Raw genomic sequence first — 103,079 nt, forward strand, 5'->3', positions numbered from 1 at the left:
GAGCATGTGAATTGGTCTCTGTGAGTTTGTGTGTATGTACGACAGTGTGTGTGGTGTGTCAGTGAAGTGCGGCGGTACAGCGGGGGCATCTGATCCCTCCACCTTTTAAGAACATCAGAGGGTGTGAAAAGCACTGATTGCCCTAACCGCTCTCATTGGGACTCAAACCCCCGGCTTAGTTGTGCTTGAGCGAGTTTGGAGAGACAAGAGGGGAAGCAAGAGTAGTGTGTGTGTGTGAGTGTGTGAGAGGAAGGATGAGAGAAAGGGGAACGAGGGAGAGATGGGGGGGCAGGAAAGAGAGAGCGGGAGTGAATTAGTTTGGAGGAGTGATGGAGAAGGAGAGAGGAAATCGGGGTTAGTAAACAAGCACATATGGAGTGAGAGGGAAATGGAAAGAGAACAAGGATGTGGAGCAGAGTGAGAAGGAGGGAAGAAGGGAGCGATAGAGAAGAGAAAGGAGAATAATGCGGGAGCATGCAAGTTCGGCGAGTAATGAGCAGGAAATGTCTGGCGACAGAAGTCACGAGTCATGACTGGATTGTTTGTCACCTCTTCTGTAAACCTTGACATTTGAGGCTAAAGCTTCTCATTAGGATCAGTAACATTTAAACTCACCTCATGATTCCAACACAGTTGCTGATCTGTTAACAGGAAGCAAAAGCCTCCCGACAATGTTTGCTGTTTCCAGGAAGAAAAGAGTTCAGGGATTAAGTAAGCATAATGCCAGACAAGACAGCTGCCTGTGTGGCTTTACCTCGAGTCATATCTGTGGAGAGGTGACCCTGTTTAAATGTCAACTAAGTGACCAAGGTCATGTCTGGAGCTGAAAAGCCCTGGTGTCCTTGGGGAAGGCAGTGAATCCCCGGCGGCTCCGTGATTGTTGCTTTGAGCTGTAACCTGTGCCCTGATGTCCCGCTTATATCACTTTAATGAGGCTGAATGTCTGAGTTAAAAGCTATAGTATATAATCCTTTAACAAAACTGTTAAATAAAGGAAATTATTTGTTTGAACTCGAGAAATTAAAAGGAATTAAATATCTGAAATGAAAGAGTGAGGATTGATAGACAACGTTTACATGAACACCACTTTTCTGATTATCGACCTTATTCTGAAGACATTCTGGTTATGATCTTTGCATGAATTGTTAAATTAATATGCCATTCATATTCCTGTTAATGTGTTTCAGAATCCAATTATGAGTCATGACCTTACATCCACTCCGGCAATACGTCAGACATTATTTAAAACCCCAAACCTGAAATACTTCATATAATATTTTGCAAGAGCACCTAGAACAAATTTCATCAAGCAGTTTATAACTGCTCGGAAAATGCAGTGAAAACTCCAATAGGACAATATAATGAGATCTAATCTACATAAATATAATGTGACTAAGGTTGGAATGCTCCAAATTTCCTAATTTGATTATTTTTTATACAGAGTATGAATAGGATTAGGATTAAAGTAATCAGAACATGCTGTTTACATGGCAGTGTCGTAATCAGACTATTGTCTTAATCCGGTTACTATTGGAATATTGGTGTCAATGTAAACATCGTAAAGAGACAGATTCATTTTGGTGGGATGTACTTCAGTAAAGAGAGGAAAAAAGATTTAAAAATATGCTTTCATATTTAGTCTCTTATAGGCTCTTGCAGAGTTACATGACCCTGTTTGACAGAGACCCAAGTTCTGCTGTAGATACTCCAGACCTCTTCTAATCATATCTCTCACAGGTTATGTACACATTTTAATTCTGTCTCCCTGTTCGCCACATCAGGGCATTAAGGGCCTTGAACTCAAGACTTTCTCCACATGTGTACTTGGCGATAGTGTACTACAGAATGTACGTGTGAGTGTGCAGGTGCTCAATGTCAATGGGGTTAAACGCAGTGTTGACTGTGTAGAGCAGAGTGAAGCACGAGACCTGCCGACTGATATCCACTGACATTCAACACATTAAGCCCTACACCCTATCTGTGTGTGTGTGTCTGTGTGTAAAAGTGCTGGATATTTTCCTCTGGCAGCTGCATAAAGATACAAGCAACAAGCTTTTAACCCCTGACTGGAAAATACTCCTGAGTGACCTTCACAAGAAAAACATGCAGTGGAGGGAATGCATGAAATACAAAGACATAATTTTTTGGGGTGGCAAACCATATGCATTCATTCCTTTATGCCAATTCAGGAAGCTATATTTGGTAACACACACACAAAAACACACACATGTATGTGAAGACTAAAACATGTACTACAGGAAGCACACATACTTGAAACACACACAGCATGGCCCAGTAGATTTATATGGTGCAATGGGGTCTCCAGGTCAGGTATCCAGGGGTTGCCAGAGTCCTGACCCCCTGGTTTGTTTTGGTGTTTTGGAGTTTGGGGACACATATACACACATACACACAATATACAATATAAACACAATAGGCACTCTACTGTATTGAACTGTTTTGGATTGTCCATATTCCCAAAACCTGAATCTAATATGTGATGGATTACGAATGACGTATGTAGACCATTCCTTAGAAAAGTTAAAAAACAACAACACTCTACACACTCTGCACATTTTACACACTCACACTTACACACATTCATCAGGGCGTGGGTCAGGTGCGGGGTTAGGCTGTGAGGGTCTCTAATAGGTTCCCTTGACACATGAAGTGTCAACACATAGATGTCATCACACACACACACATTCACACACACACACACACACACACAGCCATACATATCATGTCCCTGTAAATAGACAATGAAACAAAGTTACTGAAATGCATTACATTAAACAGCTCAACATGCAAGTCTCCCACAAGCACAAAGTCCCTGCAACATTTTAGTGAGTGTGTTTGTGCATCTGTGCTAATATATGTGTATATTTAGGTGTGTGCATCTCAGTATTTTTTTAAATACACATGTTTTCAGTATGTGATAGTGAGTGTATATGAATAGATATGTCCAATGTTTGTTTCTGCACATGTCTGTGTGTGTGTGTGTGTGTGTGTGTGTGTGTGTGTGTGTGTGTGTGTGTGTGTGTGTGTGTGTGTGTGTGTGTGTGTGTGTGTGTGTGTGTCGTTATGGATTGCCATGTTGTGGACTTGACAGGATCATAATTATGAGCAGTGATGAAATCCACCAAGTGTTTTCTCCCTGCATGGCCGCCTGTGTGTGTGTGTGTGTAATATTTGTCATCCATGGCAGCACGTTCCCTGTTAGCACACAGTAACCATGATCACACCTCCATCTTCCACTAATAGGACCACGACAGACAGATGAAGAGCAAAGATAGATAAGGACGGAAGGACTGAAGGGAAAGAAAGAAAGAGAATCACACTCCTTTCTTTAATATAGGATACCCCCGTTGGTTTTCTGCACAGAGGAAATTCTGTCAAAGTATTGCAGCGAGTGAGACGTCTTAAGTGTGTGTCAGACACGGACCCGTTCACCACATAAAGGGTTTTTCCCTCCCTTCATTGGTTTGTGATCCAACCCTACCTGCCACTGTAGTCAAATCACAGGGAGGGAGGGAGGGAGAAGAAGAGGATGGAGAGAACTGGAGGAGGGTCTGGAGGGGTTAGAGGATGGGTTGGTGGGGTGGCGGAGGGGGGGATGTGTGGCGGAGGAGAGAAGAAGATGGAGGAAAGATGAGAGGAGTCAACAGAGAGGGGGTGAGTGAGAGAAAAAGAGAGAGAGAGAGACAGGAGGTGCTCAATTTGCCATCACGGGTGCAGCGGGGCAGAAAGTATCCAAGAAAGAGGATGAGTGTGTGTGTGTGTGTGTATGTGTGTGTCTAACAAGGGAGAAAAGACAACTCATTTGAATGTCAGATACAGGGAAGCATGGTGTGCAGGGAGGGAGGGATGAGTTGAGGAAGGATGAGAAGAATGAATATGGATTACTGGGATGAAGATTCTATTATTTTCTGCCCATTTCTCTGATCTCTTTGTGGCAATGCTATAGTCCTGTGTGTGTGTGTGTGTGTGTGTGTGTGTGTGTGTGTGTGTGTGTGTGTGTGTGTGTGTGTGTGTGTGTGTGTGTGTGTGTGTGTGTGTGTGTGTGTGTGTGTGTGTGTGTGTGTGTGTGTGTGTGTGTGTGTGTGTGTGTGCATGCGTTTGTGCGTGCGTTCGTGCGTGCTCCAGCTTTTCTAAGTTTGTGAGATCACTGCATTTCACCTTAGCTGCCCTTTTACATGCACACATGATGTACAAACCAATACAACTGTAAAGATAGATGACATCACAGTTTCCCAAAAGTGAAACCAAAACATTTTGATGGAAACGGGCCTCCTCCATATAATCAGATGGGAAATAAAAATGTAGCAGCTGTTTAGCCATATGATTGGTTTTAATTAGTGAATTGCTGCTATATAAAGTGGGTGAGATATCATGATTGACAGCTGAGATTGACTAGTGATCGATTAGGCAGGTGAATCAGCAGGAACTCGATATCACGTCTCCACTACTACACAGACTCTGACTCCAAATGACATCACCAGCGCGAAGCGGCAACATTAAATCTGGGATATCGTGGCTTTTGTACAGTGGGAGGAAGAGGAGACGTGTCATCAAACTTTATAAACAGTGACTGGTACAAACCCATAATCACACAAACACACACACACATATCCTCTTTATATGCGCACTTGTCATAATGTCATGTAAAAGCAAGTTGTTTTCTGAATTTCTTTAAAAACATGGGAAAAAAACACTTTTGTTTTGTTTTTGTAACATTTCCAATGGTTGCATGAAAATACACTTGACTTTGATGGAAATCAAATGAAAGAAAGATAGAAGGAAAGACAGGAGGAAAGAGAAAATCCCACTGTTCTCCATCTTTTGGCAGTCTTCCCCTCGCTTCCTTTTTATGATTCATCATAACATTATTTTTTTCTTAACCTCCCTCCCCACCGTCCTCGTCTTTCCTCTGATGCATATTGCTCCACCTCCCCCACTTTCCACACATTATCAATCTCTTTCTCTTTCTTTCTGTCTCCTGCTCTCTCTTTCTCTCTCTCCGGTTGAGTGGTGAGCAGACTGAGGGGGAGAGGGAGCGAGAGAGAGAGAGAGAGAGAGAGATGTGAGTCTCGGCCAATTTGTCCTGACACACAGAGATGCTCAGGTGGGAGAGAGGTGTCAAGCAACTAAAAGAGAGAACGAGAGATGGGTTTGTAGGAGGAGGGAGAGAAAGAGACGACAAGACCAGGGAGAGGAAAGAAATGATACATCTATTACTACACTGGGAAACACTATGTGGTGTGTGTGCATGTCTGCTTGTTTAAATCTTAGGGCCCTTTCTGTACAAAACTGACCCTTGGAAAGCCATCAGAACCCTAGCTACATGAAACAAAATATGGAGACTAGATATAAAACAGAGGACATTCTTACACACTGAGGTCAACATGAACGAACCAAAACACAGAAGTTGTAACATCACATGTAGCAAGTTATGGCATGTCCATGCCTTTCACCTGATGTAAAAACAACCATTTACCCACAGTAAAACACTTGGAGCCTCTCAAATATTTCAGATAATCACACACTTCAATGTCAATTCTGTTAAATTGTATCTTTATTCCTCATCATAGACTGGATCTCAGTAGAGTACATACCTCCCCCAAGGCCCAGCAGTCCCCTTATTATCACATTTTAATTCACTAAACACTACACTGAACTTGGTTTGGACACAAATGTGCGTGTACGGACTGACCAAATGAAATGTTCAAATGAAACAAAATAAGAAAGAAAGCCAGAGAGAATGAAGAGTAATGAGTGGCAGTGGAACCAGCCAAAGAGAGGAATGAGGAGAAAGCAAGTGATTTTTTATCTGGAGAGAGAGAGAGAGAGAGAGAGAGAGAGAGAGAGAGAGAGAGAGAGAGAGAGAGAGAGAGAGAGAGAGAGAGAGAGAGAGAGAGAGAGAGAGAGAGAGAGAGAGAGAGAGAGAGAGAGAGAGAGAGAGAGAGAGAGAGAGAGAGAGAGAGAGAGAGAGAGAGAGAGAGAGAGAGAGGTGGTTCCGGGGCGTCCCCCTGTGATAGTGCCATGTTCCCCGTGTGTCGCGACAAGAGAGAGAGTGGGATCGACAGAGAGAGAGATGTCTAATCTTAGAGGGTAAGGGAGCGTGGACTCCCCAGGGCTTGTCGTGCTCAGCACCTTGTTAACCAGACATCTCTCTTTCCATCTCTATTTCCATCTCTCTTTCCACCTTGCTTTCCCTCTCTCTCTAACCCTCTCTGTCTTTCACTGTCTTGCTCATTCGCTCTCTCTACATCTCTTTCTCGTTCTCTTTCCTTGTTTTCATTAGAGGGATAAATTAGTCTATCTGTCTGTCTGTCTATCTATCTATCTGTGACAAAACAGATTGTTTCAGTGTATTACGATTGTGTGCTTGCACTAGGTGTGTGTGTGTGTGTGTGTGTGTGTGTGTCTGTGTGTTTTGTCAGTTTAGGAAACCCCTGTCTCTGGTTAATGGGACATCAGCCAAGGTTAACACAGACTGGCAGCAAGGCCGAACATTCTCACACACACACACAGACACACGTGCACACGGTAGCACGGTTGTTTTCATTTTAAAATCTCTGGAGCAGGTCTGGTTGTCGGGATGTAACAACCTCTCTAGCAACAATAGTTTAGTGTTGTCTATTTCACAGGTGAGTACAAGAGGACATGCCAAGCCCCACAGACTCCAAACAGTGTCGTATAAGTCAAACTCGCATGAATTTCATACTAATTTGTGCATAACAGGCATTAGAGGCATTGGAATTTCAGTTAACAATGTCACCGTATAAGCACAATCGGTGCAGGCATCATGCATGGTTCAATGTAACCCCAGGTAATGGAATAAACTGTTGAGGCTCAGGTGTGAGCACTAACATGCACCACGTGTATAATGTGGAACATGAGTTGTTTTAATGAGACTTCTTAACTCTGATAAAGTGTCTGCTCCATTTACAACACAGAATTGAAGAAAATGCCCAATCTCCCCATGTTAGAGGAGGTGAAAAAAATTCTTCTCCAGAATCCAACTCCGCTCAAAAATGAATGGGTTGGTCCTTCGCTCATGCCTTTCAACAAACTGTGATGCAAATCTGTTTTTGAGTGGTCCTGCCAACTAAAAGACAAACAAATGGCAAAGCAAACATCTCCTTGGTTGAGGTTAAAATCCTGTAATTATGTAAGCATTCATAGATTAGCAATATGTTAACAGTTGTAGCATTAATATCTCTTCCTTTTAAGTTGTCATGCTGGGCCAATTAGGCTGCACAGTGGTACATTGGTAACAAGGGTCTGTCTGTGTGGAGTTTGCATGTTTTTCCCGTGTCTCCAAGTGTTTTCCCTGGTTACTCCACTGTCCTCCTTCATGAAACATGTAGACTGTGGTTAGGTCAACTGGATAACCTAAATTGTCTGTAGGTCTGAATATGATTGGTATTATGAGTGTGAATTGTTCGCAAATATCTTGGTCCTCCGATTCCCTGGCGACCTGTCCAGGGTTAGCCCTGCCTTTCGCCCAATGTCAGCTTGGATTGGCTCCAGCTCCCCCCTGACCCTCAAAGTATCAGCAAAAATATCTAAGGGTTGTCCATTAGTCACTCTGGTATCGTTACCTTTGAACCAAAACCTCTATTGGAATCAGGGGCTGGAACCTCAATAGAAACTCATGAAGGGGGATCAAAAGTCTTTAGGCCTGTATGACCAGAATCTGACGTGTGTGAGTGTGAGTGAGTGTGTGTGTGTGTGTGTGTGTGTGTGTGTGTGTGTGTGTGTGTGTGTGTGTGTGTGTGTGTGTGTGTGTGTGTGTGTGTGTGTGTGTGTGTGTGTGTGTGTGTGTGTGTGTGAGAAACCGTCTGCATTGGAAAAGTTAATTCTTTCATAGCTTGATAAATGACATCTAATGAGTCTGACTCATGAGAAATTAGTGACGACAGAGCTCAGGGGCTGAGGCGTCTGTGTGGGACTACAGGGTTTTATGCCGCTTAGTGCTGAGCTTTGAGGTTCCAGGATGCTGTAAAACAATGTGAGAAGCACTTTCTACTCATTCAGACACCGCTGTAATGAGAAAATACTCTTAATCCAGCTCACACATACACACACACCAACACACGCAGAGACGTATTTCTGCTGCTGAGTGGTTTCTTGGTGAAAGCATATTGCGAGAGAAGCAGTTTAAGGAGTGGCAATTATAGTTTTGGACAACGTCATTGATTTAAACTCCTGATTAGAGGAAAGGTGACAGAGGTGGTGCACACAGCGGTGAGTGTTGGGGTGGGGTGAGGATATGGGAATGGCTCACACACGCTTCCATGTACACTCACACGCACGGCCTTATTCTTTCCATCATGGGAATTTGTTAGAATGGCATGGGTTCCCCCTTTCCTCTCTCTCTCTCTCTCTCTGTCGACACACCTGACTGAAATATTGATGTCTCCCAAGCACAGCTATTCATGCCTAAGTGGTTGTTTTTGTTTCAAAGAACGAGTGACACATGCACACACCAACACACTCTCTTGCCCCCATGACTTCAGTGGAAAGACGTGCACCTCAGTTATAGTATTGCGGGTGCATACATGGACAGTTGTGGACACCATGGATACAAAGTTGTTTGTTTTATGCTACTTGGAGGACGTGTTCCATAACTGTGCATGAAATTGGCCTCTATGTTTTCCAAACATGTGGTCTACAAATCCTATTATGTTTTAAAATTTTCATGCAATCTCTGTTATCTTTTAAAGTTGAATTGTTCAGTTAGGGTAGCAGCTGATTTTCTTACACAGGAGTTGTACAAATTGTGCATGTTTTCAGCTCATGCACAATTTGTACTAGTATCCTACAAATTTGTGGGTACATGCATGTTGGCACAGAGCCTCGCATACACCCTCTAATGATGAAGTTAGCCTCAAGCAGGCCCTTCGGGGACCCTCGCAAACTCACAAATGCAGATAATATAGCACTCGTTTTACATACATTTTTGTGGGACTTACAGTAACATCATTACCGCTGCTTTACCTAAACCAAAACTTAACTTGTATTTCTTTATTCTCTTGTCTGCCTCATTCTGACCTGCCTGCTGCTGTAACGAGTGAATTTGCCCGATGTGTGGATAAATAAAGTTCTATCTAATCTAATCTGATCCAATCTAAATTTGCCCTAAACCTAATCTGAAACATTTGAAATTTAATTATTTATGGTATTAGGACTCCCTTTTTGTACCCATGAGGTAGGATAAGACCCAGATTCAGCAAGCTCATGATTATTGCTGCCGCAGACAGTACAGGTCTGGCCCCCTACTCCTCAGAAGGTCCTGAAAATTTTGCCAAATGTTTATCTAAGATTTAATATGATAACTGACAGAGGAGGGCCACTTAAAACTTTTTGTTAGCAACCGAGATGGCTGCTGCTGACTTGAAGTATTCTGTTGAATTTGCCATTTAGACAATATTAAACCAACTGGTCAGACTGATGTATTGTCTATGGACAAATGCACAACTTTTGGTATTGTCCAAAAGTTCTTAATTGATATAACTGTGACTGGATGTGAACACAGATCTCAGGCTTCCACGTTGGATATCGGCAATTATCCACACTTGCCTCCACCTGTTCCCAGCGCCATAACATCATGCTTCTATCACTGGGACAAGAAAATAATAATAATCTTTTTTACCATCTGAAGCAGAAATGTAAAATAGCGATTTGATTGCCCAGCCCTCCCCAACATCATCTTAAGTGTGTACAAAAAACTTTTGTTTTTCTGCTGAGGACATTCTTATGATTGGCTGACTTGATTGTTTCCATAGGGACCACCTTTAAAAATATTAACATGCATCCTCAAATTGAAGCAGAATGTTAACAGGCTGAGTTCTATTATTCCTGAATTTTATTTCAGTCCCAGTGGCATTCGTCTCCCTGTACAGCAGGAAAATACATGCATGTGTACACAGATTCACTCAGAGATGCTCGTCTCTTCTGTGCTGCCTCTGTGTTACCGTTTAGCATATCCTATTAATATTAGATGAGAATCATTTGTATCTGAGCGCACCATTGACCTTAGTCTGCGGAGGCATGTATAGTACATGTGTATATGTGTCTACACACTCAAGCCTTTGCTCTCAGAACCTGAAATAATGAATCTTCCTGTGTAAGCAGAAAAGTTTGATTAAGTAAAGACAAACATGTGAAGATAAACTGTGATTTAACACCGGTGGGCGGCTGTTGCTCAGGAGTTCTTCTGGTCGTCCACAAACCCAAAGGTTGGTGCTTCGATCCCTGTCTCCCCATTCCGCTTGCTGAAGTGTCCTTGGAACCCCAAATTGCCCCCGACGGCTGTGCCGGCAGTGTATGACAGAGTGTTCTACATAGGTGTAGATCTACATAAAGTGCCTTTAGTGGTCATCTACACTAAAAAAGTGTTTCCTTCCTCTTGTTGAGGGTGAGGGGCAGAGGACGTCGCCCCTTGTCAAGCCCTATGAGACAAATTGTGATTTGTTATTATATGCTATACAAATACAATTTGATTGCTGATCGAAAAGTATTATAAAAATACAAGCATTCACCATTTAAAGCAAAAAGACTGCATCAGAAGACTGAGGCCAAATTTAATTCTGTGTTGATGATATTTTGAAGAATACTGTGTTAAATTAGGTAGAAAAGTTATGTCACTAAGTAAAACACACAAAAAAACATTCCGTTGTGCTGGCAGTGGCCGTTCGAGCTGTTCTCCCAGTGTCATCAGACTTACTGGCCAACCATGTTTGACCCAAGTCAGACTGACAGTGGACACCTGACCTGAGCCCGTTTGGAACTGGCGGATCCCAAGTTTTGAGATAAACTTTGAAATGATGTCTGGGGTCTGGTCCGGTCCAGTCACGTTGCCTCGACAGTCGAAAACATCATTCTTTCTGAACCTCATACTGTGATCCAATATTTATTTCCATGCCATTAAACTGGTATCTCCAGGGGTCTGGGGATGGAGATACAGGGCTGCCGATCCTCAAGCTGTTGGGCCACAGTCTTTACTCTTACTCTTTCTTTGTTCTTTACTCTCTTCTTGTTTTTGAAAGAAATATTTTTCTCAGGAAGCTTAGCCATGACGCTCCACTAGTACTACTTATGAATAAGTCACAGCTTGCAAGCAAACAAATACATTATTTGTATTATTACATAGAATATAAGATTTGTTGAAACGTACAGACTTTGTCTCTCATTTTGAGCCTGATGAAGTCTGATATCTGCTGTGTAACAAGATTCATTTAAGCCGTAGAGTTAACTGTGTGTGTGTGTGTGTGTGTGTGTGTGTGTGTGTGTGTGTGTGTGTGTGTGTGTGTGTGTGTGTGTGTGTGTGTGTGTGTGTGTGTGTGTGTGTGTGTGTGTGTGTGTGTGTGTGTGTGTGTGTGTGTGTGTGTGTGTGTGTTCAGGCAAAGCTGGCGTCTACAAGCTGATGTCAGATTGTAATTGAGTAACTCTAGTTCCAATGCATCTCCATTAGCTCTCCCTATCAGTGTGAGCTCACTCTGAGCCTCTAATCCACCCAGTGTTGCTAACTCTCAAGGACTGGCAGGGAGACTCGTACAGTCATACTTCCACTTGGAGATTGTTTGTCTCGTTTTAAACCTGTTTCTGTACAATACTGTTTATATTCAATTGTAATGTCAGTACCATTTCATTGTTAAAAGTTGTTAAACACTGTAGATAATACAAATTTATGAAATTAACAAACACCTGAAGGTCATTTAGGATTTGAAAAATGGTTCTGAAGACAGGGCTCCCATTAGGTAAACTGTACATGCATCATACTCTTCGACTCAGTCACTGTTATTGGTGTTCAGTGACATAGTTCTGTTGCTGTTACACAAATATGAATTATAAGATATCTTTCTCTCTTTCTTTTGCTCTCCTTCAGTCACTCTCAGTGGTGGTTGAGTAACGACCACTATGCGCCTGCATTTGTTTGTTTTAGATGTACAGAAGCAGGTGAAAGTTTCGGATCGTTATTGTCATATAGCATTACCTCCACACATTCATCCATCCATCCATCCATTCATAAATATATCATTCAGGTCTGGGTCTTGTTGGCAGCAGTAAATTGCCAAAGGAAAACATAAGGCCATGTCATTTTTGTTTTCTGCACCTGTATCCAGTTAAGCTTTCACATCATTGATGGAATTAAGCTGAATAATACTGTATTCCAATTAGGACACATCTTAACATTCAGAATGTTGTAGACATTGTCACATTGAAATGCACAGAGATAGGACTGTTTACAGTTCTCAAATCAAATACTCACAATAAACACACTAGCCTGACACAGAGCTAGCTGTTGCTCCAATGAAGCGGCTCTCTGAAATGATTCTTGCTTATTCAGACTTGATCCCAGCTGTCTCAGCACTTCTTCAAACTGTCTGACAAACATCCTGAAATATGGCCTGTGTTGCAGCTTCAGCTATTGGACCGAGGAGAGAAACTACGTTTTTTTTTTTGTTTTTTCCACTTAGTAGCATCAGATCATCTTCACTAAATGTTGACTCCATCTTTCTTTTCCGGTGGCGCAATTTTTGCTCTTCTTTGCATTAGTCTGCAAAATCCTGTCTCACTTAATGTGAATTGTCAGGCACGTCGAATTTCACCTCTGAATTATCCGCCATTTTGTGCCATTTATTTATGTAGCCATTGATGTGCAAAGGTCTTTAAGTTCTGTTATTTATGACAACACTGTAGTCATGAAAGTAATTGCTTGGATCTGGAGACATCACTCATCAGATGATCGGTCGGGTCGTAAACCAATTGCAGTTGGTCAAATTTACTTGACAGAGAAAAAAATATGAGCTGTGAAGTTAAGACCCAAACTGGTCAAATTCAGTCACCCATAGTGTGTCTGTGCAGTGAGGGATAACTGAAGAGTCTAGATAATCTGGCCAAGATGTCAGCATAATTTTAACCTTTATCACCTCCGTTTTTTACCAAGTCGTGAGTACAAAGACTCATTACTGATTGACCCGGCTATGATTTTGATTGGGTGTGATGAATTACACAAAATAATTGCTTTCTTTTATGGATTGGCACAAATGATGGTTCTCAATTTGTTTGACTTGATTTACTTTAAATGGGGATTAATTTGGGACTAATACGTAAAGTACTTATTTAAGGAGGGCTCCACACGAGATAAGAGTAGGCCTCTCTCTGTAGATACTGTATGTGTTTGGCTGTGTGTAGTAGTGTGTGTGCCTTCAGTGTGTCCTCTTTGCCCCCGCATTGTTCCCCACATTGTTTTTCTTCACAAAAAGTCATAGCCTGACAAGGTGCTGTGTGCTGTAAAAATTATGCCTTGTTTATACGTATTTATTTCCCCTTGACAGTTTAATTATTTCTGGCCCCATTGGAGGAAACCACATAAAAAACTCCCCATGTTCGTACAGATTCTAATTAGGAATGCTGGGAAATTAAAACAGAGTTGTTTCGAAATGCTGTCATTTTTCCAGGGCCGCGTCCTGGAATTATGTCTCAATCAGCACAAGCGGAAATAATTACTTGTATACCTTCTAACTGCCAACATTTACCAAATGGCAAAGCAATTTACAGCCATCATGGCCCGAGAAGCAATCATTGGGCCAACTATAAATTCACAGGCCGACGGTTTGGAGAGGAAGGGTTATTGTGGAGAATTAGAGTGAAAAGGTAGAGATCTGTCTTTCTAACTGTGCATAGCATCAGTGTCTGTTCCTTGTTTTCTATTCTCCTCTTCTCTATCTCCGTCTTTAATCCCTCTCTTCTCTTCACCAATCATTCTCTCTATTTTAACTATTTTTCTGCTTCCCGACCTTCCCACTTATGTCTGCATCTTTCAGCTTTTACAGTGAAACCGTGGTACCAAGACACACACACACAGACACACTTCCTCTCAAATGGAAGCAGCATGACGATTAAGTGATTATTTCCACACACACCATTAAACACACTCATTGCAGGGCACAGACATAGACAAAAGCACAGATAAAAACATGAGCACAGACACTTTAACATCCGCACACACTGGCTTTAAAGTAATTACTCACACACGTCATTAGACACAGACACAGATGAAGTGGAGTGTGTTTATGTTCTGTGTATCTTGTCGTGTGAACTAATGTGGTCCCCTTTACTCTTTGGATGCAATAATATCACCCACCTTCTATGACAAATGGACAGATTCTCACCATAAAACAGCATGAGGAGTAAAACAAGCTCCAGGCAAAAGGGTGAATGACAAAAATGTTATAATTTACAGTAGTAGATGCCAAAAAACCTACAGACACTCGGCCTGTTTCTTCTATTTCATTAAAACTTGGCCATGCCAAATTCTCCTTGAGAAACTATCATAGTTAAAATGTTAATTTTTTTTGTATTGTAGTCATTTGTGGTTTGAAATCAGAATATGTGGTTTTAATATTTTTTTAATGCTGCCAGCAGTATTCATGAAATATTTCATCCGTCTGGCTTTAGTATATCACCAGATGCACCCTTGAGTGTAATGATAATAACAATAATAATGATACTAATAAACTGTAACTATACAGCACTTTTCAAAATACAGTTCATCAAGTGCTTCACAATAAGCTAGGATAGCAAGAAAAACAAATCAAAGGACAGAAATAAATGAATAAACAGAACAGATAAAATCCAACTTCGTGGGAGAATTACATGAAACCATAGTACCAAGACTCAGAAGTAGTCAAGTAGACGTCTTGACCATGACCTTGCTATTTAGTTTCTTTAAATATTTAAGTGAAGATCAATAGTGTCATGCTCTGAAGGATTCCGCTAATGAGATTTAGTGTGTTGATGAAGATTCGGAGTTCTTGTTCACTGAGCATTAACCAAATTTCTTCATCATCATAGGAAAGTGGGAAGTCAGCTTTGATATAGGGCTGTGTGATGTAAGGATATATATTGCATGTTGTTGAAAAACGTTTCTTATTATGCTCTCCAGTTTTTTGTCTGCCTGCAAATCACTATTTATTGAAATATTTTCTATTATTCAGACGATGCTCTCTGCTCTTCCAAACAGTACGAGTGAAGAAAATTTGCATAAAGGCAACACAAACAAACATTAAGGAGAGAGAACATGACAAAGAACGATGTAATTTTACAGGAGAAAAACTCAAAACGAGCAAAGACAAAACAAGGAGCTTGTACCTAAGAGTCGGAATGTACTTGTTGTTAACTATTCATACACATATGCAAAATAGCTCTTTTGTTTATCCTGCTTCAATTTGGTGCATAGGTTTTTCACATCTTCAGAAATGAACGTGATGCGTACGCAAGATGCAAAACCCTCGAGGCAACAGTGAGTCGTTGTCTTGGTATTAACATTAACTGATCTTTGTATATGTTTACTGCACGCAAATCTCCGTACGCGTGTTCAAACAGCTAATTTAATGTGGGCCCAAGAGATAGGCTACTCTCTCACATGCATGTCTGAGTAGGTTACAAGAAATGTTTGCACACCAGTGTAAATTCCCAGGCCCTTCTTTAGACAAACGATACCTGGGAGGTAATTCTAAAGTTTGGAAGAGTCTCGTACGGTGTGTCTTGTCTTCTGGTTCTTGTCAGTTCTTGTACAGCAGTTAGCATCAAGTTTAGAAGTTTGTGTTTTATACTATATACGTATACGTATACTTTCAATAAATTTCAGTAGTCCAACTGGTTATTTGTTAACAATCGTTAACGAGTCAATTATATTCAAATTATATTAAAATGTTGCCTTTTCAACATAAGGTTCTTTTTCACCCCTCAACATTTTACATTTGACAAACTTTCTCTATAGTACTACACTATGTGAAAAATTACCTATCTTCTAAAATGTCCTACTTATTGGTCAATTTACTTTTTGGATTTGTTGAAGTTGAAAGATGAAACTTGTCTGTTTAACTTGAACCTACTGACTGTTAGGTAAGAGAGAAATACATGTAACCTACAACTGGCACTAATCAACTATGCACGCTCACAAGTTTTATACTGACAATTGATGTTGAGGTTATATTAAGTTTAATTTGGTCGTCCTTGAAAATCAGTTTTTTTTATATATTGGCTTACCTTTCCTCTTAACTCGTTACCCCCCCTCCTCTTCTACTGTTTCACCCCCCGCCCCCTCATCTCCTCTGTATGCACACTCTCTCTTACCGTCTTTATTAGCAGTGATATTATTCACTTGGCTTGCACCTCAGTTTGAATAAATTGAGTGTCGAACTATTGGAGAGAGGGGCTTATTTGGCAGGCATACATTTGTGTCTGCATGTGTTGTGCGTGTGTGTTGCGTTGACAGAGAGACGGCAATGAGAGACGACTAATCCCAGTGGAATAGCCCACTCATGTTCTGTTTGAGAGAAGCGTAATTAAAAGAGTGCACCTCTCCGCAATCACCTATTTCAATACAAAACACTGCTTTATTCAGACATGCACGCAGCAGGACAAGCACACACACACACTCACACACACACACACACACACACACACACACACACAGTGGAAAAACTCACTCGGTATATAATTACATCTCAGTTCTAGTTCATCCCTGGGAATATATCAAAACCTGAGGATGAGAGGGAGGGAGAGAGAAAAGAGCACAGTGAGGTTCAGAGAGATCATAAGGTGAAGTGAATGAGAGGCAATGAAGCCATGATAATAAAATAATTGATATTAATATTAATATTGATTGCTACATTCCTGTGTGTGTTCTTGGATTACTTGAAAGAATTTACTGTGACATTTCCTTAACTTCATCTGTTTGAAATATTATGTCTCTCCATCCAACAGCTTTGTTGCAGAAACACCACGTAAGATGAATGCAACTTTAACTTAACTCTGCACCAGAGACTGCACATGAACACACAACGTCCAGCACGCTAACATAACAAAATTGACGGTATATTCTTAGTCTTCCATGGAATAATTTCAAAGTATCTCTGGAGCATCACCACAGGCCAAGCAAGCAGGCCATCCCGAACCGGGCACTGCAATAGTTTGGAAAAAGAGAGGCTATGGACATAGGCTGGATGTAAATTCTACACACACACTCATGCACCCACATACACAATAACATTTTCAATGCTGACATCCAGCATGTCTGCCCTGTCTGTCCATGTTTGATGAGGTTACACCTCAGTCCAGCCCAGAGTCTGCCCCTTTCGCCCGTCCCCTCATGATGAGGTCAGGCCTTTCACTCTCTGTTGAGGTGTGGTCCAGCCAACCTTCAGTCTGACCACTGACAGGCGGGCGACCACAGCTGACCCAGTGTGTGGGAGAGTGTCTGCACTATGTCTATGGTCTTTGGTTTCAACTGAAATGTGATGCATGCAGCATTTATGAACTAGAATATCATTTAAAAAATAAAACAATAACCTGTAAATATGATTTATTTTTTTTAAATGTACATGTAGTGTTTGTAGTAGGCTTTCTATTAGACAGTCAAATAGTGAAAGCATGTGTAAGTTTAAAGGAGGTTAATGATCTCTTTTTATAAACGCTGAGGTCACCTTCTCCGTACGACTCTCTTTCTCACCCTCCTTTTGTCACCTAATTATACACATTTTCCCCCCTCTCTCTCCCCTCTCTTTCCGTGTCTGGCTGTATCTCTCTCCCTCACACACACACACACACACACACATACACACACACCTCTGTCTTTCTTACTGTGAATCCTGGTTGACCTTTGTATGGAATAACAGGGCTGGGCAGTCACATGTCTCTGCGTTCTAAAGAAAACACATCATACATCTACTAAGAAAAGCTTGCATGTGACTCTGTGTGTGTGTTTGTCTATGTGTGTGACTCTGTGTGTGTGTGTCAGTAATGTCATCTGTGTGGTTAAGTCGTGTTTGAATATTGTTATATTAATGTTTGCCCTTGTTAAATTGCACAAATGCAACAAAAATCTGTTACACAGTTACACCGAATTCAGTTTGCATATACAGTATTTCTCGGAAGAATTGGATTGTGTGTGTGTGTGTGTGTGTGTATGTGTGTGTGTCTTCCCCTTACCCTCTTCCAAAGGTTACCCAGGCAGAGTTTTGGTGACAGGCTCCAGAAAGCCCCCTAAACCCAGCAGCTTTCCCAGCAGCTGGTGTTCTCTCCTTGGCCTTGATCACCTTCACCACCCCTTGCTTCCCTTGAGGTGTCTGTGTGGACGAACACACACTCACTCACACACACTCTCACACACGCACACACACATATGTATACTGTATATGTATGCACAGCATTTGAGCAGTCTTATAACAAAAGTTACACCATCTCAAAATGTTATCCAGTGTGACGGGCAAACCATTAATGATTTATCCACCAATTGCACGTTTTCCCAGCATCTTCTAACTTTTGTGTGTTAGTGTTTTTAGTGCAAGACTGCAAAAAGTTGATAATTTGGCCAAATTCACAATTTCCACCTGTGCATCCTCTCATTTTCTATCTTGCTGTGTGGTCTGCAACAGTCCAAAGCCCCTGAGTCCAAGGCAGATGATTTGTGGAAGATGAAATACTGAAGACCCTCATTCAGCTGCAATAGCAATCGAGTGTGTTTAGTCTGCACATGCACATGTGAGCACAGGACCTTGTGTGTCTGTGTGTGTGCGCTTGACTTCTGATCTGAATGTGTGATGGAATCTGAACATTTTTGTCTCTGCTTCCTTGGGTTATTTCTGAATTGAAGTTTTAAGGCTCAGCTTCCACTCACAGTTAAAGTGATGATTCAGAATGAACATGAGGTGTTAGAATAAACACTCAGTTTAAAATTCATGGCATTTATCAACATTTGTTTGTCAGTAGTCTCCTTAATAAACACCTGCATTCTGGGAGTCATTCATACAATAATAATTAATTAAATAATGTTAGTAATGTGGATTTGAATTTGAATTTGTTGCTTTCTGCTGTTACGACGACCTGATCTTCCACGACACTTAAGACTCATTCATGCTGCCTTTACAAATGAAAAGAAAAATGTCAGTTTGAAATGACTGCCTGCGTTCTTCCATGAGTCGTTAACATTGGCATGGCTGTTAGGCAACACATCCAGCAGAGGGTAGTGGGTAAAATAACCTCATGTAATGTGTTTCCCATTAATTATCTACACTGTGGCACATATTTAACACTTTAGTCTGTATACCCTTTACTTTGAATATGTTGTACACAAGCATAACTTTTTGGCTGGTGCACCCCGATAACACCATGATTGTATTAAATCTGTGGGAAACATTGATATAGATGCCCGACGTTTCTTACCAACTGGGAAAGTCTCTCCTCGATAACTTTTGCAATCTCATCCTTGTTTCCTATTGACCTATTGGCGACACTGCCCCCTACAATTTCCCGTGGTACTACCCTTTTTCGTCTCTTTCATCAAAATCCGTAATCCTCCAGAGGACGTACGGACAAAATCAACGTGGGGTTCTGACAGAATGCTCCGTCCACGTGTATACGTATCTCACATTGAGCATAAATGAGCCTTTAGTCTTTAAAGCAGCTCACATGGGAACATAGATAAAAACTCACACACAGCCTGAAATGAACTGCAGCTAAAGTGTGGTGTTTATCTAATGATACCGTGTGACTGCACAGCCCTCACTGCTGTTTCACCCACTGGTCAATTTGGTGACAGCAAAGTCTTTATCTCACGTTTTCTCCCTCAGCCTCTTTCATCTCTCTCCCTCTCCCCCACTCTGATGTTCCTCTGTTTGTCTCTCTCTGGGTTCAGTCTCTGATTTGAGCACCAAGTTGGAGGTCTGAGGTCAAATTGGCCTGTGTTCTGCCGTACCTGCTGACAGAGCTATCAGATAACTTAGCTCCATCACTCCGCCCCTGCTGGCAGTGTAAACTCAGTGTGTGTGGGTGTGTGTGTAAAAATTTGAGGTTCTTTAATGTAATTGGATGTCATATATGAATGTTTATTGTTGGGATGATTTTTGAATTTATGATGATTTAATCTTGCGTGCTTTATAGATGAACACACACACTCATCAACACAGAGACACACACACACACACACAAAGACACACACGCACACACACTCACACGACAAGTCCCTGCTGCAGTTGGCTCTGAAGTGACCAGAGTCCAGAGCTCCCTCTGTTGGCTAGTAGTGAACTGCAATCTCTCCCTCTCTCCGTCTCTTTTCCCCCCATGTGTTGGCAGCTCTCTGTTCCTTTACAAAAGCCAAGGTCAGAGTTGTGTGTTCTATGAATTTTTCAAGTTGGGTATTTTTCTTAATATTTTTACCTCTGGTTTGGTTTGCAGTGTTTAGGCTGCTCTGTTACACAGAGTTTGTGTTACAGGCAATTATTACTCAGTGAATGTTATTCTTTAAAATACATTTTATATAATGTCATATTTGTATATCAATTACATTTAATTTTTAAATGAAAAATATAAGCAATTAGGGTAATGATAAAACTATTGATACAAATGATAAAAATTCAGCCAACTCAATTCTCTTTAATTTTACTTAGTTTAATCAAGTATATTCTGACCTTATTAAAGTTCAGTGAACCCATCTTATAAAACTGCTTAGAAAATGTAGCTTTATCCAAAAGCATTAATCAATCTAATTTAATCTTATAATCATTAAACGTCCACACAAACAAGAATTAAGTGGCATTTGATCGTGAAAACAAAAGTCACATTTGTGTTATTTAGGACAGGAGCTCTGTGTATGACTGACTCAGGTTTGTCGATGGGGGGGCATGAAGTCAGTTCTTAAGTGACCACCTCTTGAAAGAAGTTAAAGACTGTTCAGACCAACGCACGCACGCACGCACCCACACACACACACACACACACACACACACACAAACACTCACACACACACACACACGCGCTCTGTCCTGAATGAACTTGCCGTGGCCTATTGAGTGATGTGATTGATGTCAGTGAGAGTTGCGATGGATAATTCTTGTGCAGATGTCAACAGGCTGCCACCACAGGGTCAAAACACTCACACTCACACAGACACAAGACAAGTGAGAGATCAGTGCTAACTGCACTACACACAGCCCAGTCACACATACACACACACACACACACACACAAACACTCACTGTTATTAATAATCATGGTATTCTACATTTTGAGTTTGTTATCAATTATTTTGTATTTATTTTATGCACACATACATCATCACACAAGGCTTTGCCCTGACTTCTACTAAAGTAGGTGCATGTTGAAGAAGTGTTAGTCGGGCTTGTCCACTGTGAGAGAGAGTGGCCTAAAGGGGTCACTGTCAACATCCACACCGACCAACAGCCAATCAATGGCCGTGTGGAGGAATGAGTGGGCATGGGGGTCAGGAGACAAAAAGAGAGGAAGACTTCTGCTTGTTTTGAAAGTGCAACAAAAATCCAGCGACAGTTCCTGTAGATTCAAAACAGACGACTAAGAACTTTTACCAACATGTGTGTGGCCGTTCTATGAGCAAGTGTAATTTGAAACAAAGGAAGATGAGAGGATGTGAATGTGAAGGAGAAGATGCTTGAATGTGTAAAATGAATCTTGCACAAACTGTTAATATATTTTTCAATACATGTTATGTTGAGTTAAATATTAAATATGTGAGCCTGTATCCTAAGCTTACTGCACATGTACACTGTGTGTGTGTGTGTGTGTGTGTCTGTGTGTCTGTGTGTCTGTGTGTGTGTGTGTGTGTGTGTGTGTGTGTGTGTGTGTGTGTGTGTGTGTTGTGTGTGTGTTTTGTTGTTAGAGACTGAGGTTTTTTGGTAAAGGATTTGTTTGCCCAGTAGTGACGGCAGCATTGATTCACACTCATCTTTGTCGATGCTTATAAGCCTCTGGATACATCATAACTCTGTGTGTGTGTGTGTGTACATGTACATGTACATGAACCTCTTCTGTGTTTACATGAGGTTGAACACATGTGCATCTGTCTCTATCTGTGTGTGCGGGCGTGTGTGTGTGTTTAGCAGCTTCTAAAATAAGAAGCTGCTAAACTTTAGGTTATTGTTTAAATAAATAAAGACAGGCATTATCCTAATATCTGTTTCTCTATTGTGTGCCGTTGCTTCATATTTCTCTTTTCCAATTTTCTACCCAGTTGGGTTTATACAGAACAACTTAAAGCTGCAATACATTTAAAATGTTTTGTTTTGTGTATATTATAGTGGATGAGTATCTGTTAATGTGTTCAGTGTATATCACTACTGTAGATTCACAGCTTCAGATTTGCACAGAGTCACATCCATTTTTGTTGTCACTTGAAGAGAGTTACCCATTTGACTGTGTGTGAATGTGTGTGACGGAACGAGAGAGAAGAAGCTGGTCGTAGTGTTGTACACACACAAACACACACACATCAAAGCAGAGATTGGTTTCAGGAAATGTTTTATTATCTGTTCGCTTCCAAAGCTGCTAATCACAACCACTCTCCTTTGATCTTTGCACCCCTCTGATTTTCATTCTCTCCCTCCCTCCCTCCCTCCCTCCTGCACACTTCTGTTCATTTCTTCCATCCATCCATCCATCCATTATGTGTGCATGGGTGTCAGAGTGTTGGTCAGACGGCAAGGAAAGAACATTTGGAAAGAAAGAAAGAAAGCACGGTGGCAGTGCAGATCTCTCTCCCCTCCGGGTTTCCCATTTTCCTGAGACCCTTCCCTGTCTCCTCCCGTTCTCAGTCCTCTGTCTCCTCCTCCCTCCGAGGAGCACCGAGCAGATTCCACTGGAGGAACCCTCTGTCACTGACAACACACACGTGCCGAGGTGTTAGAAATATTGGAAAATACCGTGGAATACTCGGCCTGCTGATTCTGAGATGGCGGGGAGCTGGACAGAACAGCAAGAGGCAGGAAAAAACCTTGTCCCAATCATTCCCAAATCATTCCACAACAAAGAACAAGGGCCCTGGAATAGCCATAATCCTGTATTTTACTGCTGAGCTGTGATGGACTCTGCTGTGCTGTGCCTCAGTGTGTGTCTGTGCTTGTGTGTGCGTGCGTGTGTGTGCGTATGTGTGTTTACGGCGTATGACACATTATTTAGACTTAAGGTTCAGGGTCAAGCTCACGCTTCTTCTTTTGGTCTCACGATTCTCAGATTTGATGAGGTCAATTTTGTTTTTTGTGGCTTGAGCTGAAACACATCTGTATTTTCAACCTAATAAAATGCCATAATTGTCAAAATGTGGTGTAACTGAAATGTTCAACCCTTGCTTAAACTTTTAAACTTAAAATGTTTTTAAATTTAAACGTAAACTAAAGGAAAAAGTACTTTTTTGGCATATTTAACATTGAGTTTTTTTTCTTTTTCTGGTATGCAATTTCCAGTGCAGGTATGCGAGAGCCACAGAAACCAATCCAGAGAGATTTGTGGTCTGAGACACAGTTGCAACACGGTTTGCTGATAAAGAGACAAAGAAGGGGGGAAAGAAAGAAAGAAAGAAAGAGTGCAGATTGTCTTGCTTTGAATCTTTTCCCCTCACCTGTCTCTTTCTCCTCTCCGTCCTCCCTCCCTCTCTATCGCTCTTTGTCTAATCCCTCCCTCTCCACCTGCTCCTCTCCCTCTCTCTCCCTTTCTCCGGCCTGGTCTCCTCCCCTCACTCCGCCCCTCCTCGCAGCCATTGGCCATGCGTCCACCAATCACGTGGGGACCAGGGCCTTAGGGACTGCATATGCAAAGCGCTGCTTAATATTCATGAGCAGCTATCGGGGCTTTAAGTCGTTGATTAGGACAGCAGCACATCTTTCCATCCCAACTGCCCGGCTGGCTGGCTGTGTGTGTCTCTATAGCCCCCTCTCCCTGGCTCTCACACAGACACACTCATATCTACACACACACACACACGCAGAGCCGATCAGTGCAGGCAGCGCAGAGCCTGGTAATTGTATTGCTCCCTCCAAGCGGAAGGAAGGACCGAGAGAGAGAGGAAGACCAGAGAAATAAGAGGAGAGAGAGGAGAGATATCAAAACTTTGATTTCCTTTTTTTTTAACATTTGCTCCTTTTTTTTTTCCTGGAGGAGGTTGACCTGAAAATGACCCGGTATCGTCGATGGATTTGGTAGGACACCCGTTATCCGAGTGTTTTTTAATGCACTCTGAACAAGAGTAGGTAAATTTTACCTTCTGATCTTATCATTTGACCCATCACTCAACTTGTCATTGTCATTGTCTTCCACTGTGTATCTGTGTGTGCATGCATGTGTGTGTGTGTGTGTGTGTGTGTTAGAGAGTGTGTTTGTGTGAGTGAGTGTGCTGGTATGCAGCGGAGGTGGCCGGCACCATGTCAAGGTTGTTTCTGCTGTCAGGTAGCACGCGTTCACTGTCTGTGTGTGTGTGTGTCTGCAGTATCCGGACAGAAGCTCTTACTCATTGGGCAGAGGATTGGAATTTCCTCCACCTAAGAACATGACATACCCGCAAACACACACCTGCATGTGCACTCAAACATGCACTCAAACACACGCACACACACACACACTTGAACAGAGACACAGTTTCTCCTTCACTTTCTTCACATTGTTTTCGGCTACTTTGATTCAAAGTGTTCACCTGACAAAACAACTCAGAGTGTCTGTGTGTGTGTGTGTGTGTGTCTGCCCGTGCCCGTGCTTGTGTTTATGCTTGTGCACGTGTGTTTAAAGTGTGTGTTCGTTCATGCAGAGAATCACTGAGGTAACGGGGCATTCATGGAGAGACGGGAGTTGAAGGGTCCGTAAGAGAGCAGAGGGGAGGAAAGGGGGAGAGTGAGCTCTTAAATGCCAGAGGAGGTAGAATTTCAGACGCGCAACTCAGCGTGTGGCCCGGCACAGGAATTAGAGACAGTTACATACACACACACACACACACACACACACACACACACACACACACACACACACACACCCGAGTGATAGCCGCTGAGCTGCTCCTTTTGCCAACGCTTTGCTCTTTTTAGGAGTATGTTGAGGATATTGTTCAAAGTGCTGATGAACTGATTGCAGAGTGGACATCAGTGTGTGTGTTTGAGTGTTTATGAAAATATAAAATTAGGGCAATCAAAGTCGTATATTGGAAAAACCGCAATTGCACCAATAAATATACAGTTTGGCATTTTTTTTACTTAACATAAAACAACTGATAAGTTTATTTAAAAAAATCTGCACTCTACTCGTATTAAGCCATGATTTCACCGATTGTTTTGCCATTGTAAAACTGGCAATTATTTATCCTCAAATTTTACAGTGAATATATATAAAAAATGAAAGTATAGTTGCAGTTTAATTTATAGTCAAACAATAAAAATGCTTTACACTGAATCACTGCCACAGTTGAGGTGTCAGAAAGTCGGAACAGGGAAAGAAAAAGGAGAGAGTCAAAGCAGAAGCAAGTGCAGAATGAAATACTGACGTGTTCCCCAAACATGACATTGTTCACATTTTAAAGAAAAAAAACATTTGTGTGCCTTGAAGCTCTCTCACCTTTTTATGTGTCCATGTGTCATTTACACGCAGAGAGCCTCTCACCTCCATAGCATGTGTAGAGCACAGAGGGACATTTCTAAGAAAACCGGCCGAAGGAGAAATAATATCAGTCAACTTGCTCTGTATTATTTTACAAACTGTATTTGAACAGTTATGATCAGATTTTTGGACGTCTGAAAGGTGACACATTTTCTGCATTTTATTTGAAACAGAACTGATGAATGAAGAAATAAATGTATTTTTAAAGATGACAATGAATTGTGCTAAAGTAAGTTTGAGGTTCTGATTTGAACGAACACTCTTCAGAACGACCTTTTATACTGAGCGTGCTGATTTCCCTTACGTTGATCCAGTGACTGAATCCACAGAGCAAAGTCTGACTCTGGTGCGTTGAAGGAATCCCTGTGCGCTGCATCTGAAGTCTGCGTCAGTCGCTCATCTGCAACACACTGTGGTGTATTTTAAGAACCAACAGCAGTTCAGCTTTAACAACATAAAACTTAACGTGTGTTTTTTAAATAGTGTATTAAGCCCTGGGACAGTGAATGCGTATTGCCCAGGGTTCTGAGGTGTAAAGTGAGTTTAGAAATCACATCACTAAACATAAAACACACTTTCTCATCAGACATTTAGCAGCTGAGTGCGCCTGCTTTACCTGTGTGTGTGTATGTGTTTCTCTAAGCCTTGACCGCTTACACATATTTAAAAATAAAAAGCCTATAGTCCTACCATCTGTCTGCCTGTTCATTCCTTCACCCACCCATTCGTCCAGCCATCGATCCATCGCTCTCTTTTCGCTGCACAGGTTTCCCATCCTTTGCTCGCAGGCACTGCTTTCCTCCACTAATTAAAATATTAGGGATAATGATGATCGTACCCATAATAATAATAACAACAACAAGTAGCGCTAAAGCTGTTAACATAATTGCATTCCCCTCATGCCACTGTGTACATACCATTTACATATCATTAGGATCTATTTTCTGCGGTGACTTGTGTGAATTTAGTGGGGTTTCTGTCGGTGGGTGTGAGGAGGAAACGGACGCTGACAAGCCGCACAGCGACCGGCCACATCAGTCAGGCAGAGGGTTCCTGTGTAAAATGCAGAGAGACACAAAGCAGCCAAAGACATTTCTGTCTGAATTATTTTCAACAGGGATTTTGAGATAGACTTAGTTTTTTATTGCATGGAAATGTGCAAATAAATTGTCAGAGATTTTAGGTAAAATTCCTGTTCATTCAAACGTCCGACAGTGTATCAGTTTGGTGAGTGTTTTAAATCGTGGCTCTGCCCTTCAAGAGAAAATAAATTCCTCACACTAAATGCCTCAAGAATATATCCCAAATAATTTATCCGAGTAATTTTTATTCACAACTTGATCAGATTTAATGATTAATTGAGATAGCGCTCACTTCTCAGCCTGCAAGTCGAGTGCACATCTTTATCGTGTGCAAACAAATTCCATTGTTTCACTTCGTTTGGAAGCATTAACTTGACCTGAGAGATTTCACACTGTCTTGTGTCTTCGTGGTTTTTCTGCTGAGGTGAAGAAATTTGGGTGAATTAACTAAAGAAAATGTCGTTTTTTAAACTTGGAGGCCGAACAACTCTGCTTACACACAGCTAGTTCTAAATATCAATGAGTGAAGAGATTCTTTTTAACATTTATAAACCGAAACCACCTTTGTAAAAAGATCCAAGCTTTTTCTGAAGCTCATGATAATGTTCCTTTGTTGAATAAAGAAATCAGCATCTGAGGAATTAAATCATGAAAAAGAAAATGTTCCTCACTTCCTGAAATTAAGAAGAACATTTTTTTTATTTAGTTTTGGCCTTCTGCATTTAGTCAGTCTCTCGTTTTTTTTCTCAGGCCATGAACGAGAGAAAATAGGAGAGAGAGAGCGAGGGAGAGAGAGTGAGAGAGGTAAAGCTGACTGGAGGGAGGGAAGGGAGGCTGCAGGTTGGGGGGTAAAGAGAGATTGCGTAAATTAAAATCCTTTTAATCTCCTTATAAAATCATTTACTTAATTCATCTGTCAAAGCATGTCAATATGTGCCGCACTGATTTGTCGGCTGTGCGTGTGTTTGTGTGTGTGTGTGTGTGTGTTTGAAAGAGAGTGTGTTGAGCATGTGTGTGTCCATTTGCATCTGTTTGATGTCACGCATTGGTCCGTGCCTGCCCATATTTTGTGTGTGTGTGTATGAAAGAGAGAGAGGCAGAGGGAGAGAGACCCGTTGGTGGCCTGAATGAGGAGGTGTTGTTCTTCTTTTTCTGTGTCTGTTTGCGTATCCCTCTGTCCCTGTGGCATTGGTTGTCGGTCAGTTTTTTTTGCAAGTCCTCACACGTGCACACGCACAAACACAAACACACGCAGCAACACACACGCTCCTGAATACAGCGGCCTCTCTCTCATGTGTAGGGTGCGGGGCATTCCACTGGTAATTTAGTCCCCTAAAGAGTGAGGGATGCAAGGAGAGGGACAGACAGAGCAAGATGTAGGAAGGAAAGGGGGGGGGGGATTGCTTTTGTCTGACCCCAGCACTGTGGGGTCCGCTGGACACGTATGATCGCACACGCGCATGATCGCACACATGCGTGCGCAGAGACACTCCCTCCCTAACACAGCAAGGAACTAAAGCCCTTTTCTCCTGCGCATTTTCAGCCCAGCAGTGGCCAGATTGTGTCCAATCGGCATTTTTACAGATAAATCGGACAAACGCACTTGTTTGCAAAGCCACAGAGATGACAGAGCAAAACGGAACAAGCCTTGATTACTTGAATTCCTCAGATTTATTATCAGTCCATCTGTGTATGTGTGTGTGTGTGTGTGTGGGTGTATGTAAGTGTGTGTGTGCAGAGAGATAGAGTATGTCATGGGTCAGTGACAGCCTTTATGTGTTGAAAGAGCAGGAAGAGAGTGTGTACCAGCTGTGAGACACACACACAAACTGCAATTAGCCATTACGCCAAACTGCCGATGAAACTAAATGTGTGCGTGCATATATGTGTGTGTTTGTGTGTGTGTGTGTGTATGTGTGTGTTTGTGATTGAATGCCAAAGCGTTAACTGAAAGAAGAGCCAGTGAAATACACTGAGATGAGTCGCTGCTCGTCTCCTCTCATCTCTTACCCCCCCTCCCCCCCATCCCTCTTACTGCGCTTTCACCTGCTCATTCAAAATGTGCCTTCATTTTTTGTCACTGTTCATACAATTAATGTAAAGTCACGTCTCAGTTTTTACACCAACAGTCTTTGACTTCTCTGTCCAACTCAAGCTGACGTTTATTAGGTGTCTTTTTTTATGTGTAGAGAGCTGTTGAAGCAAATGTAGAGATTCTCTGTCTGTGTGTAAATTTAAACTTACATTGTCAAAAATATGATAATTTTAACGGGTCTTTATACAGATCGGCGTGTTTGCTTGAAGGGATTATTAGTGTTTCTAAATTAAATCCTCCCATGTGGAGTCACTATAACGTGTTTTCACCTCTAAAATATTGAGCTGCGCTTAGATCAGGAGACCGGTTTATGTATATGTATGTGTGTGTGTGTGTGTGTGTGTGTGTGTGTGTGTGTGTGTGTGTGTGTGTGTCAGTGTGGGTGTGTGTGGGTGTGTGTGGGTGTGTATGTGTCCATCGTGTCGTGCTCAAGGCGTCTAATGCTGCCTCTCACTCCTAATGGGAGGAGACAGCAGAGACCGGGCCACAATAGAACAGATTTAGATGGAGAGGTGGTGTGGGTGTGGAAGACTACGTGTGTGTGTGGGGGGGGAGTGGGGGTGCGTGTGCGAGTGTGGGTGTGTGCATGTGCGTGTGATTTGACACAGGATCGAGAGCATAACACTGGTTCAAATCTGAGAGTTGTGCGTCTTCTGCACTTCCTCTCTCCTATGCTCTTCCTCCATGTCCGTGGGAAGAGCCCTATAGATTTGTTGCGTGGTTTGGTTGTGTGTGTGTGTGTGTGTGTGTGTGTGTGTGTGTGTGTGTGTGTGTGTGTGTGTGTGTGTGTGTGTGTGTGTGTGTGTGTTTGTGTGTGTGTGTGTGTGTGTGTGTGTGTGTGTGTGTGTGTGTGTGTGTGTGTGTTGTGTGTGTGTGTGTGTGTGTGTGTTGTGTGTGTGTGTGTGTGTGTGTGTGTGTGTGTGTGTGTGTGGTGTGTGTTTGTGAGTGGGGGGTGGTGCTCAAAAAGATGAAAAAGAGAAGATACAGTAGAAGGGGAAAGAGATGGATTCAAAGAGAGAGCAAGAAAGAAATGAATGACCATGCCGCCTTCCGACTGACAGTGAAATATTCCTCCTCTCATCCTCCCATCATGCTTCATGTGTGTGCCTGATGGGGAGAGAATGACAGCCCAGCGGCCCAGCCCACCTTTAGCTTTAGTTTTTTTTTTTTTTTAATCCTTCCTTTCTTTCTCTTTCCTCTTTCCATTTTCTCTCCTTTGGAGCAATTCTGCAACTTTGTAAAACACATTTTACAATTGAACTCTGACATAAATTTCCAACACAGGTCGTTCATTCTGACTGAATTCAATGAACAGTCAAACGTCCTGCTGCTAAACAAAAGCACTTTGTTTCTCTATGAGAGAACTGAGATTTAAAAGCACCTGAAATCCTTACATAGTTACAGCAGTTTTACACTTGTGAGGAAAAATGTCCTTTGTATATTAAGTTTGTACACAAATAAAGCACAATAAGATACGTTGTCAAAATCACTCAGGTCATGAAATGTAATTTTTCTTACAACTTACTCTCTTAATGCGTTTAATCTGTACATAATATGTGTCCGTCCAGGTGCAATTTAGAAACGTGCGTTTATTTTTGCTTTTGTAGTCCGTGGTGTTAACATCGAAAGAGAAACATCGCTTATACATATGGTGACGAGACAAGACAGCACATTTTTTTGCAATTTTTTTTATTTCGACCAATTGAACGAGCCTGAGAGAGTTCCTGTTATTAAGCCTCTCAAATGATCCCAACGTGACTTGTAGTGAAGATGTCAGTCACATGTTCACACTCATTGTTGTACACATGTACACTTATGACTATCAGGACCTGGTTCCTGTGTCTATTGTGTGTAATGACAGTGTGTCTGCACAAAGTCAGACTTGTATCACTGAAAAAAACAGCAGCTAATTGTTTTGCCATAATAACATTTAGACTTACCGCGGGGTTGGATTTTTTTTAACGTAAGTAACAAACTGATTCATAAAGCCAACTGATGAGATTAAAGAGAGAATTTTCAGTCTGGACTGTGGTGCTGTTTAAAGTGAACTAGGAAACACAGAACAATTTGAAAAAGCTTTTTGTTTGTTAGTTTGTATTGGACAACTGAAAAACTGCAAACATTTCTCTCCCACACATGTTTCTTCTCTAGAGCTGATCCCTACTTTTCTCCACGTCCACAGATAATTTGTTTCCTCCTTATCCCTATTTTCCTCCACCGCTCACCCCTACAACACACACACACACACACACACACTCCTCCTCCTTCTCTCCCTCCCCACCTGCCCCTCCCTCATGGAGCTGTCACCTTTCTGCATCCGCTCAGTCCCTATTAAGGCCGACAGCCCATCTGCCGCCTGCCCCGCTAACAGCTCCCGTCGCTAGCGCTAACGTGCGCACACACATCCACACACACATCCACGTCCTCTCCGACACACACAGGGCTTCCGTCGGACCCCACCTGCCCTGATGCACACGCAAACAGAGAAATTAAGTCAATCACATTTGTGTGAAATTATGCTTTTTTACTAGATTAATGTTGTAATCATGTTCATTTATCTCCGTCTTGATGTTGTGATTTCACATTCAAACATTTTGTTCCTATATCAAGCAATTATGTGACCTCCTAATTTTTGTAGCAGACCGTGTTTAAACTGTATACGTTAGAAATAGAACGCGTTGCATCTCAGCATGTTTTCAATTACCCTAAAAAGAGGAGGAGTTGTTTATAATTGTTTTCCCCTCGCTGTCGCTAGTTTGTGTCATTGTGTACAGTTGTAGCAGAAATTGTGTATTTATGCTCTACTTAGGCGGAGCAGGTGGACCAGATTGCCTTCTTCCTTTTTGCCATTATCGGCGAAGACATTTTTCTTCTAAGTTTTTGTTTGTGCTTTTATCAGTTTTCTTTGTGTATATTTCTAGAATGCAGCCGTGTTAATGAAGCTACGTTTATGCGTCTTATGGATACTATATATTTGTGACTGGAAGAAATCACGCTGCCCTGGTTAGGGCGTAATTAGGTAGGGCAGTTGCAGCCCTGTGTGTGTACGCGTGAGTATGTATGTATGTATGTGTGTGTGTGAGTGTGTGTGTGTTTTCTGGCATTTGCTCTCTTCAGGGATAGGTGCGTTTTGCATTAGCAAGAATGGCAACTGTCTCATCAATCACAGCATCACCATGTCACACACACACTCACACACACACACACACACAACCGCAGACACACACACACACACACACACACACACACACACACACACACACACACACACACACACACACACACACACACACACACACACACACACACACACACACACACACACACACACACACACACACACACATACTGTGTCATGGTCATTCTGTTCACAGATGGGCCAGCAACACATGAGCGAGTCACTGAGCATCAGAAAGACACCCACGATCTCCATACTTTTACACATACACACACAAACACACACACACACATGCATTCACAAGTGTGTGTGCGTGCAGGCATGTCTGTGTGTGTGTGCGCTTTTGCCACTTACATGTACTGACAGGAGCGTGAAATAGGTAGAATCACAAAGGTTAATACTCTTCTCCTTTATTCTCTCCATTTACTTTGTAAGCATACATAAATATTTATGACCTGAGCTATTTATTTTATGTGTTAGTGCTTTATTGGTTTTGAATAGTAAGAATGAAAGGTACCTTAAAATAATCTGAATCTATTTTTTTTAAGACAAAGGTTTAATTGGTTAAATGCGCAGGTTAATTTAGTTGGTATTTAAAACTGTACTTGTAGCCGGCACATACTTTTTCTTTTGTAACATTTTCATCTATTGTACAGAAAAACTTAGTGCCTGATTTAAAAGATTGTCAGATGATTTTAAGATGTAGTTTAGCCGGAATTTAATCTCCTGTAAAGAATAAAAAGATGAAAAAATATCCGATTACCTTGCCATAAGGTATGAAGCAATAAAAGAGAATCCCTCTGTAATCCCCAACAGTTTTAGTGTCTGCTTCAATGCAAGCGGCCGACTGGAGGTGATTTCTCCACAAATCCAAAAGCCTTTGCCGTTAAGTTATGTCAGAACTCTGTTAAGCATAAAATTATTTTAACTTTAAGGCTTTTTTTCATAAAAGAAGTTACTTCAGCTCAAGTGTATGTGGAAGTGAAGTGAGGGGGAATCGAACGAACGGCATCACTTTCACATGGAGCTGGATGCCCCTCCGTCCAGTGTGACACCGGGACACTCCCCAATAAAAAAGCAGTATTAAGTGTTGCCTGTCTATATAGCATTGTGTCACCGCAACCAAAGCCAATAAGTGTCTGAAGCAGCAGCAGCAGCAGCAAGATATCGATTCCTCTTATTCACCAGAGTGGAACTAAAACCTACATCGTACACACCCTGGCCCTCCACCTCTCACTGAGCCAGCCCAGCTCTGAGGACAGAGAGACGGCTGTCACACCACTGATTAGTCTGTCTACCTGTCTGTCCACCAGAGCCTCTCCTTAGCAGGAACCCACAGTGGGACAACATCTCACACACACACACACACACACACACACACGTACACAGGCCTGTGTTCCATGTTTGTGTGTTAAACACGTCGATCGGTTTGCGACACATACCAACATCCTTCTCTGTTTACTGATACACTCTACACACTGCCTGAGACAACACACACATATAAATGCAGTAATGACCAATGACTAAATCCAAAACGAAGTAGCTAAAACAAATACGATTATTTTATATGTGTTGATATTTATTTCTTGTTTATAACGTGTCTGCATTTTCCAAAACCAGTGTTAAAAAATGCCAACATTAAATTTAAATACTAAATGATATTTCCTTTTTTTGGTGCTGGTTTAAAGTGTTTTAACTTCTCTCTCGCTGTGCAAAAAAACAACATACAAATGCTCAAAATGCAAAGCAAAGAGATGCGTCAAGCATCGACAGCAGGCGTCTATTATACATTTTAAATGACTTGAGAAGAATCACTTGTGCTCTGACATCTGTTCCACTCCCTGAATTGGTTTCTGTACTTTCTATATTTTGTCTGCCGGGTGGGAAAGTGCTTTTCTTCCCACCTGCCCAGCTTCGTTCTCCCCTGGTGGTTTGGTTTAAATGTGGGCCGCCCAGCCAGTGTTATTACAAACGCTGCCTTCTCCCCTCCTCCTTGACGTCAACTATCACTGCTGTCTGTTTTTCTTTCACTCCATGGTGTTTAATTCATTATTTTTTTGTAGTGAACTATTTTGATTCTGTTGCCCCATAGTGACCTTATCACTCCGGCAACAGCTCTTCCCCTGACGACAGCGCAGGGTTTTGATTGACAGATAGCGGTCCCTCCTCCGGTGGTTTTACTTTTATATTCCCTCAGTCTCTGAAAGGCTTTTCCAAGGCTGAAACTGGTAAAACTCTTCTGACGTTAAACACAGCCGAGGGTTGCTGAAATTATACGGCTGACGCATCAGCCGGTGCGTGTGGGTGCAGACAGATGTATTTGACGGAGATTTGTTTCCACATTCCAGAGAAAAGGTCTCCACACTGGTTTTAAAGTTACAACCTGGCCTGTGTGCATCTTTGTCTGCCGGTTGGCATTGCTCTTGACATCTCAAACTGTAACTTACTTTTTTTCTTTTTGACTGTTTCCATCAGGGATGCTGATAAATCTAGGGCCCATGAAGAATATAATGTCAGGCCCCTCACACAATAATAATAATATTGGTCATTATGTTCTATAAGGGCTCCCTATCAGTGCTTGGAATTGTCTCTTTTTGATCCAAATAATGCAGGCGCACAGTAAAAATTAGTTTGTGTGAATGTGTGCGTGTATTGTGTCCATTGTGTTCCATTGACATCTATAATTTTCTATCAACATTTATTGGAAAATTCACTTTTTTTAACTTGACCATCAACTTGATTGTAGTACGAAGTTTTTGCTTAATTTAAGGGTTCCTTATATTTAAAGCTATATAAAATGATTTACTCTGTTTATTGTTAATTCAGAATTAATGTCACTGTATTTTCTAGTGTTTCATTTAATTTTTTTTAAAATTATTTTTCTTTGGGAAAGGCTAAGTTGGATTAGAAAAAGCCGTGTTTCAGCTGCTTTCCACTTTCTGTGGCCTTTGCCATCTTTTCACCGCCATCCCTCCTTTTCTCTCTCCGCCCACAGAATGAACTTATCGAAGGGGCCATTGGTGAACAGCAGCAGTGACGACATCTCCAAGTCAACTTTCGGTAAATGCGGCGCTGGCGCCTGGAGGATGCACCAGAGCTACGATCCAGTGGAGGTCAACCACATGAGAGACGCACATGCCCTCTACAACCCCAGGTAAGGCAGAATGACAGAGAGGACCTTGAGATATAAATACAGAAACAGAGGGAGAGAGTGAAACCTTAAAAGAAAAAAAGAATCTATGAATCTGCTCAGTTTTACACAAAAGCCTGATATGACCTCTATAAAGCTCTGTTGAAAGAGAAAAGAACAGGGAAGCACTTTGAGACATCAAAAGCCAGTGTTTAACGTGGTCCGTGTGTTTGAGACATGGTGCTGCGGGGGGGCACCTGTCTCCATCATCTACTCAAACGTGAGGGGATGTATTTTCTGTGTGTGTCTGTGTGTATCATTTCTTTATTTTCAATCATTTACTTCATGATTCAGATTGTAATGTCTCTCCTTTTCTAGGTTTTATTTTCCAACTTGGATATTTTATTAGATCAGCCTTTAAAATAAGCTGCTGTGTTTCCTTGTCACCACAAGCACATGTGACGTTATTACATACATATTACAGAATAACCCCTTTAAAGCTACTACAATGAATAAAACAGTTTCAGTCATCTGTACTTTCCTTTAGATTTGTTTGCATTCATATGATCGTTTTGGATTTTGTTTGTTAGTTTTCAATTACAAAAGCCACCCTCTTAATATTCTCCTTATTCAATCATCTCCTAACATCAGATATAGAGAAGAGGTTCTCCATGGAGTGGCATAGTCCAAAAATTTGGAATTTTTAACTCACTATTTATTTCACATTTTGAGAAACATTTGCCATTTCACACTGCTAAAAAGAAGAGTAAGAGCGAGAAGACATTTTTTAAATACTGTTTTGTCTTTTACCATCAATGTTTGAGTGTGTGTCTGTGACGACTTGTTCCTGACACGTTTTACTCCCTGCCCAGAGTAGACATTATATATAAAGCCATGCTCTTCTACATAAGTTTTTCAACATATAGCACCATCTCAATTTTGTTGTATCTTTACAGTGTAAATAAAATATACCACAAGAAAGCGGGATTAAACTTGGCTCAAGGACACTTAAGTAGTGCAAATGTTAGAGGCTTTTAAATCTAATCATTTGGTTGAAGGACAGTCACTTTTACCATAAAATGTAATTCCCCGATGCATCTGCATATTCCTTCGTCTGTCCCTCTGCCACTTTCTCTCTTCCTCTGTCTTTTCATCATTCTCAGAATAAGGGACAGAAGTACAGGCCCAGATTGCAAAACTTTGTATTTGATTAGCAAAGACATATTGTACTTTTTAATTAAAATGAGCGTGAGGGTGACTGGTGCTCAGTGTTTGTATTTCAACATACATGTCCACCTGTTGTGACCTCACACTGCTCACATAGATTTTTCAAAGCTTTATCTTTTCATTGATCTTTTCAGGAATCATCTTTACATTCTTGTTCATTTTAATGTTTTGCTACCATACAGCGTTATGCTGCCTGACCTCACCGGCTGACATGATTATCTCAATGAACATTATATTACTGTTCTTGTAGCTGTATTATTGTCCAGCCTATTAGAACACACTATTGATCAGTGCATTGTTAGGCTTTTGCAAAGCCCTTTAATTGTAAGTGTGTTTGTTTGTGTGTGTGTGTGTGTGTGTGTGTGTGTGTGTGTGTGTGTGTCTGTGTGTTTGTGTGTGTGTGTGTGTGTGCGTTCTGTAGACTGGGAAGTCTTAGTCCAATAGGATTTCAGGGTTAGTCTGGGTCAAGCCAATTAGAGGTCTGGCAAGCCATTCTCACGCAGACTTTCAGCCAATCACCAGAGGAGTGTTACTAGTAGTGTGTGTGTGTTGGCAGACAGGTAGGTCTGGTGATGAGAAGTGTAAAGGTTTGCCAGGGGCTAGGGAGTCACGCCATGGCTTGAAGTCGCAAACTACATACGCACACACAGATGGAAAATTGGAAAATCAATTATTTGGCCCTGCATTGGTTCAAGGTTTGGACCAAACCAAACAAACTATAGTCGATATTGTAATTGTGAATTAATCTGCCAGAACGATGCCCAGCCTCAGATGTTCGACACAATATTTCCCCAATTGGCAGATCAGATAAACACTAACAATATTGGCACAAGTTCACGACGTAAAAAACCTTAATCATTAACAACTCATCACAAAGAATATGCTCACAGCAGGACTTTGCCGCAGCTTTGATTTATCATAATAAGAAAAGCAAAGATTAATACACCAACACTTACAGCTCGGTTCTATTCCAGAACCGAGCACTTTTTCAAATGTTTCAAAATTCATGCAAGTAGTGAAGAATGGCATTTCCTCTTCATATCACAAAGAAAAATCCTTAAATAGTTTTAACATGAAATAAGGTGAAAAACTTTTTGTCAAATGAAAACTTCTGAAGAAATTCCTAATTTGTTTTGGGAAATCTGCTGTTTTCATTGGACAGCAACAATATTATTCCTCTTTTTATTTAGGCCATCAAACCAATGTGATTAATGTCAGGCAGTCAGGTTGCGCTTGAATGCGCGCACACACACACACACACACAAACACACTCACACACACTCTCACACACTTTGCTGTAAACTAAGCCCAATGTAATCATAATGATAAAGCAGATTGCCTTAACACACAGATGGGCCTCCCAACAGCTCTGTATGTGTGTGTGTGTGTGTATGTGTGTTTGTGTGTGTGTGTGTGTGTGTGCGTGCGTGCGTGTGTGTGTGTGTAAGTGTGGACAACGCTGATTGGATTGCAGATTTATAGAAGAGGATTACTGCGGGAGCAGAGAGGGAGAGCGAGGAAGAGAAAGAGAGGGAGAGAGAGGGCTTCAGACACTCACCTCTCATTAATTTGCACCCCCTTCACCTCATCTCAACTTACTCTCAGTCATGGACAAACACAGAAACATACACTGTGAGATCCATTGTGACACAGTGCTCCACTTTTTCCCATGCAGTCTGCAATTAAAATAATGGTTTGATTTTACTTTTAAAATGCTGAAGAAGCATTTAAAACATAATTTGCAATTCGTTTTAAGCATGATCAGTTTTTAGCAAAGCAAAGCAAAACATGTTAAAGCAAAGCTAATTTTGGAAAGATAAACAGTAATGAAGAGACACTTAATGACGAACGATTCAATTGAAATAGAACTAAATTATTTAGAAACAAAAAATTCAGGCATTTGCATGATGAGATTAACTGATTCCTTCTGGTGGAGTAGAGTAGAAAATAAAGTATATTATTATAAACTCTCCAAATATAGAAAATTAAATTGATACAGACACTATGATATACAGGGGGGGTTGGTTGAAAAGATGGCAAATGAGAAGAAAAGCAGACAAGACCAGAAAGAGACAGAGAGACGGACAGAGAGAGACAGAGACAGTGGGCACTCCAGCAAACCTGATTATGACTGGATGTGAATTAGATTCCCTAACAGATGGTCCAGGAGCGAGGCTGTAAGGTGCATCAGCCAGCAGTGAGGGGGGGGGCGAGGGGGGGAGGAAGAGGAACGGAGAGGAGTGACAGGGAAGATCAGGCGGGGGGGGGGGGACAAGTGTCAACAGCAGCTATAGTGACAATAATACAGATCAATTCAGTTCAAAACCTGCTCTAGTAAAATGTTTATATGCAAACACTCTCAAATTATATTTTTCATACATCAGGAGAAAATATTGTGTTTGGGGACATAATCTATTAATTTATATACACAGTACTTGATATATATATTGTAGTCATAGTAAAAGTAATGAAGTCGCTGAATCTCATCAGAGTTATTCACAGAACGTTCAGTGTGAGCTTCCTTCTTCTGAATGTATATTCACAGAATATTGAATAGAAAACTGAGCCGCGCTGAGGATGTTTCATATTTTTTTCTCAATTTATACAGATGCTGTGAGTTATTATACAAACTCCGGCTATGCTTCTCACCCCCTCCCTGTGATGGATAGGTGTAAATCATCCCAATCCTGTAGTGACAGCCCAATTTCCCCAAATCTGATCTGCTTAAAGAATGCAGCTTTGACGCTCGACTCACTTCTTTCTCCTCCTCTCCTCCTCTCCTCCTTGTTTCCTCTCCTTGGATCTCCTCAACTTTCCTCTCCTTGAATCTCCTCCTCATCTCCGCTCCTCTCCTCCACTTTTCCCCCCTTATATACTTCATCCACTCTCTTTCTCTTTCTCTCATCGTGCCCTCTCGTTTCCCTTTTTCCTCCTCTTCTGTCTCCCTCTTCCTCCCCTCTCTCTCCCTCTCCCCCCTGTGTCACATCTGAAAGCCCTGTCATATTTACTAGAGTGGAAATCCTCTTTCACCATCTGCTTAATAAAATGTGTTTTTTAATCTGATGGAGGATATTTTGTTTTTTTAAACACTTTTTTCTATGATTGTACTTCTGTGCAATTTCATTTGATACAGCACCTTGCCCAGGTTTGTATCTGTATGAGAGAGAGATGGGGGAGAGAGAGAAAGAAAGGGAGAGAGAGAGAGAGCTGTACATCTCACTGTACACGAATGGCTGGATGTGTACATGTGTGTGTATGCGAGAGAGAGCGAATGAGTGTGTGTCAGCCTTAACGCCAAGTGTCGGTAAGTGTTTGGAAGGACTGTTGCACCCTAACGCTCGGCGATAACACTGCTAATCCACACCTACACACACACAGAGAAAGAAACCAACACTAACCTTGATCAATGACCTTTCTTTTATAAAGGAGCCACCCTACAATTTGTATCCCTCATTCCCCTGCACAAACATTTCCCACCAACACCATGTGAACGAACAGGGTGAAAGCGTCAGTTTCATTGTGTACATTTATTAAACAAATGACGTTTAAATGAATCATTATGTATTTTCATAAAAAGAAGGATTAGTAATTCCGCTTTTTGCCACATGCACCTTCTTCCACCACAGAAGGTTTACCTAACCAGAGGATGCATTCAGTAATTTCATTGATTTCTACTCTCCAGCCTTTCCAGTAAAAGGCTGGAGGTCACTACAAGTACATGGTATGCAATTTAGTCTGCCAAGTCCCGAAATACAACAAAATTATACACCCATTTTGTAGTCATTTGTGTATTTGATTATTTATTATGTACATTTTATTAAAAGAAAAATAACGATTCAATCTAGTTAAGAGACCGTTTGTGTTAACTGTATTCTCAGCGCACTGCATGGAGTTGAGCTGTTTTAGAGGTTTGAAGCACTATTCTTACAGTAGACAACCACCCTTATAAATATAATGACACACAGCAGATAAAAGAGAGAGAGAGGGAGAGAGAGACAAAGGGAAAGGTGAGGAGAGAGGGAGACATGGTGACAAAGATAGTGGCTGGCAGCAACACACTTATCAGCTACTGCTCCACAAGAAAATGACCTAAATCATCAAGATTCCCATCTGACACACACACGCACATACACAGGGTTAGCGCTGCCCTTCCTTACCTTTTTTTCCCTGAGCAAGCTCGCCCTCTTCATATCTCTTTCACCTAAATGCTGCACCTACTCCACCGACGCAGTCAGACTCCCGAATCTAAATCATCTCTCACACAGACACAAAATGAAATTCCTTCAAACGTGGGAATGGAAGAGGAAAACTTGCAAAAATAAAATATACAACAACAGTATTATGTGGCGATGAATTGCATTGATGTCACCAGTCCCAACATGATATTCACAAATTGAAGTCTGCAGTTTGGAAAGCACATACTGTTATTTCTAATCAATAGTGTTTTGGCAGACGCTGTCCTGTGTGTCCTGCCCCCTACAGTTTATACATTCACATCTAGAGTGTGTGTGTGTACACGTGCGCGTGTGTGTGCATCAGCCCCTCCGGTGTGACTCAGAACACCGTCCCTGATTTATTTCGTAGATGTGAGTTTGTGTAGTGAATAGTTGTGATCACTACATTTATTTGTCACATTAACGCTCGCACTTAGAAAAAGTGTTTAACCACACATTCACACACACGCACACTGAGGAAATATAGACACACACTCACACACTTTTCCTCTCCTCTGCTGGTCTTTACAGCCCAACAGCCCATTGGGCGGAATGTGTTTTAGACATTATCACATTGATTGTATGTAATCAGGGGTTTATTCTGCAGCCAATGAAGTGAATTACAGGTTTCCTGCCCGACTAACACTGTAACAATTGATCTGCTCCCTGCCGTTTGTGTGTCCGTGTGTGCATGAGTGGGGTGCAAGGTGGTGTGGATGTACGAGAAATAGAGAGATGCAATGAAGGATTGTGTTTGTGAGAAGTAGAAACGACAGAGAGAGAAAGAGAGAGCGAGCGAATGAGACCCAAAGAGAGCAGGAAAGAGAGGGCAAGCGAGAGCTCAGTAGGAGGGAGAGTGGTTTAGATTGACTGTCGCTGCATGAGTTTTTATTTTCTATTTTATTTATTTTTGTCCCTGAAAACAACTGTAATCATCTGCACACTGCAGGTCTGTGGAGCTAAACTCAAACACACACACACACACACACACACACACACTTATACAAACCTGGGCCAACACAACAACACACAGATTACCTTTACAATCCTGTTTCTCTTTCTATGAACTACACACACACACACACACACACACACACACACACAAACACACAGACACACACGGTATGCATTTGTGTACAATCACTTGCACGTTTCTTACTAACAAGCAGATGTGCAGTTCAGTAACCCTCCACAGATAGAGGAGCATTGAAAAGGCTGTAAAACAGAGAGAAACAGAGCAAAGAAAGGGAAAAAAACAGCTTTATATGAGAATTGAAAAAGTAATTCAGTCTATTGATGAAATAATTTTCTTCATTTGATGATGGAAATGTAAACACACTTCCCTCCTTTCCTTAATTCAATATATTCTCTTTCCTGTCCTCCATCCATCCTTCTTTCACTTCCCCCCTCGGTCCCAAAGCCTTGCAGGTATCATCTAGATAGAATTGTGTAAGCTTTTCTCTCTCTTCCTTTTTTTTTTCTTTTTGCTTATTGGACTGTGTGTTCTTATCAGCATCGAGAGCACAATGCTTGGTGTGATGGAAAGGTATTAGCCAACCCATGGCAGCTACATTGTCAGCACTTCTCTCCTTCCTCTGTCTCTACTGCCACCTCTTCTCTTTCCTCTCTGCTTTTTCCTCCTCCCTCTCTCTCCTCTTATTGTTCTCCACTCATTTGTATTGCTTTTTCAGAAGGAATTTGGTTTTGAAAATATTGTCTGGGCAATATTCATTTATCTACACCTGCAGAACATTGTCACAGTGGAGTAAATGGTCTCTATCTACATAGAGCTTTTCTAGTCTTGTAGCCCAGTCACAGCTCTTTGCAGTACAGTTTTTCAGTTTTCACCTACACACACACATTCACACACATTGTTAGTGCATGTATGTGAGGCACTTTATCAAACATCACTCACACACTTCCGGCAGTAAGGGGTTTAGTGTCCTAGAGACTATATTTATATATAAATAAATATAAATATAAAAGTTTCATTGATGGAAAATAATGCTCTTTACATTGAAGCCTTATCTGCAATTAAAAACAAAACTATTCTAAATAAATCATATATAAATCTTCAATCTGTTGTGATAACAATTTTCTCCTCTTTTCCCGTCCTCTCCTTTCCTCACCTCTCCTCTCTTCTCTCCTCCTCTCTCTGAGTTGTTTGAGGATCAGTTTGTCTTTGTGGCTGCCATCTAAAGTGAGGCAGTCATACCAAGATTGTATATAATGAAAGAGTGCAAGCGCAGACAGAAACACAGGCTGAAGGAGCGCACGGTGAACCAGCACAGAGACGCAGAGCGAGACACAGAGTAGTTCCTCTAATACGATGATTGTATGTTTGTCCCTGACAGTTGTCAGGCCACTGCATCAGCCCACCGCTCTAATGACAGCTTGTCATACCAAAGTGCCCACCTTCCTTCAAAGCACACAGAAAAACAGTTCTTTCTTTTTCTTTACTTCTCTCTCTCTCTCTCTCTCTCTCTCTCTCTCTCTCTCTCTCTCTCTCTCTCTCTCTCTCCCTCAATGCCTCCATGTGTTTATCTCTCTTTCATGAGTAACTGAGGTTTTCTTCAAGATGTGTGAAATAAAAAAAAGAAATGGGTACGAAGGGAAAGAGAAAATGACAGGGATCGAGCTGGAAATGGAGACAAGGGAAGGTGGTAATCTTTCTGTGTGTGTGTGTGTGTGTGTGTGTGTGTGTGTGTGTGTGTGTGTGTGTGTGTGTGTGTGTGTGTGTGTGTGTGTGTGTGTGTGTGTGTGTGTGTGTGTGTGTGTGTGTGTGTGTGTGTGTGTGTGTGTGTGTGTGTGTGTGTGTGTGTGTGTGTGTGTGTGTGTGTGTGCGTGCAGCTCTCCTCCCTCAGTCAGAGGCAGGTAAATAGAGCTGCTGAATAGTGGACGTCTGCAGGAACTAAACAGCCACTTTTGTCCTCTTTCTTTGACTGTTTGTGAAAACAGTCTCATATCTGCAGTTGTTGATGTTAACAAAACTTAACAAAACTGAAAAAAATAATAATGGACACTTGAGAAAAAAATCTATTTTGGGTGAACCAACATTTCTTGAATTAAGTAAGGACAAAATGTATAGCAATGACTGTAATGTGACTGAAATGTATAGTGTGACTACAGTGCACTCCTTCTAGTGATGCAGTTCAAAAAGCTAAAATCCTCTTCTTTTTACGAGAGTGTCATAAAATGATTCTCTTCCGCTGGAGTGCATCAGAATGTACAAAATGGCAGGCGGAGAATGACATTCAAAACCTCTTTTCTATAACAGAATTAGGCAAAACAGCTAATCCTTAAATCTGATTACCGTTACTCATCTCATAACACAGTGCTCACGCCTTTGTGAAGACACAAAAAGAGAAGGAAATCCACTCAAGTCTTTTCCCTCTTTATATAAATCTCCTGAAAACACCTGAAAACATAAAGAATTGATAAAAAAAGTGAGACCCCACCCCCTTCCCTCTCTCTCTCCTCACTCATCTGAAGAGCAGACAGGCACAATAAGACTGCTCTTTCAGCACTGAGCCGTCGCTACATAGCTCCATAATTATACTGATAACATACATACATAAATGCATTCAACCCCTCGCTCGGCACGGCACACTGGCTGTGATTTCTTAATCTTCTTTCCTCTACTCCTCTTCTCTGCACGCATGTCTTCTTTTTTCTCTTTATTCCTCCCCGTTCGACTGCCATTATTTTTCATTTATAAGCAGAGTGAGAGAGAGAGAGATGATAGAGGAAGAGAAAGGGTGAGACGGAGCAAAGAGGAGGAATAGAAAAGAAGAGGGGAAGAGAGATAGATGAGAATTTGAGAGAGCGAGAGAGATAGAGAGAGAGAGAGAGAGAGGGAAGTGGGGAAAAAAAGCACCTGAGATCTTTTGGCACTTAAACTCTTTCACTTAATGGCACTCAGAGGGATTGACGGTGGAAGGGAGGGGGCAGGAAAGAGCATAAAGAGTGAAAAAGGAGAGATTAAATCATCACCATCACATCATCTACTTAAATGGGTCTGCTCTCTTTTTCTGTCACCACCGTGTTTTCCCTCCCTCTACGAGAACACAGAAAACCCCCGAACAATCTCTCATCGTCCCATCACTCTCTCCCACATTTGCATTAACATTCCTCCTTGCTCATCCTCAACACCTTTCATGTTTCTGTCTGTATCCCTCCATCACCTTTCTCTTGATTTGTGTCCACACCTTTATGACTGTCCCTCTCTTTCCAAACTGAAGGCCCACCATAGCATCAGATAAATGGATTTATACACATTGGTGGAAACCACAAAGCCAGGATTAATAAGACGGGGGGAGAAGGGATGAACGGAATAAAATAAATGATGAAAAGGGGGGAAAGGCCAAAGTAATGTACATAATAAATGTCATGTCGCTTTATGAAAGGAAAATTTGATGAAAAAGAAAGGAGTGAATTCAAGGTAAAGGAGCTGCGTTGCCTCACCTGCTCGTTGGCCAAAGCAAACTGCTTTGTCTCAATTTCCTGCACATCAAATACATAAAACCTCTGCTGCACAATAAAAACCGTACAAGCAGATCTAAACCTGCTGCCTGTAATTTTACTATCATCAGTCATTGACTGTCCCTCGCTCTGGCCGCCTGTCGGCCTACCTGTTTTCCTGTCCGTATCCATTCCACATACCCCCACCCTCCCTTCGCCCGACAGCCTCTCCATTCCCCGTCAGGGCGCTGTCTGTGTTTTATGGGTCCCTGTAGAACAGGGATCTTTTACAGGCCGACTGGACTTTAGAAGCCCCTCGTTTAGCAGCATCCTGCCTTAATTAAAATCCCCTTTTGTGCTCTCTGCTTTTAACAATGAAAAGGGAGAGAAGGCACGGAGGAGGGCAGGGTTAGAGGGATAGAGAGTGGTAATGCAAAAAGGAAAGAGAAAGAGCGAGATGGCGCTGAATGGGAGGTGATAGGGAGACAGGCAGATAGATAGTAAGGTAGACAAAGGGAGGGATGGAGAGATATGGACAGAGAAAAGATAGCTGTTAATTACAACTGCCATTAACAAGACACTAGTGAGGCTCCTGAGGGAGAGGAAGACGGGTAAGGAGAGAAGGAGGAAGGAAACCAAGGAGAGAGGGAGGAAAGTGGGGAAGCAGGTTAGAGGAACGGATGGTCAGCAGAGAAGAAAAGGAGAGGAGGAGAGGAGTGGCCCAGCTCAGATCAGCAGAGATTTAGTCTTTTTAAACACATTATTGTATTTCGTGATTTCCCCTAACTTGTTAGACCTCAATGCTTGAATCCTGCATGAGCGTGTGCGTGTGTGTGTGTGTGTGTGTGTGTGTGTGCGTGTGTGTGTGTGTGTGTGTGTGTGTGTGTGTGTGTGTGTGTGTGTGTGTGTGTGTGTGTGTGTGTGTGCGAGAGGCTGTCTGTGGGATGATTGAGCAGCAGAGAGCCTGCTTACTGATTACCTTCATGTAGAACAAACTGCTATTGACTGGAGAGTGACGGATGACCATCGGCCCCTGAGCGTGTGTGTGTGTGTGTGTGTGTGTGTGTGTGTGTGTGTGTGTGTGTGTGTGTGTGTGTGTGTGTGTGTGTGTGTGTGTGTGTGTGTGTGTGTGTGTGTGTGTGTGTGTGTGTGTGTGTGTGTGTGTGTGTGTGTGTGTGTGTGTTTGTGTGTGTGTGTGTGTGTGTGTGTTTATGTGTTTATGTGACTGTGTGCTGATCTGGATGTTTCTCCGCTGCAGCTCTCTCTTACAACCGGTTTCCCTAATGAACAGAAATCCATTTCTTTTTCTTATTTAAGTCTCTTACTCTCTTTTTATTACCTCCCCTTTTCTTTTTCTCTCTGCACATCTCTCTCTCTCTCTCGTTTCTCTTAGAACGCAAAATACCAAATGTGACGGATGGATTGTGTGTACATGTGTGCGTGTGTCATTTATTGGCTTACTGGGCTCTGTGAAAAAATACAAATCCATCATAGAAAGTGACAGTGAGGAAATACGAAAAAATGATTGCTATGATTCGACTTTCAAAGGATCACATTTTTGTTGAACATCGCCTAAACTGTAACCTTTTCTCTTTCCTCAAACTCTTCCCTCCTTGTTTTTCCCTTTTCTTTGTAAAAATCCAGTTACATTTTCTTGTGAGGCTGCTCTTCATCATCTTCTTCTATCTGTTCTTGTCTCCCTCCCTCAGGCTTCTCTGCAGAATGTCCAGTAAGGAGCGGCACCTTGAGTCCAACTGTCCGTCCTCTTACATAAAGACTGAGCCCTCTAGTCCTGCATCCCTGACAGACAGTCTAAACCATCACTCCCCCGGCGGCTCCAGTGACGCCTCAGGCTCATATTCGTCCACGATGAACGGTCACCCCAACGGCTTAGACTCCCCGAGCCTCTACGGCTCCAACACAGGGCCCCTGGGTCCTGCCGGCGGCCCCGGATCGAAACGTTACGAGGACTGTTCGTCAACAATTGGGGAAGATTCGCAGATCAAGTGCGAGTATATGCTGAATTCCATCCCCAAGAGGCTGTGTCTGGTGTGTGGGGACATTGCGTCAGGGTACCACTATGGAGTGGCGTCCTGTGAGGCCTGCAAGGCCTTCTTCAAACGTACTATCCAAGGTTGGCTTACATTTTTATTTTGCCTAGTTATTTGATTATCTGCCGACATTTCTGTCTTGTCTTCTCTTTAATCAGCTCCATCGTCAGAGGTTTGGTTCAATCTTGTCGTTTGTCTCTTGGTTTTGCACAAGTCCTGATTAAGTTTGTCATATTAACATAACAGAGAATGGGGGTGTTGAAATGGCAAACTGACAGGTCTTGAGTGTGTTAACCAAAGGGTTGTTGTCATTTTATTTAGATTTAATCTGAACTGCAACCCTGTGAAATTACATGAAAGGTCATAAATGCATCACAATCCAAACAAACACATTAGATTTGGCTTAGGCGTTAAAGGTCAAGGTAGCGTGTTCTTTACATTGAAATTAATTGGATCCTTGAAAAGGTACAAACTTTCAGAGAACAGTTTCACACATCGCACCTAAAAATAAAACTTTTCTCCCACACATGCACATACACTTGAGAAACTGTACTAGATCCAGGACATACAATAAAAGCCTCAGGCCAGATGTGAACCCAGATTTTTATGTGGCACATGTCGTGCTAAGTAAGCCAACAGGACACGCACCGTTATAGGTCTCCTTCACCAGTCCTCCTTCTGTCACGCATGCACATACACACACCCATCAAATCAGGTTCATGCATATGCACTAACTCTCAGACACGCCCCCCTTTCACCCTCAACCTTGACCTCTTCTTCATCAACAGCAAAGAGTAATTTGCAGGTTGTGTTTGCATTCCCAGATCGGACTGATTATGCTTCACAGGAAGAGTGTGAGCTCTAAGCCTGTTGTCTAGGAGATAACGTAGCATCAGGGGAAGGTCAGATGTCATGTCTAGGTGTCAAGAGTTCAGGTTAGGAAAGAGGAGAGAAGGGATAGAACAGTAATCCACATGATGAGAAGAGTAGCAAGACTGAGGCGCAGTAATCCTTTGCTTGTGTCTTGTTAAGGTTAGAAGTAGTGCAGGTACGGCACAGGTATTCAAACCATGCTCCCCACATTGTGTGGACATTCCCGTGATGCTTGATGCAGCTTGATCAACACTATTGTATTCATTTGCCCTCATAGACACAGTGTAGGTCAGTCGTATAGACAATCAATTAGCCATAAAGTAAACCAGGTAGTCAGCCTGGCTTACTTTTACTTTGTTCACTAATCCATCCCGTGCAACAGTTCGGCGTCCTAGTTCAACCTGACTTACTTCTGTTATAAACCAGCATTAAAGGGGAGGGACTGAGACATTTGATATGTTTTTTGGATGAAAACAATTTCCATGAATTAACCAAAATCAATTTGTTTATCTCTCTCTGTTTCTGTGGCTCTTTGCCACAAGTGTACAACTCTACCAAGGACATCAATCTTTAAAAACAAATGTAAATGGTTTGGTATGAATAGTTGGGAAGCATATCATTTAATAAACACACACATATATAAATATTTATTTTTTGAAACAGGTAGACTGCAACAAATTTGCTTGATGGTCATTGCGCACACCAACTGTGACATCAGCAAAATAGAGTTGTCTATAGAGACAGACCTATTCGCAGACTCTTGCCTCCAGCTCAATCCATGCTAGCCACCATTTTAAACTATGGAAACCCTGTGCACAAGAACAGGACGTTTCTTGGCAAACATTTGCTGGATATTCTTTGGCAATGTTTTGGTGTTTTTCCAAATATTAATACAGTACCATGCATTGGCAAACCAATGCATGGTACTTAGAAATGACTCAAAGTCAACTACATTACCCAAGTAAATCATACAAAAAAAAACATGTCCGTGCAACGGTGTAGCTCAAGTTTTTAATAGTTCTTGGACAACAACGAAGGTCAATGGCACCTTTCATGGTATTTGTGGACAATTAATAAAATATAGTATTTTAGGAAATCTGGCTAAGTCATAAACGTTTATAATCAGGCCATCAAGGTGCTTAGCTGGTCAACAAGCGATAAACATTTGAAGGCTTAGAATTATTTTTAATAATTAATCAAGCCCATAACTCGCAGAACTTCCTCTTGTCTGTCAGTCTGCTACAGCAATAATCAAGCTACCAGTCAGTCAGCAAGCCGTCATCGATCCATTGAGTCAGTCAGTCAGTCAGTCATATCAGACAGGATTCATCTATCTGCCTTTCCATCCATCCACCTATCTGTCGCTGCTTTCTTTTGCCTCCGATAAGCAGCTTTCCCGGTAAAGCCCCAGAGAGACAGGGGGGATGTGGGAGGGGGTGGAAGTCTTACATCCACGAGATGGTCACCACTACCTAGAGATGACCTGTATGTGTTTATTATGGGATGAGATCAGGACACGGTGAAATCCTGACAAAGAGATTGGAGCACACCCATACAGAGATAAAGGTAGAGACCACAGAGGCGCGTTCCCTCACAGACAGCAGCACACATGAGCACACACACGTCCTTGTAATCATCCAGTGTATAGGTTTAACCCCTAATTCATGTGTCATCGCTGCAGCGTCCAATAGTTGACCAATTCCAGATGTCTCATTTCATTTAGAGGGCTTGTTATAGGTTACAAAGGTGAGGACACGGTTAGAGATTAAATACAATAGCCAAGCAAACATATATGATGCCTCTTCAGAGTTTGACCTTGAATAGATTTAAACCAATGCACTGAACTATTTCTATAGGATTCCCTCATTTTCACCCTATTTGTAATCCTCCTGTCTCCTGTCGTGGACATGTTGCAGATCAGGAAGGCCAGAGATAGAGGTTATAGATCAAGATGAGCCGCAGGATAGTTGTCACGAAAGGTTGGATTTAGGCTGAACATAGTGAGCCAGACTATAATATAGGGATATACTGTCAACAAGCTTCAAATTTCAGACCCCCTAAGTCATGTCTTAATAGCCTCGTTGGCTAAAGCAGCACCACATTTTTACATTAGGATTTAGAATAATTCTTGTTTTCTATTAAGAAATGCCTCATACTCTATTCTACACAACATCGATTTTTATATCACTAATTTAGTTAATCGTTAGTTATCAGTTATTTCAATTAAAATCATTGCAGAGCATTGTTCGCTACAAATCGTAGCAACTTTTTAATCAATGTTCGTGCTACAGGACCACCGTTTGTTTGGATGCAAACTGAACAGTCTTGGATCCTCGGGAACAAATGGGCCATGACATTATCTTTGGCTACTGCACAAGCCAAACTCATCCACAGACAAGTGTGGATATGTGTTAGCCTATGTGTCTGTTTGGGGGCTTGTGCTCATCCAAATGAAAATGAGTGCAGGTTATGTGTGCATATTTACCCATGCAACTGTTTATTTGCGGCTGTGAGTTAGTGTGTGTGTGTGGGGGTTGTGTATGTGTGTGTGTGTGTGTGTGTGTATGTTTGTGTGTGTCTTGGCTGGAAAGCGAGGCCGGCCTCAGATGGGCAGCAGCAGACATATTGGTATGTTTCAACCCATTAGCCAATAAAACCGCAGGTAATCACCAAAAAACACCTCCAGCTGGACAGGGAGGAGAGCATGGGGGGAGGAGAGGAGAGGGAAGAAGAGGAAGAGGGAGAGAAAGAGAAAGAGAAAAAGAAAGAGGAGTACACCTGTTAAGATAAACAATAAGTTGAGACACTGAATGAGAGAAAGAAGAAAGAAGGGAAAGGGTGGGCCGGTCACATGGATGTAAGGGGGAATCAGTGGTGTGTGCATGTGTGTGCGTGTGTGTGTGTGTGTGTGTGTCACAGCGTGGAGGAAGTGGCTCTGGCAGCTGCTGTTTCTGTGGCGTCAGTCCAGCGACACCTGACAACCTGCATCTATCACTCCCTTATTGAGAGAGAGGGATAAAGGGGAGTGAGGAGGAGGACAAAGTGTGCGAGAGGGAGGGATGGAGCGATGAAATGGGAAGACGAGAGGCAGCATGAGCAGAAGAGGGAGGTGGAGGAGAGTGAGTGAAGAGGACGGGTGGTAGGGATGGAGAGCGGAGGACGACTGAAAGGTGCAGTAGCAGGGTGGTCAGACCAGGGTGTCCATGTGACTGTTCATTCCATGTAAAAGAAAATAACCAAATCCCTCCACAGTTATACTGTGTTAAATATTCACATATGTATTATACATTACATATTATTTTATATTTTTATAGTCAATAGTAAGGGATGTCCAAGGGTAAGTTGTTCCTTGTCAGTTGGTCTCCTCCCTCGTCCTCTACCTGTGTTTGATGTTGTGTCTTTTTATTAAGAAACCAAGGGACCATAACAAAGAAAGCCAATGGGAGAGAGAGGCTGAGTTTATGCCAAAGTTAGTGTGGTAGCCTCACAAAAGGAAGAAATGAGATAAAGCACATAGAGGACTGCAGAACACACACACACACATAAACATTCATATTGTACAATGGTGTTCAATTGTCATGCAGCAGGTGGACATACACTCACATCTCAAAGGAGATTGCAGGGGATTTGAGGCCCTTCGCCCAAGACGCATAAAGACGGACACACACTGAGAAAAAGAGGGAACTATGACATTCTGATACAGACCCTTTCATTTATAATTTCTTCCCTATACCTGTGCTCTCAAGCAGAATGTTTATATCTATATCTATGTCCAAACGAGTATAGATATGACAAAAGGTTACATGTTTCCATATCCCACCTTTATACTGGCCTGTAATATAAGCCTATCTGCTCAGGCCCAACAGTCCCCTTATGAAACCACATTTAAATTCACTAGATCCCGATTTTTTTGATTTATTTTCTTCAAGATCCATGAATTATAATCTGAGAAATCAACAAAAATGTAGCAAAATGGCAATCTCGATATGTTGAAAAGAAAAAATCTGTTGTAAATCTGTTCAGCTGTTTTTGTGCACTCTTGTTTAAAATCAAACAAACCAATCAGCAGAAGGAAAAGGGTGAAAACATAACCTCCTTAACGTTTAAGTTATTTTTGCTTATTGTTGGCCCCTCCTACAGTAACACTCGACATGTCAAGCTGTTTACATTTTTATTTCCACCTAAGCTTTAACACATTTAACCTTAACACTACCCACCTTATAAGTGGCTTTTTATGGCAGTTATCCATTTAGGCACCCTGGCTTGTTTAGCCCATGCTGCTAATAAGGCCTTTGACTGACTCCCCATTAACAGACACAGATTCTATGCCGTGGCATTAGCGCATTTATCCTTAGTGCTAGTTAAGTGTCCATTTAAATTGCGGACTTAATCTGCTCCTCCTCTATCATCCTCATGCACAGGTTGGGTGTGTAAGCTAACTAGTCCCATTAGTAGTGTCCATTAGACTGCGAGGGCTCCCCCAGCATTTAGCATGTTTAGCCTTCCCTTTAACTAATAAGGCCGATTAATGAGTGTCTTGTTACCCATTAGGAAGTTGTTTGTGCATTTAGCCTTTTTCCCAAGCTAACTAGCCCCCTTAATCAGCCCAGTAATGAGAAACATCCTCTCCACAGCAGCAGTCAATAGTGATTGCTGTTTAGTGTGTTTCACTGGGAGATGCATTGGCTTTCTGGGGCACTGTAGTTGTAACATCTCAACACATCTTTACACAATTCTGAGTAATTATGTAATACCCTGAATTGCACCTAGCAAATCTACAGCTGTGATTTAACTGTGTGGAAGCAAATGGGGAGGATAAAGGAGTAGAACCGGAGGAGGGTCAAGCTGAGAGCAAAACAGAAACCATTCAAAAAGGCACAGTGAAGTTAATAGATTTACTGTACACCAGCTAATAATCCCAGCCTCCGCTCTGCCACCAGAGAGCTAACTTCAACAAACTGCAGCAATTTGCACAACTTGGACACATGAACGTCATGTCATGAGACAATTGCAGAAGTACACATAAAACCCTGCGTTTCAAAACAAGGTTTAGGCTTATTTTGTTTTATATGTGACCTATAATTTCTTTTCATGCAGCTGGATTTGAGCACCAGCACTAGCGAGTTGTCGTCGATGTTTCCTTCAGAAATGAAATGTTTCCTTTTGTCTCTCCTCCAACATGTCTTCGTGCCTCAGGCAACATTGAGTACAGCTGTCCAGCTACCAACGAGTGCGAGATCACCAAGAGGAGACGCAAGTCGTGCCAGGCCTGCCGCTTCATGAAGTGTCTGAATGTGGGCATGCTGAGGGAGGGTAAGGGAAAAGGTCTCTTACTTATCTTTCTCTGTTACCTGTGCTACATGCAGCATTGCAAAGTCCATTATTTATGTTGTGGTCAATAGAGGCCAATGCAGATATGATTTGGAACTTCTGAATACAGCTTGTTGCATCATGGGCTTTACATTTGCAAGTGAACTATTCTCTGAGAAATTAATGAAAATGTTCAAAAACTTTGTGGGTTCTTCCCTGACCCAGTTAACATCACATCAATGTATGACAGTAATTTCTTGATGTTGAATAATGCTGCATGTAGCACCTTAAAGAAAATGTAATAACTCTGTTATCAGTATATTGTAATGTGTTTCTATCTGTATTATGCTGTGTCCGGTTGCCTTCTCCTCTCATGTCCGTGTCACTTCATACTCTCTGTGTTTACTGCTGTTTCTGACTCTCTTGTCCGTCAGCTTATCTCACCATCCCTTAACATCGATTTAGATTCCTCTCTTCTTTTCCTATGTATATATTTATCTTTCACTTCCGTGTCAACTAGTTACATACAGTAGTTTCCAGGACCATACACAGGGACAAAGACCCACTTCCAAACACAGACAGTGTGCTTAATTTACCTCACCTTCACAAGGTAAATATAGAAATTACAGGAAATTGGGACACTCGCGCTCAGCAGCAGTTCATTGGTGAAAAAAAGCTAAAAACGGGGGGAAAAAACAACAAGACATATTATCTGCCCCCAAACCACTTTGATTAAATACACTCACTCTCTCATTTTTACACTCCCTCGTTGCCTCTGCCTCTTTCTCTGCCTCTCGTCTGCCCACCTCTGACCTTTCTACTCCCACTGCACTTCCAACGATGAAAGGAGGGAGAGGAGTGGTGAGGGATGAAGACGAGAGCCAATAGAGAGAGGGAGAAGGGCATATTCGGAGGGTGGGGAGCCAGGGGGAGGGAGGAGGGGAGAGAGGGAGAGAGGAGAGAGATTGATTTATAGGAGCAGAGGAGAGGGACCAGGGGAGGATGAGAGGCAGGGGAGGATGGTTGAATGAAGCAGAAAGTGTGTGAGAGAGGGACGGAGGAGAAGAGAGGAGGGTCAAGGTTGTAATTGATGGGAGACCTGGCCTACGCCCCCTACCTCAGAGTGGTCAGGGAGTGTGCCTCCGCCGACGCCTGCCAGCCCTCCCTCCATTCATTCCTGTCTTCGTCTCTACCTCCAATTCTCCCACTCAGTATTATTGTACTGCTTGTGTTGCCTTTTGTCCCTCCATTCTCCTCTTCAGTTCACTGTTATCTCTATCCTGTTGGCAACCTGAAGTCCATACCTGCAGCTTCTCACCCACTCAAACAGCATCACATAAAGACCCCAACATTAGATAATAAAGCCATGACAACGCTCACATCACTGTGATTTTGATTCAAATGCTTTGTGGGTTGATCATATCTAAAATATCACATTTTAAAACATGGAAGAAAACAAAATCGAGCACAAACATTGTAAAAAATAAACTATAATTTAGTTGTTAATATAATTAAAAATGCCACATATGTAGACTTCGCTTGACATTGTCATTGTGCGATATAATGAGTTGCATCATGTGACAATCAAAAAAATGTCTATTCTGTCATTTTTTATTTCGTTGTGGTGCAAAGCAATACCCTTCACTATTTGGACGGTGCTTTGCATTCCCACATACGGCACAGATGGAGGCAGGAAATTTGCATGAAGGCAACACAAAGTGAGTGAACGTGATGCAGTGAGCGTTAATTCCAAACAGTGGGAGAAGTTCAGCCAGCCAAGATGTCTGTCAAAATGGCCTTTTCAAATTAAACCACAGACCGGTCCCCACAACAGACTCAAATACCACTAACCTCTTTTACCACCTAGGTAACAATACTGTCAGTCGGTATAGAGAGTGCCATAATATTATAGTAAAATGTTTAAAACAAACCCCTGATTCAGATATGCAGAACATTATATTACACTAAGAATGAGGAAGGAACATTATACTGTGGCCTTTTACCTCTGCAACGATGTGACCACATTTTACACGATCAAAAAAACTACGAGTAACAAGTAATGATATGTATAATTGGATATAAAATTATATAAGATTTAACTCATATCACACATCCTAACTTCAAAGTATATTTTCTGTCAAATTTTCAAGATGAAACATTTTGTAAATTAGAAAATAATTATTCTCAAAAAGCTTCACACAGTTAAAAAACACATCTTGAAGTCTCATCACTGCCTCACTGCAAAAGAATGCTCAACTCTCTTTCTCTCCTCTGTTTTCTCACCGTCTCTCTTGTGCACTCACACCAACACACACACACGCATACACACACAACAAACTCACACATTCCCAACAAGCTGCTGTCGTAGCATTTGTTCTCCCAGTCGATCTGACATAGGCAGAACCTGTGTCTCATCTCCTGTTTTGTCGCGTGTACAAGTGTGCGGCCACAAACACACACAGTAAGTAGATGTAATGTAGACGGTCAGCTTAGACTGCAACCTCTGAGAAACCACAGTGCCATTGTTGATAAACTTCAAACAGCGAATAAATATGTTTTTATTTAAAAGCTCCAATTACTGCAAAACATATTTTATTAATTTTGAGTATAAGGTATTAGGTTTATAAACTTAATAATTGGGCTTTCTTGATTTTATTCTGTATTTTGTACGGAGTCAGGTCATAATATTTTGCGGGCCACAACCCAAACGTTCCCTGTTAACCAGTAGTTTTAAATGTAGTGTGTGTGTTAAGCTGAGGGATATGTGTTTCTGTCACGAGCAGGCAAACAAATAGCTGCCTTTTATTTCCACTGATTCCTTGCTCCACGCACATACATCATGCACACACACATACACGTGGACCTACATATATACAGTATATACATCAACATGACAGTCCACAGACACCCCATTTGTTGTGTGGGGTGTGACGTTAATACAAAGGGTCCCACTCTACATATGAATAAGGGTCATTTGGAAAATGTATACTTTCATTTTCTTATATTTTCTCATTTTCACTCTTTATGAACCCATGGGAAATTTGGAAAGACCGCGATATAAAAGAGCTAAACATATTTCTTCACATTTGCTTTGTTCTGCTGGAGGTGTATAAATGTTCACATGTACAAGTAGAGTTTCCCATAGTTCTTGAAGCAGTAGTGCATCCTGTAGGTCTACTAAATATCTCCTTTAACATCCCAGTGAATTACTAAGACAAATCAGAAAAAAGTATTATTTCACATTATTAAAATAAAGAATATGACCTACTCTGGAAATTATTCCTTAGTCGCTGATTTCACATTTCAAACATTATTTTCATTGAAATCAGCCTTTAAGATTTTTTTGGTTTTGATAGCAAAGACAGTTTGTTATTTAATTATTGTTTTTCTTAAGAGAAATGTTTGCTCACTAAATTTCTTATTTTGTTCATCAACATTTTACAGTTGATTGATAATTAGAAAAACAGCAATCTGATCTCAGATATTGGCCCACTACTACCAGACTTTTATTAATAACATTAACAGGATAAATGGCACTGGCGTACCCTTTCCTGGTTAAACATACTACCTCTCGGAACCAAAAGCCTTTGGCAAACAAAATAAACCATCGCCCATTGTGTTCCATGCCGCCAGTCTGGGTATTAGCATCGTTGCAGCAGAACGGAATAAATGATAATGGTAAGTGGCTTGATCAGTTAGCATCAGAGCTAACTGTGGATGTCAGGGGCTAGCTGGCGGGAGAAAGGTGAAGATAAAGTGTGTTTGTGTGTGTGTGTGCTGTAGTTTACCCCTTAGGGCAAGATCTGCCTCAAATTAGCTTTGTCGCCCTGGGAGACAGAGAGGGCGAGAGGACGAGCAAGTGAGGCAGCAATAAGTGTGTGTGTGTGTGTTTGTGTGTGTGTGTATGTGTGTGATAAAGACAGAGAGAGAGATAGAGAGAGAGAGAGAGTGAGAGAGAGAAGGAAGAACAAGAGGCCAGAGGCCAGTAAACCAACTCGTAAACTAAGCCGTTTGTCTACATGTTCTCTTAAACACGCACCTGATCATGTGAATACACACACACTCGCTTACTATTGGATTTTCTCACCCTCCACTGTGAGGAGGGAAGAGGAGAGGAGTGGAGGGAAGAGGAGAGGAGAGGAGTGAACGAGCAGGGGGTAAACTGAAGGAATGAACGAACATGCGGCACCCACCCACCAATATGTATCAACTAATTTCTGGACCAAGGCAATTAAAAGGCCTGACTATATTATGAGAACTTCCCCTCTGGCAATGGCTGTCTGTCCATTTTTAATGAGGTCATAATGATGCGTCAGCTGAAGAGCGAAAGGTCACAGGGGCGGTGCTTAAATCTGCCTAGAGAGAGCAGGGGGGGGGATGGAGTGACAGAGGGGTATAATTGCAGGTAAAGGATTTAATGAAAAATATTGAAACAGGAGATTGATGAAGGAGAATGAGATTTACAACAAATGCTAACCACATAAAATACATTTTAACCCGATTTTATTTAGCTGGCAAATAAAAGAACATAAACAAGCAATGTAGCTGTCACTGTTATTTCCATTTATACACAAAGTGCAAGGCAGGACATAATATATTCAACATCAGTACTAATTTGTGCAAATGTCATGTACAGAATACAAAACACAGATCACACATTTCAACATGAAAGCCTTTGGCAGAGGCACACGGTCCAGGAGCCAGCAATATTCAGTATGCATGTACACTCTACATATGGTCATATTGACAGATTTGCTCCCTTACAACAGAGCATCTTTGATGATGGCACGTCTGATGAATAACGGTTAAACAGACAGAATGTGTTGAATCCAAAACCAAAGCCTCCGTCTCTGTAATGCCATAAATGGCCAGCTGGATTCAGATGGTAGACTACTAGAGAGAAAAGTCCACAGACTGCAAATATAAAGCTTGGCACACTGCCACACACACACACACACAGACACAGACACACTAACAGCTCGTGCCAACTTTGGCCGTGCTCCCCACGGCCTCTGAGACCTAATGAGTGAGATCGGGTGGAAGGCCCCAGTCTGTGTGAATGTCGGGGTGTGTGTGTGTGTGGGAGTGTGTTTGGTGTGTGGATATACAGCTGGTGGTGTGCGTCATAACTCTCCTTATAGCTCAACGTTCCTGACCACTGGTATCCAATCTCATTGCTCCACGCACATGCAGTCACACGCACCACGATCAAAACAACTGGCGATACACGTCTGCTCACGATATAAAAACACAGTCGGTCTCTGATACATTCCTCTAAACGTGTGAGTAATTAAATGGCAAATGTGCAATTATATATTATTGTATTACTCCAAGCACTTAGTCCCATTGAGTGCGTATTAATGTAGCACACAATCATACATCCCATTCCCACACTCTGACTGCACAGCTGGCAGGGAAGATTTTGTGTCCAGTGTGATGCCCAAGGACTCTTTAAGATGCAGGAGGAGGGAGTTGGGGGTTGAACTACCAACCTTCTGTTTAGTGGATGCCCCTGCTCTACCTCCTGAACCATTGCCACAATGCAGAAGTTGAAATCCCAAGGAATAAGTGGTTTAGTGGATGGTAGACAGCAGGAAAATGAGGAGATTACAAGGAGATGGGAGGAAAGAATGAAAGCAGAGGATGAGGGAGCGAGTGACGGGGAGAGGGGAGGAGAGGAGAAGTCGGGGAAACAGGCGAGTGCCAGACAACTGGTGGCGTCTGGTGATCCCCCCACGGGAAACTTGTAGCTAAATCTAGCCCTGTAGTGTCTGTCCTGAGTGTGTATGTGTGTTTTGTGTGTGTGTGAGTGGCATCTGGTTGCATCCAGGCTAGAACGGAGCAATAATGGGAATACTGTGACGAGAGATCTTCCTAAGTGGTCTGCACACCTTCACATACACTTCTCTCTCTGTTTGTCTGGAGAGGAGAGGAGAGGAGAGGAGAGGAGAGGAGAGGAGAGGAGAGGAGAGGAGAGGAGAGGAGAGGAGAGGAGAGACCTTTGACCTCTAACTGATCTTTTAATGGTCACATTTATCAATTGCATTAAATAACAGAACATGGTGCAGGACCCTAACCCCCATCCATATAAGAAACATATTCCATTATTAAAAAAATAAGAATATAGCAAAACTTTATTTTCTCTATATTCCCGTAGACCCCGACATGTCTGTGTGTAGCTACGGCCCCATGTATGTGGCAGATGGGAATAGAAGGAGAGAGATGTATTGTATTTGTGTGTTGTTTTTTTATCTAACTGCTCTGGGACTTGTCATTCATTTATTTAACAGAAGATTTTTTGTTATTTTTGTTATTTTCAGCTTTATTTAACAGTGCAATGCTTTCATCATGGTAAATTTCATAAGCATGAGCTGAAAGGGGGAAAAAAAGTCTGTTAGAATGGAAAAGGCTGCAGCTTCACACACATGCCCACATTCACAGAAACACACACACCAACACATTCACACACCAGTGACAGCCACCTGCCCGCTGCCTGAGGCAGAGCCGTTCTGATCTGTTCTGGTCTAAACAAACGTCACTGCATGACACTACACACTCTTTTCTCTAAACCTCCCCCCAACACTGCTGCTCTCTTTAATTCTCTTCTGTTATATTTGTCTGTAATTACAAAAAAACATAAAGTTCTACCATTTTTGGAGGGATTCACTTGCTTTATTTTGAACCCATCTTTCTCTCTTTCATTCACTTATTTTGTTTGTCTTTCCTCGACACACACACACACACACCCAGTGGATTTGAAGGGATCTGTTGTCGTGCCCAATCTACTGGCCCATCACTTCTTAAACCCACATAGGAAAACCATGTTATTACATCAACACGTTTGTTGAGCACACAGACACACACACACACACACACTAACACACACTAACACACACACAGACAGATACTCACAAAGCGTGAAAACCTAGTCAGTGGTGGAAGAGAGACCTCAACCTTGTAACATCTTCAATTACCATAAAACTGCTCTTCTCTTTCTCCCTCACTTCCTCACCCTCTCATTGCTTCCTATTTGAATGCTCTCTCCCTCTTGTGCTGTCTGTCATCCCTCCTTCCCTTCACTCCAGACAAATTTTATTTGTCTTCCCACTCTGTCCCCACACTCCTCTTCGGCCTTTCACTCTCTCGTTCTCTTATCATATCATTGACCATCTGAAATCAATCCATTCCTCTCTTCTTCCTCTCGCTTTCCACGCCCGCAGCTTCTCTCTTCAAAACCACTTAGGTGTCAGAGGCATTTCACTTGCAATCCCTCAACTATTCAAGAACACACACACACACACACACACACACACACACACACACACACACACACACACACACTGAAACAGAAAGACGCTACCACAGTGTAAAATCTATGCTGATGTGATCAGTGCAGATCGTCGTATTGACAGACACCAGTATTACCAGGATAGGACTGATTCACCTTCATCACTGTCACTGTGTGTGTGTGTGTTAGTGTGTGTGTGTGTGTGTGTGTGTGTACACATCTTGCATTTGACAAAACTTAAGCCATTTTGAAAGTGTATAGAAGTAGAAGAAGTAGAAGCAGTAGACTGAGGTGTACTGTTAGTTGACATAATAATTGAAGCACATAATTGAGGTGTTTAACCTCTGTGGATTCCTCCCTCTTTTTATTTCATGGATCTGTCCTTTTCTCTCATTCCATCCATTTCTCATTTCCTTTTATTAGCCCTCTCTTCATCCTCTTTCATTTCACTGTTTTTTTCTCATTCTCCTTTCTTCTTTTGTTTACAAGCCCATCCATTACTTACACCTCCCCTACACCTCTTATTTCACAACCTATGCTCTATCACTTCTCTCCTCTGTTCTCTTCTCTTTCTTTTTCCATAATTGTCCATTAATACATTTTATCATTTCTATCTAAATTTTATTTCTTTTCTCTCAACTTTTTGTTCCATTCCTTACCCATTCCCTGTCCAATTATTCTTCTCTATTCTTTTTCCTCTTTACATTTTTTTTTATCCTTACATTTTCCTCCCTTCAACCCTTTACCTTACTCTCCTCCTCTCCTCTCGCCCATTCTTTAGGATTTGAAGGCTCATTTGTTAAAAGGAGGTAGAGCACCCTTACTCTCCCTCTTGCCTCCTCCTGTCTCTTTTTTGTGGGCTTTGGAAATATAATTTTCAATTTTTAATTTGATTCATTTAGATTTGATCATTAATCAGCGCTGGGAGAGAGTTAATTTGGTGGGAAATAGATGAGGTAGTTAGGGAGGGCTCTTTATGAAGTGAGCTCAGTGCAGCATTGGCCTTTTTAGGTATAAAGGAAAGAGAAAAATTGAGAGTCTGTGTGTAAGAGAATTTGTGCTACAGAGGAATAAGTGTGTGTGCATATTTTTCTGTATGCAAGAGAGACGCAGATTAGAAGAATTATTGCAATAAACAATCTGCTTCTTTATAGATGCTAGAATCTTTTAACACTAAATGCCTCTTCCAGAGTCTGTGTTGTTTTTTACACTGAAAATCAGGTTTAAATCCCTTTCGGCACAAAGGCAGAGATCAGGGAGATGGTTGCTCTTCAATATTCTAAGATCTGCAAAAACTGAAACAGTATCTGAATCACTGGTAAAAGATTAAAGGCTAAAACTGTCTAGACTTTTGGCCAATTTTTATTGCAAAATGCTACTTTTAATTTGACAATGGTATAATCACATTTACAGAAACAACATAGCTGTGTGTATCCGTCCAACTCAGTTGATTATGTATGTTTAAGGAAGATTAATTAAGCACAGAAACACTTCATTACTCTACTGAGTTCATCTGCAGGGACCAGTTCAATATATAGAAATAATGATAAATTATCGACCTCTGAGTTTTCACCTTAATTCTTCTATCAGGGAATTGTATGTAACTTTTCCCAGCGGTAGCCTAACATTATTGTTTCTGCCAGGGATATTATGTTTTTACCCGTGTCTGTTTCTGTGTTTAATTCTTATTAGAATTACACAAAAACTACTAAAGCGATTTGCGCCAAATTTGGTGGAGTGATCGGATCTGGGTCAGGGCAGAACCCATCAGATTTTGGTGCAGTGCAGATTAAAGGGTGGAGGCAGGAATTTTCTTTTCAAATTTTTTTGCTTTGTTTAATGACATTTTGGCCTATGATCTATTGAGTGCCATTCTGGTTTTCTCTCCGTATTCAGTCAGTAACCATCCTCACCATCCTCAAGCCTTTCCCTTCGCTTTTGGTCCTCCACCTTTTCTACCTCTGTTCCTGCCTTCACTCTATCTCTGTCTCCTCCTCTGACCAGCCACTGACCCAGGTGGTGACTGGGCAAGCTGCTTGTTGGGGGTTTACCCAAACACACAGTGAGGATGTTGGTTAGAAAAACGTAGAGGGAGTGTGAATGTGTCTGTAGGAGAGAGAGAAAGCAGGAAGTGTGTGTGTGAGTGGGTTTTGTACCCCCTGGTGTTAAGAGTTTCTTGACCGTTACCTGACACTGGCCCCCCCACTATACCTGGACTGCCAGTCCTTCTGTCTACCTATCCCCATCTCAAACACACACACACGTGCACATACACACAGATGCATGTCATGTTCAGTTCACTGAGTAGAACGCTGCTCGGGTTAGTTGGTGGTTTTTCAAAGACTAAAATTCCCAAGAAAATTTTGTGAGGTGCCTTGAATATAAGCAGCCACCAAAGTAGACTACACATTTATAAAACACAAATAAATAGAACCAATGTAACCAAGTTTAAGTGGACAAACATGCACCCTGACATGTTTTTACTCCTTGATCATGGTCAGCACATTTTTCAGAGGATTTAAATCTGTGTGCCTGAGCAGATCTCTCTCTTGCTGTCTCAAACTTGTTATACTCCTCTTCCTTTTTTTCTCTTTTCCCATCCATTTGAATGAAATCCTCACTGTTTGTTGTTTGTCTTTTTTTCTCACATAACCTTTCAAATAAGTGATTCTGTAGCAGATAATATAGTTTTTTTTTTTTATTCGTCTCCTTTTATTTTCCGTAACTAATTCTCTGCGTCTACTTCTCAGATCACTCAGTCAGTGTGTTCAATATTAGGATAACTTCTTATTCCGTAGACAGTCTGTCGACAAAGTTGCTGTACACCATGTCTGTTCAGCATTAGTGGCTTTTACTGGTTGTGTTAACGTCCCATTTGCTTGTATTTATTTTGATGACACTGCTGCTGCTGTCGCTGCCAGAAATGTAAAATCAGCCTTGTTTTTGCTGAAAGAGCCAAGATTTGATTTTTATCAAATCAGCAATTCAAAAAGCTTTTATTCACATGTTCAGAGATTGAAATATTGATGACAAATGTTAATATCATGAAGACATTACTTAATTTATAGTACAGATATAAAAGGAGAAAAAGAGATGGGTCATTTATTTCATTTCTGAATGTTACAAAATAATCAGTTCATTTTTTAAACATTTGACTGCTGGCCTTTTACATTCCTCCTCTCCTCTCCTCTCCTCCTCCAGGGTACATGACACCTCTGTCTTCCTTATCCATCTTTAAGTGGTAACCACGGTAACATCCAATCCCCTAAGAGATAGGCCTAATTAAATTAGGAGTCCTTTGTGTCAATTAATTAGCGAGACAGAGAGAGAGAGACAGAGATTGGGCAAGAGACCTGAAAAAGAGTCAGAAACCCAGAGAGACAAAGTGAGAAGTAGAGAGAGGTCTTGTACTCAAATGGTATCTCATTCAAATTTTGCTTCCTGAAAATTCTAAAGTGACGTGGAAATACAAACATCACATGCACGCGCTACATACTTCATGGTGTTAGTCCATCCCATATTTCCCCAAACTTTCCCATCATTTCTCTCCTCTCTGTTCTTGCTTACTAAAAGATTTGTTATTCTCCTTGTTGTGCACAATGCGTTGACACATACCTCTTCCTACAGGTGTTCGTCTGGACCGGGTTCGTGGTGGGAGACAGAAGTATAAGCGCCGGATAGACGCGGACAACAGTCCATACCTGAATCCACAACTGGCTCTACCCCCCAAGAAGCCATGTAAGAACGCATACACAAACAAACAAACAAAAGACAGAATGCGGTAAAAGAATATGCATTAGTCCTTCTCTGTTTGAGATTCTCAAGGACAGCAAGTTTTATCCTTTCCTCAGGACACTGTAACTCATACACTACATATACGCTGACATTGTATATAGAGGGAACAATAATACAACAGACAACCCACAGGAGGTGTTGTTTAGAGACCAGACGTACAAAGGGCCACCTTTCCATTAGTTTCTGTGCTAATGGAAACAGTTGGACAGTAAAAACATTGAAACACACACACACATAAATAGACACAGGGTTGTGAGAAGCCCATCTGTTTGGGAAGGAGTTTATCTCCCCGTCTCTACTGCTACCAGTTTGGGGTCATAACATTTTATACGTGTAATATTTCACTGTAAAGGTATTCATTTAGCGTGGGCTGGATTGGCTGCGTTTTTAAAAGAATAAAACCATCGCCAAAGACTGATGATTGAAAAATTTACAAGGGAGAGAGGGAGCCAGCGAGCGAGCAAGACTGACAGGGAGACAGCAGAAGGGGAGAGGGAGCGAGGGTAAGAGAGAGGGGGAGGCGGGGGTAGGGTTGACTAGCCAAAACTCTAATCCGGATTAAATCCAATCTGGCAACCACATCAAACTAGGGTTAGCTCTCTAGCTAACTGTCTGCTCGTGCACACAACACACACACACACACAAACACACACACACACACATGTTGTGCAGATTGAGCAGTGTTTAGCAGCTTGGTCCCTAAAGCCCATTTTGCTTAAAGCTGGAGCATATTCTGCTTTAGGCTAATATGCTGAATGGCTGCACAACATCTTACCAGAGCTTCTGCACAACTAATCATTGAAATGATGGGATAATGTGAGTGTGTGTACACAGCATTAGCCCCTCATTGCTTTTATTTATAGGACAGTGTGAACATGAGTCATTTACTTGAACACCAGTGAGTAGAAATAGCTATCAATCCCCTATATTTATAATTTCCTTAATATAGAGTTTATAGGAAACCATCCAAACCCATTCTTGAAAAACTAAAGCTACATGGTTGACGTTCACTTCCTACGCCTCTCTTTTTCTTTCTCCGTCACAGTCTCACACAGTCAATCTCTCTCTCTCTCTCTCTCTCTCTCTCTCTCTCTCTCTCTCTCTCTCTCTCTCTCTCTCTCTCTCTCTCTCTCTCTCTCTCTCTCTCTCTCTCTCTCTCTCTCTGTCTTTCTCTCCGATACACACACACAGCCTATCTATCTGTAGTCCAATCCCTAGCCTCAGCGTCCCCATTGATTGTCTGAGAACAGAACAATAGCCCAGGGTTTGGAAATGGGCTTCCATTGATTCTAATTAGGAAAACATTAAATAAGATTTACCCACAGATACTGCAGTGTGTCTGGGATGGGTTGGGCTCAAACGACTCTGGAGCTGGAGCAAGAGGGAAGAGGACGGGATATAAAAATATATATATATATATATGTAAAGTGTGTGCACATGTGTGTTTGTAACAAAATTAGAGATAGTGTCAGATCAATACACAACTCATCCTCCTAACTCTGTTCCACTCGGTCTTATCTCTAGCTGTCGCTCTCTCCACTCCTCCTGTCTCTCTTTTTTACAATCTGTCCATGGCTCTATTTCCACATGTCTGTCTTCTTCTATTTTTTCACTGCTTATCCCTCTTTTTCTCTTCTCCTCTATCCCTCGCTCCCATCTTGCCCCTCTATCCTCTGTTATTATTCCCATGCTTGATTAGTCAGTGGATTAATTTGGAAGCAGGGTATCAGTCTGTTACTAATGGGCCATAGAGATCTCATCACCACATGTCACTATTACCAGCTGAGCTGTTTGGCTTTCAGTATTATCTTTTTCCCCCTGTACCAGCAGAGCTTCTTAAGGCTGCAACACACAATGCAACACTTTGGGCTACCTGAATTACCAGCAGTAATCATCTTTAATCACACCTTAGAGCATCTCCTAATCTGGAACTGTTTCAATAAAAAACATCTATTGTCAGGTGGATTGTCATGTCAAGTCCTGACAAATTACTGGAATTAAATCATCCAATTATAGGGGGTTCAATTGCGGAAAATTCCACAGGACGTTTTTATTTATTTTTTATTTTTTAAATTCACTTTCCAAAAATGTTTGAATACACAGATTACTAAGCCTGTATATGATGTAGATCACATATTGTCACATTGTTATTGGTGTGGAGTTGTATTTTATACTGTATACTGAAATGTATTGTGTTGACATTATATATAATATGTGCGTGTATGTTTTAAGTCTAATGTGTCTGTCAGCTGCTTTTTTGCCACATGAGTTAAATACCTGTAGTCACACGTGTTACTTAGCAGCCTGTATACGACCTTTTCACAATTTTGCACCGGATTGGTGTAGAACAGCTTGCAGCCTTGTACGTCAAAAATTCACCATCTCTCTGTCTCTGTGTCTTTCTCCTTGTCTGGTGGTCATGTCAGTTGCCTTTGGCTGCCTTGCAGATAACAAAATCGTCTCTCACCTGCTGGTGGCCGAGCCGGAGAAGATTTACGCCATGCCTGACCCCACCATGCCCGACAGCGACATCAAGGCCCTGACTACGCTTTGTGACCTGGCCGACAGAGAGCTGGTGGTCAACATCGGCTGGGCCAAACATATCCCAGGTAGGTTCAAAAAAACTGTTTCACCCTGACCTTCACCTTGACCCTAAGCTTCCTCTACTAGATACATACATGTTTTTTCCAATTCCACATTACAGAAGATTAGATAATTATACATACAGTGTACAAACACACACGGACACACACCTGCTGTGGCAGAGGGAGCAGAAGGAATCAGCAGCTCCATATGCAGCACGGGCACACTTACATAATGTGCTCACTGGTACACCTGGTGCTAAAGTCTGACCTTTCACCCTCATCCTTGCACTCAGACAGTTTTGCACTTTTGACTCCTCCAACTGACCAACCAAACACTCTCACTGCTAACACAACGTCCCAAACACAAACACAACACACTCTTGACTGAGTTTCAAAAAGCTTTTTCAGACAAATCAGATCAAATAAAGTACAAGCAAATGTCAAATTGTAATAGTAAAGCAGTGACATATTTTCTTTGTCTATATAATTAATCAGTTGTGATGTGTTGGTCTGTCAAGCATTTGTGTTCCCCTAGAGTTTCATTACATAACAGAAGAATTTAATCCAGTCTTTAAAAAGAAAAAAACATATCATCCCTATTAATCTGTTCGAAATTAGATCTGGATTTCAGGAGCATACAATTCCAATAAGGATAGAGCCAAGGTAGGAGAAAATATGAGAACAAAATATGCCAAGTGCACGTACCAGTACACTAAAAGAAAGAGGAGGACACACAGCGAGAAAAAAGAAGAGATGAAAACTATACAATGTCGGTTTGGCTCTAGTGAGGGATCCTGCTGTGACAGTAGAAAGGAAGAAAGAGCAGTGTCTCAGATTAGCACAGATTAGCACAAAGGTTAGTCCCATTGTCGAAGGAAAATTCTATTCTATTCCATTCCATTCAAATCTATTTTATTTGAATAGAATAGAATAGAATTGGTTTAGCCCCCGTTGCCGCTGCTCCAGCAGAATAGGGGGTTGTAAGAGTGTAGGGGGAAACACCAGATTAGAGACATAAATATCACTCAGTCATGCGGTGTAAATCTATAACGATAAAGTCGATGGTGTTGGATAACAGGGCCTCCAAATGATATGTATTATATCATATCAATAAATGTGAAAGTACCAGAGAGGAAGACAAAAAGATGGAGAGAGAGGGGGAGAGAAAGAGAGATGGGAATGTACATTGCTTCTTGTTAGTGTATTGATCTATGTGCTGCTGTATGGACAGCAAGCAAAAAATATATTAATCTATAAACCAAGTATAGCTCTTTGAATATTTATTTTTTTCTCGTTCGGAAACAACATGATCCCCTATACCAGCTTCGATTCTCCCTGTGATCCCTTTTCTCCTCTTTTGCTTTCTTTTCTAATCCATTTACCCCCCCCCCCCCCCCCCCCCGCTGTCTCTGCCTCCCTCTTCTCACCTCTGTAATGCACCTGGTGTATATGCTCTAACTACTCACACACGCATAATGTGCCCACCAACATACACATGATATAAATGTAAGCTGTTGTTTTGCAATAGGCCTGCCTTTTTTTGCTCACTGCTTTTACAAGTGAGAGGACGGAGTAAGCCAGGTGCTGGGCCGAGTGTGTGTGTTATGTGTTTTGTGTCTACGTGTGTATGTGCAGTTCTGTGTGGAGAGAGCGAAGCGCAACGATTGTTTGGCGGAGGAGAGAAGATGGCGTGATTAGATGAACGAGAAAGGCAATCCACTGCTCACTGAGAAAGATAGAACTCTTCATCTTCCAAGTGTGTGTGTGTATGTGTGTGTGTGTGTGGTGTGAACACCTTATGAAATCCTCACTGTTTACAACCCTGATCTAATACTCGCACACAAACACACCCACATACATGAACACACACAAAGTGATCCGCTGTTCACTCTGGGTCGAAACGATTGTCAGAAAGAAATACGACTCCTCAACATTCTTTTTCAGATTCTTGCACACACACACACACACACACACACAAAAGGCAAACATTTAGAAGTCTACAATGTCTTGAATAGAACAGAATAGAATAGACCAGTTAACCTTTTTGTAGCCGTCTTGTTTAACATCTTGTTAAGTTTCTCTTGTGTGTGTGTGTGCGTGTGTGTGTGTGTGCGTGTGTGTCTGAGAATTATATTCAGGGTGAGTGTGGAACACACACACTCTCACATCTTTGCTCGCCATGGTACAGTAATTTTTTTAATCAAATTGATGGAGAGAGACAAAGAGAAAAAAGAGGCAAAGAGAAGAGAGGTGAAGCCAATTTATGCTTCATGATATGGCTGCGCAGCGCTCCGTACACACAAGCACACACACATACACACACACACACACACACACACACACACACACATACCAGCACCGCACACACAAGCAGCTAACAGTGGTAACAACGTGTCAAGGCGAGCGCCAGGCAGCTAATTTGAAGTCATTAGATGTCTGCCGTACTGGCAACAATTTGTTACGCTCACACACACACAAACACACACAAAAACACATTGCATGCACACACTGAGTTAAGAGCCGTCTGCAGATAGCGAGGAGGCTAAATTGTAAACTAATTTAAACATCACTCAGCGTTAGAGAGGCTGCCTGCAAGACAGGCCCCCGGATAACAAGGCTAGGGTATGTGTGTGTGTGCACGTCTTTGTGTGTGTGTGTTACTAGTCCCGTTTGACACAGAGTCGCCCAACCTTAGAGACATGTGACAATGCACACACACACACACAGACACACGTAACGCACATATCTCTTTGATTGGTTCTTTTATTCCAAAAGCCATGTGTGTGTGTATGTGCGTGCTCATTTCCATACCGATATGGCCTATATGCAAACATTTGATATGTCGTTAGGAGATGAAAATGAGGTTTCAGACCCTGTGTGTGTCTCTTATTATCCCATAAGGGATGGGACACAGTCACACAAGCATCTCACACGTGCACACATCTTGAAAAGATGAAGCATGTGTAAATGCACACAAGCACATAAACACAGAGGAGGGATGGAAGCGTGTTTTTTGCTGATTCAATGTGGGCAACACACAGACAAGTGAACATGTACATACACACAGATTTGTGTGTGTGTGTTTGAGGGATAAATGTGGAGCGGTCAGGTGAGCGGAGGAGAAGAACAGCAAATATTGAAACAGGAGCGAATCAGAGAGTGAATTAAAAGAAAGAAAGGCCATTCAAAGTGAGCCATTTATCTGTCTGTGGAATAACTCTCTCTCCCTCCCTCTCTCTCTCCCTCTCTCTCTCTCTCTCTATAATAACTAAATGACTACTGGGCACTCGTGCTCAAGGCTCTTATCTAGACTCACGGACACAAAGGGAAAGACAGACAGGCGAACACTTGACTTGACGAAGAGAGCAGGGAACAAACGAATGAATGAATCGACGAATGAGAGCCAGAACCTATAACACAGTCTATTTTAACCAGAACCTCGGGCCTTGCCATTAGTGCTTTTTTTCTTGCAACCCCTCTCCCCCATTCTTTCTTTATTCAAGAAAGAAATTACTCTCCACACTTTCCCCCTCTCTACCATTCTCTTGCTTTCCTATCTCTTCTTACTTGCTCGTTCTTTTCTCACAGTCGTTTTCCCCTTCTCTTTCTTTCTTCCATTCCCCTTTCAATTTTGACACTCAGGATAAGCGGCCCGTGTGGTGTCGACATTAACGTGCTATGATTGAGCTGTAAATATGGGGAGGGGGAGGGGTGGCTGTCTGTCCACTCAGTTAATCGGTCTTTATGGAGGGATGGGAGGGGGGGGTTTGGGTGGTGCTGTGATAATGGTTATGGGATGGTAGGTGAAGAGGGGAGTTCTCTTTCTTCATGTCCTGCGTGCTTCTCACCTTCTCTCTCTTTCTCTCTGCTCTTCATCTCTCAAGAACAACCCGCTTCCTGTTCTGCATTTCCCAAAGACACAGCAGAATCAGAGAAGCTCTCTCACGTCACTGTTTTGCCGAAGTTGCATCTTGCACGATACGAAGAAAGAAATGTCTGTAAAAAAACGAAGTAAACAAACGGTCACTCCTATTTAAGCACCAAAGTCTGGAAGTTCAATGCGCATCATAACGGTGCCGTGTCAGCATCTAGACTGCCAAAATAAAGAAGAAGAAGAAGATATGAGCGTGTTCCTATGGAAGCCAGTAAAAACTGCTGTTTTGTATCAAATCCCATTGCAGACAGAAGACAGATGTTAGTGGCTTTGTTGACCAGTGGAAAAGGGGCTTAAAAAACAAGGTGTCCTCCTTTCTATTTTCATTCTTCTTTTATAGTTTATGGTAATAATGTTATTTATATTATTTGATTTTATACACATGAGGAGTTGTGGTTCAGATGATAAATATCCATCCACCAGCATGTGATAAAATATGGTCAAGATAAACAGTTGAAGGAGAACAGCGAGCAGGAGATGAGGTTTAAAACAGAAAGTATAAGGGTGTGGGGGGGGGGGACCCTCAGTATAACCTGGATACTCCCAGAGAGCCTTTAACACAATACTATTCTGACCCGACGGCTAAATATCCCCCCACCTCTCCAACCTTTCCTCTGACCTCTCTCTTTCTGTCTCTCCCTCCTTTTCGCCCTGTCTCTGACCTTACCCCCAACCCTCTCTCTCTGTGGTATCCTTAACCTCTTCAATATCAAGTCAACCTCATCTCTCAAGCCCCCTCCCACCCCCTCCTTCCCACCCCTACCCCTCTCTCCTCTCATCCCCGCAGCCATTGTCACCCTTTTCCTCTCTGGGTCTCCCTGTCTGTATCTCAAACCGATTCAGTTGTCGGGGTTTATTGAGTCCAAGTTTGTCTCTATGTTTAAAAAAAAATAAGCCGTTTATCAATATTGGTACATTCTCTGTGAATTACACAATAATCAAAGTTCTCTCCAGTCTTTTCTTCTCCTGGGCTCCTTCTCTTTTGCTTTTAAGTGTTCATTCAGAGATTTATTCAACCAGTCGAGCAGTTAGCCAGTCAATCAGCCAGAAAGACAGACAGTCAGTCAGCAAATATTGATTAATAGAAGTGTCCTGCTCCTTTTAGCAAATCAAATGTTGAGTCTCAGAAACACACACACACGTGCAAACGTATAGGCAGATACTCGGATCCTTGACTCTGAAAGTGCAGCTCACTAAATTAACACTGACACACATTATAACACTTCACCATGCAGAACACACAGCACCGTGTGTGCGCGTGCGTGCATGTGTGTGTGAGTGTGAATAACACAGACTGGCAGTGATGTCACTCTACAGCCCTCCTCATTAAGTCTGGTGATGTCATCAATCAGCAAAGAGGTTGTTGGGCTTTGGGTCAGACAGTGGTAAATCAGACAAAAATATCTCAGGCCACCACTGACACACTCACACACACACACACAGACACACCCACAGAGTTCTTTCACATTTGTAAAATCTGTGAGCTTTATTGGCATGAGACAATATTGCCTTATCGTGCCCCAGTCCTTTCATTCCCGTCTTCATCATTCTGAACCTTGTTCAAATTTAAGCGTATCTTCCATCAAAGCTTTTGTCCTCTGCAGTAAAACGTCTGGTCCAGGTGTACATGTACATAAAAACTCATGAAGACACATTCATGGAAATACACAAGCAGAAATACATACACACACGCACAAGAAGCTTTGTCCCCATTCTGTCGGCTGAGGCTAGTTCACCTTGACAGTGGCAGCATGCTGGGTGCCTCCTTAACACACAACACAACACACGGACATGCAGCACATTCACACTGACACACACACAGCCCAGTGTAAACACAGTTATCTCAAACATATAAACACATGGACAAGCCTACAGTGTAATGTTAATATACATATTCACTAATGATGAATCTATTTATCGATTTATCTAAAGTTCTATCTGGATGTGTGGGTTGAATGAGAGGTTAAAACAAGATTTAAAGGTCAGGGTTGGGGTTAAGTGGGTTAGGGTCCAATGTTAAAGTTGAGGATTAGTGGCATTAGCGACTTTGTGAGCCTTCGCTTGACTTTCGTCACGTGTTAGAAAAAACATGTTGGACTTCAGGTAACATAAAAGCACAAACAGCCCTGTGTACAGCCAGCATTTGGTTTGTCCTTTCTGGGCTGAAGAAAACACAACAATCCTTAGTATCATATTTAACACTAATGAACACATAATTATGAATATTATTTCCCGTTTCTGCCAACAGATCTAAAAGGTCTCAAACAATATGTTGCACAGGATTTTCAGAAATATTCACATCTGCAGTATTTTTGGTATCTTATTATATGAATTCAAATCATGTGATAGTACAGGGAATACAAATACATTGTTTACAGAGAGTTTTTTTTCTTTCTTATATTGGTACTCCTTTTAGTTTCTTCAGTGATGTTTAAAAGCATAAGTAAATGGCTTCTAACCGACAGCTCTCTCTTTGATACGATATAACAGATTCAGCTTTTTCTAATGAGATTCAACTTATTAATATTAGGATTTGATTTAGTTCAGTCTCATGCTCACGTCTGTCTCTTTTATTGTCTCTTGTTTTTATCATCATGTGTTTCCAGCTGCTGTTGATTTTCCTCTGAGCTCTTTTGGCCGTGTTAGATTTCCATTTCATCTTATTCCTAAGCGACATAACACATTTAGAGGTTGATGTATGTTTGCTTTATGTGTGAGTGTGTCTTGCTTGTCTGTTTCATGCGGTCCACATTGGTGCCTTAGAAATATCTTATTTTCCAGTGCCACTACCACGGCTGCCTCTTGCAGCCCATACAGACAAACACATCCCTGTTTGCAGATGAAAACAAATATTGATGAAATCAAATTAGAAAAGAATATTTGATATCTGATCTCAATGTTTGGATTAAGTTGGGCTTTCTTTATTGGATTAAGCCTGTGGGTATTGGAAGCATTTCATCAATATGAGACAACAGAGGATGGAAAACATTTTCCTATCCCTTTTTTATGAATATCCCCTACTCTCCTGATGTAGTCACTAAACAATATAATTATTATAAATGAAAATTAAAAAATACATTTAACATTTAAAGGGTCTCTGCAGGAAGATTTAAAAAAGCGAAACAAATATATATATACATATGTTTTACTGTATGTTGTGATGCAGGTTTTGTAAAATAAGTCATTAATGCCACACTTGATGTTTGCAATAGACACACACACACAGAAACACCCACACACACATTCTTTGATATCACGTTCAGTCTGTGTTGACTCTCCCGTCTGTCCGACGTCCCGTGTTTGTTTTGTCATCACCATATTGACAGTGTTTCCATGACGATGTGCCGATGATGACACTCAAACACAAAGTTGCCTACTTTAAAAACACACATTATTTTGTACACAAACTCAACACTCTCATTCCCACAAACACTATGGTGGTGACGCACACCTTATGATCGTCGATCACACGGACCGATTCACACATGCGCTCAGAAGTTGCGTCACACTTTGTATCAGTTGTCACTGAGTCCACCTGTGTCTCTTGAACCCAGGTAACTTCACTGAGCTGTGCTTCAGGCTGTGTGTTTAGGGGACATTTTTTCACTTAGCTTGGTAACACCTTGCTGAGAACACAAAGGGAGGGGGGAGGTGTGGCTGATGATGCATTTTTTTGGTCACTGTGACTCATGGCAATACATATCTTATTTATAACTTTTCAAAGAGAAGTGCACAGTGGCATTATGTTGTTGAGTGGTGTCCATAAAGACAATATCATCATCACCAACAGAGTGAAGGTCCTACTGTAAATTAAAGAGTGCAACTGAACGAAATCTGCTTTTTGATTGATTCCAGTTCCTAATTAAAAATATTTTGACAAACAAACAACATGTCATGAAAGTCATTCGGTGGACAGGTGTATTTCATTTCAAGTAAAAGTGTCAGAAACACAAATGCTGCAGTTGTGAGATTTATGCTTCACTCAGTAGCCTATTGCTGTTTTTCTTATTAGTGTGATTACATTAGCAAATCAAATTTGTCTATCAGCCTCTGAGACACAGCCTGCAATCTTAGTACACTGTCTAATCTGCATCAAATAGTGTCTGTCACACACAAAACATACACGAGAGAGACAGGGGCTGCATGCACACAAGCCTGCACACACAAACACGACAGGATACACACATCCATGAACACACTAATGTGTGAATCTAAACACACGTTCAGAGAACGTGCACAGACACACACACACACAGTTTTATAATATGTGACATCAGACGAGCAGTAACAAATAAATCAGAACAGCATCTGAGCCGATCATCATCGAAGTCATCACTAGCAAACAGTCAGCTTTTACTACTTTCAATTTGCTTTTGTGTGTGTGCGTGCGTCCGTGCGTGAATGTGTGTGTGCGTATGTGCATGTGTCTGAGAGAGAGAGAGATGATGTGATGTGATGTGATGTGATGTGATATGATATGCTGGCGGGGCATAAAGATAGATGATCATAATTACACACAGGCCAAACTCCATTTCAAATCATCATCATCCTCTTCTATCTGTTGGAGTGCACACACACACACACACACACACACACACACACACACACACACACACACACACACACACACACACACACACACATACACATACAGAATCCAAAAGCATTCCCACATGCACAGGGATTCACACACAAATATCATACACCTATGCATGCTTCACTAGGTGAAGGAGGGGCAGGCTTGTCGTGGCATCACATTATTTCTGCGAGTTCATGCAAAGTTCAGAGACATAAAATAGTTATTCATGTACTCACTCTTTCTCTATGTACCTTTCCATTTTCCTCATGTTTTCTGTCCCTTTTCTCCGCTCTGTAATTTTCCCTTTTTTGTATTTACCCCAAACATTGCCCCGTATCTTCTGCTTTCCTCTTCATCTCTTATCTTTGTTGTTATTCCTCATTTCGTGTTTCCTCCACTCATTTTTAGTTTTGCATTCCTCCTTTCCTCTTTTCCTTCCTTCTGCTCTCCTGTTCTCTCCTCCAATTTCTCTCCATTCCTGTACGCTCCCTCGCTCCCTTCCTCAATCCATCGTTCTTAAATAACAGTCTGTAGGGTTCATCCTTCCCATCAGGGAATAAGCAGGTGGGAAAATAGGATTGGAGCGTGCCTGTCACCAACTTGAGGCAACTTACGACCTGCAAACACCACACACACACACACAAACACACACACACACACACACACACACACACACACACACACACACACACACACACACACACACACACACTGGTGAAATCTACATTAATAATTGAATGAAAACACACAGCTACTCGTCACACACACTCATGGCCACATTGTGCTTGCTATCTTCAGCTGGGTGTGTAGGATGAGTCAACACAGACTAAAAAGATGCTCTATTGGTCTAATACACAAGAATAGCACTAAACTCAATTTACCTGCAGGGATTTCCCTCCAACACAACTTCAACAGAATTATGCTGTATCAAAACTATTCCATCACTCTCAAGGCAGTAGGCTTTTCTTACAGTGGACACTTTGACATTCTTTTATGTTACTCTTCATGAGTCTCTTGACTTTCCTTTTTTATAAATTCATTTGTATATCTCCAACTGAATGTGTTTTCTTGCTTGCGTTCTGTTTCTCTGGTTGTAGGATCCCTGAGCACTAGAAGTTACTCTGTGAATCTAAGTGCATGTGTTTGTACACAGCACTTTATCCTTATACCAGTGGATCATTTGCCACCTGCTGTGTGGTTAAGGGCTGTGGTCTGTCACCTCAGTGCTTATCTGTTCATTCACAAACACACACATACACACAAACATTATCTATTCTTGATATGTTTCATCTGCAGGCTGCTATCACAGCTGGCTGCCTCATTGTCTGGATCACACTTTGCGTTTGTGCGTGCATGTGTGTGTTTGTGTGTGTGTGTGTGTGTGTGCGAGCACATGCATGTCCCTAAAAATATAAGTTTGCCTGTTTTCTGTATATCTACTCACTGTAAACCAACGCAACATGTTTGTGTGTGTGTGCGTCTGTGTGTGTGTGTGTGTGTGCTGTCAATCAAGCCACACACACAGACATACCAAACCATTGGCTTGGTTGCTGATGATGACATATGAGTTCCTGGCCTTGGTAATGGCTGTTAAATCTCATAATTACACGCTTCTTTATTGCAATGCATAATGACCCTGCAGCACTATTGGACAATTAATTAAGATTTTCAGCCCAGGCTTTTTCGGGCCCAGATGAGGAGGTGGAATGAGGTCTAATGTTCTTGTCTTCGAGCTAGGACATTAAGGCATGATGGTGTAGGAGAGCGGACCGTCTCTCTGTGTCCATTCGTTTTCATCTCTGTCTTTCTTTCAGTCTGTGTATCCCGCTCTCTCTCATTCTCTCTGTTCTCTCTCTCCTTGTTGCTCCGATATTTGAGCCTTTCCTCTCGATGCTTGTCCTGGATGATGATATTGGAGACCATATCTCTAATCTGTCAATGGTAAATTAATCCCTGTGGACTTTCTGTGGTCCTCTCTCTATGGAAAGCTACGGAGGATTAAGAAGATAGAATCAACACAGCCTAATAATCTCATATTCAGACAGCGGGCCTGGACAGGGGACTGCTGGGTTTTGTTTTAAAGCCACAATCAGCGAGTTTCTCTTCCTCCATCAGTAGTGCTCTGTCTCGCTCCCATTCCACAGTTTTACTTCTCATGAACCTTATATGTAGAGTTTGGTTCTGCTTTTAATGCAATTTATGTCTGTGAAGGTGGAAAGTAAAGTTGACAAAATGTAGAATTTAAAGACATTTTTAAAAAGCTGTTGATATGGCTGCTGCTTTGACCTAAAGATTCAGGAGAAAATGTTTTCAGAGGATAATAATCCCCAGATATATACCATTAAACCCACAGATCAATAGACTGTCACAACTCAGTTAATTGAACAAACTGGGAAAATGAAGGAATTAGGACTAGACAAGAATAGATAGATAGATAGATAGATAGATAGATAGATAGATAGATAGATAGATAGATAGATAGATAGATAGATAGATAGATAGATAGATAGATAGATAGATAGATAGATAGATAGATAGATAGATAGATAGATAGATAGATAGATAGATAGAAGACAATTTAGTCATTTCATATTTACATTATGTTCTATTGTGAACTTTTAGTCTTCAGATGTGTCTGTCAGCAGCACCTGTGTGCGTGTGCGTGTGTGCGTGTACGTGCGTCAGAGAGAGACAGAGCTGGTGTGTGTATAAGCTTTACTTTTGTGTGAACACATGCTTAATTCCCCTGACAGCTTTGCACAGACACACACACACACACACACACACACACACACACACACACACACACACACACAGTGGTCATTCTTGCCTGCATCAGCATTGTGTTGTAGGGCAGGATGCAGAGGTAAAGGATACACAAGGAAGATTGATGAATTCAGTGAAAGACAGAGTAAAGAAAAAGAATGAAAGACAATAATCTGATACTGGAAATAAGCTGAAATATTACCAAATGTTAATTTCACCGAGACATTCTTATACAGTGCAGACGTGAGCAGTCGTCCTGACTCTAGAGCCCAGACGATACGGCCCCAGTGGAGCTTGCAGTGCGATATGCCCACACATTGTCACCCACACGCTCCTTGACATAGCCCTGCTGGAGCTGGAAGTGGGTAATTAAAATGTAAATGTTGATATTTTATTATTTGAAACAGCTCCACGGCAATGCTCTTAATGTCACTCCATCTGTCGTCTCCGCGGAGACTCAGGGTTGCCCTCGGCGACCGGCTGCCCCCACCCAAGCCACCCCGAGACAGCAACAGCTATAACACTCGACAGCCATCTCCGTGTTGCTGCGTCTCCATTTTGAGTCTAATTAAGTGTTAAATATTAGCACCCGCAACTACAGAGGCAGCACACACCACACACACACACACACCACACACAATACAGCGCACAACCCTCCACCTCTGACTCTCACACACACAAACACACTCCCTCACAGAGTACTCATCTCCACTACAGCAATGGGAAGATTGTAAGTGTTAATCTTGCAGTGCTGATGATGGTGTCTAATGTATGCAATTAACAGTCAGCCAGGGCTGAGGGTTTGGTAATTAGCTGGCTGTTCACACTGATTAGAGGCTACCGCAACCCTATGACTGCTCCACTCTCCCCGAGGCCGCACAGAGGAAAAGGGGGGATGTGGTGGGAGAGGGGGAGAGGGAGAGAGGGGAGGGGGGAAGGAGGAAGGAACAGGAAAAAATAAGATATATTGTGAGAGGGGATGAAGGTGAGGACGTGAGGTTGTGTGTAAGAACGGACAGATTGAGTGGTGAATTGTACAAAAATATGTCAGTTATTGCTTTAATTATTCTTTTAGACTAACTCAAACAGAGATGAGATGAACCTTTATCAAAACCTGTTTTAGATTAAAAACCAGAACAATCAAATATGTGTCGCGCACAGTATTGTGTCTTTTGTCTTCTCAGAGAAAATATTTCAGCTTGACCTTGACAAACAAAAAATGAGAGTGACGAATACAATAGGAATCAAATTATAAACTTTGCCCTGTTCACTCACACAACAAAACACTGAGTATCAAAAAAACTGTGACATTTCATGGTTTATTATCCAAAGATTTACAGATCACATCAGGAAAACTCTTGATTATCAGCAGTTTGTTTGAACTGGCACAGTGGTTATGTTTGCCAATAGAGAAGTGTCAGGTAAAATAATCAAAAATAATCAGTGACCTCATTCGTTCCATCTTCACCGACCTCCTGGAGTGAGATATCTGTACAAGAATAATATTTCCAAGTAGAACGATACTCAGTACCAAGGCCCAAATTCAATTAGGCTGCACCAAATTACACACTATTAAAGAAATCAGTCACCTAAATGTGCCTGATTTTTTAAATCAAACCCCTTGAAGTGTTACCATCTGTCCGCCCCACTGTTGTTAAGGTGGTATCTCAGAAATCTTCCCTTTCACTGGAGGATAAACTGATTCTATTTTGGCGGTCGAAGGTCAAGGGGACTGTGACTTCACAAAACACGTGTTTGGCCTTGACTCAAGAGTTCATATGCCTATTATGACTTAAAACATTTTATTCAATTTGAAGTCTTCACTACTTCTATTATGAGTGTGGACAGACCTGGGTGTAGCAAGCAACTCGACATGTTGGCAGAGGCGTACAACTGCGAGCAGGTAACTCTAGTTGTTCAGAATTTAAGTGACTGTACACTTGTACGTGCGTATCTCTAAGTGTGTGTGTGTGTGTGTGTGTGTGTGTGGTGTGGTGTGTGTGTGTGTGTGTGTGTCTTTAAGCCCTTCTAAATTAGCTGGTTCTCTGGGTAGATTTGTTTCCATCTCGATGCGCATCTCTGTGTAATTGGGTCAGCTGGTGGATGTGTGTGTGTGACAGAATTTGCCAGCGTCCTTGTCGTGTGCGTCACTTCTTGTGTGTGTTGTTTCAGCTTGGCCAAAGCCATCACGGGGGGTCTGTGTTCATTTGGGCCGGCGTCTGGCCGTATGGTACAAAACAGTTTGAGATACACAGACACACAAACACACACTGGAAAGCATCACAAGGGAGCACTTGCCTCGCCCAGCATGCAATAATGTGCACGCTAACACAAATTTTTAACACAAACATATACAGAGAGTGGTAGGAGAGAGAAAGCACTGGAGCTATGTGGTGTGCATACACTGTAAAGGAACTCACGCACACACACGCAGGGCAGCGATGTGCCGGTAGCTGTTGGAAACTTCACGTGTTCTAATGCAATCTATATCTCAGTGGGCCAGTAGACTTAAATCTGTCCCCTGCAGAACACAATACGTGGACATGCTGCACATACAAACTCCACCGTCCTCCCCTCACCGACAATATCAACTAGACAATCGACTACAAAACTGTTCACATCACAGTTTTCATGACTTGTTTTAAATACACTCTAATAAAAAGATTAACAAATCATGAATAACAAATCAACAGTTAAGCAATAACGAATCAACAATCACTTATCACACTGTTGAAGTGCCTTCGAAGACAACATTGGCAGCACATTAGTATTAATGTCTTTTCTTTTCACTCATTTGTTGAAACGTGGAACTCTCGTCGAGGATTCCCCTCTTTCAGTGCACGTCCAGTTCCCCTCACTGTGCTTGGTGTGAATTCACTTTTACTATCATGTGTTTGTTTGAACGCTCTCCCTGGTTCTCCGTGGATTTCTGCGGGTCCTCCCACAGTCCAAAGACATGCAGATTAGGGTTAGAGGTTGACTGGAGAATCTAAATTGACTGTAGGTGTGAATGTGAGTGCTAATGGTTGGGAGTGTCTGTGTGTTGGCCCTGCGATACACTAGCAACCAGTCCAGGGTGTACCCACCAATCACCCAATGTCAGCTGGGATTGGCTCCAGCCGCCCAGCGACCCTAGACAGGAGAAACGCTGTCTGTAATGGATGGATGAATAATGTATTGTGTTACATTGCTGTGACAATGTGTGAAGCGCATTCTTACAGCTTCCAGACTGAGGACTCTTGATAACTGTGTTAATCTTTGCTGTTGAATGTGTTCTCAGGCTAAGTTCAAGTCGGACAGAAATTCCTTATTGCAATCTGTGGACTAAATTATCCCGGTGAATTATATTTTGGTGGTTTAGTGGGCGACGCTCACAATGTGATATATAAGAAACTACATACAGGCTAACATGAATCATGAGATCGTTACAGATAAAATTTACTTCTCTCCACAATTTAACTCTCTCTACAATAACACAAATACGTGCCAAAGATCTGTTATTTTTCCTACGGTTTCAGAATATAAATTCAGGTGATGTGGTAAAAACTGGGACCAGATCAGCATTGCATCCAGTTTTTGCACCTGTCATATTAATCCTTACACACATGCAGGAAAGCCTACAATAGGCACCATCATTCAAACACACACAGGCTCGCATGCACATAAAAAAAGCTTCACAAATGCCACGATCTGTACACACACACACACACACACACACACACACACACACACACACATACAAGTGCCTGGGTTCCCATAAGCATCACAATCAGCTCTCACTGGTTCCCATTTGCCCTGTAACCACAAGAAAATAAATATAGGCCTCCTGTACATGTGTGTTTGTGTGGGTCCGTGGAGCAACTGGGGCGTGAGAGAGGGCTATCCTATGTGTGTGTGTGTGTCAGTGCCAGACTGTTGTGCGGTCTCGGGTGTAAACGCGCAGTCAGGACTCATTTGGCAGACAAACAGGCCGCAGGGTGGCTGGGGAATCGACGTGTGTTTGTGTGTGAGTTTGTCTTCATGTGTGTATCAGATAGAGCAGAGGGAAGAGAAAAGAGAAAGAACGCAGGAGCGAGCAGCAGAGGTTAAGTCTGTATGACTGCACTGTAGCCTCTTTCTGTCAGACCAATGTGCAGCACAACAAACACACATATCTACACACACACACACTTACATACGTACAAACATGTACATCAGTATACTGGAAAGTGTTCAAATCTATGTCCTGATTTAACCTGATTGAGTTACCTTCATAAAATATAAAACGCAAATCCTCCTTTCGTTGTCGCAAACAGATATTGTAAAGAGAACCAACAAAATATAATTGTTTTACAGACTTGTTCAGTTTATAAAAAGTTGCTTTTATGTTGATGTGTTCACTCAGTGTTTTGTAGCTCTGGACAGAATAAAAGCCTTTTTTGGTAGTAATGATGCAACTCGCTTTAGTTAGACATCGCTCATTTAATTAGACAGTATTTGGCTTTGGACGTTTCCTGTAGAGATATGAACAGATTTCTGCAGATACTTGAGGAAAACCAAAGCTGAGAAGATATAAATAGTAGCAGAACACTTGGTGTTGAATTAACTGAGGGGAACTACACACCTATCTTGAGTCCAGACCTTCAAACTTTTCAGTTTATTCTGAACCAAAATTTAAGGAGTTAAAGCTACCTCGGACCAGTGTTCAGACCAACATACAAAAAAGTCCCATCAAATGAGATGGTGTCTTTCTCATCATGTCACACAAAAATATAACGTTAATATGTATAATCAAAGCTGTAAACCTAATTTCCAATGTAGTCCTGTACATGTAGCTCAGCCCATTATTGCCACAGCAAACACCACACAAGCTACACAAAAAACACACACACACACACACATACTTCTACACATAGTACGTGATGCCTTATCAACAATGGGCAGAAAGGAAATGTAATTAGAGCCAAATAAGGAACCTTCTTTTGTCAAGTGAAATCACAGGTATGAAAGAAAGGTCTCCACCCCTCCCACCACCACCACCATCTCTCCGTCTAACAACTCTCCTCCTTTTACTTTCTTCTCTCTCTCCTGCATCTCTCTCTCTCTCTCTCTTTCTCTCTCTCCATCAATACCTCTCTCTCTCCATCATCAGCACTAAATTCCCATTGATGTTTCTTTTCTTCTGCTGTATCGATCGCTCCATGAGAAGGAGGGGAGGAATGGAGGAAGGGAAGAAGGGAGAGATGGCGTTATCTGTTAATTAATTTGTCCTGAAGCTGGCCGCCTATTAATCAGACAGATAAGAGGCATTGGATGGCTGAACGGCGCAGACAGGCTGGTGGGGAGGGGAGGGGGTCGGGGAGGCACACACGCACACACACACTACAAACAGATGTGTGGGAATGTAAGCATAAACAAAGAGTATAAACATGTGTATAAAGCAAGAAACCCGCAAACTTAGGGTGCAATTATGTTTATTATGCTCAATTAAACAGTATAAGCATACAGATCTTTCAAACACTACCTAACCACACTCACACAATCCACATCCTGATAAAAATCATTGATGTACCTCAATAAGAGAAGCTGCACTTTCAGCTCAATAAATTAATCACGAAGCTTTTAATTATTGGTGTTTCCTTGTGTGTGTGTGTATTCTTGCACGCGTGTGCATTTTATATGTAATTACGACGAGATGTTTGTTTACAGTGGATGTGTGCAAACCTTATTATTAAAGAGTCGCTAGTCGTGAGGACATGTTTTGGATGACATTTACATTTATTTTTTTTACCTTAAATGGACTGCTGTGTACTTACCATGTGTGCCCCCACTGGCCACAGATCAAATTCCATCAGAGCGATGAGGATTGATTGAACCCTTCTCCCAATACCAGAGCCCTAAACACAAGCAAACACACACCCTAAAGTTAAAACACACAACCAGTGACACCATTAAGTGATATTAACCCCCCACTCATGTCTTCTTCTCTTCACTTGACCCGAGGGTTTGAACAGATTCAATAAGTGCGTGTGTGTTAATTTTAGCAATGGCAGCGCTTATTTTCCCTGCCGACGATGATTGAAGTCCTATGGACCCCCCAAAGACATCTGCCTCTGTGAATGAGATTTGTGTGTATGTGTGTGTGCGTGAGAGAATGAAGACCCCCTTAAGAAATTCACCTCTAATCCCTTCTGATGATTTCATTAAGTAGAAGAAGACACTGCCAGTTGGCAATGATACTGCTTCAGTGTGGTGTGTGTGCGTGCGTGTGTGTGTCTGTGTGTTTGTGTGTGTGTCTGTGTCTGTGTGTGTCTGTGTGAGTTTGTGTGTGTAGATCATACACATTTGGTTAGATTCCAGTGTATTCCTATGCATGTGGTTTTATGCATATGTAATAGACAGTGTGTGTGCGCATGTGTGTTTGTGCTGTCCCTGCAGCCGTGTCTATCTACTGTACGTGTGTGTGTGTCAGTGTGTGTGTGCTTGTTCACAGTTGTAGATGGAAGGAATAACAGCACATTACAAACAACAATAGCCTGCAACTTGGACATAATGAGACGCCTGCCATTACCCATCAACACACTGTGAGATAAGAGCCCCTAATGCACCTGCACACACACAGACACACACTATTGCACACATATCATCTCAAAAGGGAGGCACACGGCAGCAGATGTTGTTGAAGAAATATCTCCCTCCTCATCTGCCTGCTTCTCCTGGCAGGACGCTCCTCTCAAACACACTCACACACACACACACACACACACACACACACACACACACACACACAAACAAAATACACTGTAGGGCTGCAGCGAGGTCTGACAGGTGTGCTCACATGGGCCACTGTCTTTGCCGGTCCTATGAAGCCTAGCGCGCACACTCACACAGACTAGAACACACAGGCAGGTGTGAATGGACAGGTGTGTGAGCGGAGGACAGCTGTGAGGAAAGGTGTGAGTGGGCAGGTGTTCCATTAAAGAGACAGACAGAGAGACAGAGGGAGAGAGACAAAAAGCAAGAGACTGGTGCATTTAAGTAAGAACGTAATCGGAAACAGACCAAGCAATTAGAAGGCAGAAGAAATGTTGTATAGAGAGACAGGACCTAAAGACAGATGTATGTATCAAGATGGTTGGGGGGGGGGGAACAGGTGGAGACTGAATCAGACACACAGATGTTCAGTGGTAAACACTGACAGTTAAAAGGGCATGGATTGAGACTGGAGAGACAGACAGATATAGACGTAGGCAAATAGAAAGACATGGATTGACACTGGAGAAAGCCGTAGTTTTGAGGCCATAGCAGCAATTAGAGTGTGTGTGTGTGTGTGTGTCTGTGTGTGTGTGTTTGCAGCAGCGATTGCTAGCATTGATCCATGGAGGTTGTGTCAGGGGGAGATAAGGCCTGCCTTTCCCCAGAGAGCAGCCCCTGGGCATGAGGGAGAGAGGAAGAGAAGGTGGTCAGCTGGATGGACGGATGGAGTGGAGGGAGGGAGGGCAGGGAGAGAAGGGATGGAAGGGAGGAGGGACGATCTTGACCCTCTCACGAGCATCAAGGCTCCTTCATTCCATCTTTTCCTCGTTAGATTCATCTTTAAAGGCCAATTAATGTACTTTGCCAGCATGACTATATTTTAGCAACAGTATCAGTAGAATAACATGTGTCATTGCCACACTATAAAGAAACAGAGTGTGATTAAGTAAAAACCAGACTGTTAAATCTCTCTTGCTGCTCTTCTTTGTTCCTAGGTTTCTCCACACTGTCTTTGGCCGACCAGATGAGTCTACTGCAGAGTGCGTGGATGGAGATCTTGATCCTGCGCGTTGTGTACCGCTCGCTCTCCTTTGAGGACAAGGTTAGTGTCTTTGATGTCATGTTTTTCTCCTGCTCTCACGAAATTATACTTTTCTAGACATATAGCAAATGTTAATTTGGAACCTCTCCACCTTCCTCCTTTTCTTTGTTCAGCTGGTTTACGCTGAGGACTACATCATGGACGAGGACCAGTCGAAGCTGGCCGGACTCCTGGACCTGAACAACGCCATCCTTCAGCTGGTCAAGAAATACAAGTCTATGAAACTGGAGAAGGAGGAATTCGTCACTCTCAAGGCCATTGCTTTGGCTAACTCAGGTTAGAAATTATGATGTGATCATCTACATCTGTGTGTGTGTGATTGAGTTTGGGAGCACATGACTGAACAGGGCTGGTGGAGAAACAGTTAATCCCATGAATCCCCCGGTCCCATGGGACTCATTTAAACTGAATCATTAAAGGGCTGTCTTCAATACTCCACCCAAAACACACACACACACACACAAAAACACACACAAACACACACACACAAATATGACACATGGAACACAGAGCTATATTTTATTTAACATGACATGTCAAATCTCTTACTTTTGTCTTATAAAGTCACTCACAGTTGTTATTAAGTCACACAATGGTCATGTATGCCTACAGTCATTTTGCACACACACGCACACTCACACACCTTCAGCCTGCAGACCACCACCCACCCCTGAACAAAGTGACCATCCCTTTTACAATTAGCATAGTCGTCTCTTCAGATGCCTGTTAAATAAGGTGAAATCATTAGAACCCAAAGTCCGTCAATAAAGCCCCCTCTCTGATGTATCCAGCTGCATCGACAGCTGACTGACACACACACACACACACACACACACACACACACACACACACACACACACACACACACACACGCCTTCTTCCTCCCGTGACCCGTCTTTTGAACTTTGTCTTGGGAGCCGGCCAGCTCTTCAGTACTCTTTAATTACAAGGGGGGAGCTGTCAATACAATGTGTTTAAATGGGAGAGCTTTGAATAAGGAGGGAGGGGCCTTTTGTTCAGATTCTGCCACCATCGACACAGACGGACATACACACATCGCAGCACGTTCACACACACACACACACACAAACACACACACATTCTCGAAAATCTGCCAGTTTCATCTCTCTGACACATGCATTAACACACACTCACTTTGCTGTGTGCTTAAATGTGAACCACTGATAAATGTTTGCTCAAACACATAAAGTGCATACTGTCATGCACATGCAGAAATATTGACATATTATTTTCCTTTGAGCTACGTGTGACAATCAATCTCTTGGCTCTGAACGAGTGTGTGTGTCTGTTGGCGTATGAATGCTGCTGACTGTCTGGAACAACAGTATCGATGATGATCATGATGAAGATGATGATGAATCATGTGGCTTTACCTGGACCTTGTTCCCTTTAAGCCCATCGATGGCCCGACGGGGTCAGAGTCTGGTTTATACATTGGTTCAACTGTTAAATTGTAAAATTATTGTTGAAAATAAATTCACTAATAGTTAGGCTTCCTTTCCTTTTTAAGGACAAAGACTTAATGATTAATGTTGTAGAGAAATAATTGTAGAGCTTTTATTGTAAATGTTTTTCTAACATATTATTTAGTCATACAGTAGTTTTAAGTTGCAAAACAAACCTAATTTAATAATCTATAAATAACGTACAATCAAATTATTAATTGGTATCATTGTTACGAAAATGTCAGACTACACATCATAACAATGAAAATCTAACTGTTCAGTCTGAATGCCCTGAATATATAGATTTACATTTTTACTCTGAAAATGGAAATGACATGTTCCTAAAGTCTGGCCATTTAATCTCACCCAATAAATTAACTACAACAAAAAACAAATCAAGATCAATCTCCAGAGTAATGCCTCCTCCAAAGCTTTCCTCTGTTAACTCACATTTGAAATAGTCGCCGTTTGACTGATTGAAAGGGAAACAGCTGACACCCGAACAGGAACTTTGTATCGGTGGCCAGACTCTCTAACTGCTCTTCAAGACAACAGATTGCTAGCATTAGCATTTTGAAGGGCACTGACACTAATTAATTCACAGGATGCTAATCGTCTGCATTAATGAAGCCAAGCCTTAAGAAATGTTAGCAAACGTGCCCCACATGTAAAGACATTTAAACTAGCCATGGGAAACTGCAGGCGTGTGTGTGTGCGTGCACGTGTGTGTGTGTTAGTGTGTGTGTGTGTGCTCTGTTAACGTGTGTTTTAACAGCCTCATGTGCTCGTGCTCATTAACGTCTGCTGTTTTACTTGTGAGTGTGGTGCAGGTCACGGCACAGGCGGCAGCCATGTTTACCAGCTTAAATACCAAACACACAATATTAATCAAAAACTATTTCAAACTCATTAAACTTCAGTTTAACTTATGGTAATTACCGACTGCGAGTCAGGAAACCACTTGAATTAAGAGGAGAAGAGGATTAGTTTTCATTGTTGCTGACATTAGTGCTCTTTAATTTGTAGGTTCTACCTGTTCGTTCTGCTTTAACTGTATTAAATATTATTTTTAAATATAATACTGTGTTAAATAAGCAATACTGCAAAAAGGGGCAGCTATATATTTTGCCTAAAAGACAAAGAAAATAGTTACAAATATTTACATAAATGAATGCCCCCATCACGTCCTTATTAATGTTTTCCACCAGGCAAAATAAAAACAAAAATGGGCAAAGCACTCTTATTTATACCAGGAAAAAGTAAGAATATTTGAAAAGCGATTGAAGCTGAGTTTTCTATTGATCCCTTAAGAATCCAACTCAACCGTCTGGTCCTGCATACTGATACATGCATTACGCTCTATAGATCCAACACGTTGTATTTGAGAGTGTGTGTTTGTGTGTATGCAAGCAGGTGTGTTCGCACATTTTATGTGGAATTCATTAAGTCTGCAAGGTATTTTCATGTGTCTCTTTATGTATGTCTATGTGCACCCATACCTTTGTGAAGGTTGTGTATTTGTACCTATCTGGTTTGTGAGCATGTTTGTGTAAGAACGATGGATCTCAGCTCAATATAGTATTATAAAGTCCAGAGCTGATCTCATATACAAACAACAAAGTATAAAAAAAAGGGTCACGTAGAAAAAGCTTTTATAGAATAACTCATATCATCTGACGTGATGCATCCAAATAAATGAGAAAGTAAAAAGGGATTTATAATAAAGAGTCTTAACTTAATTTTACTCCCCTGACATGTTAAATATTCTCCCACCCACAAATAGACATGGATTATTTTGAGAGGTCCATGCAGTTCACGTAAATGGAGTTTCTATAGAGTGGGTGCATTAAATCAACATTGTTATTATAATGTGTGTGCACGTGTGAGTGTGTGTCTCTTTATATTAAACACCTTAGCGTTTATTAATCGGTATACATTAACTTATAGCTCTTATCCTCTCGACAGATCTGTGTGCGTGTGTGTGTGTGTAGTGGGTGTGGTAGGCGGGGATGGGGGGTTAGCCTATCAATAGTTGCCTTGTGATTATTATTTAACATGCATGTAATCATTGATCGGAGACATTGATCGGAGGTTGAGAGCTAAAGGCCAGCTCACATTAAGACTTTGCCTCCCTAAGGGGCAATATGGAGCATTATTATTGAGGGACATTCTCAGCTTTTACCGCCTCAACCGCTGAAACACACCTTACATGCCACCTCAAAGAGAGATTACAGACATTTGTAGCCCACTACTCTCTCTCACACACACACACACACACACACACACACACACACACACACACACACACACACACACACACACACACACACACAGAGAGACTCTCAGGTGTTCCTGCATCTCTCCATCATTCTTTGAGAGTATTTCGTTTTTTTCCCGCCCACTTGTCTCTTTGTCCGTCCATTCATCACACCCACAGATCCACACTTAAAAGACAGAGAACAGAGCAGCTCCTGAATTTAAAGCCCCATTGCTGGATGGTTCCAACTTATAGCTCTTATCCCCTCGTGGTGTTTAAAATTAAAAATGTATGCAGACATTTCTAAAGGGTGTGTGCTACAACGTACTACATTTACAGTTAAACTTTAAAGGCTAATTCAATCATTAAGATCATAAGATAAATAGCAGTTACACCACAGATAGAGGTGGCACACACACCGACAGAGACACATAATGAGACTCTCTGCACTCTTCACATTAAATGGCCTCTGCACAATAGGTTGATGTGTGTTTCAAAAATATTTTTCTTCACAGAAGTTGGTGGGAGCGTATTCTATAGAGGTGTATTTTTAGTGTGTTTTCTTGTTATTATCCATATTTACGTTTTTCAACTTTCTTTTTCAAGACTCCATGCACATTGAAGACGTGGACGCGGTGCAGAAGCTCCAGGATGTGCTCCACGAGGCCCTGCAGGACTACGAGGCTTCCCAGCACCAGGAGGACCCCCGCAGAGCGGGCAAGCTGCTCATGACCCTCCCCCTGCTCCGCCAGACCTCCACCAAGGCTGTGCAGCACTTCTACAGCATCAAGCAGGACGGCAAAGTCCCAATGCACAAACTCTTCTTGGAGCTGCTGGAAGCCAAGGTCTGAGGACAGGGGAATAGATGGAGGACAAGCCAGACACCAGTCTGAACCACCTGAGCTTCACCTCAAAGTCTAAACGGCAACGTTGAATGACCTCTTTTTCTTTTACACACACTCTTACCCACACCCACACACACACACACACCCTCACAGAAATAAGTCCCTGAATTACGTCCTTCTGATGCATCCCCCTTTGAAAAGACAAGTAAACTCAACCTCTTACCTGAACCCCTGAAACTCCACGGTCTATGAGAGAAGAGCGGTCACTTGACCCTCTGTTGTGGGGACGATGCTGACAGACTGACATGGCCACCCCCCCACCTGCAGTATTACTAAGGAGGATTTCCTTTTAAGACTATTAACAGTCACATAACAGTTTCCACGGTGACTCAGAAACTGACGACAGCAAGCAGGTCTCTTATGCATCTAATAACGATGAAGACGTTATTAATGACAGAAGCTAAAACGTGGATACGTTTGAAAGAAACTAAAAACTCTTCAATTTAGTTCTGAGAGGCTCTTGAGACTGCGCTTGTGTCCCCCTGCCCCGCCCTGTTTCACCCTTCAGAGTTTTTTTTTAAGTGTTCACGAAGAAAACATGTGGGGAAAAAATGAACACTAAAGAAGTATTAATGATGTTTGTCGTCAAATAACTTGTACAATGAAATTTTGATGGATGGACAGAAAGAAGAGGAGATTTGCCCTGCCAAAGAATGGAGCTCTTCCATTCAGAGGATGCCAGCAAACTTTACTGTCAAAACCCAACACTCTGCTTCTGGTTCGATCTGCCGCTGGTGTTCAGTCCTGGGCTGTGAGAGCGCTGCTGGTTTTCTGTTCTGCCACTTATTTCACTTTGTTGTGGTTGAAATTGAATAAACCAGCAGGGCTCTGACTTTCAACGACCAGGATTGTAAACCACAGCTGTAAACACTTTCTGCTTCTCCCAAAAATCCAGCTCCTGGTTTCCCATGACTCCCCCTACTTCAAATACAACTTTTGCCGATTGTTTTGATTTGTTGAGGACCAGTGACCCTGGCCTCCCCAACTTGTCAGTATTAGCACAATATCAGTGTTTCCACACTTGACGTGGCTAAAAATTGTTTCAAACATTCTAAACACTTGAGGAATGATCAATACTCTGTAAAAAAGTAAAAATACAACTGAACAAGACCTGATCTTTACCGTCAAAGAACGGATTCCTGCTTGGCTAACAGGCTCAGTTCTCATTCTCTGTGATTCTACATATACTGTCAAACGTTCCTCTCGTGTTTGGACGTCTGTTTGGAACGATTTCAGCTGCTCGGTGGCCCAGGTTCACAGCTCTCCATGTACAAGTCAGTAGAGATTTCCGTCTGTTAATAAGAATTGTGCCATTAAGGACAGTCCAGAGCATGCCCATTACCCAGACGCCAAACTCGATGGTACTTCCTCTCCTTGCTCCTTTGCGTTCACTACTTCCAACTCATCTCTTGTGTCAGATAAGAGATATTTTTCCGATTCATTCAGCGAGTGATTCGGGAGCTTCGGTCACTCGACGCAATACAAACCAGAAGGAACGGTGTGCTGACAAAGCTGACTGAAAAACAACTACTGTTGCTTTTAAATTCCTTAATTTCTTCTTATTCTTCATTTCTATCTTGAAAATAATCTTAGCAATGATACCAGTATTAGGGTTGTAAATAATTGTCATCCTGTATATGACATATACCACGGCTTTGTTTTTTGTTATTGATATTGTCCTCTTAAAACTGATTCAATCAATATGTCTTTCCCCTTTTCAGCTTGACCACTTTCAGCCATTATCATATATATAAATATATATATAAATATAACAAGTAATGTATTAACAAATCAGCGTTTATCTTAGAAACTCTGAGCAATAGTTGTTTTTAAAGGAGGGGTTTGTGCATATGGACTAAGTCTGCAATATTAACATAATGTGCCAGTCTTACATTTGGGATTGAAGATGGGGATTTGAGGAGAGCTGGTAGCTTCTCCTCCTCTCTGTGTAACTTGCCATAAGCTATTACGGAACAGTCAGTGTTGCTTTTGTTAGTCACAGTTAGGAAGTAAAATGGACCAGGAATGTCAGGATGAGATGTGAACCCTGCACATGCTGTGTGTGTAGTGGACAGTTTGAGGATTGAAGACGTCATATATAGCAGCAAGAAACAATAATATACAGTTTGCCATTATCACATGATTCAAAAGTTTGCTTTTAGTGAGCAGGCAGGTTTGACTGTCTCATTTGATTAGAAAGAAACAGATATTTAAAGTCAATAGTTCAGTAATACACAGTTTTTGTTGACTTTATGTTAAGGGTTAAACTTTTCTTCAGCCATGTGACTGAGTGCGGGGACCATGAGAAGTACCAGGTTAGATCTAGACTTGTACTGAGGGAATTGGTGCTAACAAACATCATCCAGTTTAATGGGGAAAACACCTGGAAGAGACAATTTCATGTTAGCTCACCACTTTCTGTTAATTTATTTTTAAGTTACCAAACAAATTAAGTGTCAACATTTGAACGTTGGTACCAAATTACGGAGAGTAATAGACTAAATTGCAAAGGGGAATTCATTACATTTTACATTAGCTTTATTAAATTAGTATCTGTCTAAAGAGAACAAATTAGATATTGTAGAATATAATTTTTCAAAATATGACTAACAATTTCAGATCTACTCTTAGCTTTAATTGGCTCAAAATTTAGAGAACACTATAATGACAAATTACATCAAAACTCTTTAAATTAAAATGTCTGGAAACAGGAAACGGAAACAAAAGCTAACAGGAAACTGTCATACAGAGACATTTATTTCTTTGTGATACCAAATCACTTTTATATATCATTATTTATGTGATTTTTAAAGCCGAATAAGAATGCATAAGTGTGTAATCTAATATAAAATGGCAACTTGTCACAGCTGAGGAGTGCTGCAGTTTAAGTGTAGTTGATCTCTAACATCACATGCTCTGTATCAAACATCAGTATTACTAGTAAGGGGTATTTTCTCAGCCTTCTTAAACATTGTATATTGTAAATTATACAGAATATAATTCTAACATAAGACATTTTATTGGAAACAAAATCGAGAAAAAACAGAAAAAATGTAGTTCAGCCTCGATGTGTGTTTCATGTTTGCTGTTTTTTCTATCAAGGAAAAAAAACGTTTTTTTCTTTCTTTCTTTTTTTAAAAGTTTTATCGTTTCTTTGTTTTAAAGTCCTGTTTCTGTTCGATCCCTTCCTCCTCTGTTGGGTCCTCTACGACGATGCTGTGTGCTTTTATTTGTGGTGATTCCCGTTCTTGTGCCGTGCGCTTCTTCTTTAGACAACACAGAGTAGAATAGAGACAACGTGGTCCGTCAGTCGGGTCAGTCTGCTGCTGGGGGTCTGAGTACCGGGTTCTCTCACCATGAACCGAACCAAATATAAGGCTCTTCTTCTTCGAGAAATTTAACTAGACCGCCAGAATCACATGACAGGATTCATCTTCACCAAACTATACATGAATAATTAAATATTTAGTATCTAAATGAAGGACACCTTACGACTATTTAAAAAGGGATCATTTGTGTAACTTTCCTATAGAGCAAACATTATACTGTATATCTTTAGGTTTACATAAAGATGAGGTGAAAAGGCCATTTGAGTAATACAGAACTGTAGGTGACTCTTTTTTGATAAACTTGCTGTACATAACTGCCTTCCATACAGCTCTGCTCCATCATTAACTTCACTGTTTCAACAGGCAGAAGGAGAAAATATGAAGATAAAATTGTTATTTCTTCAAATATTTCACTTATTTCCTGTTTTGCAGTTTTTTTTTCAGGAAAACATTTTGCTTTACAAGGTGAATCTGGCAGATGAAGGACAGAACTAGCTTTGGCGTCGGTTGAAATGTTAAAGAAAAAGCTCTTCATTTTGAATCTTCACTCCCTGTCCCTCATTAGAGTGGCGGACATGTTTCAGCAATCTTCCATAATTACACCTCAAAACTCAGATTCAAACTCAACTTTTCCCACAACCTTTGATAAACATGTTATTATACTCATTGTGAATGTAAACAAATTCAAACAACACAAATTCAAAGATTCTAAAGTTACTCAAAGGTCTTACACAATAATTTATTTTAGAGAGAAAGCATGCTTCACATGCCTTTAAAACTGGAATCTTCAAACACTCTAATTGTCAGAAAGATGGTATTTCTTACAACTACAAGAATCTACTTATACTTTATGGAGTAAAGGTGGTCTTCTCTTACCAGTGTTTCCTTCTGTTATTTATTTATTTGTCAGTTGTCCAACTGTGCACTTCTGAACAATTCAACACTATGAAAGATGCTATACGTCTCCCTGAGGTGATTAAGGCTGAATTTTAATTTCTGATATTAGGAAACACTGATCTGCGGAAGTTTTCCTAAGGTACTTTAAGTCAATCAAACAAAAATTGCTAATTAACTCTTTTATCAATTCTGCCATGTTTGAAATATATGCAGGAATTATTTCACCAGCTAACACCAGGAGTGAGAGTGTGCGTTTCTTTCAGAAGTGTTGATATAACTTGCTGCTCATAGCCAAGATATTATTTAGATGTACAGGCCGGAGGTGTTTTTCTTTTCTTTTTCTTTTCTTGTTATAAGCAATATTTCAATGACTGTACAATGAGGAGGCAAGAGTTGCACTTGTTTGTGTTGGGTTATAGATCCAAATGCTTTTGTATCTACCAGAGTTATTCTGCTGTTAGTGTTAAATCCATATAAATAACAACAAACCAAACTGGTATTTTCTATGAGGAGCAGTGGAAGAAGGACTGTCTGGGTTTTTGCAGAGTCACTGATAGAAAGAGTTTGACCTGGTTGCTCTGTGGGCGCCATGTTATCGCTCACACCTGAACTTAGATTCATTAGCTGCAAACGCTCTATGTAACAATAGTTTAGCTGGAACAGGAGGAGTTATTTAGCCATAGCGACAAAGCAGGATTGTCCATCTTCCATGGCTGCCCCCTGAAAACTGCTTAGGCCAAACTGTGTCTATCTACAGCTCTACAGTGTTAAGTCATTAAGTTGTATTTAATCCCCCAATGTAACTGCCACTTGTGCTGCGGCTAACCCTGCAGTCTGAATTTTGAAAATATGCAGAAAATATTTAAGGGAGAGAGAAAGTTGACACAATTGGATGAAAAGGATATTTGAAGATTGAAAAAAATGACCTTTGCATAGAGGAAAAGAGTTGTGGATGGAAGAAGAAGACCCTGTAGTGTTATTAAAAATGTCCGTAGATTTTAGATGTGCTTCACATCAGTAAATTAAAAAAAAACTAAAAAACAATTACCTGTATATTTTTGTGATGTGTATCATACAAGTGTGCTCCAACAATAATGTCCATTTGTGTAAATGTATTTATTTCACATTGTATATATTGTTCAATGCAAAAAGAGAGACCTATGATTCTGTAACTTAAACTACTATGAGTTAAAACATTACGTGTTACTCCAGACTATGCCTTTCAGGATTATTACAGTAGAGCAATATCAATTAAAACCAGGCTTCCAGTTTTGAAATCTGTCTTTTGTCTCTTATTGTTCTGGCAAGTTCCGCTGTTTCTGATATGGATGCATTTGTAACGTACGCTGTACTGTACGTATACTGTACGGTGAATGGTTTAATGTGAAGGATTTAGTGGCATCTAGTGGTAAGGTTGCAGATTGCACCCAACTAAATACCCCTTGCCTCACCCTTCCTTAACAAGAGTATGGATGAAGTAACAAGTCCCATCAGCCTCAATTAGCTGTTTGGGCTAATAGCAAACATTAGCATGATGACATTCTAAACTTGGTAAGATAGCATTTCCTGGCTGTACCTCTTTTCAGAATCATAGACCAATGTCGCCCATTTGTTTCAGGTACCATCACCTCGTGATAGGTCAAATTAAAGACAACAATGAAGGTTGGATGGAAGGAGGGAGAGGGAGAAAGAAGAAGAAGGAGGGAAGGAGGGAAGAGGAAGTGGTAACAGCTTGCTTCAGTGGGTGGCTAACTACTGTCCATTCCGAATGGCCCATTCCCCTGTTCTTGCCAAGGGCACTAAACACACACACACACACACACACACACACACACACACGCCGTAAAACAAAGAGATCCTAAAAGCGTAACCACACATGAGTAGAAAACAGTCTTCCCCTTCATCCTTCTCTGTCGGCACACAGTACTCTCAATGATCTTTATGGTTTGTTTATAATTTGATATTCTTCTAGATTTTCTGCCTTCAAAAGCCTCCTCTTTTCATTTACTCTTATTCCCTCTCGCTGTTGCCCTAACGCCATACTTCTCTCTCTCCCCCCTCTCTTTCTTCCCGATAGCCAGCAGCAGTAAATGGGATGCAGAGGCCAGACATTTAATGTAGCAGAGAGCTGTAGAGCGTTTTAAGAAGCCTCTTTCTAACAGGGGGAGCCCTGACCCACAGGCAAATATTTTTCAACCAGATGACATAAAAAGATATTAGCAGAAAGAGAGTTATTCCATTCTTTCCTCCTTTTCCTCTCTCTCTCTCTCTCTCTCTCTCTCTCTCTCTCTCTCTCTCTCTCTCTCTCTCTCTCTCCCTCTCTTTTCTATTTGGGTTGTTGCCTGGTCACCCAGCCCCTTCCACATACGTTTTATTTTACTTGCTTGCCTTTTGGAGTTCATTTATTTTATTTTATCTTTGATTCATTATTATGATACGATAAAAGCTACTTGAGCATTTCAGCTGCTGAGGGGCTCTTATCGTTAACCTTGTGGAACGCATGTAAGAGTGGGCTCCACATGCCGCATCGCTAATGGCCAACTTAACTCCTCTCTTCTCCTCCTCCACCTTCTGGCTTAATCTACATCTCTCCTTCCATCTCTCTGAATATCTTTCAACCATTTACCCCGCTCCTCTGCTATCTCTTATTTTCTCTCATGATCTCCTGCTGTATTTATCTGTTTAACTCATATCTCAGGTTCTCAATTCAGCATTCATTCAAATTCCTTGTATTTCTTTTGTGTACAGTAAAATGAAATTCAGCACAGCTCTATTCTACTCAACTCAGCAGTACAGGCTAATGAATGACACAGCTTTTAGTGACAGTTTAACTTAGGCACTAAAAAAGGATATAACCCCAATATGTCACTGTTGATTAGGTTGATGAGGTGGTTTTTTCGGTGGTTCAAAACTCAGCAGTTTGATAAGGCAATTGAAGTCCCCACCCACAATTCATCCGTAGCAGACATTATTTTTGGGGTCCCACAGGGTTAATTTTTCGGCCCCATTTCATTATCCATTTACATGCACAGAGTTTCACTGTTATACCAATGCCACACAGTTATAGCTGCCCATAACACATAATGACACCATTAGTCTAGACAGTCATAGAAGCAGATATGAAGTGTTGAATGTTATGATATTTTCACAACTTAATTGAACTACATTCAAAAGACAGAATCCTTGCTTGAACAGCCCGTTACATTCATTTACTGTTAACGGGATAAACAATTCAATGGATATCTGAGCTTTGAGTTGTGGAAACATTAATTGATTATGGTATGAAGACAACTCCTCATAGACCTTTGCACATAAGTAGAGAATGAGTAGCAAAGGCAGATGCAAAAATAGGGACGCTGAGTGTTAAATTTGCCAACGTTCAGGGTTAAGTCGGCAGCATCTTCTCAGAACATTCACCGAACCTTCTGAGTAGAAAGAGTGTACGCAGCTATATAAGATGTTGCTATCCACCTATTTTTCCAAATACTGCAAAAAAGAGATGACTCATTTCAATGAAAACAGACTTAGTAGATAAATAAATTGTGATGTTCATGAAACATAGACTCAAACGTCCACAGAATGGATGAAAATTGTGGCAGACAAAAAAATTGGACCTGTGTGGAGCCATGAGGAGACTGATATTCCTCATATTAATTTATGCAGAAAACATAAACATCATATTTCCATTTTCTTTTCCAGTGTTAGAGGATTTATTGATTTATTAGTTCAAACATACTTGTACCAAGTAAAATGAAGAAGTACAGGAGCCTGATCTCATATCAAAACGCCTCTTATTTGGTTTGAGAGAAAGTCTGAATGTGAGTTCTTGCCACTAGTACGGTGTCAGTCTCTAAGGGTGGCCATATCTGTTTTATGTGCTGTGACCTGTAAAGTGCTAATGTGTGGCAGCTTCACACTGATGGTGTTTCAGAGGCCTGTTTTGTGGCTATTTAACCCTGTGTGTGTGTGTGCATTTATGTACATTTATACGTTTGTTTGTGTGTGTGTGTGTGTGTGTGTGTGTGTTTGTAGGTGAGTAGGACACTGTGTGTTGTTTTGGCATGTGTGATATATATTTATACGATTTTGTGGCGTCCGTATCTAGTCATATGTAATCACTATTTATATGTGTCAAAATTTCGATGTGCCTTTGTGTGTGTGTGTGTGTGTGTGTGTGTTTGTCTTATCCTCGTATCCCCTTGTATCAGTGGTAGGGTTCCCTTGGGTTTCACAGGCCAAGTGACATGGACTCATGGTGATAATGGCCTTTCACAGCATCTAGCTCCCCTGGCACAGACACACACACACATACACAAACACACACACACATGCACACGCACTGAATAGATAAGGAGTGTAAAACAGTGCACAGCGACAAACCGACTGGTGCACAAATATGGGCACAGAAAAACACACAAGAAAACTGAAAACTGTTAAGACAATGTTTGCGTATATGTATTTGTTTGTTTTCAAGTTCACATTTTTGGCTTCGTTTCTAATCACTCAGAGATCGATCCAACAAATCTCTTTGTTTTTATTTGTCTCTTCTTTGACTTCTTCCTTCTCTCCTTGCATTGAGTATTGACCCACTCTCCATCATATCACACATGGCTTTCTTAGCATACATGCTAACTCAGTGACCATTGTGCATGTTACATGCATTGTTCCATGTTCCTCGGTCACTGTTTGTCTTATACATCATCATTTTCTCAATCTTTCTTTGTTTTTTTCTCATGCAGCTTTTTATCTTTTTCACTATGACTATAAATCACCTGTGTTCACTTGCCTCCCTTCTATCTGTTGTCTCTTTCCATTTCGCCAACATCCCTTCCTCTTATGTCATCCTATTCTCCATCCTTCTCTCTCTCTCTTCTCCCATTCAGTCACCACATCTCTCTATCTCACGGGGTGTAAAGTGGCTTAGGTGACTGTGTGCATCGGAGCTGCATGTGGAGGCTATAAGAGGGTCAGCTGTCTATTTGCACTTTTAACGTCTTAACTCTCTACGATGGGCCATTTATTCTCACTCGCTCCACCCTTTTTCTCTCCCTCTCCACCCTCTCCATCCTCTCTCTGTTCCTATTACTCTCTATCTCTTTCTTAGGACAGTAAATGTTTTAACTCTCCATTCTATGGGCCATTCATTTAGTTAGTGTACTTTAATAAATAGTCTGACGTGTCAGTGCCCAGTGAATTAGTGGCACTTTAAATCCCGCACTTGTGACCAATAGATAGTCTGAAGGTTTCTTATGCAGCGGACACTTTTTTCTTAGAAAGTCAATTAGGCCTGATTAATAACATGTCACTATTGATATTATTCTTTATATTAACATTTTACCCTACATTTTTTCCTCTTTGTAAGTATTTTTTTTATAAAAATGTCTAAATATTCAGACTATATTTTCATCGCCTTTCATGTTCTTCATCAACAAGTCCTAGAAGTTTTGTGATAAAATGGTCCAGGAACTTAAAGAAGTGATTTTCTCTAACACACTGAGACTGTAGAAATTAATCAGAACAGTTTTCACTATTATAGCCTGTCTATCAAAATGAGGATACTTAGATTATCTTTTTGGTTCATTTTCTTCCTGTGCTTCGCATTTTCCAATTCATCTTGTTCTTGTTCATTATTGCTGTAGTTTTAATTTTAAATGATATTTAAAATATTACAACAGACAGAACACTTTTTGTTTGAATCCAGAAGACAAAAATTTCAGCTGGAAATCAGACCTGCAGTGCAGCACCATCTACATCAAGCATTTTACATACAAATGTTTAAGTATCGAGTAGTTCAATTGATTCAAAATCCTGTAATCCATTACAGATGAAGTATTGCTCTATTTTGGGTGCAGCTTGTTTACTGGAACTAAGATGGAGGGATGATTTCAATAATTGTACGTAATTCCTTAGTTGTCTTACTTACAAGTTGTGCTCTTTTGCTGCATGTACAACAGAGAGCAATCACTCAACTTTAAAGAGCAACTTTACCACTGTAGGGTGTACTTTCTATCTTTTGGTCTCTGGTCTGCCCAGAAAAATCTTGTGCAAATGACTATATTAGTCTTTTAAAAATATACATATATATTCTGTGCATTTCGTAGGTTGATTCCCATGTGTAAGTGTAAGTGATGTTAGTTGCTGAAGTGCCCCAAGTTAATAATTCAGCCTTGACAGGGGAAAGGTGATTGGCAGAGACAAAGTGGGTGTGAGAGAGACTGGATGATTATGTGTATGTGCATTGTCAAGAGATGCAGGAGGTTAATTCAATCCTATAGAAACACAGCATGGAGGGGATTGGACAGCACATCCCTGAGGGTGTCACTGGCCTCAACCTCAATAGGGGGCAGAAACACACACACACACACACACACACACACACACACACACACACACACACACACACACACACAATATGGACAGTGTGACTGGAGGGTATGAAATCTGAAAAGCCTGGGAAAAGCCAAATTGTTTTTATATCTAGTTTCTGGTGCATTTAATTTAGAGCCACCGAGGATAAATGATGAACATGGATTAAAATATATATCTATTTATAGAAAATGCTGCATAAAACAAGGACAAGTAAGAAGAAGACATTAAGAGAGAAGTGGTGATGGAGGATGGAGGGATTGAGGGCGTGGAGAGGGGAGGGGAGAAGAGAATGGGGTGAGTGAAGGAAAGAATGAGTGGTGCCTGTGGAGAGTGGGATGTTTCGGAGAGATGTACGAGTGGAGGACAGAAGTGATAGAAATAAGGAGGATACACAGCAGGATGAGGCATGTGGCAAAGGAAAGAAATAGATAGCCAAAACAAACTATGGGACAAAGTGGGGAAGTATATTTTCACTGATACCAGCATATTTGCCATCAAACATATTTACATTCCTGAGATCAGATCCATCCATCTATATCTTTCCAACTTATCTATTACCTATGCCAGAGACAAACAACCATTCACATTCACTTTCACATCTAGGGTCAATTTAAAGGTTCAGTGTGTACAATTTAGTTACGTCTAGTGGTGAGGTTGCATGTTGCAGCTGAACACCCCTCCCCTCACCCTCCCCTTCCAAACATGACTGAGAAGCTGTGGTAACCTAGCCTGGGTGCCAGACGAACTTAGCCCCGCCCACAACATTTGAGTTCAGGAAGTTCGGTCTGGCATTGCTCCGTTGGGGAGAAACTATGATCGAACCGAAGCGGTTCAGACCAATCAAATCGTCAGGGCGGGCTTTATACGATGATAGACAGATGATCTACAGTGACGTAATCAACCACGTCATCAAAGAGCGCTGCCTGCCGCTGGAGAGCTGAGAGGTGTCGATGCTGCCATTGAGTCTTAGGAGACATCGACAGCGCATTTATTTTGGAAGAGGAACAGAGGAACGATCAAGGCATTTGTAGATCGAAAAGATGTTTTTGCCGTCCTCCTACGGGATTCGGAAAAAGTTTAAGCCCCGATGCTGCAGCCACACAAGCAGTCATATAAATAAAAAGAGAGTTGGGGGGGGGGGGGGGCGCTACGCTCCTCAGCACATATGAGGCCAAAAAGACACATGTTGGGACGCTGTTGCAGTTAATGTTGGAGCAACAAGGAAGAGTATGCTTGAAAAAAAACGATTAACTTCCGTTGTGACTCCTCCCTGGCCTCCGGCAGAGCCGTGACAGCAGAACTCTGGAAGCGCAGCGTGCGGATCAGCAGCTCCGTAGATTTCTGGTAGCGACGGATCTCTCTCAGAGCTTCGCTACCGGCCGGTCGCGGTGTCGGGCCGGTTACGGTCCCGGGCGGTGGGGCTTCTTAATGCCGCCAGCGGGCGGGGCTCTCACGAGCAGCCCTGGTCTCCAGCTGCTTCCTGGGGGCTTTGCCTCCGGTGGATATACGAGCGGCATTTGCAGCATTTCCATTGATTTATTTAGAGTGAATAAACTCGTGAAACAGACAACTGACAACTATGCGTCGCTTGACATACGTCACATACTACGTTGCTCTGATTGGTTGTAGGTCTATCCAATTGAGCAAAGAGACATTTTGTTTCCTGGTTCGGTTGAAACACGCCCCATAATCACAGCCCAATGGAGCGGTCTCAGACTCATATTCTGACTAGAATAATGAGTATGACAACGTCAGGCTAGTAGTAACCTTCAGTTGTCATAAAAACTTAAAAGGTGTTTAGTTTGTCCAGTTTGAGCTTCTGTAAAAAAAACATGGTTGCCTCCGTAGAGAGGACCCGCTCCTGATGTAAATATAAAGTATTTAAAAATAAAAGGCCCATTCTAGGGTAAAGTAACAACACAGAGAGGTGACACTGCACTGCTCCACCGACCGGCCCCTGAGATTTAACGCGTATTGTAAATTAATT

At 41.6% G+C, this 103,079-nt stretch overlaps 1 protein-coding gene across 3 annotated transcripts; it reads left to right on the plus strand.

Moving 5' to 3' along the window:
- The first annotated feature begins 24,014 nt into the window (after nt 1-24,014).
- esrrga (estrogen-related receptor gamma a) lies at nt 24,015-90,443 on the plus strand. Of its 3 annotated transcripts, none has more exons than XM_061068425.1 (9): nt 24,015-24,070; nt 34,815-34,973; nt 46,561-46,985; nt 52,972-53,100; nt 64,001-64,111; nt 66,595-66,777; nt 85,763-85,869; nt 85,983-86,145; nt 90,199-90,443. In XM_061068425.1, exons 1-9 carry the CDS (start codon nt 24,015-24,017, stop codon nt 90,441-90,443), a joined length of 1,578 nt encoding a protein of 525 aa, XP_060924408.1. The 3 variants fall into 3 exon arrangements, with proteins under 3 accessions (XP_060924408.1, XP_060924409.1, XP_060924410.1); XM_061068426.1 differs by having other exon boundaries at nt 52,972-53,088; XM_061068427.1 differs by lacking the exons at nt 24,015-24,070; nt 34,815-34,973; nt 52,972-53,100 and having other exon boundaries at nt 46,574-46,985; nt 66,616-66,777.
- The last annotated feature ends 12,636 nt before the right edge of the window (nt 90,444-103,079 follow it).

The sequence above is a fragment of the Limanda limanda genome, chromosome 3, assembly GCF_963576545.1.
Source record: "Limanda limanda chromosome 3, fLimLim1.1, whole genome shotgun sequence".
Taxonomy (NCBI): domain Eukaryota; kingdom Metazoa; phylum Chordata; class Actinopteri; order Pleuronectiformes; family Pleuronectidae; genus Limanda; species Limanda limanda.

Excerpts from the sequence above, each read along its gene's own strand:
- esrrga (XM_061068425.1), top strand. The coding sequence starts at position 24,015 with ATGGATTTGGTAGGACACCCGTTATCCGAGTGTTTTTTAATGCACTCT. Across the intron at positions 66,778-85,762 it reads CTGGGCCAAACATATCCCAG|GTTTCTCCACACTGTCTTTG; the intron begins GTAGGTTCAAAA and ends CTTTGTTCCTAG. Across the intron at positions 85,870-85,982 it reads CGCTCTCCTTTGAGGACAAG|CTGGTTTACGCTGAGGACTA; the intron begins GTTAGTGTCTTT and ends TTCTTTGTTCAG.